The sequence below is a fragment of the Dipodomys spectabilis genome, unplaced genomic scaffold (genome assembly GCF_019054845.1).
Source record: "Dipodomys spectabilis isolate Male_0828 unplaced genomic scaffold, ASM1905484v1 ptg000297l, whole genome shotgun sequence".
Taxonomy (NCBI): Eukaryota; Metazoa; Chordata; class Mammalia; order Rodentia; family Heteromyidae; genus Dipodomys; species Dipodomys spectabilis.
In genome coordinates this window covers 21,012,158-21,156,336 of record NW_024870974.1, presented here as the reverse complement: position 1 = coordinate 21,156,336, position 144,179 = coordinate 21,012,158, and the positions used below count along the sequence as shown (strand labels likewise).

Here is a 144,179-nt window from a genome sequence, read left to right as displayed (position 1 = left end):
TAGACCCAGGCAAGTGAGCAGCTGTCCTAGGCCTCATCTCATTGGATCTGAACACATTCTGAGTCCCTTTCACAAAATGCTCAGATTTCCTCTATACACTTGAAGTATTTGGGCCTGGTAATGCCTTTGGGCATCTTGCCCCAAGGCCAAGCCAGGGTACTGAGGACCTATCCACCCCCCCACCCCCCTCCCCCGACACACACACATACTACAGGACAGGGAAAGTATAGAAATACCTAATATTTCAAAGATGGTAAGAAAATGACAGAAGTTTCAGATATAATGGAATACTTATTTAGAAAGCAAAAATGTTTTTTTTTGGGGGGGGGGCCTGAACTCTCTGGGCGTTGTCCCTCAGCTCTTCAGCTCAAGGCTAGCACTCTACCACTTGAGCCACAGCGCCACTTCCGGCTTTTTCTGCTTATGTGGAGCTGAGGAATGGAACCCAGGGCCTCCTGCATGCAAGGCAAGCGCTCTACCACTGAGCCACCTTCCCAGCCCAAGCAAAAATGTATTTTATTCCTTAAAATTTTCTCCCTAATTTATATATACATTGATGAAATCAAGATTTCCTTCAAGTTTTCTTTTTTTTTCGTAATTTTTATTGGATTCTATTATTTTTCTGGGATTTTACTGGAAAGAGAGAAATCAGCAGCAAAGAAAAATTTCCTAATCTTTTTATATAAGGGCCTTTTATGTCCTACAGATTTCCACTAATGCCAATAAAGAATAATAATGATATTGTCTTAGAAAGCTTACCAAGAGACGGGAGGAAAGAGCTCAGAGAAACAGTGTGATTGTTCATCTTTACACTCGCAACTCACCCAGCTCTCACCTGTAAATCTTCAATTCCTGACAAGCTTTGATCCTGATTAATAAATTAGTTGAAAACAATAAACATCAGCATCCAAACAGAACTGGAAGTACTGCTCTCACTTTTCAGCATGAGCTAGACGAAGAGAAGAAAAGAGAGTCTGCTTTCTGATTCCTTTCTGGGTGGTTCATAGCAGGCAGTTCTTTGTTCTGGCTTAATTGAAAGCCAAATCCTCAACAGATATACCGAGGGAAAGTTGTGATTGGTTTAAGTGGTGTCTGACCTATGGCATCATCAGATACTTTCCTAGAATAACAAACTCCCTGATTTGTGGTCCCAGCACCTTTGCCCAAGACAGACCCCAGGTTGCACGGATGACTGAGGAAGCCTTAGGGTGTGGGAGGGTGAGCTAGTTCGTACTCTTCTCCCTTGTTTAATGTAAATACCTTTATAACACATCCAGCCTGTTCCTTGTTAATACAAGCAAAATATACAGAATGTTTCTAGGACATCTTCTTTTTATGTGGGTGTTTCTACACCTTCTCCATTTAGTTAAAGCTCTGAAGACATGATGTGTTCCAGAAATTATCGTGATAATCATTACGATAATTAAAATGAGGTATTTCTATTATGCTGCTGTTTGTACTATTCCCTTCTATAACAAATTCATCACTCTTTGGCATCCAATTATGCAAAAATAAAAAATAAGAAAGGAAGAGAAGCTTCCAGTCAATTAAGCAAACAAGCTCACTATGCAGGATTTTTTTTTATGGCACCTTTCTCTGACTGTGATTATAAAATTACAGTGCAAGGAAATACAAATCTAATCAGACTATATAAAAAACATTCCGAGAGGATAGAGAAGAATGACCTTGCCTGGTTAAATTGTTTCTTGCAAGAGAAGATTTGTTCAGTTTATCACATTGATTATGCAGGTCCTTTTAATAATCCCTGTTTTCATATTTATGACCTATAAATGAGAGATTGAATCCTAATGTATACGACTGGACCAGTGTAGTCAGTTCAAAACTTAGACAATTACAAATTGTATAATTTTACCAAAAACACAACGCAAACACTGAACCCCCACACAAATACTGAGCTCAACATGAAGTGTCAAATGCTGTCTATCACCTGGGTCAATTTAGGAGGATTCCTGATGTGTGAGGGCTAGCAACGAGTTCATGAAAAGGAACTTTGTGCCTCCATGAACTGTTTTTGTGTATGTATTGTTGGAGAACCATAAATATAACCATTTCACAACGTGTCCAACTATCTTCTGTGAAACCCATCCAGTTTCTATGATAGTTGGTGCTCTGTGATGGCTTTTAATTTCCACATGTGTTTTGATCTTTTGCAAGAGTTTCCGACATTTCTTGCTTGTCTTGATAGCTTTGGCAACACTTTTATGGAGTGGAATGACTGGATTTGCAGAGTGTTTTGATGCTGTCTGCGGTTTTCTGGCCTGGGATCCTGGCGCTATTTAGTTATCTCTTGATAGTACTGATTTTCATCAAGATTTTCCTTCACAGTTCTACGTTAATTCTTCTCTCAACCACTTCACAGCAAATTACTCAGGTTTAACTTAAGCGTCATGTCTTCACTGTTTGGTTCAATGAATAGCAACCACAGAGAAACATTGCAAAAAGGAGATCTTCTATATACCCAAATTGTTTTTGTTAGTTATATTCTATTCTATTATCCAAATCTCATCAAGTATTTTCCCCTTTAGCTGATGCCTAAAATAAGAGTTGTAGTGATAGCTCATTTTGCGATATCCTAAACCTCTGATGGTTTTGTCTGCATTGATTTTTACTGTTGTATTTCTATCTTTCTTATGCAGTAGGAGATTGCTTTCATTTCCCAGTATTGAGCAATGGATAAATGCAAGTAGTGCATACGGTGTCTTGAAGGCAGTAGATAGTACTCATGGTTGTAGACAGTACTGCAGCTTTTTTGAGCAGTGAAACACATACTTTGGCCACTGTGATCCACCAGGCCTGGCTTGCTTGTTGATATGGGGGGGGGGGGGTCTTGCTCTTTGTTTATTTGGACTAGCTGTGCCTACTGCTAAAGGTGTGAACCATTGCATGCACCCGGCCGACACAGGTTTTTTCCTTTTACGATAATATCAGTAATTTTAGAGTAGGGGCCTCTTTTACTTTGGCCTGACTCATCTTCCCTGTATCTACAATGACTATGTGCTCGGTACTGGGGGTTAAACCTTTTTTAGTGGACACCATTCAATCTATAACAACATCCAAAGAGCAGCAATCACAAGGCATGGAAAAATTACTAAGTGAATTTATTACGAAGTAAATTTGGGGGGAAAAGCAAGACTGATAGAACTAATAGTTTAAAAGAACACTGGTAGCCTAAAAACAAAACTCACAGATTAAAACAAAATTATGCTGTCTGCATAATTTGGACTCTTTCTGGGTGTGGCTGACCAACCAGGGAGTGCATGGCGAGAGAAGGAATGGAAAGAAGAAAGAACAAGGGGAAAGAGAGTAAAGGAGGTAAAAGAGAAGAATCAGAGGAAATTACACCCACCAGCTTTCTCATCTGTAGATCCCCTCCCAATGTCCTTGTTCTAATTGTAGAGCTGGACTGAGCTCAACTACAGAGCTTTAATCTATTGAATTCTCTCCCCAATTATAGCTAGTTTATGAGTTTAATAATTACTCACATCTTACATCTACTCATGGAAGAGCAATGCGTCCTCAGAGTCTTTATAAAACGGAATGCTTCTGCTGTTTAAAGCCTACAGGAGCTTTTAATTTGGACCATTTGTTTCTCAGTGAAGAGAATTTTTGTTGTTGTTGTTCCTACCCAGAACCCATAGGCAGACGTAACAATGGGCACACTTCTGATGAGAATTAGCTCAGTAGGACATTGTAGAGTCTGAGCTGGCTGGATGCTAAGGGTTATTGTTTCACAGCCTTGGAAATTAGACACGGAAAGTCCCTGTTCAGTCATCGTTCTGCCAAAATCAAATTGATTTCAGCACTTTTCTTCCCGGGACTTGGTATAGTTCGTGTTTTAAAGCATGAAGGTCATGCAATTCCTGAGAAATCTGCTCTATCAATATACTTTATGGCAATGAGCTTCAAAGAACAGATTCCTTATGGTTCATTAAGGACCAATGTACCAACATGTGTGGAGGGGAAGGTACATTAATTACTTTTTGTAGTGTATGAGATTATTACACGGCATTTTGTACCAAATTTTGTGTATCAAAGTTTTTGCCCCCATATGTTAAGTTACTTAGTCCTTTCTACTTCCCGTGAGATAGGCAAAATAGTTGTTTTGATGTCCCTTTAATGGATAGAAAAATATCAAGGGTTTTAAGAAGAGGAGGCGAGATAAAACCCATTGAGTCTCATCTGTTTTTCTCCCTTTTACCTCATTGGTGCCACAGAGTATCAAGTGGTCCCAGTTTCATTCCTGAATTCCGGATGATTGCTCAGAATATAAAGTTCCTGAAGTTATGTTTCTAATTATGTAATACACGCAGACAGGATATGTAGAAGACAGCTCTGTCAGTGATTGATGAAGAGAGGAAGTCATGAAAGTCAGTCTAAAATGGAAAAATTATTCAGCATATTTACCGGAGATGCTTGGGAGGAACCGTTGAGTGTATTTGCTAGGGAATGAGCCATTGGGTCTCACAGAGAATTCTCCAGAAGATGCAGCTAGAGCATTGTTGATGACTGAGATTCCAGCCACAGGCTTCATTCACACTCCTTTTCCTGTTTGTCACGTTGCACTTATTTCCATGGAGATGGCCGTGATATTGCAAACCCTAGCAAAACAGGCTGCAGGGAGAAGGGTCGGAACAAAGCACTTCCTGTATGCACAGAAAGAATCTGGTCAGCAGTATTGAAGAAAATTAAAGCAGCATTCTCATCAGCACACTCATTTAAACAAGGGAGGAAGCTGATCTTCACCTTATCAGAGGTTTTAGGCTACAGCAAACACAACGGTCTATCCCTAAATTCAATAAACGTAATCAGTGATTCTTAGCACAGGGAAAGAGTATCTTTTCAATTCATTTGCCGAATTTGAGAGAGAAGAAATTCTTGGTCATTTTTTTTAAAGCTGGCTAAGAAGTAGAAACTAGTTTAAAGATGTTACAAGCAAAATAAAGGGAAATGCAAATCAATACACTAACCACATAATGCCTGGAAAGTTATTTCTTAGAGGTTAATGCGTCGCTGCTAATTTAAATGGTACGAACATACCTCACCACACCCCAAGTGTAGCTGGCCGCTACCTGGTGTATGATGGAAGTCTTTCAAAAAGTTGCTGCATTTCTTGTCGCAACCTCCTGCATCAACTATCAAAACGTGAATCAGATGTTTTCAGCTGTGTATCAGATGACTAAGGTCACTGTGCTTCTGATCTCTGTGAGGGCTGGATAGGGACAATGTCTGCTCTTGTGAAAGCCAGGACTGGTCAGCCCCGCGTGCAGCTGGCTCTCCTCGACAGGAGTGGCTGACCTCTTGGGGGCATCCACTCGTAAACCTCCTTCCTTCCTCTTCCTCATGACCCGTGTTAACGCCAAGCCTGCCTGACCGCTCCCGAGACCCCAGACACGATGAAATCAACCTGGAGAAAGCATGAGGAGCTGCCTGCACTGTCTAACATGACCCGACCCGTGCAAGGCAAACATGTCCCGCAGACCCAGCCCCCGTCCTCCCCGCTCTGGGGATGGGAGCTGGCCCAGGAGACTGTGCAAAAGGCAACGACCCTCAGAACCTTCTGAGCTGCTGGGAGTGGTTCTAAGGATTTTGGATTTCACCGTAGGAAAAGATGAACAAAAAGAACAACAACAAATGAAAGGAGCGGGGTAAAATGTGCAGCCATTCAAGTGGCTGAGGAAAGACACATTCCAAGAAGAAAAAAAAAGCAACCATTTACTATGACTCATTTTATTTTACTTAGAAAGGGTGTAAGGAAGTCCTTCAGAAGGAAGCCCCAGTCTCAGAATGATGGTCGCTTTTAAGTTGATTGCATTTGGGTGAGTGTGCAAAGCGGGCTCACTCTGATGTCTCTTCCCCTCTGCAAAGGCTCCTCAGGCCCCAGGTGGTAGACACTGCCGGGCACTGCCAAGAAAGCTGCATCTGAACCGGGGTCCGACTCTCACAGATGTCAGCCCAGCCACATTGCTTTCAGAATTCTAATGTAATATGTAATGATTAAACTATCTCATCCAGATTAAAAATGACTGGGGGGCTGGGAAGGTGGCTCAGTGGTAGAGAGCTTGCCTTACATGTATGAGGCCCTGGGTTCGATTCTTCAGCACCACATAAGAAAAAAGAAAAAAGCTGGAAGTGGCACTGTGGCTCAAGTGGTAGAGCGCTAGCCTTGAGCTGAAGAGCTGAGGGATAGTGCCCAGGCCCAGAGTTCAGACCCCACGACTGGACCCCCCACCCCAAAACAATGACTGGGGTCTAAGCCCACATTATCACATAGGAGATGACTTCAAACTCCATACTTCTGGTCCTAGGTCCTTCCTGTGAAGAGCTGTGAAGTGTCTAAAGTTTGCCTTCCTTCCTTTTTCAAAAAAGAAATTATTTGAAGAAGTTGTGCAGAGGAGCTGCCATTTAACAAGGCAGTTTAGGACTACAATGCCTCTTGATCAATGTCACCTCTTCCAACATTCTCACCCTCCTCCCAAACCACCCCTCCCCTTACTTTCCTTCATTTTGTAGTATATACATTGAATTCTTTTTTTTTTTTATTGTGAAAATACTGTACAGAGGGGTTACAATTACATGGGCAAGATAATGAGTACATTTCTTATCAAGCATTGTAGCCTCCTCCTTTGTTTCCCCTTCCCATCCTATCCTCCTACCCCCCACCCCACATACATTGAATTCTTGACTGCAACCACCCACCCCTCCATCTTCATTCGTCTCCCACTCCCCCTCTTCCCTTGGCCCCGCCTCACCTCTTGCAAATACCCATTTCCTGGTACTTACTTTGTTGAACTTTGACTTTGCCTTTCTAAGGAAATTCCACTTTAGAGTTCTCCATTGAATCTACCATATTTCAGCTAACACCTTTGTAACCAATTGCATTCTGCCCAACGTGTTTACTTATAGGTTTATAGGTTAATTTCTTTACAAATGGCACAATAGTCTTCTTTCTAATGGATGAGTAAAATTCCATTATATATATATATATATATGTAATATGATACACACACATATCACATTTTCTTGATCTGTTCGTCCATTGAAGGACATCTGGACTTACACAGATGCTGGCAAAAAGCATAGGGTTCTTGTATTGAACAAAATAACATGACATAGCAGCAGCAGCTGCAGCAGCAGGAACTGTACGATCATTTGCAAGAGGAGCTCTAAGGGGAGGGAACAGAATATATAACAGGCTGTCCAGCGGCGTGGCACTTGCCACGGCCGTGAGATTGGATTTTCATCATGCTGCACAGTAAACGGAATTGCTCGTGGTTGCAGAGAGAACACTATCTCACCTTCCACAGCTCTTCTCTGCTCAGCATGTGTGCAGGCCCCAAGAATGGCAGGAACCCTACTGGTTCAGAGAATGACTCCCCAATAGTCCCTGCTTTTCAAATGAACATTGCTAATTGTTTGCCTTTCCATCCTGGTATACTTGTATTCGCCTCTTCTTAATCAGAAGACATCCGTCAACATCAATCTCCTTTTAAAAATCAGGCAAACTCAGTCTAGTCCTCCTTATTCTCCATCTGCCTCTTGCCACTGCCATTCCATCTTCCTCTCAAGTCTATCTGTTCAAGGATTCCTGAGTGTATTTCCCTAACTACTCATCGTCTGTTCACTCTCATGTTATGATAGATATAGCATCAAACCTGAGGAAGTATGTGCTTTTTCTGTATGCAGAGTTTAATGAGCACCTGTGAACCTCTCTCCTTGTGTATGGAGAGAGCACCAATGATACCTCCACAATCCAGTCATTTCAGTCCTACAACCTGGGACAACACGACACATGTGAGCGAGCTGCTGTTGAATCTTATGGAAGGGAAGCAGCATCCACAGAGGGACATAGGTACATGTGCCCCTCTTCACCCCTCTCCATCTTAGTCCTTCCTCTTCGTTGTATGACAACAATTGCGTTACTCTTCTCCCAATATTGGGAATATGTTTTACTCTTACTAGCTTTTAGATTTTATTAAGATAGAGTCATACTCTGTATTCCTTTGTGTCTGCTGCTTTTACACAACATAATGTTTGTGAGATTTATTTGTATTCTTGTGTACAGCTGAACTTTACTGTTGTAGTTTATTTCAGTTCGTTTTGCATTGAATTTTATTGGATATGTCTCATACAATTTACTTACCCATTCTTCTCTAGATGATTGTTTATGCTTCTGTAATATTAAGCAATGGGACTATAAACATTCTTATAAATATGTCTACTGTATACACTCCAGGTTTTATAGGTAGAAGTGAAATGGATGTACTACAAGGTCCGTGTATCTTACATGATAATAGATCAAGCCAACTGTGTTCCAAAGTGGGTATTTCAATCTTTATGCCTATCAGCAGAGTATTATGATTTCCATGTTGCCATATTTTATTGTATTAAACATAAACACCTACATGAAATATACAGTACTAATAGTATCTATCATGGAATAAAAATAGTTTAAGACATTAAATTAAATTTTTATAATATAATTAAGATTAGGTAGGACTGCAAATCTCACAATTCAGGTAAAGAAATTGAGAGACAGAGAGCAATGACTTGTTCCAGGTCTCACATCTGAAAGGAGCAGAGAGTTCAGCTCATGAGACTATGTTCCTAACCACCTGACTTTGACATCCATCTCCACCCTTCTGACGGTTCCTCCTTCATAATCGTTCATCCCCTCTTAAACAAGGAGCTTCTGCTTCATCCTGCCGGGATCCCTTGCTTTTTCTATTTGTATAAACAAATTTGTATAAACAAATAAACAAAAAAGAGCCAAAGATGCTATAGCTTTAAAACTAACAGAGTGCATTACTGCCTGCATTTTTTAATGATGAGACAAAAAACTTTAAAGGCATAATATTATACTTTATGATTATGTATTTACATACACAAACAGTTTTTAAAAGTCTGCTTTGTGGAAGAGATGACAACCTGTACTTAATATAAAGCCTAGAAGGGCATTCATTTAGGTTTTAACATTATGTCAGCAGGAAATTAGACTTCAGTGAGAAATGTAAAACTATGGTAGAGTATAGAACAAACACACAACCATGTATACACAGAGACTTTTCTTTACACAAAACAAAAATAAATGGAAATGTGGTGCCCTTTCGGAATGCAAATAAGCATCTGCTTCTCTACCAGTGTTGACACTTAAAATGGAGGGAGAGAGAGGGACAGAAAGGGAGACAGAGAGGGAGGGACGAAGGGGGAGAGAGAGAGATTGTTTTTGGCTTGAGACTTCTATTTCTTTATTGTGACAATCATCTGTCACCAAGGCCAACAAACCTTGTTGTGACCAGAGTCACAGCAGAGACACGGAATAGAAAAAATGACGTTTGGAATTAGTACAACTACCCATTATGGAAAAAGAAATTAGAGTTTCACATTAAATGGTGGATTCGTTTCTTACCTGATCTTCTTAGCTCCTGTTAAAATGTCACGAATTATATCCACGAGCATTTGCTATTTGTCTAGCAATGGAGGCTGACTTATAGAAATTCCATTCTAAGAAAGCTCAATATCATAACTGGTTCACGGCGGGGAGGAGAAGAGGGGAGAGAGCTTTATTCATTCCTAAAGGCACAGAGAAACAAATACTCCATGATCTCATGGAACTATAGAGCAGGACAGTGGATGATGGGAGAGATCGAGGGGATGTGGAAGGAGGAGCTTTGAAGGACAGATACTGATCTATAGCACACTAGATCTATTGTACAATATGGTGATGATAGTAATAACAATACATTGGGTTCTTAAAAATGTTAACAGAGCAGATGTTAAGTATTCCTACCCTACAAAGCACCATGTGAAAAATGGGTGAGTGGGTGCACATGTTTTCCTTCAATTATTGCCTTTACCCAATCTCGATTAGTCTCTCTTCAAATGCTCCCTCTCCTTCTGGAAGTCCCTAACATACTACCTGCTGTATTTCTCCTACTACTTCTTAGGATTTGATTGTATTAGTCACCTAGTGCTGGGTAACAAGTGCCTCCAAACTTAGTGCCCTAAACCACAGTGCTCACTACTTCATAGTTTCTGTGGGCTCAGAGTCTGAATGGGGTTGTCCTCGGGCTCTGGTGTCTTACTAGGCTGCCTTCATCTCAGGCTTGGCTGAGAAGGACAGTTCACAGTGATCACTGCACCATTCTATACATTTACTAAAAACCATTGATCCTCATCCTCAAATGGATGCATATTCTGATATGAGATATGCCACAATGAAACAACCAAAACCTTCATAAAAGTTAGATAACTGCACCTATTTCCCTTTATACATTTTATTTGTTTCTATTTTAAATCCACCTAATTACATATTATCTCATTATAGAACCATTTCATACTGAACTTACACTTTAATTAGCATGCTTTTTTTTCTTTTTAAAATATCTTAGAGGATTCTGAATAGCCTTGCTCGATGGTCTATTTTCAAATATTTAAATTGTTCTGTTTCTTAAACTGACAAACACAGTGACTGTTGATCTGCAGGCTCTTTATTCTTGTGGTGTTTTTCATTATAAAATGTGTGTAATTTTCCTCATCAGCTCTTTTGCAGCAGCTGTTAGAGCTGTGGGAATACTCTATGTCCTATGTTTTAAAAGTGCCCCATCAAAATATTTTTGTATTTCTGTGTATGTGATTTTGTTGTTGCTAATTTTCAGCCTTGTAGGTAGCTAGTATGTGTTCAGATGTCTCAGGAGGACAATTATCTTTCTCTTTTGGTTCTGAGGAGATAGAAAACTTCCTACTGCTTTCTCATTCAGTGCATACATCTTTTCCACACTTTTTTAAATAGCCAGGGTAGCTTTCTCTGCCTGAACTCTGTCTGCAAGCCTGCCCAGGTGTTCACAACCTATGATACAATTCCAGGGGCACTGTTTGGAATTAAATCCGAAACTCTCCACATAATACTAATTTTGACTTCTCTTTGTGTATTTGAGTGTGCTTTTTTTTTTTTTTTTTTTTTTTTGCTCTTCACACTTAGGAGTTGTTTTCCCTTTCCTTCTTTTGAAAATAAATATGTAAAATATTTTGGATTATGTTTTATTTACCTTTTGCATTGTTTTTTGGTTGGTTGTGGGGCTTGAACTCTGGGCCTGGGCGCTGTCCCTGAGCTCTTCAGCTCAAGGTGAGCGCTCTACCGCTTGAGCCACAGTGCCACTCCGGTTTTCTAGTGGTTTTTTGGAGATAAGAGTCTCACTGACTTTCCTGCCCCGGCTGGCTTTCAGCCGCAGTCCTCAGATCTCAGCCTCCTGAGTAGCTAGGACTACAGGCGTGAGCCACCGGTGCCCGGCTTTTTACCTTTTGCATTTATTTGGAGTGTGTAGATAATCTTTGGGTTCTCATTTCACTTGATTCTTTGAAACACTGACTATGTCAATTTGTGCTTTCAGTGCTAACTCCCTATTCCTGGGTTTCGGTGACATCATTCTCCCTTATATATTTTTTCCTACTGATCAGAAACATTAATAGCTTGTTGGGAAAGCACAAACTGTGTCATCTGAGTTCTAAATGGAAGAACTAAGACTTTTATTTATATGCTATATGTGTAGTTAACGATGAGACTAAGAATTTTACCTTCAAAATGGAAAGAGCCATCGTTTTTAATGTCATCTGGAAAAGAAAACAATGTGAAGGATATGACCGAGGTCCCAAGACTCATGAGCTGGAATGACAGATTCAGACGACTGTGGCTGCCAGTCCAGAAAACTGGAGACTTAGGGTTCCAGGCTTTGGAAGCCAGAGACTTACAGCTAGAGGTGGTCTAGATACTCAGGTGTTTCTGTTTCAGATTCTCATTGCCATTGGCCTAGCATTCAGCCACTAGGGAAATCCTTGGCTCTAAGCTAAAGACAACAGCCATTGTTGGCAGTCAGTACCAGAAGGGCTACACCTGGTGTTGGTACCTTTGGTGTTGAAGCTCTCAATCTCCAGGCATTGGACTCCCAGGAACTCATCCAGTGGTGAGGGCTTGTAGTCTATTGCCCACCAAACTTTGACCTTTTGCAGACTTGGCTCACTGCCTTCTCTATATTTCCATTGCTTTTAAAAATAATTCCATCGTCCCTTGCCATCTGCCATCTTTGCTGCTTCTGACCCTGGCTTCTTTCTGAAGTGCTCAGTCACTGCTGGAGTGCTAGCTCAGGGACAGTACCCAGGTCCTGAGTTCAAGCCCCAGGTCTGGCACACATGCACACAACACACACACACATGCACACATGAACACAACACACACACACACACACACACACACACACACACACACACACATCTTTGACTATATGTCCATGACTAGCTTTGTGTCTCAATACTCAGCAAGTCACAAGCACTTCTTCATTTTGGATATCTTGGTGAAAATTTTAAGCCTGTTACTAAACATTTGAATTTTTTTCAAAAAGCTTTGTTTTATTTCAACAAACTGTCCCATTGTTATTTCATACTTCCTGCTTTTTCTTTTCCCATTGAAGCCTCCAGGCTAGGCCTTGAGGACACTGTGAGACAAAGATGGCCGCCCGTCTCTACTGTCACTTGTGCACTTGTAAAAAAAAAAAAAAACAACGAAGTTCTCATGTATGCACAACCCTGGTTCAAATGTTAATGCCTCAGAAACATTAATCTGGCACTGAAATGGAACATTGGGTTCTCATTTTGGGGTCTTTACTGTAAGATAGAAAAACGTATGTCCTAAGGCAGCCTTTAGTTGTTTAATCAGGTGTAGTCCATGACAAATGATAGCTTTTAGGAAGCTCCATGCCCCAGGCTCTTCCTAGCTCTTGCTTCTATTTATTCTGACCTGAAATGTCATCTTCCTGGGTTGCAGATGCCACCTATCTGCTTCCCTATCTGCTGCTGGCCTTTCGTGCAAGAAGCACTGTGTTGGCGGAGGGCAATTGAGGAGGGAGGGCATCCAGCCATCTCAGAAACAGAAAAGAGTAGCTGCTCAATTTTCTGATTAATGTAATATGTTTGAAGAATAAACAGTTTGAAGGAGTCAAAGCTTTCTCCCTGCGCCCGTGTTTAGCTCTGCCTTGCTAGTGCAGAGTGGGGATTGCACAAGGTGACTGACGTTTTGTTCATCGAGTTACTTCCAAACTAAATTTCATGGAAATATCTACCAATGATTTGAACATGCATTTCTGTCTTTATTTTTAGCTATTGTCAATGATTGCCACTCTATATGATTGTACCACCTAGTATTTATTTGCAAATTAGGAGCTAAATCTGTAAGTATATTAACATAGAATCCAGGGTCTTCTAAATACAGACACAATTAATAGGTTAATGAACACCTTAGTCATTTTTATTATACACATAAGAACAATTAACAAATTGAAAGTGAAGCGGTGCTATTGGGTGTAGACAGCACCAATGACGGGAAACACACATTCATTTTCACTCTCATTTATTAATTATGTGACCTTCAACAAGCCGCGGAGCCCTCATGAATCTGATTAATAATTCATGGAGCAGTAGGAATCACGCCATTCGAAGGACTCACAGTGGGGTTGGGAGGAACCAGTGGGTCAATACTCAGAAACCCCTTTGCGGTCACGAGCATTCTAGACCCAATTCCTACTCGAATACCTCGGATGTTGAAACTATGAGCAGACTGAACTCACAGCTCACTAAAGTGGGCTGTTTCTAAAATTATTTAATTTGGTTTTGGACATAAATAAATAGTAGTTGTCCTGCCACTAAAGAAAAGGGAAAAGGAGATAATTTTTATTCCATGTTGTTAAATTTACATGACTTTTATCTGCCACTTCCTAGGATTCTGTAGATATTTCATTATTCCATATGGTGTCATTTTTTTATTTATGAAAAGGTAAGTTTTCAGAGTATACCTGCACTACTCCTGAGGACATAAAGGAGGGAATAAACATGATACAAAGTCATAAGGTCAGCTTTTGTTGTTATTAAATATGAATCCAACCAAAGGATAGACAAGTGAAATTGGAAAATACTATGGAAAAAATCCAAGAAAAATAAGTCTTAAATTGTCTCTAAGGATAATTACAAGCCAGGACTTCTAAACAGTTAGAATTTATGGGCTAATAAGCGCTATAGATATTAATAACATGGAAATTAGGAAACAAACAAGGGAAGACTAATTTAGAAACTGGCAATTTTAAGGGCATGAAAATAAACCACGTGTAAATTGTATATTTTATTTTTAATTGGTGTGTAACATTTTCTAGGAAATAATGAATGCATCTAGATATTTACTCCTAGTTTCAAGTGGTAATAAATGAAGTGGCCTAATTTCATGCATGCAAAAATCACTCATACAAGGAGCATGTCTTTAGAAAAAAAAAGTCAAAAGCTCTTCTCCTTTCTTCTTTAGCCAGCAAGTCTTGAAAGAAGACTTTTAAGCTGCATTTTCTGTGCATGTATGAATTTTCTGTTCATTTTTGCACATAAATGAGATTTTAAAAATTCCAAGGCAGGTAAATTTCCTTATCAGTTACCTCTTGGGTTAGTTTTGATGGCTTTGCTCTCTAACAAACTCGCTGCACTGTTATTGAATAGCCTTGTCTTATCCATAGCCATAAGAGCTTTGGATAGAGGTGCTTGGTGTACCACACAGAAGTCTGTCTTTACCCCAAAACCAATAGCACCAAAAAGAAAAACTCATTGTTTGGGAGTAAATTACTGTGGAATGTGTGATCAGTTAACCAAGCATGTAAGTCCTTAAATGTGCTTAGTACATGTATTTTTTTATTAAATGAAGACTCGCTATTTCTGAATAGGTATACATATATGTTATAGATATTATAAATACATGCACATGTATATATGTATATTTATACATAAAAGGAAAAGCTTTTCTCTGCCACACGGATTTATCTTGCCTTGTCTACGTTTTTCTGCTTAACAGATTAGCACATTCTGAGTTGCAGCTTGATAGTTCCTGATCTCTAGGTGTAAAAAAATCATATAGTTCAATGATCTCTAATTGCTCAAAATGTCCTTTCTGTGTAGAATGGCTGCCCGTTGAGTCTCCTGGTGTGGCTGTTTAGTAAGCTGAATTTACATACTTCCTGTATCTTCTGCCCAGCATTGGAACAGTGGGTTTGGTTTTATGGGTTTTTGTCAAAAAGGTAATCCCTAACACAGGAATTAGGAAGAATGACTTCAAATTGAGATAGAAATTGAACACAAACTCTGGGCCTCTTCTGGATACAAGCATGGATGGCCAAGTGGATTTTATAAGACTTTCCCCCTTGCTCCTGACTGAAGCAATGTGGGGCCTTGTCTGGTTGTGTTCAAGGTCCATGTGCTGCTCTAGAATCAGCTATTTTACAAAGAGCATCTTCTTTTCAAAAGAGAGATGCTAATTTATATACTGTATCCTCAGGGTGAGTTGCAATTGATAATAGCAATTAAATTCTGAACTATTCAGTAACATGCAGAGATTGACCCTATTTCTGTCGGCAGACAGTTGAGGTAAAAATGAAGAAAAAGTAAAATTATGCCCAAGGACAAACATGAAGTCATGCAAAGTCATACAAGTCAAGGAACTTTCAAAGGGATAGAAAAACATGCTAAATCATAAGTGACCTACTAACATAGCATAGCTGTTTTCTCTGTGAAAATAAATTTGTACATCAAATAATGTAACCCTTTGATATTGAGTTAACCAAACAGAAAATATACTGATATTAATTTCTCTAATGGCAGATTTGTACACGTTCTTCTTCATGAGAATGATGTGTTCTTCCCTGTCTTTAATCAAGCACCATCAGTCACCTTATCAGCATACTGTAGCACATCAGCACATAATGTGCTGTATATCCTTCTCCTGACAGAACTCCATAAACCATGGGGCTGGCGAACATAAATCACACGGTCTTCTATTTTGCCTTGAAAGTAAACACCAGTACTCAGCTAATAAATACAAAAAGGAAACCACAACTTCTACATAATATATGAAATTTCACTGAAGATATTCATTAACATTAAGTGCTTTATGTGAAAATAGAACCTTGGGAAGTTATTTTTAATCCCTGTTAACCGTTGACAGGATCAATGAATGATGACTGTTTCTTTGACTTCTGCAATAATATTTTTTTCTAATTAATGATTTATTTCATTTTTTTGGGCAGTAAGCCGCACAAACTTAAGCCCTCACACTTGTTAAGGAACTGCTCTACTATTAGAGCCACAACCAAGTCCTTGTTTGCTTTAGTTATTTTTCAGATAGGATCTTGATACCTTTTTCCTTGACTGGACTTGAACCATGATTCTGTTCATCTCCGTCTCCTGAGAAGCTGGAAGTATAGGAATGAATCACTATGCCCAGGTACTTTTATTTTTAATTGGCCTATAATTACGTATATTTATGGGATACACATGATGATATTTCATTGTATACACATATCCATTGCACGATGCTCAAAGCAAGGTATTGAGCCCATCCATCACCTGGAACAGTGATCATTTCTTTGTGTTGAGAACATTCAAAATCTTCTAGTGAGTATGAAATGTACAACAGAATATTCTAAAATACAGTCACCACACTGTGCAGCAGAAAGCAGGAATTTCCATTCTCTGCACTTGCCATTCTGTACCATTGGCCACAGGCCCTCTCTCCTGTGCTGCTCTCTGCCTCTCGTAACTGCAGTTCTACTCTCTAACAATTCCTTAAGTGTCTAAGTCTGTATCAAGTAGGATTGAAGGAGTATATAACTGCACTCCAGATAGTCCACCTTCTGCTGCAAAATTCTTCTTCCAAAGCCAGCTTTGATTGCACAATTATTCTCTTACTCACAGCTCTTAATACATCTCACTTTTCGTAAAATTTAGTGTCTCCATGCACGATCCAATTCTCAAAGTCCTCCAGATTGTCTACACTTAACCACCTCAAGTTTTCTCTCATCTTTCACACTTGTCAGACGTCACTGTTTCCTTCACATTTCCTTCTGTAGGTTTTTCCCACACTGCTCCCTCTGTGTGTGAGTTTTCCACTACTATGACAAAGTACTTGGGATTAGTCAATCAAAGGAAAGCTTTTACTTTGCCTGGTGTTTTCAGTTATTTTAGTTGCTTAGCTCCATTATCTTTGAGCTTGTGGAGAAATAGTGATTGATGGTAGGAAGTGTGTAGCAGAGGAGGCTGCACACCACGTGGTAACCAGGAAGCAGATGGAAGACAGAACAGACAGACAGCACAGACACACACACACACACACACACACACACACACACACACACACACACACACACACACACACACACACACAGAGTGTGGGGCTGAGGACTGTGGCCTAGATATTCAAGGACAATTCTGCAAGGATCTACCTTCCCCCTGCCAGGCCCCCTCTGTTGGTGCTGCCTCCTTCCAGTTGTACCATTGGCTGTGGACCGTGTCTGTAACACCGCGGTCCTTAGGGACATTTATTAAAACCATGGCTCTCTGCCAGCCATTGATTTTTCATCTCTTCATGTTCACATGCTAAATAATTTTTTACTATCCAATTTTTGCATATTCATATCCTGATAACATGAATGGCTCAATCCAATGCCAACTTCTTTATGAATCCTCCTCTCTCTGCATAATTACTTTCCTAACCTCTCTGCCGCTGACAACACTTGGAATCTTAAATTGTCGTTTTTCTTTATATATGCCGCAACACCCTTGCAAACACCATGAGCTCTGTGAAAGCTGAACGCATGAGTGGTTAACTTTGAAACTTTTTAGAATTCGAGGTGTCTGGGATATGTGCTTAGATTAAATTGTGAATCTTTGAGGTTAAAGGAAAGAGTTGATCCTACTGGAGTGATTATATGTTCTTGTGCTAACTTAGCTCTAGCATTTTTAAGAAATAAGGGAAGGGACAAGTGGTTGTTGGTGGCCCATACCACTAATCTTAGCTATTCATCAGGTTTAGAGCTGAGGATTCTGGTTCAAGGCCAGCCTGGGCAGGAAAGTCCATAAGACTATAATTAACACCAGAAAGTCAGAAATTAAGCTAGGGCTCAAGTGGGTGGAATGTCAGCCTTGAGAAAAAAAAGCTAAGGAGCTATGCCTAGGACTGAGTTCAAGTCCCAGTGCCAGCATAAAAAATGAATTTAAAAAATAAGGGAAGGGACAAACAAGAAAAGGTGAAATGTATTTCTTCTGGTTCCGCTTTAGAAAATGTGGCCCAGCTTTCAACTTTGTCCTCAGGATTACCTGCCTAGCACTCTCCTGCCGAGCACCTGCCCAGCCCCTTTCCTGCCTACTTGAATACGGACTCATGTCTCACACTTTTAAGTGGTCACTCAGATTAGAGAAAGTGGATTAAAGCAAAGAGAAACGTCAAGTAATTTCCAGCACAATACGATAAGTAAACATTCCTTTCCATGGAAAATGGTGATGGGGCAAATCCAGTATTGTCCCCAGTGTGTGAACCTGCAATTTAAAACACAAGTAGAACAAATTCTCATACGTCCCAAGGCCCTTTTATCCTCTGTGACTTTTTTTTAAAGGCCACATTTTAAAATGCTCTATACAATGGAAGAGGACATGACATTTTCCCAAGATAGTTTGTAAAATTTATACCAAAATAAAACGGGCAGTACTAATTTTAAATATGTGTGTGTGTGTGTGTGTGTGTGTGAGTGTGTGTCCATGTTTCGGAGAGTAGAATAAAGGCAAATCCAACTCCCCCTAACCAGACACTTAAAACATTTTCAAAACCATTTGTCAACCTGATTCACACATCAACTGCAAAGAACAGAAAGGACAGAAAACCACACTAAAATTGGAAGTAAAGTGAAATTAACATGGTAAGCTATTTCTTGTTTTCAAAATTCACCTCTAATGTCAGATTTTTACAAAATTCTTTTAGAGCATTGATAGTGATGACAGCAGAATTTCTTCTCATGAGGTTTTCCTCTTCTCTTTCAATGTTGGAGAGAAATCTTTCAATTGTATAAAGCCAGAAGAATAACAAAACCTCCAGTATTAACTCTCCCCTGAACATGTGTAAGCCTGGAAAATTTGGAGTCTGTGTTATAATTGAATGGCTATGAACGTTGAATCTTTTCTGGCACATTAAATAATCAAGGAGACTTACTTGACTCTGTGTTTGATGGTAATTCTCATCTGACCTAAACTCATAAAACCAAGAGTTATTATACATGGCATCTTGCTAAGGGAAAAGACTTTCAGTAACATGATCAAAATTTTCAACACTCAGGGATTCAGATTTTACTCTTTCTTTGTATTTGGGTTAATATAATGTGCTTAGTATTGATCCATCCAGACGTTGCCTATTTTGTTATCTTAGTCTTTGATGTATTGCTTGTAGTGTGTAACAGCTTCTGTGGATAGTATTTCTATTAAGCTCTCTACTTTCTACATAATCACCATTTCCTCCTAATCCACTTTAGTTTAGTTCTTCCCTGGGGCCGTTCCAGTGGAATTCCCCTCTGCAGAGTGGCTGGCATCCTGTGATTTCTCCCCCTCCCTTGACATGGCTGGCTGCTTTCTCTCTTATGTCTCTGATCATTCCTATGCACCTTCCATGACTTTCCTCCTCACATAACTTAGTGTGTGCTTTCTCATTTCACTCTGTTGGACCTTTGGCTCTCCAAATGTTGACATTTCCCTGAGGTTTTTTCTTGGTCCTTTCTTTCCATACCTTATGTCTTGTGTGATCTTCTTGAAGAATGTGAGCTGACTTTCCATCTCAGTCATAGATCCACAGTTCCCAATGTCTTCTGTTGATTCAGATGCTCACGAGTCGTAATGGGCTAAACTGAACTAAATCCTCTGGCATTCCTGCTTTTCCTCAGTGGGTAGTACCAGTTTTATAAATGGCCAACTTCTAGATCTCAGGCTGCTTTATTCTGATCTGTACTTCCTACCCAGTTGTCTGTCACAAACATAATGGATTTACCTTTACAACATTCCTCATAGGATTCTATAAACTCCTTCTAATATTTTAATCCTTGATCAGATAATAATTTTCTAGCTAGGCCCTGAGTTACCTCCATATTTCCCATATTCATTTCTTCCTCATTATAGCTTTATAACAGTTTCCAAAAGCCTCATTAAAAATATGATTTAATGATTCTCCTATAGACTTCCTCCAAAAGCTTTTCACAGCCTTTAATACTAAGACAAATAAACAAACAAAACAAAACCCCTAGGAAAAAGACAAAGAGATAGCCTTTGGCTGGAGACAACTTTTAGCAGCTCTCAATATCTGCTGGGATGCATCTCTTCCCCCCTGAATTTTGAGTTCAATGACTCTCTTTGGTTTCTTCAAATTGAGCATAAAATCAGAATTTACATCGCAGTGCCAGTGGCTCATGCCTGTAATCCTAACTACTTAGGAGGCTGAGATCTGAGGATCATGGTTTGAAGCCAGCCCAGGCAGGATAATCTGTGAAACATTTATTTCCAATTAACCACCCAAAAGCTAGAAGTGGAGCTGTGGCTCAAGTGATAGAGTGAAAAAACAAACAAACAAACACAAACAGTACCCAGAGTCTGAGTTCAAGCCCAGGACTAGCACACACAAAAGAGAAAACAAAATCAGAATTTACATCAGTAAGATCAGCTAATGCTGTAAGATATGATTCCTTCTTTCCTTTTTTTTAAAATCTCCTTAAACATGACACAGGAAGCCAATACTCATTAAATACCTGAGCTAACTGGGTCAGTATGATTTACTATAATTCAATGGTCTTGAAGGTGTTTGTTTCTGTATCTGGTAAAACAAATTTTGGAAATCTGTGCATCCACTTATGTTCAAGTTAATATCTATGTTAGATTGTATTAGTGTTCAAAAATGATTAACTTTGTCACTTTGAGGCAGTTATATTTTTCCATTTCTTTGAAATCAGCATCATGAGTTTGTTTAGTCAATGAAATATGAAAAAAGATATGGCACTTCTAAGCCAACTGTAAAGAGCAAGGCATTCTCTTCCTATTCCTTGTGGCGGTAATTCAGATAAAGACTGCTCTCTCATCTAGCATCCCAGAGCAAATTTTGTGATAAGGCATTATCAGTGTGGAGGTTCCTCAAAAGACTCCACATAGAGCTCCCCTATGACCCAGCAATCCCACTTTTGGGCATTTACCCGAATGATCACAAACAAGACCACACTAAAGCTACCAGCACAACTATGTTTATTGTAGCATTATTTACCATAGCTAAGATATGGAACCAATCCAGATGCTCCTCAGTAGATGACTGGATCAAGAAAATGTGGTATATATACACAATGGAATTCTATGCCTCCATCAGAAAGAATGACATTGCCCCATTTGTTAGGAAATGGAAAGACTTGGGAAAAATATATTAAGTGAAGTAAGCCAAGCTCAAAGAAACATAGGTCCCATGGTTTCCCTTATTTGCAATAACTAGTGTATGTCTGAGACAAGCAGAAACAGTCAGACAAGTAGATGTTAGGCGACATGAACCCCAAGATAAGGACTCAAATGTTTTTTTTCCTTGCGATTGTTTCTAACATATTTATAAGATAATTTCTTTGTTGCTTTGTATGTCCCTCCCCCATGGTATAACCCCTGTTTTCACTGTATTTGATATTGGTATAATTTGGGGAGGGGAAGGGAAAAAACAAATTGTTTAAATAGGTATACAGGTGGACCCATTCCAACAATGAGAGGTACAAAATGCTATGTTGAAAATGAACTTTACAACTTTGGCAGCAGGTAGGGGGAGGGAGCAGATGGGAGGGCAGGGATGGTAAGGAGAAACAAAGGAGGAGGCATCAATGCTTGATAAGAAATGTACTCCTTACCTTGCTCGTGTAATTATAACCCCTCTGTATGGTACTTTCACAATTAAAAAAACAACTTATAAATTTTGAAAAAGCTTTACTTAAACAAAGTCTGTCGTAGAAAATTCTCAATTAAATTTTGGAATAATGAAAGAAAGACATTATATTTCTATTGTAAGGGCTTTGCATGAGTTACCTTATTGGATAATTCTGAAAATAAACCCAAGGAGAACACGAATATATTCGTATATAAAATGTGTCTACATCTATCTACATATCTGGGTCATACTCAAGTCTGAATTTTTAATTCCAGTATCTTAATATATTCACATACCTCATAAAAAATTCACGCCTATTGCCGGGCGCTGGTGGCTCACGCCTGTAATCCTAGCTACTCAGGAGGCTGAGATCTGAGGATCGCGGTTCAAAGCCAGCCCGGGCAGGAGAGACTGTGAGACTCTTATCTCCAATAAACCACAGAAAACCAGAAGTGGCGCTGTAGCTCAAGTGGTAGAGCACTCGCCTTGAGCTGAAGAGCTGAGGGACAGCGCCCAGGCCCAGAGTTCAAGCCCCACAACCAACAACAACAAAAAAAAATTCACGCCTGTGCTCTAAACAATAACACTCCCAATATCAAAATTCTGCATCTTCTATGTGGAGGTTGAAATTCCATGCTCACTGAGGATGCCCTATCACCTTCTCTTTCCTATAATCCAAGTCTACTCTGGCAAAGCAATATTCTCTCATCAAAGGCAAGCTTAACTCTTTATTGCTAGCAAGACTTTTGAGGTACTGCTTTTTATTTCCCATGAAGAATTTATTTTAGAATCATTTATATGTAATTGGTTTTTTGTAAGCCAATAAGATATTTTAGCACAACCAACAAGACACTTAAATTTATTTTAATTTTGTCTTTAGATCACCATCACTTAAAATATTATACAGCTTATGGTTTAAGTTTAATAAATGTTAGATAAGTAAATTTGGAAGCATTTCTTCAATTCTTAATTCACAGAAAAATTACAAAGAAAATTCCGGATGGACAGAAGATTTGATGTAAATAGCAAATTGTGTGCATATTTACAGCAGAAGCTTTTCAAGCAAAATGAGGAACCCAGACACCACACAGAGAACTGGTGAGAAATTTGGATAATTAAAAATAAAACTTAGGAGTAAAAGAACATGACCTGTATAAGTGAAGGAAAAAAGAGAAAACGGAGGGAATTTTTTTGAACTGAGATAATAGAAACGTTACTTCCAATTTCCTGTTCCTGAGCTAGAGTCCGCATTCTGAGGGAGAGCTCAGAGCTGTTGGGAATAGCTTGGACTTATTTGAGGCATATTTTATCACTAGCCGCTCCCTAGAATACTACATAGACCCCCACTCAAAAAGTACTTTGGAAATATATACTAAGAACACAGTGAGCGTGCAAAATGAAGAATTTAATTTAATTTTGTCATACAAATATGACCACTTGGAGTTTTTATTTGCTTGAAATTTAAAAATAAGTAACTTTCCTCTCACACTTTTACAAACCAGCCACATGGCCTGTCTGCCTGCTTGCTTGCCTGCCTGCCTCCCTCCCTCCCTCCTTCCCTCCTTCCCTCCCTTCCTCTTTCTTCCTCCCTTCCTCCCTTCCTTCCTTCCTTCCTCCCTCCCTCCCTCCCTCCCTCCCTCTCTCCCACCCTCCCTCCCTCCCTCCCTCCCTCCCTCTCTTCTTTCTTCCTTCCTTCCTTCCTTCCTTCCTTCCTTCCTTCCTTCCTTCCTTCCTTCCTTCCTTCCTTCCTTCCTTCCTTCCTTCCTTCCTTCCTTCCTTCCTTCCTCCTTTCTTTCCTTCCCCTGTCTCCCTTCTTCTTTCCTCCCTCCCTCTCTCTCTTTCTAGTTGGTCATGGGGCTTGAACTCAGGGCCTGAGCACTAACCTTGAGTTTTTGTGCTTAAGGCTAGTGCTCTACCACTTAAACTAAAACTCTACTTCTGGTTTTCTGAAAGTCTCACAGACTTTCCTGCCCTAGCTGCCTTCAAACTGTGATCCTTGGATCTAAGCCTGAGTAGCTAGGATTACAGGCGTGAGCCACCAGCACCTGGCTTTATTGTTATTTTTATTATTGCTATTTTATTTCCAAAGCACACTAAACTTTGTTTTTAATTAAGGGCTTTATCAATGCTCTTATTCTCCTGGTCCTGGGTTCTGGGTTGCTGAGTGTGCAGATTCCCCTCAGCCTTCAAGACAGAAGAGTATCCCCTCCCCCTGCTGCCTGACTCATGTGCAGTGTGACGTCCAAATATTGCACCATACATGGGATATTGTCCTCGGTTTAAAGACCATCTTTTAACTAAATATGTTATGCAAAATCCAAAGAACAAACGAAGAAAGTAAGTGATTACGATTGCCTATCATATGATTTTACTGAAAGTTAACTGCATTACACAAAGGACCAGCTGTTAGATATCTAATCCGGTGTTTAAATATCTAGGTAGGCCTCTCTGGTTCTTGCTCTAAGTAATTTTAAAGGATAAGATGTGATTTTTAAACCGAACTCTTAGAAGATAACATGGCAATGATTCAGGAGATGCTGGGTTTAATCATTTCTGTTTCGGCATAACAGTAAAGGTCCATGGGCTTCACCTTAAAAAAATTGTCTTTAAGTAGTTGTCCAAAGGAGTTGCCATAACAAAACAGTTTACAAATACAGTGCGCCTTGATCCATGTTACCCCTTCCACCGTTCTGACCCAGCCTTCCCTAGCTTTCCTCAATTGCATATGCATTGTACTCTTAACTGCATTCTCCATTCTTCTACCCCCTCCCTCCGGTCCCACCCCTCCTCTTGCAAGTACCCATTTCCTGGACTTCTAAGTTTTATGCCCAAGCTTTGAGGAATACGTGGTCAGGAAAATGAGAGACGGTCCACAGACTGGGAGAGATAGTTGTAAAAACCATGTCTGAAAGGAAAAGACCAGATAAAACCTAAGGTGCGATCTGAGGAGAGGGGCACCCTTGGGCATGCCCTGTACCCATCTTCCCCCGTGGTCCTGCCTCCCCTCACTCCTGGCTGTGTTCTGTGGAATCCTCTTGCCGTCTTTTCGGAAGAAAGCTGGTTTTCCCTCACACCCTGGAAGGCTGGGTCTGAAGAGGAGATGGGTGGGCACCGAGGGCAACAGTCCTCACAATGAAGCAAAAGGCTCCAGAGACGCGGCGCAGAACGTAACCATGTTTATCTCCCACCTCCCCTTGTCCACCACTGTCCTGGTGTGCTGGCCCAGGGCCCTTCCTGCCGCAGGTGCACCGTCTCCAGACACATCTCTCTGCTGCTCCTTGCCTGCCTTCAAGATGAGCCTCGTCCACGTCTCACGCAGTCCCGGCTCGACGCCTGCACCTCCCTTCCAGTCTCTCTGTTTCTTTTATTTCTGAGGATGCCTTAGGTAAGCCACTTCTTGTTACCTGCTGCAAGCACGCTCGCTCTCATTCCTCAGAAATCTCCATCATTACCCGGAAGGAACATGTTAATGTATGTGCTAAATACGTATTAACAAACATAATCACCCACAGCCAGAAAAGTATTTAACAATCTTATTGGGGATTCTGATTTGGAGAATCTTCTTCTTCTCTTCTTATTTTTAATGAGCAGTTTGGAAAGGCTGCCATGGAAGACTGGCCTACTCCTCCTCCAACTCCATGAATGACACTCGGCTCCCACAAGCAGAAGCCCAGTGTTGTGTATAAAGGCTTCAATGAAACCAATTATTTTGTACAATTAATGTCTCCTAATATGTTAAGATACCAATAATACAAAAGAAAGATGAATTTCATATTGTGTGTCTTTCCCATTTAGGTAGCTCATCCATGAGCTATATCTGTGAGCAATAGTCAGAAGTCCAACGGTAAAAATCCCAGGTAAAAATCTTTTTGTCTGGGTTCTGATAGATTCATGCCATGATCAGAACCTACCATTTCCTTACCATACTGGCAGGAACTAAAGACAGCCACACTAGTGCCAGTCTCCACTGTGTTTTCAGTTATGAGCATGAAGAAGGAAGGAAAACAAGAACCAGTAGTATCTACATAACAAAAAAATGAGCAGAGTATTCTAGATGATTCCAGAAGTCCATTTATGTGCCATTGTCCAGAGTTCTGTTTGCATGTATATCCTAACTGGAAGGAATTCTACGGTAGAGAGAGAATTATCACATTTTCTAGCTTCCATAATTTGTTATAACTGAAGGAAATTCACTTGTAAATGATATTCTGTTTTTTGATCATGGGGCTTGAGAGGGCCTGGGCACTGTCTCTAAGCTTCTTTTACTCAAGGGTAGCGCTCTACCACTTTGAGCCACAACTGCACTTCTGTTTTTTCAGGCAGTTAATTGGAGATAAGAGTCTCACAGACTTTCCTGTCTGGGCTGCTTTTGAACCATGATCCTCAGATTTCAGCCTCCTGAATAGCTAGGATTAGAAGCATGAGCCACTGGCGCCTGGCTAAGGATACTCAGTTTCATGCGCTCCTGGGTAAATTATTCTGTCTAGGATCTGAATGTACACATCCATCTAAGTTGCAGTCCTTGGAACCTAATACCCAATGTGAATGTATTCATGAGGCAAGACTCGGGGAATAGTTAAGTCATAAGGACTTCTTAATTGAGAGGATTAGTGCTCAGAGAGAAGAGGTTGAAGGAAGATCCCTATCCCGGTGCCCTGCTGCCTTCTGCTTCGGAGCAGGCACCATGAGGTTTCATCCTGGAATGAGAATTTATCAGATCCCCATGCATGGCTAGGGGCCAGGCAAGGGGAGGGGGGGAGGCGTCATTAACACCTGGCAGAACCTGGGAAGAGCATGCACTTAGATTCTTCCCAGCGCCCCTTCTTTACAGGCAGAATAATTGTGTGCCATGTGAGTTACTGAGTTTGCAGTGATTGATGACAACAGCTACAGGACACACATGCACTGTCATCTCAGTGACTTAAGGAAGGTATAGTGTAAGGTTTGATTTTTAAACAGAAATCTTTTCCTTTATACTCTAAATGCTAAAAAGAAGATCCAAGTCTTTTCTTGTGCTTGTGGTTTTATCCAGCCTATTGCTCCCTCATTTCAGCTTCTCGGATAGTTTGTGCGGGTCCTGAAACACCAGGCATGTTCCAGTGCGCATCAAGTGTTGCAGCTTCCGGGACTGACCGGCCAGTTTCTGTGCCCTAGCAGTCATTCAAGTTTCTCTGTACCATACCCGATTCAGCAACGTGACAAGCTTTCCTCAGCCGGGGAATTTAACAGAATATTCTTGAGTTGAAGAATGTTCTGTGTGTCCATTCAGCAGACACCTGCACCCCTTCTGCTTTTGTTATGCTTTGTACCACAAAATGCTTTGTAAAAATACTAAATTCTATAGCCATTCCAGTCTCCAGTGTGCATTTCCAGGATGCCTTTCCTCAAAGAGCAGAGGTTCAAAGTGTGCTTTGCCTGCGGGTTGGCGGCTTCTCCGCCGATCATGCCAGATGGTTCGTAAGGGTCTCGAGACGTGGGGCTCGTGAACCCTCGGTCAGCAACGTCACGGCAGCACTCTGCCTTGGAAAGTGATCTTCACTTTTCAGTTGATCCCAAGTCAACACTGGATCGCTTAGAGTCGGTGTGGTTTTTTGTTCACGGTGCTGTTTTACTGCTACTAGGAATATAAACCATAAATTGGCAATTGGATGTCCCCACAAGAAATTAGAGACAATCAGATTGTGATAGCCTAAGCCCTTCTGAATTCTGAAGCTGAATTATGAATTCTAAAGGCAGAGTCATCTCTCTCAGGTGACTCTGGACCAAGAAAAACAGACACTTCCATGACCAAACCATCAATCTCTAATGTTTACCTGTAACCCATGCTCCAGAATTGCATCCTGAAACTTGATCCTACCTTGAACCTTGGCAGGGCATTAGCTGGACGTGAGCTTCTAATAAATCATTCTTGCATTAGTCAGAACACGACACTCAAATTCTCTCTTCTGTTTGACCAATCTTTGTTCACAAATCTTTGACTTTTATTTAATTTTGCAATATCTCTCTTTGCTTCCTTTAAGTGCTATATCATTGTCACAGTATAAATCATTTTGAGAGTTAAGAAACACAATTATTTTGATGCTAGAGCAGCTTTTTGGAAAGTAAAAGTATTCATAACATAAAACCAAGATCCTACTAATCCACCACATTAAGTAAAAATCATAGTAATACATTCATCTTCTAAACTTACAAGTAGAAGAAAAAATGATAATGTCAAATTTTCAATTGGGTATATAGATTTTTCAAAGAAAATTACAGGATCTGCAGTGATTCCAGGTATTTCCAAATATATCAAGTCTAAGTCTCACGGAGTAGGCCTCGGATCTCTATTTTAAATCTTCCTTGTGATTCAGATGAAAAGTAAGCAAAACCATTCCTCTTACAATAAAGATCTCAAAACTGTAGATGATGGAAGATTTGGATGTAAGTTTGTTGAGCTCATACTTTAAGATACTATATTGAATATATCGTGTTTCTCACTTAGGACTGGTTTAAACTAGAACATGAGTTAACATCTGTACTTTTCTTAATTGAACGAAAAACACAGAATACACTGCAGTTAGAATTAAGGTAGTTTACTTTATACAGCTTATTTTTAAGATTTTCAGATTTATATTTTTTAGTTGCTTTGGATCTTAGACTATTTGGACAATATTTTGTTTTCCCAAGGATAGTTCTCAATTTTTTTTCAAAGATGTGTGGGTAGAATGTTATTAGTAAGAGCTTATTAGTATAGTTTTGAAATAAAAGACTTTTTACCTTATCAAATGGAAATTATATGTTTAATAAATAAATACCTTATATACTTTAAGGCGATATCCTGGGTCTGTAGTCCAGGAGAAATTCTGTAGACTTAGATAAGTAACTCAGCTTTTTTCTAACCTCACTTTCCCTTTGTTTAAAATGGGAATGCTTTTGAGTTTTCTCTGAAACTGACTTTGGAATTGGAGTCCAATACATTATTTGAAACTTGGAGAAAAAACTCTAGGAATGAGTCAAAGTGAGACAGTGAATGAACGGCAGCCGAGGAACCATGGTCAATGGACGCACACATCCTGGCACCGATTCCCACTGGAGATCTAAGTCAGGCAGTGCGGTGACCCCACAGGGATCACAGGGTAGGGAGGAGGGAGACTTAAGAGGCAGGACAACATCTGCCAGCTGTTCCAGGGCCTTTAGGTCCCTTCTAGCTTACTAGGCTAGTTCACATGCCAGTAGCGTGGGCTTTCATAGCTAGGGAAAGTGATGGGTGCAGAATGGATGACGTGGTGCGGTCACTAGAGACTGGAAGATGGGATGTGCACTGAAGTAGCGATGGAAAGAAATACAGGCCAGCAGTTCAGAGTTCGCAGCGTTCCTGGGGACATTGCACAAAGCATTGAAAAGCATCATAGTGAGTTGGCCTGGGGCTATAACTCGGTGGTAGATTGCATGCCCTGGCTGGGAGGCTCTGGGTTCCCTCAGCATCAAACATGGCGGCCTCTCATTGTCCTTCCCTCAGTCTGACACTACCTACAAAACCGCTTCCACTGGACATGTTCTTAAATATCCACTTGATGATAGTCTTTATGGCAACTTGAGCACTCTTGCCACGCAGTAAAGGAATGATTATTTAAAAGGAAAAAGGAAGCGATTATTCACTGACAGCCAAATGGGGAACACTGCTACATTTTGTTGTTGTTGCTGTTTGTCGTCGCTCTTCTGGTGTTTTCCAAGGCCTGGCTGTTTAAGGCAGGCCTGGTAAGCAAACAAACAAAACTCTGTGTTCTCGCTGCTGTCATAAAACAAAGTCAATAAAGCAGCAAAAGAGTAAGCTGTGTTCCATCTGCCTCATATATCAACACAATTGCCCCCTGAGTTCAGACGTGCTGTTATTTGCGATAGCTGATGATATATGGGCCGTGGAATATTGCCGGATTCCCAGGTTACAGTTCAGTTTATAGCAAATCGTAGTTTGATTTGTAAGGAGAAGTGAAATGCTAGGAAAGCTATTGATAGGGCAAGCATAGCAGCGAGGCACTATTTTAACTGTCCATCTTGGACGTACAGGAGTTTCAAAAGTCATTACTTGATCTGTTCTGGCTTCACAAGATTCTAAAAGCCAAGAATAGCACTGTTTCTTTCAATTCATTGCTAGGACATCTAACTACCTAAAGGGCAAGCTATTAAAGGAGGCAGGGTGGATTGTAGGATGTGGCTATATAGTTTACTGTTTTTATTTTTAAGGTTATTGGAAACAGCTTTATTTTACATGCTGAGAATATGAAGAAAGTTTATCTAGTTCAAGACTAAGTAACGTTTCCGAAAGAACAGAAGTAAACAAAACCTCCAGGCTGGAGACAATGCTCAGTGGTGGTAGGACATGGACTTACCAAGTACCACATCCTGAACTGAACTTTTCTAGTTCCTGTGAGAATTTTCATTCCTATTTTTAATGTTATGCAGTGTTGGGGATCGATCCCAGGGCCTCATGAGTGCAAAGCAAGTTCTCTACCACTAGGTTTTCACTCTTTCAACACTAAAGCATTACGGTGGGGAACTGGGAAAAGGATTGGACATCCGGAACCAGATCTCAGATTGTCCTTAAAAGACTGTTCTAATTTGACCCTTAAACATGGGTTCTTTGTCCACAAGAAACACAGAGACTACTATAAACTGTGCCTGTGATGGAAAAGACACAAATTGATATTTCCTTTCCTTGGAAATACTTCTTGGAACCAACAACTCCTTTATACTCAATAATTACTAACAATTCCAAATAACTTATTTTTATGTATATGTATGGATATTCATCATATTGGAAATTAAGGCAATATTAAAATAGCAATATTAAACTTACTATGTGTGACCATAAATAAGATGTTCTATGAAAAACATTCCAAGATAAAATTAAACTTAGTGAGAATTTTTTTTGTACATTTGTAGAGCTTAGAGTTTTTAAAAAATATTTCTCCATGGCTAAACTACTGGAATTATGAGCTGCTTCATTATATTTTGCTTCTGTTTCCGACTCATTTTAATATGTTGTTTTGACTGACTGGATGAAGATAAGCGAGCCTCACATGGATATGTAATTGGAAAAGTATTTTAATTGCCTTTCTAAGTAATTGTTGATTTTCTCTAGATACTACTACAAAAAGGGTTGCATAAAGATTAGTTGCAGAGTAGAATCTGAAACCATATAATTGAATTTTTATACTCTACTACACCAAAACCCATAGTTTGTCTTGAACTTTTAATGAAGCATTACATGATCCTAGAAAAATATGTGCTTGGGAAATAGTTCAATGAATTATAAAGATCTTCCAAATGAAATATATTATACAACATCACAGTCCTATCTTTTAGTATCACTATTGATTTCATCAGGAAAGTCTTGGAAAGTCATTGGGTTAATGGTAGTAGACATGAGTTTTCTAAAAATTTAAATGTCAGCTTGAAAGCTCAGAACTTACCATTGCCAGCAAATACTGCCACTTATCGTTGAAGGATAAGATGCTCTCCAAATAGCCAAGTATGAATGACCTGTTTGTCCATTGTCCATTGTTTCCAGTAAGAAGACTCATCACTAAGGAAGCAGCAAGGTCAGCAAACAACTCCATCACTAGTGGTCTTCCTAGAAATGCCCAGTGTTTTCCCATGCATAGCAGAAGTGCATTTATACTTTCCATTTTATGACACAAAAATATATTGCTGGTAATTGATGTTTCATAGATAAGTTTTATTCTTCCATCAAGAGCATTCGTAAGGGAAACTGGCCTTTTCTTTTCTTGTCCTGTGACTATGTGGCAGTGAAGACTGCAATAACTCCTGTGACAAATTGGTACCTTGTCTGTGGCCAAAGGGCACCGTCCCTTCTCTACCTGGAACCCAATATAAGGTCCCTAGCGCTCCCATACCATTCCCCCACATCAAGCAGCTGTATTTCCTGAGTGGTGGCTATCAGTGCTCCTCAAAACCATGACATTATTTCTTCCTTTCCTTTCTTCCTTCCTTCCTCCCTTCCTTCCTTCCTTTCTTCCTTCCTTCCTTCCTCTCTCCCTCTCCCTCCCTCCCTCCCTCCCTCTCTTCCTTCCTTCCTTTTTCCTTCTTTCCTTCTCCTTCTTCCTCCTCCTCCTCCTCCTCCTCCTCCTCCTTCTCCTCTTCTTCTTCCTCTTCTTCTTCTTCCTCTTCTTCCTCTTCTTCCTCTTCTTCCTCTTCTTCCTCTTCTTCCTCTTCTTCCTCTTCTTCCTCTTCTTCCTCTTCTTCCTCTTCTTCCTCTTCTTCTCCTTCTTCTCCTTCTTCTCCTTCTTCTCCTTCTTCTCCTTCTTCTCCTTCTTCTTCTTCTTCTTCTTCTTCTGCTGCTGCTGCTGCTGCTGCTGCTGCTGCTTCTGCTTCTGCTTCTGCTTCTTCTGCTTCTGCTTCTTCTCTCTCTGTCTCTCTCTCTCTTTCTTTCTTCTTTATCCTCCACCTCCTCCTTCATTTTGTAGTACTGAGGTGTGAGCTCAGGATCTTATACTTCACCATTTGAGCCACAACCCCAGCCATGCTAAGTTCAGCTTGTTTTTCAGATAGAGTTTCACATTTTTGCCTGAGCTGGCCTCAGAGAGAGATCCTCCTATCTCCACATCCTGAGTCTTAGGATTATGAGTGTGAGCTGCGCTTCCAGCTCTGTAAGATTATTTCAACAAGCCAAGCACGGGCTTCAGGATAACTCATCAGTGAAGCCCTCTCTGAACATCTGAACCTATGATTGTTATAGCTTTAGATATAATATTATAATATATAATGCTATAGCTATAGATATAATCTGTGCACATATAATATGTCTACTGGTTCTATTCCTGTAGAGAACCCGACCAATTCACAGGCATCAATTCAAAAGAACCAAAAGCAGTCACTCAGATACCTGGGTACACATGACCATAGTAGCATTACTCATGACAGCCAAGAGTAAACAAAGTGTCCATCAACACATTGAATGAATGGATAAATGATAAATGCCATATATTGTTCCATATAATAAAACATTATTCAACTTTAAAAATTAATGAATTTGGGGCTGGGAAGGTGGCTCAGTGGTAGAGTGTTTGCCTTGCATGCATGAGGCCCTGGGTTCAATTCCTCAGAACCACATAAGCAGATAAAACCGGAAGTGGTGCTGTGGCTCAATTAGTAGAGCACTAGCCTTGAGCTGAAGACTGAGGGACAGCGCCCAGGCCCAGAGTTCAGGCCCCGTGACCGACAAAAATAATAATGAAGTTATGATATACACCACAACAGGAATGAACACTGCAGATATCACACTTCATAAAAGAATCCAGGCACATGATTTCATTTATAGGAGGTTCCAAAAATGGCTATTGACAGATCAATGAAATTGAACAGAGGGGAGAGGAAAGGATTTCTAACAGGGACCAGCGGTCTGTTGGGAAGGAGAAGAAGCTGAAGAAGGATGGGCAATGTTAGTACAACACTATGAGAATAGTAAGTACACCAAATATATATCTAACTGGTTGGAGCCATGAATTTTATGTTGCCTGTATTTTACAATAAACACAGAATTGTTAACAATTGATTTTTAAAAAGTTAGGGCTGTAAAACTATTTCTGACATTTTGTTGATATTTCGTATCTGTTGACCATTTGGGGTGAGAGAAAAAATACTTGGACAAAGAAGGACCAGAAAAGACATTACTATAATTTAATATCATATTCCTCAAAGAGAGATTGCTGAACACTGTGCAGTCGTAATTGAATTCGTCGAAGGAAAAGAAGTCTGTGCAGATCATGTGGAAGAACTGACGGAGTCTGGATTTAGTGCCCTGATCATACAGGGAAGGAGGATGGAGAACATCAATCAGAGGTTCAGATGATCACTCTGCATGGCCCTTCGGTTTTATTCTGAACCAGGTCAGCCTCTGTGACGGATGACCCACCTCTACTCATTGAGTAATCTAGGCCAGCACGGGGTGATACGCTATTAGACTTCCTTACTGACCAATGGATCCCTGAAATTCGGGTTTAAAGGAGGGGGTGTACATGAGTGAGGACAAACGTGATTTTATCCCGTCTGGAATATACCTGGTTTATCAGAGTCAGGCTCATTGTCGGTGGTATTTTCTAGTTGGAGAGCTCCACATACCACTCTAAAATGTTTTGTCTATTTATACTTTGCTGTCTATTTATACTATGAAGGAAAAAAAACCCTCCTCCGAGCCCGTCATTGTGTCTCTGATTCATGATGAACGCTGCTGTGTCAGGGGGAGTCTAGGCTCTCCTGGGGCCTCCGGCACTTAAGATGTCATATCATGAGCGTGACTTGTCATCATTCCTTTCCCGGAGATGATACGTGTGCTTCACTTGTAAGTATTTTAGTAAAATAGAAGCTTTTAAATGAAAGACACAGATGATGTAGTATTCTGACACCAAGCCTCTTCTACACTGGGTTGAAGGTCTGGAACAAACTTTTAAATTACTGGACAAGCTTCATATAGTTAGCATTTGGAACATTGATGATGTTTAATGGACTCTGTCATATTAAAAGATTTGATTATAGATTAAAATGTACACTAGATTCTGGAATTGTGCTTTCAAGGTAAAACTGTAACAAATGTTTTGACTGAGTATGAAGAAACATCAAAATTAAAGATGCAGTTTATTTACAAGTCTAATTTACATGCATAACCAGATTTCTCTTGATAGCCTTTTAACTTGTCCTAATTTTTAAATACTGAAAAAATCAGATGTACCAAATGTGTAAGTATAGTCTAGAAAGTCTGAGAGTGCATGACTTGTCTAAGTCAACCGAGCTAACTGAACATTCAGCAAAGAAAAAGAGAAAATAGTTGTTTTTGTTTATTATTTTTATACATAGCAGGGAAAGATTTGTGAGTTAAATTCTCTGAGTAAATTTTTTGGTCATTACAACTCTAAAAGATAAATTATCTTAAAAACCACAATTGAACCTGTCCTTTCTTCTTTTTATTGCTACTGTAAAGGTAATATAAGGAGGGGTTGCCTTGGTGTAACTCGGGGAACGAGCGCATTTCTTTCTGAGCAGTGTTACCTTCTCCCCCGGTTTGAGCATATACTTTCAGTGCATGAAATCCTTCTCCAAGGCTTTTAAGACCCTAAAGTGATGTCCTTGATATGAAAATGACCTGGTTTTCAACTTGGAGTTGAGAATTTGGTTTAAGAGTCTGCTCAATCATTAATAAGGAAACTAGTAAGTATGCAAATTGTTCGCATTGAACATAGTTTTAGGTTATCTCTGTAATTACATCAAACTCCTTCACTCTTGCTCTCTTCAGCAGGGGTTGTAGATAAAATTATAAACCACTGCATTATGTGACAATCATACAAATAAGATGCCCCGATGAGAACTTTCTGGGGCCTGCTTCTCACTAGAGGAGCGAGAGGGTGAAGCAGTGTGGACAAAAAACAGTGCGTGTCGATATACCTCACTAGCTTTGGTGCCTAGTGAGGAATAGCGCTTTTTGCCAGACATATTTTCACAAGCATTCTTTTGTTTACAAAGTAGAACCCCGTGTATCAAGTTCATGGTGGGAACATTTTTATTAAACTAACTTTGATTCTGAGTATTATTAAACAGAGGTCAGTTGGTGGATGCCTTTTCTTGCATGAATTCTTAAAGGAAAAAAGAAAGATGGAATGAAAATAAGTACAGAATAGATTTTGTACATAACCGCTAAGACATAGTGTGCTAATGTTCTGGGAAAACAAATAACCAGCTCAACGTATGCAGTGTCTGCCAATTTCTCTGGTATAAATATTCTAGCGTTGGCCAATTTCAGCTCCTGCACGCATTGTCTCTCCTTCTTTCCTGTCTGCTCCTTTGATCTGGCCGTTGTTTACAGCTCAAACACCCTGGGATCAAGTTGACTCATCTTACTTTACAGCCCTTGCCAGGAGTCTCAGCTGAGCTCTGTCTGCCAGGCAATGACACCCGTCTCGCGGTGTCTCCACTCTGCGGTGGCGTGGATCACCACATGAGAGCTTCTCTCTTCTCCTAAAGCTCATCTCCTCTCTCCCTTGTCAGTCTCCATGGCCAGCTTTGTTGTCTGTTTCACTGAGAGAAACAGCAATGGAGGAGCTCTGTGGTGTTCCCAGCCGCAGCCCGCTGCAGCTTCCACACTCTTCCTCCTCCTCCTTTCCGCCCTTACCTGGAGTCAGCTCCCCTCTGCGCTCAGACTCAGTCCTGTAATTCTCAGACTTCCCCAGCATGCGCTCCTTGCTTCCTGCCACGCCATGTCATGGCTAAGGCTAGGGTGCTGTCGTGCAAGGCCTCCGCTCAGCCTCAGGGCCCAGCAGCTGCAGCAGCATCTCTTCCCTCCCTCTTCTCCAGAGTGGCTCTAGAAGTCCTTGTCTGAACTCGGAGCGGCCTCTCCTGCCTCTCTCAAGCCCACTCCCGTCCGGCTCCCCAGCCCCTTCTGGAGAGTGCTCTTGTCAGACGTGTGTGCACTGTGCTCCACCTAGGCCCTTCAGATCTTAGCTGTTCCATGGTGCTCTAGCTCACCCTGAGATGGTCAGGACCCACATCTCTCCCAGAGAACTCTCTTGTGTTCTGAAACAATTACCCTCAGGTGAATAGGAGGCAGAGGACACCATCTCCAGCCTCCTTCAGCAGTGTCAAGTAAGTTCTTGGCCATCTAATATACCACCACTCCCTTGATCCGTGGTCGAAACAAACACATGACCCTCATCTCCATCTCATTCCATATCAACAAGGAAAATGTGCTGTACAGAAATGCTTAAGAGAGGATTCGAATAATGCTGCACAGAGCCTGGGGCAGAGAGGTAGTAATGAACAAAGCAATCATATTTGATCAATCCACAATAAGAAAAACATCTCCGTTCAATTGTGTTATGGAATTGGGATGACAAAGGTGGAATATGTGAGATTTTTTTCTTTAGTTTATTTGCTTTATATTTCAGTTTATAATCAATAAAAAGAAATGTGAAGGGCTTCATTGATTTGTCTACAGCAAAACAACTGAAAATTGACAGAGGCATTAAATCTATTACATAAATACCCAGGTTGCGTATTTTCCAGTATTAGCTCATGGAATTATGAGAAATATGCAGAATATAGCCACTAAGTTTATAACTGTTTTACAAGATAGTAACCACAGGACAATAAAGGCAAGATAAGCCTGTTTACAGCCTCAAATCCTTGTCCCCTAAACATAAACAAGCGTAGCCTGTGTGTGGTGAGATGTTCGCATGAAATAACCAGCTTTCCAACACAATTTACATGGCCAAGATGAATTATTTATGGATGGGCAGAAGTATCTGCAAATATCTTACATGATTTTTCCAGCACCTTCTCTGTTTTCACTATGTGTGAACACAAAAGCCAGCTTTGCAAACTTTAGACTTTGTTTTGGTGTGCTCAATAATCTCATTTCTTATTTATGTTCCAAACAATAAAAATGTCAAAGCCTTTACTTGGGAAGCCAGTTTTGAAGGAAATGAGCAGTTTCAGATTTTATGCAACAGCAATAAAACCTTTAAATGCTTTGTGTAAGAAGAAGATGTGCCTTGTCTTCTGTTATTCTGGAGGAAGAACACATAAAACATGTTCCCCCTACTTTCTAATCATTCCAGTGGCTTCAGAGTATTTTGCTTCTTTATTATTATTTTATTTATTTATTTTTTGGTCGGTCGTGGGGCTTGAACTCTGGGCTTGGGTGCTGTCCCTCAGCTCTTCAGCTCAAGGCAAGCGCGCTACCACTTGAGCCACAGTGCCACTTCCTGTTTTCTAAGTGGTTTATTGGAGATAAGAGTCTCAAGGACTTTCCTGCCTGGGCTGGCTTTGAACTGTGATCCTCAGATCTCAGCCTCTTGGGTAACTAGGATTATAGGCGTGAGCCACCGTCTCCTGGCTTTCTTTATTATTTTTTAATTATCTTTAAGAAGTTGCACTAAAAGGCTTCAGTGCACCAATGCACCGTGTCTAGTGTGAGTACGGTAGGCTTGGTCAGTGCCATCTCCCACCATTCCACCCAGTATTCCAAGGTCACACACACTCAGGCCACCTGGTTCCGTTTCCACAGGTGTGGGTGGAGTACAACAGGTATATGCACCAGCTCTGCTTCTCCCTCTCCTTGACCTCACCTCTCTGCCTGACAAGACATTTCATCCTTTGGCATTCATTTGGTTAAACCATATGGTAGTTATTCAGAGGAGTTACACACTGGCATTCTCCCATGCATCAACCGTGCTATAGGCAATGTGTTTGTGTATGTATGCATACAGCCCTGTAGATGATTCCACATGTAGCTATAATTTGGTTCTAACTTCCACTGTTTGGATCTAACACACTGTTTCCTGACAGACTCAACACTGGACCAGTGTTGGTTTTCACTAGATTTTTCTCACTTTGGTTGCTTTAAAAAAATTTTTGCCTCCCAAGTACTGGAAGGGCAGGTGTTTCTCAGCATGTCTAGATTAATATTTTAGTTTTAACTGATACGTGCAGATTAGATACACGAATGATAATGTACTATGCCATGATACCACACGGCATAGTATTCAAGCATATATAACTTCTTCAACCAGTATCATGTATTTATGACTAATCATAAACAGATATCATCGTCACTACAGTCTAGCTATTAAAAATATGAACGGAACATTGTCATCATCTCTATTCACCCTCCTGTGCAAGAGAACCAAAAATTCATTGTCATGCAAACTGTAGAGGTCTCCTTTTCCTGTCCTTTGCTCCCTGTCATTCTCTCTCTTCTCCTCTAACCTCGACTCTACGCTTTAACTGTCACTTCAGTTTTTGGATTGTACAGACATGAGATCATGTGTCTTCTCTTTGCCTGGATGATGTCACTTCAGGGACTGGCCTCCAATTCCATCTACATGGTAAATGACAAGAGTTCATCGTAGGACTACTCCACGTGTTTTGTGCCATTTTTTTTTCTTTGTGGATACTTCAGTCGATGAACAATATTTTTTAGTTTACATTTCCTGGGGACTTCAATGAAGCGATGTCTCTTTGATGGACCGATGTCATTTGCTGCATATGTATACCTAGGAGTAAAATAGTGAACAAAAAGCTTAGTCAACCTTAATCTGTTGGGGAATCTCCAGGCCTCGTGTCTGCGATGGCTGTACTAGTTTACCTTGCCCAGTGCTGGGTAAGGTCCTTTCCTCCACAGCCTTAGCAGCTGTTGCTATCTTTTGTTACTTGGATAAAAACCGTTCTCGCTGGAGTAAGGTGACACCTCACTGTGGTCTTAATTTGTATTTCCCTGACGATTAGTGACACGGAGCCATTTTTATATACCTATTTCCCATGCATAAATTAGGACTTTGTTCATTTGTTTATATTGAGTTTTTGAGTTCTTTATATATTTAGGTTATTGGCTCCTTGTGAGATCCATAATTTGAAAATACTTTCACTCACTTTTTATATTGTCTATACGATGTCTGTTTTCTTTTATGTGAAGGATCACTTTAGCTTCATGAAATCCTAATTGTTTATTTTTGCTTTCTGCATTCTAGGATTCCATCCCAAATAGTCCTTGACCATTGCAATGCCCTGACATTTCCCGTGTTTTCTTCTTCTTATTTCATAGTTTGTCTTTTAAGTTTTTAAGCCATTTTGAGTGGATTTTTCTATGATGAGAGATGTTTATTTTACTTCTTCAACACGTGAAAATCTAATTTTCTCAGTATAGGATATTGAATGGCTATTTTTCTTCAATGTGTGTTATTAATGCTTTTGTCAAAGATAGCTGTAGATGAGTAGGATTTACTCCTAGGCTCTATTGTGTTTCATTAATCTGTTTTCATGTGAATACTGTGCAGTTTTATATACTATACCTTTGTCGTGCATTTGGAAATTAGATAGTTTGTTCTTTTGCTTCAGGTTGTTTTGGGGGTTGGTGATTACACACGCATTTTAGGATTATTTTTTTCTACAACTATGAAGAATGTCACTGGCATTGTCATGGGATTGCATTAAATATCTAGAGGATTTTGGGTTGTTTGCTATGCAGATTTTGAGAATATTAATTCTTCCTATTCATGAACGTGGGCTATCTTTCTATTTATTTGTGTCCTTTGCATTTTCTTTAAGATTTTATAATTTTCCCTACAGACTTCTTCAGTTGAATTGATTTGTAGGAATTTATTTTTTATATTGCATATACAATTTTTTCTTGATTTCTGTTTGAGATGGTTAATTGTTGGTACATTAAAATACTCCTTATTTTTGTATGTTGATTTTGTATTCTGCAACTTTGTTGAGATTATTTACTAGTTCTATTATATTTGTAGTGGAATCTTTGACATTTTTTGAGGGTTTTTAAGAAAATATTTTTATTGCTAGTGTATAGGTCGTGTACAGAGGGGTTACAGTTACACATTTCAAGTAATGAGTACATATTTTGATTGTTACTGTAAAGGTGAGGTACCAAGGGGTTACAGTTGCAAGAGTCAGGTAATGAGTGCATTTCTTTTTAAGTAGTGTTAGCTCTCCCTCACTTTCTCCAAGTTTTCCCCTTTCACACGCCTCCCATTTCAACACACTGTCTAGTGAGTATCACCTCTACATTTGCTCACCCTTTGTCCCACCATTTCTGTGTTCCCCCTTTACCCTGTCCCAAACAAATAAACTTACAAACAAGACAAAAATACAGAAAACAAAAACAGCCACAAAGGAGGTTAAAAAAAAAAAACCCACAGAAAACCACAAACTTGTTCCATTTTAGAGAATTTTCAAGTTTCCTATACATAAGATGTTGGCACCTGCAAGCATGGCAATCTGATTTCCCCCATCCCCACTTACTGCCTCATTCCTATATTTTGTTGTCTTTGATATGTAAATAAGACCTTCTAGAACGACAGTGAATGTATGTGCCCTTATCTTGTTCAGCTTTTTCCTGTTTGGTGTGATTTTAGCTCTTGGCTTTATGTGTGTGTTTGCGTATGTGTGTAAGAGTAATTTATTTAGAATTTTTATCATGAAGGGTTATAGAATTCTATCAAATATGTCATCTGCATTTATTGAAACAATCATAGGATTTTAGACTTTGATTCTGTTGAGGTGGCATATTGCAGCATCTGCGTGTGTGTATGAGTGTGTGTGTGTGTGTGTGTGTGTGTGTGTGTGTGTGTGTGTGTGTCCTAAGTGAAATTACTTTAGTTTGTGATATTAGATGAATTCTGGATTTCAAAAATGAATTTGAAAAAATGGTCTCTTCTTCAAATTTTTAAAATAATTTTTAAAGAATCAGTGTTCATCCTTTAAAAGTTTGATGGAATTACAGAGTGAAGCTACTTGGTTCTGGGGATTTTTTTGGCATGAGGGAATTTTATTACTGATTCAATTCAAGATGCATTAAATTGGTCAGTTTGTTTCCACAGCTACTACCAGAAAATGATGAGGTCCCCAAGAAGCAGACCTCAACTTACTTTCGCCTGGATTCTTGTCTTTAAAGCAGAAAGAATTACACAGTGAGACCCAGACAGGTTAAGAGAGGACAGAGATTTATTTCATGAAGTAGGCAAAGCGGCCAGCCACCCTCCAAGACAACGTGTGGACATCTCACGAGAGAGAACGTGATCGGTGATGCTTCCCTCAGTGGTGTTTGTAAGTAGGGAAGGGGAATTGTTTCAGACAAGGTCTTTACATAAATGCTTTCGTTTGCAGGGGGAGGGGGGCATATTAATCCTTTGACACAAGATGAAGGGAGGGGACTGGTTTTTTTAATGTTAGGTTACAGTTCAGTGGAAGAAAAGAATGATGCCTGTATTACTTAAAATATACAGTGATCTGTGCTATGGTAGGAAAAGTCCCAGAAAAGTGTATCTTGTTCTTCACTTCTGGGCAGAAAATGCCCTCATCACCTTTCCTACTTCTAACTTGCTTCATGCTCAGGTCCTTTGTTTCTTTCTGCTTCAACCTTGGTATGTTGGCTGAGTTCAAGCATGTGTCATTAGTTCTGGATGACCACATCTCAGGGTCCCATTCAGGTCTGTTCATCAAGACTTTAATGCATAGGCATTAATAATATGATAAAAAATATTTATTATCATTAATAATTTTCAATAACAATAAAATAATGATAATTAATATAACATACAACTGTAATAACAAATTGTTAATTGATCCAATATTTTATTTAATAATGTATCATAAATTAATAAAAAATTAATAATGATAATACACAAGGGCATAATTTTAGATCCACATGATACCCTTTTACTATATTTGTATTCTGGTTTTGTTGTAATTCCTTTTTCTCTCTCTCTCTCTTATATCCTTCATTGTAGTTAGATGATTTTCCAAGTTCTACACTATTACTTTTAGTTTGTCTACCATGGTATTTTTGCTTTGTGGCTATAATGAAATTTACAAAAAGACCAGAAAAACTACAGCAAGCTATTTTTAAATGATACTTGCTTAACACTAGTGATAAAGATAAAGAAGAAAAATAAATTATATACTGTTAAAAAAACTATACATACTCCAAATCTCTTCATATCTTTCAGTACTTTATTAAATAAAAAAATTTGCATGCCACAAATATATTATGGTAAAAACTTCACCCAGCAAAGTATGACATCACTCAGTGACTGAATTTGCATGTCTCAGTTGGTGAAGAGGATTGAAAGACAATGGGAAGGCAACTAGTATGGCACTTATTGCATCAAATAGTTCTATTAACAGCAACAAAATCTGTAACTGTCTAATGTAACTGTTTGTTTAATCTGAAGAATGTTTAATATAATGTTCATAATTTTTTTCTCAAATGTATACCTTAAAAACAAATACATAAAGAGCTGTTTGAGGTGGTCTGACAATGCCTCAATTCAGAGTCTTTGTGAACGAATCATATGTCATTCAATCACCTCCATGAAATGAAACGCATTAAAACCATAGAATTCTTTTCTTTGAAGGTGGTTTCCAAACTTCAGCACATACCATGGAAGTGTTCTTGGCACAGGATGGTTAAACTAATGTCTAATTCCAATGAAACACTTGCTTCAAGTCGGAGTCTTTGGGGCAGGAAAATCGGAGTCTTTGAAGTGGAACGTCCTGTAGTTTCAAGAGCATGGCGGCCGATGGGCGCTGGCTGGGCGTGTCCAGCTCAGAAAATGCCCCCGGCGCCCTTCACGCTACAGAATGACTTTATGAATAACACGGGGGCTGGGGAAATAAAAACCCTGCCCCCTACATGTTCCTCAGTGTGGATTTCAGGAACTGTCACCAGCCACCCTCTTCCAGAAATAGCCTCCAAAACTGCTGACCATGGACCTGGGAACACACTGGACATCAGGTGCAGCCCCTGGCATAAGACCTGCTCCAAAAATAGACAGCCTGCAAGGTCCGCTGCATAGAGTGGAAGCTGGCAGACTCTTGTGGAGGTATTCCCTCTTGCGTGGAAGCATTTACTTGCAAACATTGCGTTTTCCACCGTGACCTCGCTCCATCTGCAGCGGTGCTGTCCGGGTCTTGTTCTTGGAGACGAATCCCTTTCAGGGCTGGGGAGAGAAGAGCGCATCCTTGCACGTCTCGTCTGTCCACGATGGGACAGTGACCGTTCTCTTGGGCCTGAAGAGGGACTGTCCTTCGCAGAGCCACTTGCTCCAGCCCGCGGCGGTGGACGCACAGCGGCCTGCCAGGAGTCCACCTGCCCGGGCGCCCTTCCAGGTCTGGTGAGCTGCCATGTCCAGAAAACTATGGAGAAAGCATGGTGTTGCTCCTCGTCTTTGCAGACCAGCTTTCTGCCCCAGCTCCCAGCCCCACAGGCCCACAGAGCCCTCCCTGCTTGCGGTGCCCCGGCCGGGCTCTTACCTGAACTTCTGCTGGCCACTTCTCCCTCTGCTGCTACTGCCCATCTCTTCCATGGTAATTTCGTCGTCGTGATCTTAATTGGTTTTCAACAGTCATAGAAAAGCTATGGCCCACTACCGGGACTGAACCAGGAGGGAGCCCAGAAAGCATAGTCAGCCTCTGAGCTTCCACACTAGGCCAGGAGAGCACAGAGGCTTCATGCAGAGCAACTGGTCTGAGCTCTGATGGGCTGGCCTTCTGCCTTGCTGTTACAGAGGAGCTACCAAGGACTTGGGGAACACAGATGGGAAGTCCCCTGGCCCCTGAGGGCAAAGCTAGATAACAGTGTGACAAGGAGTTGACAGCAAAGTCCTGGAGGACATGGGCTTCCTCACCCTGTGGAGAAGGCTGTGTGCGGCCCAGAGGCTCTGGCCGGGATGCTGTCTTGTCTCCCACACAGGCAGGTCCAAGGCTCCAGCCACCACCACTGGCTTGGGACCCACCATCAGATCAGCCCAGGGCCTGGGCTTCTGGGGCTGGCACTGAGATCACAGGCAGAGTCCTCTCCTGCTGCTCAGCAGCTGGGGTCCATCTCCGTGGGAGTGGAGCAGAGCGCGTTGGCCTCCTTCTCTGAGGTTACTCACCGGAAGCGGTGCTCAGCCAGCCTGTGCCAGTGGCTTTCTTCACATAGCCTCTGTTGGTAGCAAGGCTGCAATTCACTGAGCAGTCTCCTCATGCAAGACTGGGAAGCAGAAACGCAAAGGGAAGAGTGAGTTTCCTCCCTGGGAGTGGCAGGCTCCGGGGCCGCGTCTTCCCTCCGAGTCTTTTGCGACAGAAGCAGCCAAGGGTGGCCATGTGCACACCAGCCAGAGCACCACGGTCCGCGTCCCTGCCCGGTTAGACAAGCCATGTAAACTGTCCCATCATTGCAGAAATAAAAAAGGAAAAGGAAGCTCTCTCCAGGCCTCAGTTTCTCTGAAGATAATGCAAGATCGCATCCCTCCCTGGTGTACTCAATAGTGCAATCAGTACTGCTGTAAACACTCGTAACATTTGTGCTTACGTGGCGTACACCTAGCCAATATCACAGCGTACTTCTAGAAGTGAGCCCTTTAAAAATGAAAACAGATGAAGAACCTGTACTTTCACAGAGCACAGTGGAAAATGGGAGGGGTAATAGTTAACAGAGAGGTACTTCTGAAAAAGTTGGAGCCCTGAAACTCTGAGAACCTAAGCGGTCTTTAAGTGTATTTCTTTATGCTTACCACCCTAGAAAACGCAGGTGGGAGCTGGTTGGAGGCGGTTTCTTTACAGCACACTGCCCCAAATGGAAATTTAAAGGACATAGGATAGGCCATGTTCCAAAGATCAGAAGATCACAGACAGTGATTAAATCTTAGGAAGACTATAAATAAGGCGATGATTATGGACTTTGAACAGTAAATCAGATGACCTAACCATTAACTCTCTAAAGCTACACAAAACATTTATTACTGATTTATTTTTTTTAAAGAAAAACTGGCAAACATTGTCTTTGGAAAACAACAACTAGATCTTATGATTTTATTTTATTTATGATTTTATTATTTATTCTTTGAGTTAAAGAGATTTGACATATGAATCGGTCACTTCTGTGAGGTGTAGTTCATTTTTCCTTGTTCCAGCATTGTATCTTGTTATCTTAAGGCAGTTTCAAATTATTTCATCAACCTTGGTCTTCGCCTGTAATTTATACAGTGGAATTTATTTGCTCATTGATGTGAATAATTTTCAGTGGCTTGCCAAACAGCCTGTGGCAGTGGAAGACTCAAGCTGCAAATATTAGCCTTTCCTGTGTGAGTCCAGTGTAACAGAATCAAATTGAATTGCAGGCACAAGGTGGCTGGATTGTAGGCAGTCTGAACGAATTCAAAAGTCCTTGCTGTCGTCTGTAATTGAGAAAACAAATTGGGCTGCCCTCCTCAGGAGGCAAGGGGTGGGCTCTGTCCTGGGCTCCCGAGCCCCAGGTGAGATCAGAAGAAGAGCAGAGGCCAGCAGTGGTGGCTTTCCCTGGCCTCAGCTGTGCCTGGTTGTGCTGGGTGCTGGTCAGGTGGGGGAGGGAAGGTCAGCAGCCTGTGGTATAGTCCTCTGCTTCTCCACCAGCTACAGAGCTCACACAGGTGAGACTGAAGATGTGGCCAGGGACTTCACCGTGCAGAAAAGCAAGCTCTGAATGGCTACAAGCTGAGGCTGTGGCTAAAGTCCCAATAATCCCCAACCCTAATAATCTCCATTTGCACACTGACCTTCATCCTTTGGTAGGTGCAAGATTATTCTGGAAATCAGAGCTTTCTCCTATTTCTTGGATGATTTGAGTTTGATTATTTGGCTTGATTATTTGGTAACTCATGCCTGTAATCCTAGCTGCTCGTGAGGCTGGGAGCTAGAGGATCTGGGCTCAAAGCCAGGGAGCCTGGGGATGGAAAAGGCCATGAGGCTGTGTCCAAACGAATCAACAGAAAGCTCAGACAATAAGAAGTCTTAGGTTCATAACCTACCACTGCCCATAAAATCAACAGAAACAGAAACAAAACCGAAACGAAAACAAAAACAAGGCGGATGGGTTTTAAAACTCCTGGAATTATTATACGTAGCAAAGAAGGACTGACTTCATTTCATTTCTTTTTTACTACTCTTGGGGCTTGAACTCAGGGACTGGATGTTGTCCCTGAGCCTCTTTTAACCCAAGCCAGCACTGAAGTCACAGCACCACTTGTGGGTTTCTGGGGTTCACTGGAGATAAGAGTCTCACAGACATTCCTGCCCAGGCTGGCTGTGAACCACGATCCTCAGATCTCAGCTAGGATTACAAGCCTGAGCCACCTGTGCCCAGCTTTCATTTCTTTAAATGCAATTTCAAACTAAACAAACTTTCCCTAACGTTCTACTTTCTCTAACATATTTTGTTGATCATTAACTATGATGTTTGAGAGTATTATGAAATCTAGATAGAAAGATTCGTTGATGGAAAACAGCTCTAAAGTGATTGATGTTGAATTTTATGCACCATTAATGTAGACTTATTTCTCATGGTTTTCCGGCTTATCATAATAAAATGGAGCAGGACCTAGTTCCTGTGTGTGTTGGGGTGGGCTGTTTGTCTCTGGGCTTCCTCTCCAAGGCTTTGGGACCCCCAGCCCACCTCTGTGGGACATTCTGTGATGCAGAAGGCTTTGGGTGCTGGGCAGACAGCCTTGGGGGGTGACCCCGGGCCTCAGAAAACTCGGGTGTGTTCCACCTAGAAAACTACCTCCTAGGTGCCAGCCTCCCACCCCAAGGGGCCAGCCGCGGTGGGGGCTTCGCCCTGGATGGAAGAGTTAGGAGAAGGGATGCAGGGAAGGGTTGCTTCTTGCAAGCTATGGGGGGGTGGGGGGGGGGGGAACGTGTCCTGGGGTGTCTTCTGCAGACCTCAGATCTTGGTTCTTCCTGCCCGTGGGCCTGGGCTGGGGTCCCAGGCACCCAACCCCACCCGCAGCCCTTCCCTCAGAGAGGCGGTGCCCGGACCCGCTGCCCCCCGCGGCCCGCGCACCTGGGGCGCGCGCTGCTCGCCCGGCCGGGACGGCACGGGTGTGGCTCGGCCCGCGTCCTTTCTCTTTCGCTTTCCTCTGGGGGAGGGAGGGCGGGACTCCCCTGGGGAGGGCGGCCGGGGAACCCCAGTGCCTTGCTCCCCGCCGTCGGAGCCGGGTCCTGCCCCCGTCCCCGCATGCGCTCGCCGCCGCTCGCCCTGCAGCCGGGACTCCATGGAGGTACCGCGCGGCGCTGCCCCGATGGGGGGGCGGTGGTTGGCGGTGGAGTGGAACTTTCCCCGAGAGCCCACGCCCAGCCCCACCCGGCTCAGGCCCCGCACCTCGCGGGCCCCTCCGCCCCGCTTGCGCCGGCGCTGCCGGTTTTGGGGGTGTTGCTGCGCGCACGCGGGGTCCCCCGCCGCGGTCCTGCCGCGCGCGCAGCGCATCCTCCCGCTTCGAGGGGCGCAGGGCGCCGTCCCGCGCGCCCCGCGCGCCCCCCGCGCCCCGGGCCAGCGATCTGCGCCCGCCACGCTGCGGAGCTGGGAAGCCCAGGCCGCCGGGAGACTTGGGTTCTACACCCAAGAGCTCAAAGGTCACCACCAGGTACCGCGGCGCCCCGCACCCCCGTTCCCGCGTCCTCTCCCGGGCCCCGCCTCCCGCTCCCCGCAGGCTGGGGAGATGGGGCGCTCGCGAGCCCCTGGATTTCCACCTCTGCTGTCGGAGGGGGGCCCCTCCCGTGGAGGCAGGAAACCGGCGTCGAGGGTCGGCCACGGCCGGGCGCGCCACGCGAGGGCCGGGCAGCCGCGCGGTTCCCAGGGCTCCTGGTGTGTGACCTAGCAGTGTGTGCGGAGCTGCTCGCACGGTTGGCAGGCGCTCGACAGATCCAGCCAGATGGGGAGAAAAAGCAAAGCAGCCAAGTGGCTGCCACGGGCTGGCCACCTCCCAGGACGCACTGTAGGACTTCCCTTCTAAAGTGCGGCTCAGGGCCGCGTCCGGGCCGCGCTCTTCTCCTCCTCTCCCGCGGGGACCCTCTGGGCTGGCTGGGTTTCTGGGTTAGGATCCAGGGACGGGACGGGTGGCCCGCTGGATGGAAAGCGTCAGCGTCCGCGCAGTGCACAGGCACAGGTGAGCTCCTGGGGGTTGCTTCCAAAGCCACCTAGCCTAGCAGGACCCGTAGCTGCTGGCTCAGCCTGTAATCTCATCTGTCCGGGGGCCTGAGAGCTGAGGACCAAGCTGAGAGCCAGCCCAGGCTGCAGTCTCTGGAGATTTTATTATTATTTTTGAATCTCCAGTTAACTAAGCAAAAAGCTAGAAGTGGAGGGGTGGTTCAGGGGGTAGAGCACCCACCTTGAGAGAGAAAGCTACACGGCAGGCTCAGGCTCTGAGTTCAAGTCCCAGGACTGGCACACACACACACACACACACACACACACACACACACACACACACACACACAAATAAATAAATGAAGTGATATAGGGAGGAGGTATAAAAGAAAGAACACCAAGATATTGATATTGAGAAGCTACAGCCATAGCCATTTTAGAGGTCTTAAGTAATGAAGAAGCTGATGGTTCACTTAAAGGTAAGAAGCATCTCAACAATTGTTTTAATGGTGTTTGGTGTTTGTTTTGTTTCTATTTCTCCTGTCCCGGGTCAGATGGGGAAGGAAGGGTTCTTTTTGCACTCTGACCTGCTTTTGCCACTGGGACGAGCCAGGGCCGGTGTTGATTCCCAGGCTCAGAGCTTCTGACAGGTTGTAGTTTCTCCCATAAATTTGGGGTGTGCCCTCTGCACATTTGCCCTGGGCAATACAAAAATCTGTTCTTGTTGAAAGTTTCCTGCTACTTCCTCTGGGTTTAGCGAAAGGAATATATTGTTCCTACTCTACCTCTTACTTCCTGCTGTGGCTCCCTTCCAGGGCCTGAGGGTGCTCTAACCTCGCTCAGACTGGCCTCCAGCATTAAATCCTCCTGTTTCTACCTCCCGAGTAGCTGGGGTCACAGGCATGAATCACCACGCCCAGCAAAAATAATAGGATGGTTTTTGTTTTAATTGCAGAAATTAAGACAGTAAGTGTCAAAGCGCCATTACAAGACATGGAGTTTGCCAGTGAAATGCATATTTAGAAACTTAATCCGGAGGATGACCTCAATGTCACTGTGACCCAGAGTTTGGAAACTAATCCTAGGAGGTTCTCTGTGTCAGGCTTGCTGACTCTGATGGATTTCTGAAAGGGAGCCAGAAATGCTGTGTGTGTGTGTGTGTGTGTGTGTGTGTGTGTGTGTGTGTGTGTGTGTGTGTGTGTGTGTGTGTGTGTGTGTGTGTGTGTGTGTGTGTGTGTGTGTGTGTGTGTGTGTGTGTGTGTGTGTGTGTGTGTGTCCTGTGTCCTGTGTCCTGGGAAAACACTGTTACTTCAGTATGCTTTTCAAATAGGTCTCTGAACCAAAGAAGTTTTAACTTGTTTTTGCAACTTACAAGATTGTCTGGGTTTTTTTGTTTCATTTCCCCTGATGTTTTTGTTAAATTGTATTTATTGTGTAACAACTACTGTTCTGAAGTTTGGGTAATAATACTGACAGTACTCTCTACAGATTCATAACTTGAACTTGAGCCATGATTAGCAGCCAACGTATTTGAGTCTTCTTACTAAATACTGTTCTAAGTATGATTTTTTTCTTTTTTTTGCCGGTCCTGGGGTTTGAAATCAGGGCCTGGGCTCTGTCCCTGAGCTTTTTCTTCCTGGCTTTTTGGTAGTTAATTGGAGATAAGAGTCTCACAGACCTGCTTGCCTGGGATAATTTTGAACCACAATCTTCACATCTCAGCCTCTGGAGTAGCTAGGATGATAAGTGTGAACTATTGGCACTGGGCACCAAGTGTGATTTTTTTTTAAAGCCTCCTAATGAACTAACTCCTTTGGTGGGACGCTTGCTTTATAGCCGAGTAAGTTTAGTATAGAATAGCTAAAGAACTTAGCACAGGCTGTGGGGCTGGGGTGGTAGAGCTCAGAGGACAGGTTTAAGAACACTGCTGCTTTTGTAGGATGGCACCATTCCCACAGAAAGAGTTCCTACAAAGGAGTTAGGGGTGTGGCTCAGCAGTAGAACAATTACCCAGCATGCAAAAGGCCCTAGGTGTGATCCCCAGCACTCTCTGCCCCCCCCCCCCCACTGCATAGTTCCTACCTTATGCCAGGCACTCTTTTATTTTGGGGTCATGTTATAATGATAGACTGTATTGGCTTTATAATAAATGTTTGACTGGAAAGTCACAGAAAGGGACCAGCTGGAGGGTGGAGGGCAAGACAGGGCAATCCGGAGTGAATTTGGTCAAAGTACGTTACATACATGCAGAAAAATGTCATAAGGAAACCTGTTGCTTAAAATTTTTTTTATTGATTCTGTAAAGATGATGTACAGGGTTACAGTCACGCAAGACAGATAGTGAGCACATTTCTTTTTGGACAGTGTCACCCCTTCCCTTACTCTATCTTAAGTTCCCCTTCTGTCCCCACCCACAGGTTGTATAGTTCATTTCCAACATGGCGTTCAGTGAGTACCACTGCTGCATTCCTTTACCTTGTCTCTCACCCTCCCAAAGACAGATAAATGAACAAACAAGACAAAAAGAAAACACAAACAACAGTGGAGGAAATCCTCTTGTTTCCATTTCTTGGAGTTCATTTTGATCAATATAATTTTATATGATTAGAGGCACACGGGCATTGCATCTCTGTATTCCTTTTCTAAGAGTATTCCCTTTTAGTCTCACTGTGTGTGAATGCTTAAAATCCTGTATAATTTATCACGTCCCAGTGTACTTTCAATCCATCTTCCACACGGGAGAGAAAATATACACCATTTGTCTTGCTGAGTTTGGCTTACCTCACTTAACATGATTTGTTCTAGGTCTATCCATTTCCCTGCAAATGACATAATCTTATTCTTTCTAACGGCTGTGTAAAATTCCTTGTGTATAGGTACCACATTTTTTTGGATCCACTCCTCTACTGTAGGGCATCTGGGCTGTTTCCACGACTCGGCTCTTGTGAATAGGGCAGCAGTGAACATGGATGTGCAAGTGTCTTTGCTGTCTCCTGGCTTATGACGTTCTGGGTAGATGCCCAAGGGTGGTTTGGCTGGGTCACAGGGAAGATCTATGTGTAGGTTTTAGAGGAACCTCCAGATTGCTGTCCAGAGTGGTTGTACCAGTTTACACTTCCACCAACAGTGCAGTAGGGTTCCCCCAATCTCACCAACATTTGTTGTTGTTCAGATCCACAGTGTTGGCCAATCTGACTGGGATAAGATGGGACCATTGGGTTTTATTACCTTTGAAAAGATAATAAAAGGATCTGTACAAAGGGGTTTCAATCTAACAGGTCAGTTCATGAGGGCGATGCGTTTCCATCAATGTCACCCCTCACTCTTCTCCCCTCAGTGGATAAAAAAAGAAATGGATGAATGTATACTGAAGTAATTATTGCATACATGAGGGAAGACTTAAAAATAAGCAAATGCTACTTGTCTAATTGACATTATATTTAAAGATATTCTTGTAATCAAAATGTTCATTTGAGTATGTGGGTTTGGTTCCTTGGAGAAATAAAAATAAAAATATAAATTTTATGTTCTCTGAATGAAAACATTTGTCTAATATGCATAAGTCTGCTGAAGGAGCTTGACAAATAGGCAAAATTGGATTGATCTATGTTTCTGTATCTATATATCTATATATCATCTATGCATCTATGTATCAATGTATCAGTGTGTCATTGTATCTCTATCTATCTATCTATCTATCTCTCTATCTCTCTATCTCTCTATCTATGCAAATGGAAGTTTGGGATTCTTGGACAGGTTTGAGCAGATTTCCCTATTACATGACAAGTTCAAATAGTTAACTATTTGGAACATCCTCTTTATCTCTTTCCAGACTGTATTGATTGGAGAATTAAGTAGCCAAGAAATCTCCACAGAGATTCTGAGGTCAAAATTGTTAGTGTTAACCATATTGTTCCAGTGGGAACATGAAAGTTACAGAGGAAACCCGAGCTACTTTTCACACGCCAAGCTGTCATTTCCTTGCACGCCCTCACCCGGCTCTAGTCCCATGGCAAGCTCATCCTACTGGGATGCCAACCTTAATGATCTCTTTTCAGATGTCATGATTTCTAGGAAAAGCCAGGTGGTTAGCATATTGAAAAGTAAAACACGTGCCTTTGCCATGTAGCAGCTACTGGATACCATTTGGGATGATTTAATGCTATGTATTACTTGAGTTATATTAAAATTTTTGTTTTGTTTTGTCTGTTTTGGTGAGACAGGGTTTTACTCTAGATAGCCTATATAGCTCAGGCTGGCTGTGAATTCATAATCTCCTGCTTTAGCTTCTCTAGTGCCGGGATTATAGATGTGTGTCTCTGCAGCCAGCTTGCTTGCTTGCTTGCTTCCTTCCTGCCTTCCTGCCGTCTTTCCTGCCTGCTGCCTGCTTTCTTTCCTTCCTTCTTTCTTTTATTTTTTCCTTGAAATTGTTCAGTGCTGGAATCTGAAACAGGACATAAGAGTTTCTCTGATCTCAGTTTAATTCAGCCATATCAACTTCGACACATTTTACATTTGTATATATATCTCACAGGCTTTTAGTTATACCGTAGGGTAGAGAACTATATAGTATAGATCCCATAGAAATGGTGGGTCTGAATTCAATACATAGCTGTGCCCTTTCCAACTGTTCATGATTCTTCCAAGCCCCGACATCTGGGAAGACAAAATCAGAATGATACACAATATTGTGCCAAATGAAGGGACTGAAACTGAGATTGGGCCTCCAAGAAGAAGCTGTTGCAGTGGAAAGGCTGATGGGGTCGGGGGAGGAGCCAAAGGAATCCAGAAAGTTCCTAAATCCTTTTAACACTGAATCATTCTTCTCTTTTATTGGAAGTTTCATCATGTAACTGCAAATTAGAATCTGAGAAATGAAGTCTCTTGTGCATGCTATTACCACAGATGTCTGAAATTTTCAAAGTTTTGTTGTTGTGATTTGGGGGTTCAAACTCCTAGCCCGGGACATGAGCCACATTGCCCACTCCTATAATTATTCTTTCCTTATACATTTTCCTGCTAGTGATTTTATAATTTAGCTTTTCTGTATTTTTGTTTTCTTTATTTTTCTGTAACAAAAGGAACTATATAACATTCAGCTTTGCATTGATGGATTTTTATGGTTAATATCATTATCATGAGTTTTCTGAGGATTTTGTTCATTTATTTATTTATTTATTTTTGTTGGTTGTGGGGCTTGAACTCTGGGCTTGGGTGCTGTCCTTGGGCTCTTCAGCTCAAGGTGAGCGCTCTACCACTTAAGCCATAGCACCACTTCTGGTTTTCTAGTGGTTTATTGGAAATAAGAGGCTCACGAACTTTCCTGCCCAGGCTGGCTTTGAACTGCGATCCTCAGATCTCAGCCTCCTTAGTAGTTAGGATGACAGGCGTGAGCCACTGGCACCTGGCTACCAAGGACTTTATTTTAAAAGATATTCTTATTTATGTTACCTTAACATCATTATACCCTTAACCAAAATGACCCTTTAACTTTTGAGAAGTAATTATGAGGCATAAATACTAAAACTATATCAGTAATGGGTAGCATAGAAATAGACACACATGGTATTGTTGCCTTGATGAAAAGGTTATTTTTCTTTGGTCAGCTTTTCAAATGGGCCCTGTTTTTGGTACCCTGCAAGCTAGGGAGCATTGCAAGGTTCTGAAGGGGGGAGAGATTTGTCTTTCTCTGGCAAAGCAGAGGATAATTATGAAAAGGAAGTGGGAAAGGAGAGCTTCCTAGGAGTCTGCTGGCCCAGGGCACCTCAAGTGTGGCGTTGATCAACAGGCAGTACATGTGCACTCGGTTATTCTCAGAATCCTGTCCTCACGTCTCCTCGGAAAGTGGACAGCCTTGGGATGTGTGTTCTTCAGCTGGATGAGCTCTGGTCTAGGTCAGTCTTAATCCTCTGCTCTCCTTGGCTTTCTACTATGTGTTCTGGGCTTACATCCAAGAATGGAGGAAGGGGCGAGAGCAGTAATGAACCTGAGTACTATGGAGAACCAATGGACAGCCCCCTCCCTTCCTTCCTCCCTCGCTCCCTCCCTCTCTCTCTTTCCCTCTCTCCCTCTCTTCCCTCTCATACAGCTTTTCTTCTTTTATTTGGCTGTAGTGGGTTTGAACTCAGGGCTTTGGGCAAGCACTCTCCCACTTGAGCCCTTCCGCCACCCCTTTTTGTTTTGTTTTTCTGATAGGATCTTGCACGTTCTCCTGCGTTGGCTTCACACTACAATTCCCCCTAATGATGTTTCTGCCATGGGTGGCACGCACCACTACACCTTGCTTATTGGCCCTGAATTTAAGCCTCAGGACTGGCACAAATAAAAAAGCAAGACCATGACTCTGATTTGCTGTTGCATGATCTGCCTTCTGCTTTTTGAGAGTTAAGAGGTTTTTTGTGTACTTACTTTCCTTTAGCTGTTGGTATATTGTTTTGTTAGTTTTCAAGTTCAGGTATCTTTTAAACCTTTGGGGTTTCCTTTGAATTTTAGTCAGGTGCATTGCATTAGATAAAAGGCATCTTTGAGAAAACCCTTGAGATGGATTCTTCTTCACTCTGTATGCAATCGAGAACTTTGTGCAAGAAGCCCTTTCTGGCTTTCTTGAGCCCTGACTCCTGACAAGATCTTCAAGGCGCCACTTTAAAACTTCCCAGGGCCTTAATGAAGTGTCTAGCGGAGACTCTTCTGATTTGATCTTTAACCTGAGAGCTCACTGGACCAGTAAACCCTGGATTTGATCTTTGCCCTAAGACCACTTCTTTGAGAGCTTCTTGCTGGCTGGATAAACAGGAATGAGAAAAATGGCTTATTTTCTAGCCTAGAAAATCTTGGGTTGGAAAATTTCCTCTCAATTCTGCTTGGACAATTGTAGTTATCTTTCTCTTCCTGCACTTAATGGGGGGTAGCTAAATGAAGCCAATTGTCCCTTTCAGAAGAACATTTTCTTCCTCCCCTGTGATTTGGGCCCACACTGCTATCACGTTAGTTGCTTGTACCTGGTAAGAGCTACCCCGCCTCTGTCTGCAGCAGCCACAGCATGGTTGCCTGTCCACACTTCCCTGTGTCTCTGCTTGCCTTCAGTCTGCTCACAGCCTGGTCTCGTACTAGTTTTATTATCACCTCTCAGTTGCTAGAATAAATTTCTGCCCTCCTCCCCTTCACCCCCCCCCCTCCCCCCGGCCACCACCAAACACGAGGAAAATAAAATCAACTATTTTATTTTCTCGTGGTTAGTTAGAATATTGAACACAACAGCCACAGAGGCTTTGCTGTGCCTCTGTGGGTACTGTGGTGTATCTCAGATGGCTCCACGCCTTGGGCTGCATAGATGGGGCTTGAAGCTTTACGCACCTGCAGGAAAGTGAGCGCAAGGGCTTAATAGCTGAGATCTGATTTCTGTGACTGTCCTACGAGATGCTGGGCTTTGGAGGTTGAGCTGAACGTGGAGCATCAGAGCTGTGTCTGACGGCTCGTGCTTGCGATCACAGGTGCTTGACAGGTGCTGGGCTCAGGCAGGCAAAGCAGAGACTTCATCTAGAGCAAAACAGAACAATGAACTTGAGGGGGAAGATGACCTTCAAGGTGTGGCGCACGGCAGAGCCAGTGTGGGGCTTGGGCTCAGAATCCCAGCACCGCATCGCCGCCGCTCACACGGCAGCTCTCCTGTCAGCCCCGGCGGTGGTGGACTGGAGACGGGGGGCTCTGTCAAGCGCACAGACGTACCGCTTGTGAGTTCACAAGTAAAGAGGCAGCGACTGGAGCTAGAGGTCAGACTTTTTCCCCCAGAAGGCAAAAAGGTTTGTAACAGGAGACTGGGGGGGGGGGCCTGGGGGCCACAAGGGAGCCTCACTGAGCCAGCCACGTGGAGAGGGGCACTCAGGCCTTGGAGAAAGAGCCAGTCCTCAGCTTGTGTATTCTGGCCATACGCACTCGGCCTGTTCCGCGAAGGGATTCCATGGCTACCGCCTCCTTCAAGAGTCTCTCTTCCTTTATGGAGTTATCCCGGACTCCTCCATTGTTTCCATGAATACTGACCCCCCTTGGGTGCCAGCCCTGTCAGATGAGCGCTCGGCGGGCACCGTCTGGAATGGTTGACTGTGCTGCCTCCTCTCTCAGGAGCATGGTGGTGGCGTTGGAAGGGCTAAGCTTGGGCAAACGCTGATGCCATCATGGACCGTGCCTCCTTGGCAGCTTCTCTGTTCCTAGGAGACGTCATCATGTTACTTGTGTTGTCAGAACGCCGTCACTTGTTGCTGAAAGGTTAAGTTGAGGCTCTAGACTCGGAACACACTCACCTGTGGTCACGTGGCTCTTGTGAATACTCCTCGTGTCCCAAGTCTCCCAACAGAGTCCCTGTCACCAGAGTCAAGAAGGAAACTTTGTATGAAGGGGCTGCGTGTGACGGGCTACAGTAGAGTCCTTGTATTTATCATCAGGAGTGTGAACTTTCTTGGAGCTGAGAAAACAGACCAAAACAAAACACAACCAGGGCTGTTTAGTATTTCATACTAATTTTACGACAGAGTGGATAATTTTGGGCTTGTAAGGCAAATGCTTCAATAAATTTCAACAAATATAATAAGGCACAGCCTGGTTGCTCACAGAGAAGCTCTTAGTTTTCTTAATCCTCTTGGCAGAGAGTTTTTGAAAAAGTGGTCTCAGGAGTCAGTACACAAATGATGAGAGACATTTATACAACTAGCAGCCTCATTGGTATATAATGTATTGATTGCCTCTTTTATAGAGAATTCGACAGATCAGATATATAGCTGCAATATTTTTATGCCGTTTCAAAATTTTACACGATCCCAAATTCCTGATTTAAAAGTCTATATTCTGTATCTTTAGACTTGACTCTTGGAATGCCAGGTCTTGTTTCTTAGTGCTCATGAAAGACCTCTAGAACTTGAGCCATGATTCAGCTAATGCCCTAACTGACCTGGCATTAAGGTACTTACCTCACACAGCCTGACCTTTCTTAATCAAGCCACACTACTTTCAGCCACCGGAATTTATGAAGCCTGGCTTCATACCAAGGGTTTTCCTCTAGAAAGGCCCTCAGTGGACCAGAAACTCTGCTCAGAAAGTAGCAGACATTTATTGATCATTTTTTTGGAGTACACAGGCAAGGACTGTAAGGGATTTTTTTTAAAGGAGCAAACATGAAACTCTCTGGGAATTTATTATCTAGTGGAACCATGAATGTTTGTATATAAAATTGAGTATCTCTGTATTGGTGGTAGCTTTTGTATCTCCTGTGATGATGGCGTGTTCTTTAAATGCACCGTGTGTCTTTAATAGCTGGGCATTGTCCTCATTGAAGGAACCAGTTTCACTCCATACCTCTTCACTGTCTCTGATAATGCTTTATCTGTGATCAGTTCCCTAAACCTCTGAGATTTGGTTGAGTATCTGTCATGTCAGTAGGTGTTTCAATAGTTAATGTTTGCCAGCACCCACGGTGACAGGCACGTTAATATAATAAACTCTTCCCAACTTAGGAGGTACTTTCTCCCATCTTTTAGATGAGGAAACTGCAATACCTGGAGTGAGGTGACTTGCCTCAAATCCCCAATGAGGGAGTGGTAGAGCTGTGGTCTTAGCAGTGGTTTCTCTCTGGAGCTTGCTTTCTTCAGGTAGAGGGTACGAGTTCACTGGTAGTCCCTGCTAGGAGCCATTAATTAAAAGTATAAGGATGACATGAGAGGAGATAGAAATCAATATCTCAAATGAAAGCCATACAAAAGTAATGAACTAGTCACCCTTGTGAGAGAGTTCAGCAAGGTTGCCAGATGGAAGATAAACATTACCAGTGGTATTTTGCAGAACTAAATAAATTATTAGCTAGCATAACACAGCAATAAAATAAACCACAAGACATCATGCACAAAGCAATACGATTCACTTGAAGATTGTATAGATGGCACAGGCCCAGAAAACATTAGCATAATCTATGATGCAGAAAAAGTTAATATCCAGGTACTAGAAGAATAAGAAGGAACAGAATCTTCTAAACTTAAGCAGCTATAGCTTTGAAAATGATTCTAGTAAACAGATCAATACAGTAATATGAAAAACATTTCCTCTAGTTTTGAGAGGTAGAGAGGATGTCAGTACAAAATTAAAGAAGCTACAGAAGACAGATCATAAAAAGAGCTTATTTTATGTGATGAGCTTATGTTATGGGCCAAACAATGCAAAAACACCAGTGTGAGAGCCGACTCTGGTTGTACAAGAGATTGTGAAACACCCATCTCCCTCTTCTTCAAGGCAAAAGGGAGTTGGGACAAAGAGAATTGTTAAGAGCGGATGCCAGGGGGATATTTACTCTGGACTGCTCTCATCCAGAGAGCAGCTACTTGGAAGCCAGTGGAGCGAAGCCAATGGCATTGCAATAACGCTTGCTACTGGTGGTGAGGTATAATAGTCAAATCGAAAATGTGAAATAAGAAGGAACTGAAAACCTACTATAACTGCCCTTTCTAGGTAACCTGTAGATTTGGAGGTGCCAGCTCTGAGCCTGCTGCGTTCCTCCATGTTAGAGATGGGTTACACACATTTTGGACATAAGCTTAATATACAGGAGAGGCACTGTTTGTGCATGTTCTTTGTGCATCGATTCCTACGGGAAGATTAAAATCAGGATCCAAATGCATCGCTAAATGCCAATTTGACTTCTGTATTTAACTCTGTTCTCATCTGGGTTAAAATGTTTAAATGATTAAAATGAATCAATTAGAGAAACTTCATAGGGTGGTTAAATCTGGTGTTCCTGTTGATGAAAAAAACCACAGATGAATTTATATATGCTGAAATAGTCCATCGTGACCTTTATAAATAGTCCTTGGACAAGAGTAGTTTTTATCTCTAATCTAATCTCTTTTAAAGATAAAGATAAGGCCAATGGGGTGCAGTGACATTAGATGCTTTGCTAAGATTATGGAACTTATTTAAAGACACAACCGAGACCATGGCTCGAGCCATATTTATGTTAAGCGTAGCAAAGCTCTAGGTTTTATCAGGGAGTGTTCACTCTTGGTGTTGCAGGAACTATGGTTTGGAAAGTTTTAACACTTTCATGATGAGTAGAATTGGGACTCTCTCACCAGGGACCAGAGTCTCTTGATCGCCAGCCTTTGGGAGGCTGACACACACTCAATGTTTGTCAAACAATCTTGTTTTCAGTAAATTGTTTCTTTAATGGTGTACCCTTAGTTGTAAGCTGGGCGTGGTATGCACACCTGTAACCCCAACTATGGGGAAGGTGGTGGTAGGAACGTGAGATCCAAGGTTATCTCTGGACAGAAGTACAAGACCCTCTCTACAGAGTAAACTAAGGCATACCAGGACTGGGGGGTGGGGTGGGGATGGGAGTAGGGCATGGCTCAAATGGTAGAGTACTTGCGCAGCAAATGTGGAGTCCTGAGTTCAAACCCTTAACACTGCTCCAGAATTTAGAAGACAATGATGACCATCCCTTTGTGGGAACAGCTTGCGGATCGCTCCTTCAAGAAAAATGTCAGTCCACAGAGCAGGAGCAAAGGTCCTGCGAATGACAAGGTCTTCTATCATGGGAGCGACACTGTTCACTAGGTCTCAGATAAGTGTGTGGCGGTGGTGGAGGAGACAGCGCTGGCCTCGGGCTGCAGGGTGGACGTGCCACACTGTCCATCCATGGAAGGCCAGCAGCCACAGGCATCCATCGTTGCCCAGCCATTCACCCCACCAACTGCCAAATAAACTTCATTAATAGAGACAGCTTGGCTCTTAGCAGTTTGCCAGGCACTACTGCCTTGCTGTATAAACTTTGACGTTTACTTGGCAGGCGCCAGCCAGCAGGCCCTGCTTTAAAAACAAGGCATTTGGGACCGCTGCGGCAAGCTTGCTGCCACTCTGTTGATTCACAGATCCAACGTTCAGTGCAAATCACGTTCTCCGTCTTCCCGGGGAGCGGAGTGGGAGGGCCCGAGGTCCAATCAGCATGGATTATGGAAGTCAGATGAGTGGCAGTCACACTAGAAATACAATCTGGAAACAGGATGGGCGCCAAGGGATTGCGTGGACTAAGGTGTTTAATAACAGAGCAACGTAGCCTTAGATTACTTTAATGGAACCTGTTGTTCCTAGGGATAGCGGTAATGACACTTCTCTCTCTGTAAGGGACTGGTGAGAAGCCACAGACATGTTGGAATCCAGTGATTTGCCAGCAGGAGACAGCTGTATCATTAAGCAGCCGTTTCCACGGATGGAGTGCTATCAGCAGGTAATAGGGAGTGTGCGTCATTGCACATTGTTATGTGGTGTTTCCTGCGGTAACAGACAATGCTCATCTCCCCGTAGCAGCCCTGAGCCATCACAGAGATAGGTGTCATTATGGCTGCTATAAATCATGCTACATGTTTTAATAGTTAAACGATTACCTATCGTGCCAGCACCGGAAAAATTGTTTGGTCACGATCAGCTGATTTTTATGATGAAGAATATGAGTTAGATGGACCTTTTGCCAGGAATATCAGGTGAATTCCAAAGGAAAACAGTCATTTAAAACTTGGTGACCTTACAGTTTGGGGGGACTCATTTACCTTTCTCTGAAAGTGTTCCAAGTTCAGAAAGCCACCCAACAAAATAGCTTTTCATATACATTTTAATTTATGATCCATGTATAATCATTGCTAGTCTATGAAGATAGTGGGTACATGGAACAGAGCCCCAAACTGGCTACAGCTTAATTCACACCTAGCTAGTTTGTTGTTGCCGAGAGCTACAAGTTAACACGATAGAGCCTGGCAGATGGAATGAAAGTGAGGGCTCTCTGTATTCTCGAAGGCGTCTTTCCCTTCTCTCTCATTCATTTTATTTAGAATTAGTAGTTTATTTTTCTATCATTCTTTCTGCATTCTTGCTTCTGCCATCATGGCTTTCATGTTTCCTGACAACTTGACTCAGTATAACTACTTCTACAAGCTTCATCTTTTCTGCCCCAGCTTGTCTCCGCGAACCTGCCTTTCTGTGGCCAAGTTTGACCATTTTCTTCTTTGTGAGAAGTAAACATTGAATCAAGGAACATGCATGTCTTCAAGATAGACTGCTCCAATCCAAGGTATTAAAAATCCTTCTTCCCAGCTGGAGTCAGCACCATCACTAACCTGGGTTTCGTTCGCCCGACGTTTTTCATCTAGCAGGACTTTCCAGAAGAAGGAGTTAATGTGAGCCTAGTCATTGCAAATTAGCACCTGCTAGTGCTCAACTAGACTGCAAGTGTGCGGATGGCCACTTTTTCTCATGCCAGCACAAATCTTTGTGAACATTCTTATTACTCTTTTGATGGTATGCTGGCAATGGATTAAGTAAGCTTGTTAAAAAGGAATTTGAAAAGCAGTCAACTGGAAAAACATATTTTTAAAGAGTAAAGGAAAACAATGGAATAAGAATTAGCCTTGCTTCCGGGTAAAATCAGTTAATCTTTTCTGATCAATCATTCATTCTTCCATTTTCCCCTAAATACATGATGTCTAAGACCTATTCATCCTAAGTGAAGTAGTTTTGGGATGCCTATCCTCCTGACCTATTTGAAGTTGTCTCTTCGAGACAGTCTTAGATTCTCTGGTGCTCGGGTCACTTCTGGTTTACATCTGCCCTTCCTATCTGTGGGCTCCACACACAGATGTATGAGGTAGTTATATTTGATTATCTCAAATTATTTTTTACCTGTCTTTATTCCCTGAATAATATAGCATAACTCTATACACGTAATATAGAGATGATTTGAATACATGAAGGCTGTGTGTAGGTTGCCAGCACACACTACTCGGTGTTGTCGTAAGAGCTGAGTATTGATGGACTTCCGTGTCAATGGCAGCAGTGCTCACTGAGGGCTGAAGGCATCTCGTGGTCATGTCTTCTCTAGATTGTCTCAGCTCCCTGTTTCCGCAGCTTAACACAGGATCTGTGGAGTCCACAGGGGAAAGAGGGTATGGTTACCCATGCCTGGATCCAAGTGCTGGATGTTGGAGACTGACAGAGAGGCCTCGGGCAGAAGGGCTAGCTTTCTTCTGATGGGACTGGGTCACTCTGAGGTGGATGATTTCCTTCCACTACTGACATCCCGAGACTCATCGGCTTCATCTCTGTAGATTTAACTCCTTCACCCACTGCTTTCACACCGGGCTCTCCTCAGTCTCCTTTCAAGACAATCACAGTCTTATCTAGGTGCCTGCAAGCTTTTCTCTTCTAGTTGGTGAGTTTCTTTTCTTCTTCTTCTTCCTCTTTTTTTTTTTTTTTTGGGGTCCGGTCGTGGGGCCTGAACTCTGGGCCTTGGCGCTGTCCCTCAGTTCTTCAGCTCAAGGCTAGTGCTCTACCACTTGAGCCACAGTGCCACTTCCAGCTTTTTCTGTTTATGTGTGGCTGTTGAACTCAGGGCCTCATGCATGCGATGCAAGCACTCTACCACTGAGCCACCTTCCCAGCCCCTAGTTGGTGAGTTTCTAAAGGAGTAAAGCCAGTTATTAGGACATCTGGCTGAGTAAATATTTTTAAGTAAACAGTTCTGGAGGATGTCAGCTTGCTGGCATGCATAGAGAATGGAAATACTGTGTGGATTTACAATGGCAATAAAATTTTACTACCACGGTAGCAGTTAGAACCAGATTATCTAAAATATTGTCATTACTTTTAGCAGGAATACCTTTTATGCCATGAGTCATGCTGAAGTTTGGCTAAAATAGTTGTTAATTTATTTCATAAATTAGATGTCATACGGCTTTGCACATGTAAGACTACCTGTTAAACATAGAATGGTACTATTTTAGCTTTTCTGGTGGTGTCCTTGCAGCACATGTAAAGTCTGAGAATCAGACATATTTTGAAATATGATATTATCTGCAGTACCGAGCGGACGCTTGCTGCTTCAGCCGTTGTAGATGTTTACAACTAAGCTTCAGCATCTCTCTTAGACATCATACCGTGGCATCAAAGCTGGAAGGCACTGGCTATCACATTGGCTTTTGTAATCAAATGGGAGACCTTTATTTAGAGAACCACACTGTTCATAGGCTGTTCATAGTCATCATGGATGTGGGCAAAATTATGGGGAACTCTGAAGATCCTAGCAAAGATTTCATGTACAAGATTCAGTCTTGGATTTTGAGTCTTTCTCCACTCAGGTCTCCCCATGTTTTATGGCATGAATCAGGTGCATATCTAACCATAAGTCTGAGTTACAGAGGGTTGGTAAATACTTGACTTTTTGTCTCTTCATCCCTACCTGTGAATCCTACAAAATCCCGGTGGCCAGCTGGTCTCTTAAAGCACCATCTCATCATGGTGTCCCCTGGAGATGTCCCACAGACCACAGTGGCACCTGCCAGCCCAGGGCAGCCTATGGGAGGTTGGGTAAGGAAAAGGGCGCCGTGTAAATATGAGTATGAGCCCTTGCAATACAGTCGCATAGTGAACAGTAAGGTATGGGAAGCCAGGCCCAGTCACGGTACATAACCCATCCAGAGGTTTAGAAAATCGAGCATGTTTGTTGAAAAGGAAAAATGACATCATACAGTGTTTCAAGCATTTTCTGAAGACAAAGAAATACCATGTGCCACAGAGGTGGACAGTTTTGTTCTGGAAAGGGTCACCTAAGAAATACTTTAGGCTTTATTTGTGTGTGTGTGTGTGTGTGGTTTTGGAGATCACATTTTGGTACATTCCCCAAATGTGTGTTCGGGCTTTGTAATGGAAATGATTTCTGTCCTCAGTCCTGGCTTCTCAGCTTTGTCCTTTGGCTGGAGAGCAGCCAGGGACACAGTGGGTGTGGCCGGTCACAAGAGAACTGGACTTAGAACAGCAGGTAGCTGCTGAGATTTGGCCTGTGAATCAGTCTTCGGCAATAGTGGGTTGTGACATGAAGCAGTTGTTTATTTCACTTTCTGTTGCTTCATGAGGTAATTTAGAAAGAATGGGTGCTTTACATTACATAATATGTGTAATTCAACCACCCAGCCTCTCAGTGAGTTTGCTTATGTAAGGAACTCAGAAATTTAGATAATTTAATGACTAATTGAAACTTCTGAAAAAATAGTGGAACAGTGTACTGTTTATCCAAAATAAACACCAGAATATGGGAACATGATTTTTTAAGGGGAGAGCAAAGGAGAGGCACAGGAATTGCGGGAGGAAGTCAAGATACCCAATGTACATTATGTAAAAATGGACTCAACTTGAGGGGTGGGGAGAAATGCGGGGGGGAGAATGAAGGACAGGGTGACACTGACCAAGGAACACTGATCTCATAACCTGACTTGTGGAATTGTAACCCCTTTGTGCAACTACTTAATAATGATGATAACATACATTTTTTAGAAGAAAAATATTGGAGGACAATTTAGGGTCAACTTTGGTCTAAAGAACAAAGTAAAGCCACGGAAGTGGAAACCCAAGCCTAGACTTCTAGTTGGTGAGCATATATGCCTCATTTTCTATTGCTATTAAAACTGCCAGAGACGAGGTTTTGTGGCATATGTATAGATCAAGATGAATTGTGTGGTGGAAAGAAATTGAAACTCTTTACAAGAATCTAGAAGGAGGGGGGAAGGTGGTTTCTCTCTTACTCAATCATTTTTTGGTGCCAGAAAATTAGAAGGGAAGTAAAAATTGAAAGAAAAAGTGTGGATAACATTCCCTTGGCACTAATAAACTTAACACTGAGATGTATTCATTAAGCTCATAAGCTTCTTTGAAAGTACTCTGTTTCCAAGAAATCTTAATCTGAATTCCCTGAACTCAGGAGCCAATTTACTGGTAAAAATTCTGAATACACACATTTTAGGGATTGTCGTCATTGAAGAATAGAACCTGGGACATTTTTAGGAATAGAAGTGTGGCCTAGAATTGTTTTCATCATTATGAGAGAGTGATAAAAACAAATAACCATTACACACACACACACACACACACACACACACACACACACACACACACACGATCCATTTGGGAAAAATAAACTATGTACAGCAGGGGGGTTTCTTTAAAGGAAATCATGCTTCAACAATGGGAGACATTTGCCGAGTACTGTGAAGTCACGAGAGAAATTCCACAGGGTTTTTGGTTTTCTTGTTATGAGTTCTCTTTGATTTTGAGAATTTTAGTTCTGGTGTCCTTGTTGGAATACTTAAAAACTGAAGCATTTAGACTATTTTATAGTAACCCGTAGTGATGTGAGGGAGGGCTGAAAGATTACACTGAATGGAATTAGTAACCTCCAATGTCTTTTTTCAATTGTATCTTAAAAGGAGGCAGTCAAGCGAAAACTGTTTCTAGTGACCCTCTCTGATACTGCCACAGGACTTAGAAGGCATGATTTGTGCACAGTCTTCCCTTCAAAGAAACTTTTATTTGGACAATCAATTGGGAAGCACAAAAGAAATCTTGGCTACGGTAGCTTTTGTGATAGCTGGCTTTCATTTACAGTGTTAACCATTACCTTATTTTTTTCCATTGCAAGTATAAATATACTTAAAAGCAGAACATGAGTTTATGTTAATAGGGATATTATCCATGCAACGATTTCACACAAAGCCCTCTCCATTTTTATTCAACTAGAAATACCATCTACAGGCTTGCTTGTCCTCAATTCACCATTTTTAGCTCAATTGGTTAAGCTTTAAAGTGTATTATTATTATCATTGTTATTATTATTTGTAGTATTGGGGGTTGAATCACAACTTCCTATATCTAGGCAAGTGGCTTTTACCATTTGAATTGCACCCCCAGCTGACTTGTTTGTATTTTTAATTTTGAAGATAGTGTCTTAAGAACTTTTCCTAGTCTGGCCCTGAACTTGTGATCCTCCTCCTTTCACTTCATTAGTAGTTGGGATTATAATTATGTATCATCATGCCTGGCTAATTGTACTTCTTCTCTTTATATTCTGATTAACAAAACTACATGTACTCAGTATAGATATAGTAAAAACAACAGCAAAAGGTAAAGTGATACATATATTAAAAGCAGGTACTGAAAAGCAACTTAGACCATTCTTTCCAGGGTTATTATTATTATTTACATAGTTGTTGCAAAACAGAGATGGAAAATTAGCCTTGTGTCTTTGCTTGTTTAACAGGGCATTGAGACAATTCCGTGTAGTGTTATAGAGGCTAAAAATTAGAAAATTTCCACAAAGGCCACTTGTGCGCCAGGGAAGCAGACATCTGCTCCGGCTGAGAAGCCAGCCGTCTCAGCATGAAAGAGGCCAATGCTGAAAGCTCTTGGAGAGTCACAGGGGCACGTCAGGGCACAAGGGCTGAAGATCTGGGGGTTCACTCCATTTTCCAGAACATAGGTGCAGACGACATGTTCATTGTCTCTAGGTGAGGTTTAGTGAGAATTCCTCCTCATCAGTGCCGACAAGTCTTAATCTCTTCTGGTTGCCAAGGGAGAGGGGAGATTAGACCAAATACAAATCTCCTTATGGAAAGCAAACAGGAAATAAAGAGAGTGGGAAATGAATTCCATCACAAAACTCAGAGACAGTGAAATACCATCAGATGCACGATGTATGTCATTTTTAGGTCAAGCCACCAAGGCCAGCCAACTTTACGCAGGAAAGAGAGCAGGCGTGTCAGGAAGAGAGGGGATGGAGCTGGTACCACAAATTCCAAGAAGAAGAAAAAAAACCTTATTCAGTGAAATCTAAATTTGAGCAGAATCCATTGCTGGGAGAAATAGAGAAAGATGTTCTTGCTTCTACAGGTGGAAGCTCTCAGAAATTACATCTTGTGAAATGGAGAGAAATTCCTAGAAAGGAAGGGGTGGGTCTGTTGGTGGCAGCTTCTGGAGTTGAAGCTGGAGGAGCTCAGAATCGTAGCCATGGCAATCTTTGATAAGTACCTATCGGCTTCACTGTCTGTGGCTGATGGGCAGGCACGCACCTGCCTTCATCGCATCCTTTTCTCTGGTGTTTTCCTCACCTGGAAACGTAGACACGCAATCTAAAGTGACCAGCACGTTCTTCCCTGTTCCCTGAGACGCTGTGCAGTGTGGTAGCCGTGGACTTGGGAATAGACACCCACTTCGTTTCTCTTTGCAGACAGCTTTGCTTTCCTAGAATTAAATTCCTTAGGAGAATGCATCTGGGTTTAATGATGATGTCATACCTTTATTGTTTTCTGATTCCTGTTGGACTTCGGCCAGTGACTCATGGATTTAAAAACGGGTGACTGAACTTCCAAGCAACGAGACGTTCCTTCTGTATCTTCTTGTTTACTGATCTCTCAGCCTGAATTTTCAGTTTTAATTTTTTTTTTAATAAATTACTTCACAGGCCACACATGCTTAATTCTGGAAAAATGTTCCAAAGATGACCTGGAAAAAAGTGTGCTTTTTGTACATTGTTCACTACAATCTGGTAGTATCAGATTTCTTTTAAAGTTCTTAAAATATTCACAAGCATGGTGAACGTGTCCCTTTCTTTGGGTCTGTTTATTTATTGCATAGAATTTAAAGCTATGATTTTAGGAGACTAATGATTTTAGATTATGATATACCCTCTCATAGGTTGACATTTTCATTATTATAGAGTACCCCAATCCTCCTTTTATCTGTATTATCCTATAAGAATCTTATGAAGAGTTTTCATTGTGACATTTCTGTATATGCACAGGATATATTTTGCCTGGCTATCTTTTTAATACGGCTTCTTAATTGAAAGTCTCTTTTGATGTTAATACAGCTAGAGCTACTCTAGTCTATTTCATTTAGTGTTTAGTTACTTTTGTCTCTGTCTGTATTCAGTCTTTCTTTGTTTTTACATTACAGAGGCGGAGTCTTGTAAGTTGCATGTAGCTCTATTTTATGTTTTGATTTTTAATTTGATTTGATCATCAGTATTTTACAGAATATTTAATTCATATTCGTCTGTTGTAACTATGGCTAAATTACATGTACATGCATTGTCTGATCATTTTTTTCTGTTTAACTCAGCTCTTTATGACATTTGTTTATTTCTTGCCTTCGTTTGGATCAGTCAACTTTGTTTAGTCTGCTTTTTATTTGTTTGTTATCTAATTATCTTGCTCTTTTTTTCCATCTGTATTATAACACACATCTTTGAGTTCATGCCTAGATGCTGTCAGTGGCGGTGTGACTGGTTCCCAGGAGACTGATGAGAGGGAACCATAAATCAGGACACTGGGAATTTAGTACCAGGAGATTTTTTTCAGTTTGGCCCTGTACCAGCACAGCAGGTCTGAGCAGCTGTACTTTGGATTCACGTGGGTGGGGCTAAATTGCTATGGCAAACATCACTGTTGAATACACTGATGTTGTTCCCCTAAACTAGATGTCATTTCATGCTCTTTATCTGGAATATGGTGGACGCTTCATTCCTTTGCCCCTAGCACAACCCACCTTCCACGAAAGACAGACTGCCTTTCAGCAAGTCTTCCATTTCCACTTCATTGTCTAAAGGAAGCACATTATATGCCCTTCCTCTCTCGAGAGGATGGCCCTGACCCCTGAACGTGCCTTGTGGGCACCTTGATTCCTGAGGCTGTGTTCTCAACATGGGGGTAGGGAGAGAGTAGACCGCACAGGGATTTAATCACAGCTGATGACAGGGCTTAGGGGCTTGACTGGGAGCCTCTGTGCGTACGCCCATGCCACATAAACCAAGCTGCATGGTGCATGGGATGGAATGTTAACATTATTTTTTTCTTTTGCCAGTTCTATGGTTTGAACTCTGGGCTTGGACACTTCCCTAGCTAGCATTCCACCCCTTGAGCCACAGCACCCCTTCTGGCTTTTTCTAAGTAGGTTTTGGGAGATAAGATTCTCATGGACTTTCCTGCCCGGGCTGGCTTTGAACCATAATCCTCAGATCTCAATGAGAAGCTAGGATTACAGGCATGAGCCTGGCTAACTTCATTTTTGAAATAATTCTTGAGTTTTAAAATTGATTGTTCTTTTTGAACATGCTTGGTCAAACTGAGCTCGATAAATCCATGAACAAGGCATTTTAACTGTAGTTTTGAAAAGATACATTACCACATACACTTTGGTGTGCTATACTCTATCTGAAGGAATTGTTTCAGTGTGATTTAAGCCCTTCCAGAGGAATACAAACTTCACATTATTTCCATAAAGATAATGTCACTGATAATTAAGCTGGATCAAAATTTCACAAGAAAGTGAGTCCTTAACTATGTTTTTGAATATCAGTGTGAAACTCTTCCATAAATTATTAGCAGGAAGAATCTAGCAGCTCCCTGAAGGAGTAATGTATTATGAAGAGCTAAGGTTCATTTTAAGAATGAGAGATTATTAGCTCTATTAAAATAATGTACCATACTCATGCATCTAAGGGGAAAATCAGATATATCTCTATAGATACTGAATATTGAGTCAAAACCTATTCAACAGTTACTGTCATCGTTGAAAAAAATAAAGACAAATCTATCAAGTAGGAGGTAAACATTTTGTAACCATGAAAGAATGTAAGCATACACACACACACACACACACAGGTATACAATCCAAACACATTGCAACTATGGCAAAATGTCAGAGGTAATTCTGCCATTTCTGCTCAAAGTACAAATAAGACAATTATACACAGCTTTCAACCCTAATGATAGTACCATACCAGTTTAGCCAACAAACAGAAAAAAAAATTTGAGCTCTAAAATTCAGGTGTGAAAAAAATGCTGTATTTTGATGGCTAATTATTCAGAAATCTCTGAAAGACTCTAATTGTCACTTTCTAACCATTACCCAAGTCTAGCATCTAAAAGATAACAGAATAAATACATAAGTATGACTTGTTAGAAAAGTAATCTCCTTTTTTGGGGGAAATACAAATAACAATGACAAAGTAGAAGAGAGAAAAACCTAGAATTTTATCTCTAATTTAAAAGGAGATATTTCTTTTTAGGACTTGGGTGGGTCCTAGCAAGCCATAGAGCCATGAGGAAGGAACCAGAATGGACATTTTGTGAAAAGAGATGTACAAACAGCATTTCAAGAATACATATTCAACCCATATGTGCATATTTATTCAAATCCTTATAAATTTGAGTCTGTTTATTTTAAGGAGTGAGAGATTTTACATGTATGTTTCTATTATATTTCATAAGGCATTTTCCCCCAGGATGCCTGGGAACTAGTCCCCCAAGAAACCAGAGCAGAAGGAATACAGTACTTACAGAAGAGGTAAAGTACGATTTCTACAACTATGTTGCAATGCTGTTTCACTTACCCGTCATTGACTAGACAACCTCAATAGAAAGAAAATACAATGCAATGGAAATTTGTAATTTGTGAAGTGAGAGGTTCCATCGCTCATGATGACCTGAGAAGTTGGGCGCTCAAAAGTATCCAAATTTGACATTTATATTTCATAGGTTCGAAATTTCTTTTTGAATTATTGAAATTAATGAAATAATAATCTTATTAAGGTGCTAGTATATTTTTTTACCACCTTAATTTCGCTTTATAAAATTAATTGATCTTATTTTTATGACTTATAAACTCACAGAATTTAAAATCTTTATTTTGCCAAATCTACAAATCCTCTTACGTTGATTTTTAAAAAATATTACTTGGGGGCTGGGAAGGTCGCTCAGTGGTAGAGCGCTTGCGTTGCATGCACGAGGCCCTGGGTTCGATTCCTCAGCACCCCATAAGCAAAAAGAAAAAAGCCGGAAGTGGTGCTGTGGCTCAAGTGGTAGAGCACTAGACTTGAGCTGAAGAGCTGAGGGACAGCGCCCAGGCCCAGAGTTCAGGCCCCACGACCGGACCCAAAAAAAAAAAATTTTTACTTGGCATTGCTACCTGGATATTTGATAAATATATGCTTAGCGTTGTTTTTCTGGGTATCTTATTCTTAAAGGAAATCTGGAATTTGTGAAACAATGTGAAATAAGGGTAGAAATTTTCTCTGACAGAGGTAATCAGTTGCTTCCTGGAGCTTAATGCAATTGCCCTCTCCATCCCACTCTTCAAAACTCAGGCTTCCCGTGTTTCCTTGAGTCAGTTTTCAGCTGTTTAGTGTGGAGAAGCCGGACGCGCTTTATGATGATGGAAAGTGCGACATCTACCATGTCTAGTTCCTTTCTATTTTTTGTTTTTCTCTTTTTTTTTTTTTTGGGTCCGGTCATGGGGCTTGAACTCTGGGCCTGGGCGCTGTCCCTCAGCTCTTCAGCTCGAGGCTAGCGCTCTACCACTTGAGCCACAGCGCCACTTCCGGCTTTTTTCTTTTTTTGCTTATATGGTGCTGAGGAATCGAACCCAGGGCCTCATGCACGCAAGGCAAGTGCTCTATCACTGAAACACCTTCCCAGCCCTTTTGTTTTTCTCTTAAAAAACGTGTCACCAATAGCTATTTTTCTAGATGAACTTAAGGTCCATAGTGTCAATTTCACTTCTTTCGTCCACTCTTACGTGTCACCCTCAATTTCATTTCTTATGAAGTAATTTGGAAAGAATGGTTGCTTTTTATAATACATGGATAGTGTTTCCATCCAGCTTCTCTTGCTACTCCACTGTGCTTTGGTTTGTCAGTCTACTTGTCTTGACCAGACAGCACCAGTATATTTCTTGTCGCACTGATTATTGTATTGTATCGTGTGGATTAGATGTTTTTTCTGCATATTGCTTAGATGTAGAGTGACACATATGAAACTCACGGGATATTTAATTTTTATTTATCACTTATTTGATCCTAGCATCTCCTAGAATCTGCCGTTGTAGTCTTCCAACAACTCAGATAACTGGTTAATCATATAATTGTGGTAGCAATTGACATTTCCATTTCTCCTTTTGCAAAGTTGCAATTTCAAAAGGAGAAAATAGTTTTTCAATGGAGATGTAATTATTTTTCATCTGGAATAGTCAAAGAATAGGCATCGGGGTATCTTATTCTTGTTCCTGGGCCTGAGACATCGTTCAGTGATTCGGACCTTGCATAGCAAACAGGAAGCCTGGAGTTGATTGTCCAGCATTGAAGAAAATAAAAAAGTTCTTATTCTTCAATACAGTGGGGACAGGCACAGTGAGTTACTAAGAGATGTGAAGGTGTTCACTTTCATCGGGAGTGTGCTTGAAGAAGAAATCATCGGTGTTGAATGTTGTCCAGTGCCTTGTGAAGCACTGAGCGCTGTGTGTCCAAGACCGCGCTGAGAGGAGCATCGCACCCCGTCTAGCAGCGGGTACCTTGAGGAAGCTGCCTACTCCCTGGGTTTTATTTGGAAGCTGGCGATGGAAAGCGCAAGTGTCCTGAGAGTCACAGGGCCCAGAACCCATGGTGTGTTTTGTTTTTCATGACTCGTGGTGTGCAGTCGGTGATCAGCAGGGCAAGGGCTCCTTTGGGTCTGTTGAGGAGACAGAACGGTTTTCTCATGGGAGAACTTGCGTGAAAAAATGTGAGCCTGGGTCACTGGGGTCTCAGCTCCTCCAGAAAAGAGCTCGCAGGTGTGCTTGCCCCGTGGGTGGGCTCCTCAGGTTCACTTCACACCCTACTATTTGTCTTCCTTGTGCCACTCGCCTTTAAGCAAAGGATGTTCTCCATCTGTCTAGCCAGTAAGACTAAGAAACAAGCCTGTCTTCTGTTTTTAAGAGCTCTGTTGGTTCCGTTAGAGGAAGGAAGGGTGGAGTTGAGGCAGATCCTAACTTTTTGAAACACTGAGTCTTGCCGTTTGAGTGTGTTCGTTTTGCTTTTCGATCCTAATGCCCGTAACACTTAGTTTCCAGACTCCTCTGGGGACTGGTCAGACGTGCCCGGGTGTGCACGCCCAAATCTCACCGCTGTCGTCTACTATTAGAGAGCTTATTTATTTCCATTGCTCTCTTTTTTTGATTTCGGGGTCTGATAGATTATTTTAATATTCAGTGGAAGCCCAATGTGACATTGTCAACTGTTTTTGTGAGACATTAAGCTTTACTGTCACAATTGTGCTTACCAGAAACACAATTACGGCTCTGTTAGTCTGCAAGATACATACTTTCCAGTTATGAATACATACGCTAATTGGGAGTAAATCACTGTCATTTTCTTCGTATGTATTAAATGTCTGATTTTGTAATACAGATAATACTTAGTGCCACATTTGCCTGGGATTATACACACGCCCTTCTTGGAAGATGTTTTGTTCAGTCTGGGAGGCCTTTTGAGAGCGCTGTGCTGTAGGTCCCGTTCTCTCCCCTCCCCTCACCCCCCCGGGAGCAGTCCCCCCTCCCCCATGAGCCTCAGTCTACCTCCCTCGGCTGGTTGTCCAGATCTTCCTGAGGTGCCGGGTTCAAGCTTTCTTTAGGCCAGCTTGCTGCTGTTTTCCAGTGCCAACTGCTGAGTGTCTTCAGCCACCTGCCATATTCCCTGTGAGAGCTCTGGCAGAAACATCTGGATTCCTTCCAAAGAGGAGACTTTGTTAGCACAGTCCTCTCCTCTGCCTCCTGACCCTCTCTCTCTCTCTCAGTTACATTCAGCTGCTTTACAAGGAAGGCTCTCCTTCTCACCGCTGTCCGCAGGGACTCTGCGAGTGGGTGGTGCTGCGTGCACCAGCCGCTGCCCTGATCTCCTTCACCCACCTCCAGCACGCCACACTTACACGCGTGGCCAACTCCAGGCTGAGTCTGGCTGACAGGTAGTGTTTCTCCTCTCTGCATAGCAGAAGTGAGAGCCAGGCTGAGTTTCGTTTTCAAGACTGGAGCCTAGGGAGTCCCAGGCTGCAGGGAATTGTTGAAGGAGTTACGTCACTGGTTCAGTTCTAAAGGGAGCATGTTTCCGCGCTAGAAAGTCCATGGGCCAGCCTGGCTAGCCGCTTGGCTTCCTGTTCCAGACTGTTTCTTAGAAGCTGTGCAACTTCGGGGAAGTTGTGCAATGTCTTTCCTCCTCAGATTTGTCATCTTTAAAACCATCCGAGCTCCACACCTTCCCAACAGCGTGGCTGTAACACAAAAATTCGTAGCACAATTGGCTGAGAATAATAGTTGATAGACAACACTCGACAATTTGTCAGCCATTGTTCTTTTAATGTTGTTACTATTTATAATAATTTATTTTAAATAAAAGAACCTCTCCTTGCTATATTTGAAGGCGCAGAATGTACGTAGGCTACGGCAAAGCAATCCACCAGACTGAAGGGTGACAAGTGATGGCAGCAGCAAATCAAAGTTGGACATACAGGTTTCTGTTCACGTAGGACTTTGTAAGTGCATTCGAATTTAGAGGTACACTAAGAAGCAGAAGGAAGCTTTGAATGAATCTGAGTTACTTTGTGACAAAGAAAACAAGACTGATATAAATTAGCCTGTTAGGAGCAATCCCAGCACGATCAATGCAGAAGAGCGAGTCCCCAGCCATGGGGGCTGAGCCTGAGGTGGTGGCAAACCTGGGCTCCAGGATTGTGAACAGCGCTGGAGCAAGGGTGACAGGAGGTGGCCAAGATCAGGAAGAGCCTCCGGCCGACGTTATTTCCGCGTGTCTGTATGCCCTTGCCCTGTAACTTTGCCCCATTCTTTAAATGCCTATTATTAAAATAATTGAAAATGCAGAACAAAAGCAAACCATGACCTGATGTGGCCCAGCGTGTGTCTGCTGCAGAATGGCTTTCTTCCTGGGGTATAGAGAGAAATCACCATTTATTTTGGAGACCACAGAAGTCATTTGAGTGTATGTGTATGGTTTCTTGACACCGCATGGATATTCAGTATTAAAGTTAAAATGGAATATTGTTGTTAAGATTGTATACATATTAAACTCAGGGCTTTGGTGTTGTTCCTGAGCTTTTGTGCTCAAGGCTCGCACTCTACCGTTTGAACCACAGCTCCACGTCTGGCTTTTTTGATGATTAATTGGAGATAAGAGTCTCATGGACTTTCCTGCCCAGGCTGGCTTTGAGCCGAAATGATCAGATCTCCGTCTTCTGAGTGGCTAGGATGATAGGCATGAGCCACCAATGCCTGGCCCAGAAATAGATTTCATAATATCATGTGACACTTCTTGTGAGCACTGTAAAGTTACTTTCCAGGGAATTTTATCAACTAGATATCAAAGTGGGTTCAACAAAATTCATATAAAAATGTTGACTGGAATCTAACAAAATTGAGAACATTCCCAACTTTACAATCTCGTGGAAATAATCCAAGCTAATGTTGAACTTGGTGGGTGTCAGACAAAAAGTACTGTCTTGGTGTATGCGTGGATAATGATATGTAATGCATGGAATGGCCCTGAGAACTCTAGAAAACGGAATTTGTCACCAAGAAATTGAGACGCTATGCTTTAATTACAGGAATTGAAGGTATTATATTCTTTTATAATTGACCAAAGTAAATGCACTATAGATGTAATTCAAATAAAAACAATTTGAATTCTATATTTCTGTCCAAATTAACCAAAATCAATGGCACAATTTGAGGACACCTCTTAAGCCAGGCATGATGGATGATCCCATTTATTCCCTTAATTTAAGTAGATCATTAGAGTTTAAGTACATTTTCCTAACAATTTTATTGATTGCAAGTTGACCAGTGCACTTAGCAGTAGGTTTCTAGGTAGAGTCTATTTTTGCTGATACAATCTAGAAATTATATTATTTCTTTTAAGATCATACAAGATTTTTTTTAAATCTAAAAATTTTTCTATTTTGCTCAAATGGTTTCACCCACGTGTTATTGTTTGTTAAAATTGTTTGGTTTTCCTCTTTTATAACATGAACATTTTTATAATAAGAATCCTATCTGTCAAAAATCTAAAATGCACATTTTTATGATTTTCATATTAGTTAGCTGCTGATTTTAGGTCAATAGAAGTGGTTTGAGCTAGATTAAATACCTCAAGTATTTGAGGGAAATATTGATACATTTGGATATCTACTTGGGTTTTAGTTTTGTTTCATTTGTCATTGTCCTTTTTATGTTCAGCCGAAATAATATTACATCTAGCATGCAAATACTGTGTATAGAGCGATTTTCACATGGGCTTTGTGGTATCATTCCATTATTTTATTTCAGGCCCCAACACGAAACTTTTATTTTAATTCACACAAATGTGCAACGCTATTTAAGGTTAACAAAACCTAGACATAAACAATTCACTAACAGTTTTTTCAGAAGCTTTCAGAATTGTTGATATGTTGATAAAACCTATCATAAACTTTAAGTCAGCTGTTTAAGATACAGCAGTTTTGTCTTAAATTCTTACAAATACTGTGTTACATACATTGCTCACATAACCTCATTACTCCTCACTACAGTTATTTACGAGTTGTGTTGTTATCTTGGCTCCTCAGCTGCTCTGGAAGTTAGATTTCCTCACCTCTTAGTTTTCTGTTACTGTGGAACAAATCATCACAAACTGAGAAGCTTAAAATAATAGCACTAATTAAATCACAGGTGCATATATATCAGAAGCCCAGGAAAGTTCAAATGGATATTCTATGAAGGTTTTGCTGGGTAGAAATCAAGGTGCCAGCCAGGCTGACTCTTATGTGAAGACTCTGAGAAGAATCTACCGGCAGAACTCAGTCCTTGTGATGGGAGTGAAGTCTCTCGATTCCTTGCTGGCTGTCACCAAAGGCTATGCAGGTCAGGCCCAGAAGGTTCTGTGTTGCATTTGATGTGGTTTCCTCCACCTTTCAATCACAGATAGCATATCTAGTTTTTCTTATGATTGACACTCTAGATTTTCCTTCTCTCTCCAGCCAGAAAAAGTTCTCTACTTGACGGCGCTCATGTGATAACCTTAGAGTTTTCCTCCCAGTAGTCTCCAGACTCACGCAATATAAAATACTCAAAGGGATGATGTCGTTAGCAGGTATATTTTGCTGAGAGAAGCATGACTCTGCTTATCCCAAGAAATTGGTGGAGTTAGTTGATGATGAGCCTGAGATTCCAGAGTTTTTGTCCTGTACCCATCACAGGGCCTGATGTTATCTGTGTGTGTTAAGGAAACAAGCCACATAGATAATATCAGGCCGTCTGATGGGTACAGGACAAAAACTCTGTAATCACCAACCAACCCAGGGGGCCCACAGGCTCTGTAAAATGTGCTGCCTCGGAGGGTTCTAGAACAACTTTCACACTTGCTGATCCCGTAAAATGGGAACTTCCGACAGTCAAGAAGCACATCAATTAGGCTTTGCTATGCTCTGTGTAGTTCTGTGATTTTCATTTGTGTTTGTTTACTCTGCCCTATTACAAGCTTTAACTGCTACTTTGTACAGAGTCTCCTCTTCTTTGGTGAAATACTTTAATAACCTAACAGGCATCATGTCATGCTTAGGTTTCCTTTATAAATCTGAGTGCAATTCGTTTTTCTAGTTAAGTCTTTTCCAGGTAATTGAGTAATTTGACCACAGTGGAAAAGATGCAAAGTCAGTGAAGACAGAGATCACAGGAAGTTTGATGGAAACAAACGGATCCGGTTCACATGGTGGGAAACAAAACAAACAAATGTGGAAGGATTTTCTTGGTCTTCAGTAATCTAAGTTGCTGAATGTTTCTTTATACTTGTGAGAGAACCATGGATTTCTGGGTTGATAGTGGATGGAATTTTGTTTGTCTTCACGGGAATGACAGGTCTCACCCAGCTCCTCATTCACCAGGCCCCGTTTATAACCAACCTATGTAACCAGATCAGGAGGATGAGATCACTGTTGTACATGATTGTATGTGAAACAAAAGCCAGTCCTTGCTTACCTAATCACTAGGTCATTCAGATCCAGTCACTATCTCCAAACGTCACTGTCCCCAATTACAAGTAGGGAATTCTGTTACTTTAAGCGATAGTCTCTTGTGGTAGACTTAGGTCAATATTCAAGTTGCTGGAAAGTTAATTAACTGGTTTGACTGCAAGGAAGTTTAATTTCTGTATCTCATAAAGACACAAGGGAAAAAAAAAGGATAGATAATTGCGTGTGAGTACTTTAGCAAAACCTGTCGGAGTATACACAGGTCTTGTGGCCAACCCTTCCTACAATATGCATGTCTTTTCAGATAGGTGTTCCTTTGTTCTTTGGTTTAACCAGAAATAACCTTCATTTTTAATGGTTTTTACCCCCACAATTTGTATTATGGCATGAAGTAGATAAATTACCAAAAGATGACAAGAACAGATACGATCTTGCAGCTTGTGCCCAGGATGGACTTGCATTGCTTGACAAAGTTGCTTTTGCCTTTTTTTTTGTGAAAGACGTACAAAACATTGAGTGTTGTCATCTTGAGTGGTTCTTCCAAAAAATGGATGGATCCATTTTCACAAGTCAGAGCAGTCACCATGATGCTTAAAAGTGTTGACGAAAACTAAATGGATGGTAAAAGTAGAAGTGGGAGTGGAACTATAATTTCTCTCCCCGGAAGGGAGGATGTTATGGGTAACATGCACATAGGGAAAGATTTTTCTAGTAATAAAGCTGGGGGGAAATAGCAACCGAAAGAGCACAGATCTATTCCTGGTGTCATTTTGTGTGTAGGGAGCACAAAAAACCGTCACTATGCAAGTATGCATAGTACTATATATTTGCAATGATGTCTTCATGCAAGGGAAACAGCTGTTTATCTGTTTTTCTGAGGTTTTATGTTCTTTTCCCATTGCTATTCTGTCGGTACGTGGCTTCATAAAGCCGTAGGATTCTGTGGGAAACCATTGGGTCCGTGTGCTCTGGCTGGCGATGTGTTGGTTTTCTAGCTTGACAGCAATGCTTTATCGTAGCTGGAGGGAGAATGTGGATGACAGTGTCAGGAGCAGGGAGGCGAATGCCACCCACTCCACATCCACAAGTGCTCGGTCTCCCGGGCCCCGCGCTCTGCATGCCAGGCAATGAATATTGTATTGTTATTTTCCTTTTTTTTATTGGAACATCGGAGACTTGTCAAACGGTTCCATTTCTGTCGAACGCTTGATGGAAAGCCTTGTAAAGCTTCCTTCATGATGATGGCTTGATGTCTTGCCTGAGAAGCAAACACCCGTTAAATGTGATTGCGAGTTGTCTTTTATGGGTTCTCATTTTGTTTGTTACTAAAACTCAGAACCTGGGTGGTAAGTTTTCCCTCAGAGCTGTGTGTTGTGCCTTGGGTGTGTGGACACATTCTAGGACTTCCTTTCCACACGTCATCTCTCCTGCGTCTCCCATCCAGGGCTCCAGTCTGACTCAAGGCCCTTACACGATAACCAGCCCTGGGGTGGGGGTGGGGGAATCTTCCTTGGACATTCACAATGCCGATGAGCAAATACCATGGATGTTCAACAGTTCACCTCTTGCCTTACCCAGACATAGGTCCCCAGAAGTGCATCCTTAGTGAATATTCACTAAACATTGTTGGAAGATGTTTCTTGCCATGGACATTCATTGATGGCTTTGCATTCTCCCCTGCTGACAGGGGAAACTCGGTTGATCTGGCTCACACCTGTGTCTCACTACGCTTCTATGACTTTATGGGGTTGTTTTACCTTCTGTTCAAGAGGCTATCCCACAACATTGCATATTTTCCTTCCTTTTTCAGAGCACTTATGGATTCTTGCTCTGAATCCTTATATGAGACACACCATGAAACATGATTTCTTTCTTTTAAGTTTTTTTTTCTCATACGAATTGACATGGTTAATTCACTGCAACAAAAAGTACAATTTTAATGGGTGATAGGAGGCATTGTACTCTTTTGCTTTGCCTGGAAACAGGTAGCTCAGGCATTGAAGGTTTTAAATCATGTAGGCATTTCTCCACATTTTCCTTTATAAATAAATTAGTAAATGCACAAGCGGTGGTGTGGATCATTTGTTTAGTTGCGGCTTCGTGCCTCATGGTAGGCTAGACCCTGAAATTACACATGTAAGAAAAATGTTCTTTTGTCCTCTGTTAATGTGGTTTGCTTGATGCAAATACTCCTTTTCAGCATGATCATGCATGTCTGAAGGAAGTGTAGTGACAGGATTCTTGGCATCTGTTTCATATATTTCTGTTGGAAACTGAGAAAAAATGCCAGATGCATCCAATAGACACTGTGATGTAGGCGAAGAATTAGTTATTATTGCCCATAGAGGTGAAGAATAAGTTTAATCAACAATGTGATTAAACTGAAGGTCTTTTCTATCATCATCATCATCATCATCATCATTATTATTTTGTTATTATTATTATTTGTCAGTTGTGGGAATTGTAACCCAGGGCCTGGGTGCTGTCTCTGAGCTTTTTTTGTTCAAGGCTAGTGCTCTACCACTTTGAGCCATAGTGCCACTTCAGGTTTTTTGGTGGTTAATTGGAGATAAGAGTCTCATGGACTTTCCTGCCCAGGCTGGATTTGAACCGTGATCCTCAGATCTCAGCCTCCTGGGTAGCTAGGATGACCGACCGGTGTGAGCCCCTGGTGCAGGGCGGTTCTTGTTTTGAAGGAGTTAGAAAGCACAGGTGTGCTTGGGGTTTGGTTTTGGTTGCAGATGAAAGGCCCATTCAAGCAGGTACCCGGATATCAGGAATCAGCAAGATGAGGACACACAGGAGAACCCTGTGTCTTCAGACCCAAAGCAAGCAGTCGCTCCATCAGCAGTTTTGTGCTGGCACTGGGCATTCTCCATGCACTGCACACACAGGTCACGGGCCCCAGGAGGCTCTCAAGCACCCACGGAAACTTCTTTTCTTTTTCTAAATGCAGTTGTTCTGCATGACCTTTCAACCTGGGATTCAACTCTATTTCTGCTAGTAATGAGCACTAATTTCTCTTCAGCTGCTCAAATGAGGTCATGGACGGGCCCCGCAGAAGGACGTCCCTGCACAAAGCCTGCTCTCCCTCTGGCTGTGTGTGCCCCCGACTGCACGCGCAGCGTGGAAGCATCCTCAGCCAGGGACCGAGCTTTTCTCTAGGTGTTATACTGACGGCAGACCTCAGTCGAATTCTCAATCTTACTGAAGCAGCATTTGCTGATAGGTGGCTTTTATAGTCGTTTAAATCTTTGTGGTCAATATTAGATAGGCCCTGCGGGCTGGTATACAGGACTGGGTTTACTTTGCAGTGGTTTTTACTGGGGTTTGAATTGAGGGCGTTGTACTTGCTAGGCAGGCAGGTAGTCTATCACTTGAACCCTGCCTCCAGCTCTTTGTTAGTTTAATTATTTGAATATGGTATCTTATTTTTTTTTTAATATTTTTGGCGCTCGGCTCTCATGGACTTTGATCTTCTTGCTTTATACCTCCCATATAACAGAGATGACAGGCAGGCAGGACTGTGCCCAACTTGGTTGAGATGGGGACTTGGGAACTGTTTGGCCTATGATTGCTTCCCAGTCTCGTCTGTCAAGTAGCAGGAATTCCAGGTTGAGTCACCACACTGGGCTGCGAAGTTTATTAGTATAGGATGTTGTTCTGCAGTGTACTTTCCCCCTTTGGAATGGTTTTTAACTGAGTTGTATTTTTGCTCTTGAATAATTGTTTGGAGTTAAATTAAAAAAAAAACAAGCTTAAGTATTATCTTCACCTACAGATGATTAACACAGTAACATCCAGCTTTGTTCTCTGTGTGCTTCTCTTTCCTTAAATTAATTCACATGTATTTATTAAGAGAAAATGTTCATACTGGGAAAATAGCACTTGAAATGCTAATTGTAATTGTGAATGTTCCTTGGCAAGATGAACGGTGTAAAATATGTATAAATGAAGTTCTCAAATAAAATGAATTTTTTATCAGGAACTACACACATTTTTTTCTCTTTCAACCCTTTTATTAAAAATATTTTAAGGCATGCTCTTGGCTAGAACCTATGTAACAGGAATGTATTTTGTCTCTGCCCAAACTCAAAGCACATATAGTCACATTAAAATAATATAAGCTTGGTAAAGGGCTGGGGGCATGCTGAAGAGGTTGAGCATCTACCCCTAGCAAGTTCAAATGTCAGTACTGTGTATACTTATGTATGCATATATATTATTCAGTATGGTACAAATACATATATATATATATATGTATACATATATATATGAATTTTGTTTCTTTCTTTTCTATAGTGTTGATACAGAGCAAAGTCAACACATTGGAAATTCCCTCCAGGTAGTTAGAGGAAAGTGAGAGACCATGTCATGCTGTATAAGTAGAATAGATAAGAGTTGGACAGTCCTCTCGGTAGTTCAACTAACTGCATGCTGTGTTGGAACGCGAGATTAAGTCATGCTTTTACTTCATCCCTGTATAGTTATCCCTCAGTATTCGGAGTCCCGCTTCTGTAATTCAACCAGCCAGGCATCTGAAAAATTTTGAAAAGTATGATACCTGCACTGAACACATTCGGAATTTTTTCTTTGTCAACAATTTTTATTGCTATTTACATGGAAAATATTGAAAGTAATCTGTAGATGATTTACAGTATGGAGAGGTTGTCCCTGCCGGGAATCCTGAGCATCCTTGGGGTTGGCACGTGTGTGGGGTCCTGAAACCAGTACCCCACAGAGGAGGAAGCAGGGTCAGTTCAGATAACACTCAAACCCACTCCTCAGTTATGAGAATGATAGCTGGCCAACAGGGGAGCAGGGGATGTAAAATAGGACTGGAGATGTTAAAGGGACAGGAGAGCTCTTTATACCTTTGACTCTATCACAGATTACCAGGGTAAAACGAGGGTAGGGAAACATAGTCTACTTTTATCTGTAATGAGTTCTAGGGGGAACTGTACATCACACATATATGGCATGTGGGTTTGGAGAGAAAGCGAGCCATGCCCAGCTTTGATAGGCAAGCTAAAGTGTAGACAGACATGCTTGTTGGATGACACTGTTGTCTGTAAGACACACAAGCATGCAGCGGCAGCAGAGAGCGCTGCTATCAGAGGGAAACTGGGCGTAGGTGCAGGTAATACTGAGAGGCTCCAGGAGAGGCTCCAGAGTTCAGAATTCCTGTAAAAGAAATGGCCAAGCATGACGAGAAATCATAGAGTAATTCATGGAGTATAAAGGTGTCACATTAGAGGCCTACCTTTGTCGAAGAGGTAAATATCCAGTCTGAAGTTTTATACCCACTGATGTTAAAGATATATATATAGTCTAATATGTATATGTATATATTTGTTTTGTTTTTTTGTTTTCCTGTCAGGCACTATTGCTTCTGTGTAACATTGTGGTCTGCAAATCTCATATAGTTTCCCATTACCTAGCAGAGTAGATTCCAGCTTGCCTTTGAGGGCCACCAACAGCCTTCCTCCAACCTGCCAATCGCCAGGTGGATGTGGCCTTCACGTTCTTTCTTCAGTGCTTGCCTCCTAACATGAGGGTGGCATTCACGTTACACTCTGATAACACCCTCCTACTGATTCAAAGCGTACCTACTCTTCCACACTGAAGCCCACTCTACCCAAAGCAGCACGGGTTTCACATTGCTTACCACTCCCGGGGCCACACATTTGCCATCAGTCTGCAGGACTTCACCTTGGTGAATCTTCATGGCATAGGTAGTCATAGCTTGTCATTGTGTTGGATTTATAGCTGACTGTTAATCGCACCTTTACTGTGAAATCCAGCTCACAGTGGCAGAGGCTTTGCTGTCATTTCAAGACTGGCCAGGGAACTGGGAGTCTAGCCTGTGTCTCTCCTGGCTGCTTGGAACATGTCCTGAGGAGCTAGCTGGGGAGAGGCTGGGGTGGTGGCAGGCCTCAACCTTTTGCCAACATTCATTAAGAAATGGAATCCAAATTAGAACTACAAAATGAGTGATTTGGAGCACTTTTTAGATGGAGAAAGAAATCACAAATGATAGATATCACCAAGCTAAGGAATACCACACTCATTAAACGTGATCATAATTCACAGTTAATTTCTGGAATCATCTTTATAGTAGTTCTCTCCTACACGGTTTTAGATACATGTCTTCGACTTCTTCTGCTCATCTATAGAGAGGATAGAAAAATCATCTGAAGTGAATGGAGACTTTAAAAAAAATTTTTTTTGGTCTGTTGTGGGGCTTGAACTCGGGGCTGGGTGCTGTCCCTGAGCTCTTTTGCTCAAGGCTAGTGCTCTACCATGTGGAACTGCAGCTCCACGTCTGGTTTTCTGGTTCATTGGTGACTGAATTCAGAGTGCATTGCTTAAGCGCTAGCTATAACTGTCAGGTAAATGAGATGGTTTATTGCCAACTCGGTGGATGAGCAGTGGGCTGCCTGCTGCTCTGGGAAGGAGGAAGTTCTTTAGGAAAAAAAGGGTGAAAGGCGTTCATTTCACGCTATTACTTATTTGTTTCTGGCCATCTGGGTGTGCTTCCCACCTACACCTTCCTTACGTGGCTAATATCAGATCATGTGGTTCTTAGTCAGTTTCCATCCACATGACTGACTTGTGAGCATCTTTATTAGTATTTTATCCCATTTATATCTACTTACAAAGATCCTAAAGACTGATGAATGGTAAATTGTTTTAATGTGTGTTACAAAAGGCTAAAAATGATTAGATTATTCTTTTACCACATTCCATAGCTATATTAATTATTGTTTCCATATTGACCTACTTTGTTATTTCAGAACTTCTTAAAAGGATCATTTTATGTTTATAACTGGATGTACTTTTATTTGCATCACTTTATGATTGATGTATACTTTAATGTGATTGATGTTTAGTGTAATTCTATGTGAATCAATTCAGTAGTTGAATATCATTGGTTTCTGATCATGTAACGAATTCAGAGTTTTGTGAATTTTTAGACTAGGTCTAGCACGTAGACTTTGTAGGTCTGGATCCTAGACAACCTTTGGTAAATGTACCTGTGAGATAGCGTACCTGTGAGGTAAAAATGTTGTGCTTTAAAACTTTTCCCTACGCGCTGATGTGATGGATTAAGTTCTAATTGGCTCATTAAATCCAATGATGAAATAATCAGGAATTTTATGATTTAGCTTTTAAACTGCTAGAGCCTTAAAATCAATGTGGTAAGGTGTTTGTATTATATAAGAGAAATGGGCAAATGCTACAGATCAAGGATTTTTGCTCCTCCCTGCCTGTTTACTGGCCTACCATTGCTACTTCCACTGTTTCTATTTAAATTTCTGGAAGTCAATGATAAGAATTAGTCAGAGCTCAACTGGTACTGATTTTTTTTCTATATAATTAGAAGCTGGTGTATGTGTGTGTTCTGTTTTAACATTTTTTTTTTTTTACTGTGCCTATCTTTAATACTGTATTATTTATAGTACTTTTCACCTGATAGAGTTCCTGTTCTGGCGTATGAAGGAAACATCTGTGATTGTAAATATTAACTAGACCACTGGGATGTTTCCATGGGTGAATGTAATTGTCAGAACTCTGTATGTAGCCTATCTCCTTAAAATGCGTATGGTTTACTATATCAAAATTACGCCTCAATAAAGTTGATTTAAAAGTCTGATCGGGGATGTCAGAATGAAGAATTAGAGGATGCAGACGGGTAACTCAGTATTATTGAAATCATTATAACTCAATAATACTCAGTGGAATCGCTCGGCATCACTGATATTACTGATCTGTGATTCTATGAGGCGACTGATAGAATTTCAGATTAAAAAAAATAACTTTAAAAGTCACATCTCTTGAAATTATAATAGTATTCTTTTTATTCCCAGAAATACTTAGCGGGTTTGAATTTGAGATTGGCAAAATGAACGTAGCAGAAAGAGGAGATGTGGAAACTGTCTGTGGGGCAGGCAGTGACTAGCAGGGAAACAAATGAGGCCGACCAGCCCGTGGAACAGGCAATGTAATTGCATCCCCAGATAGGCCCCGGGTGCGCATGCGTTCTAGCTTGTGTTCAGATTCTGCGAGTGCAGTAATGAAAAAGGATGAGTAAAGTTTCTAACCCCAAGAACTTAAAACTTTCACAACATGATGTATAAAAACAATGTCCTTTCAAGCAGCGTTATCAATAGTTCTTTAGCCCTGAGTGTGAATGTTAATTGTGGTATAGCGATTCCTTCCTGTCTCTCACATCAATTTTGGCTTGCTTGAATAACTTTTTATTGTCCTGGAAGGCATTTTCTATAATTACTCCACACACATTTCTGCTGTTCTTACATTTTCTAAGATGTGCTGTGACAGGCTGGTGTTTGCCCTCTTTCTCAAGTCCTGATAGCTCATTTGCTTTAGAACACTGAAAACCAGTTCTTTTGTGGTACCATTGTCACATTTCCTGATTCTTGCCTGTATGTAACTTGCTATTAGTTATTTCGTTTGATCTGCAATTGGGGAGTTTATTAAGTTGCAGATGTTGCATATACCCTTTTGGTGCCCCTATCGTATATATTTTCCTTTAATATGGTATTTTTTTCTGTCCTGAGGCTTAAACTCAGGCCCTGGGTGCTGTCTCTGAGCCTCTTTGTGCTCAAGGCCAGCGCTCTAACACTTGAGCCACAGCGCCACTTCCAGCTTTTTTCTGAGTAGTTCATTGCAGATAAGAGTCTCAGGGACTTTCCTTCCCAAGCCGGCTTTGGACCACAATCCTCAGATCCTGAGTAGCTAGGATTACAGATATGAGCCACTGGCTCCTGGCTTAACACCATGAAATTTTATTGTATGCATTTATTTATTTATTTATTTTGTCGGTCGTGGGGCTTGAACTCTGGACCTGAGCACAGTCCCTCAGCTCTTCAGGTCAAAGCGAGCACTCTACCACTTGAGCCACAGCGCCACTTCCCGTTTGCATTTTTAAGTCATTTTACCATTTTCATTTTTTTTCTGTGCTGTTTCCTAAAATTCTTAGGCCTCCTCCTAATTCCAATTTTTGTTTCTCTTCAGTATGTGTTTGGGAGCATTTCTTCTCTGTTAGTAAGTGTTTGAAGGAGGAACTTTTAGAAGCTCTCAAGAAATAGAGCGCACTCACCGTTTATGGGCAGCAGGTGAAGCCCGCAGTGACGTAACACCGAGAAAACCATTTTACTTGCCCCAGAGCTAAGCTTGTTCAAGAACAAATGAGAAAGAACGCTACATGAGCCCATCCCATTTGTAGAAGGGTAACGAGAATAGGGCAAAGCTACCTATCATGGCTGCCTTTATCTTTCTTTCCCCGCCTCTCACTCTTCTTTCTCTCTGTCCATCTTCCTATCCACTGAAGGACCTCGGCTTCTCAGTTGTCCTCATGGTAGGCCTGCTTAAGAGACCCATAGGTGGCTGGTGACTCAGAGGCACTGTGTTAGTAATGAACAGAGTGGCACTGGAACACGGCCAACACCAGCCACTTGGGAATTGTCTGTGGCTGCTTTTATGCTTTGGTGGTTGGGTTAAATAATTACATCAGTGACCACAAACTCGAAAAGCCTGCAGTGTTTATTATCTGGCCTGTTTCCAGAACATGTTTGCCTCATCTTGCTTTGCGCACAGGTGCTAGGTTTGTGCACTGTCACTCAGCCCTTCTTCCAGAAGTTAAGAAAACGATTCATTGTTTTCTGCAGACACACCACGCTTGTTTCTGCTTTCCCTGCTCCAGCTGTCTCCTCCAACTAGACGTTATTGCTCTCCTTTCAGCCATCCCTGAAAGCTAACCAGTCTTCAAGGTGTGATTCCAACCACTCTTCCTACAGGAAGTCCTAGAAGAAATACCTTTTCCTGTTCAGGTCCCCGTTCTTTTATGTATACTCTGATATCTCCCTGCTCTCTGATTTAGGCTCACCACAGGTTTAATCCAGTTCTCTATGTCTTCCAGCCCTCCTGACCCCTGACTGAAGCAAATACTGACTCATCTCCCTCCGTGACCATTCACACAGTGATGTTGCTCTTGATGCCAGCTTCCTCCCCAGCTCGCTCCCCGAGACTTTCTGCTGCAGCCTGTTCAGAATCCTGGGGCAGCACGACAGAACTCACACTAGCTTCCTGCCTGCTCTCTCAGGAACTCACGCGTGCGCGGCCGCCACCCTTACGGTTCCATCTCTATCCCTGTCTTCTGACGGTTCCATCTCTATCCCTGTCTTCTGTGTGTTCCCATTCTGTGCCATTTGTCACACTCTTTTGTATGAGGTCAGAATGGCCTTTCATCAAAACCAAGGTGTTTTTTAAATGTTATATGTTTATTAAATTTAAATGTTATCACACAGGTGATGCACAGTGGGGTTATAGTTACATCAGTCAGGCCGTAAATGCATTTCTTTTATTCTTTACCCTTCCCCCTCCCCATATTCTCCCACTTTCAAGGATTTTTTTTTTTTTTTGCCATCACTGCTGCTTCTCAAGGTCATACAGAAATGTAAAGTAAGTTGCCAACATGCATTTACTAAGTTGAAATCGAGGACAAGGATGGCACCTTATGATTTTATCTTATTAATTCTTCATATTTTACTTAATCCTAGATTGCTTTCATCTTTTTTGGTGCCAGTCTTAGGACCTGAACTCAGGGCCTGGGAGCTGTCCCCTAACTTTTATTTCTCAAGGCTACTACTTTACCACTTGAGCCACAGCTCCATTTCCAGCTTTTTGGTAGTCAATTGGAGATAAAAGTCTCAGAGACTCTCCTGCCCAGGATTGCTTAGAAGTACGTGTGAGATCTCAGCCTCCTGAGTAGTTAGGACTACAGGTGTTAGCCATGGGCCCCCAGCTGCCATCCATTTTTGTGAGTAAACAGCTGATGTTCTTACCCAAGAAACCAATGCTTCTGACTGTTGTGTATTTGGAAAGTCTATTCATCTAAAATGTGTGACTATGCAAGTGACTGCCCAAGCTGAAGAGCAAGTATGCGGATTCTGATTCCTCACTGAGGAGAATGGTGGAGAATGTAACAGGTTTGGCCTAATGTTCAGAAGTCTCTGTGGAATCAGACCTGTCACAGGTGCCTGCCGAGTGGTGCCGCCGTGTCCATCTTTGCCTCGAGGTGTCCAGCAGGCAGTGTCATTCTGCTTAGAATAGCCGAAGGCCGAGCAAGACCATTCACTCAGGGACTGGAAAGCAAAGCTGAGGAAGACATGTGGCGGGTGAAAACAGGGAAGAAGGAAAAGAGAGAGGCCGAGGCGTGGCCGCACAGCCCCCTGCCACCCCGCCTCGCCAATGACCTAAAGACCTCCCTTCAGGCCTGCCTCTCCACACTTCCACCCCTCCCACCAGCTCCCTGCTGAGAACTAAGCATTTGACACAGGTGCCCTTGGTACCGAAAGTATTTTTATTAGAGTCCAGCACGAAACTATAGGGGAAAGCACTAGAGTTCTATCAGAACAATCTGGAAGAAGTGCTTTTAAATTCTCAAAGAGAGGCGGCTTTTATTATTCACGAGGATGATTCATATTTTCCCCATAGGAAGGGGCTTGGCATTCTTAACCACACAGTTTGTGAAACTTTGGGCTGCATGGCCCCTAGCTCTGGCTGGATGATGAGAGGATTTGGATGTCTCTGTGCATGGCATCTTCCTGAAAAAATTCATTTGGCTTCTCAAAGCTTCTGTGTCTTCACTGGGAAAAAAAATCATCATTCACAATAATTCTTCTAATAGCTCCTATTGAATCTGGTCCAATGATAAAGGAATACCATACCTTTATCTGTTCAAGAGAATCACTGGGCTAACACACACATGCGTACGCGCGTGCGCACACGCACACACACACACGCACGCACACACACACACTTTTAGGAGAATATTAAAGATCTGTAGTATGCGGCAAGTAGAACATTCAAAAGTTCCTAGAGCAGCCCAGAAAGTCATTGAAGCTTTTTGCTCAATGGCAAAAAAAAAAAAGCTGCAAAGTGTTCCTTTTCGTGGACACCGGCTTCCATGATCATCACCCTGTTAGAGGCTCTTCGGGCCCTTCCCCACTGCATTCCTTTGTGTTTAGCAACCATATTCCACCGTGGAGCATCCTGGCTGGAACATTGGCCTTCATTTGCTTATCCAGTAGAATGTAGCTGGGCAGCCCAGGAACCAGAGAACATGAACTCTGACAGTGGGGATACTGTCACAGAGTCTCTGAGTGAAATGCCCATTGCTTGATAGCAGCCTACGGGCTTATTAAAAATGATGTTACTCTTGCTGGGTGCAGGTGGCTGATGCCTAGAATCCGTCTACACCAGAGGTTGAGATCTGGTTCAAAGCCAGCCTGGACAGAAAAGTCTGTGAGACTCTTATCTCCAGTTAGCTGCCAAAATGCCAGAAGTGGAACTGTGACTCACAGTGGTAGAGCACTAGCTAGCGTTGAAAGCACCAAAACTTAGGGACAAGGCCCAGGCCCTGAGTTCAAGCTTTAAGACTGGCATAAAATATGTCAGTATTAGATTCTTTAGTTCAACATCAAAAAATAATATTATATTTGAGCCCTATGGCATACCATAACTAAAAATAATGGAGGGAATTTAAGACTTTGGATGAAGTTACAAAGGTAATTATGAAGATTTGTAACATTAGAAGCACCAAGATTAGTGTAGACCAAAAACAGAGATTATGAAATGAGAGTAAGAAGGAGAATAACATAATTGTTTTAAATAAAACAATTGATAAATCATTTAGATCATATGTAAGCAGTGGACTTAGATGTAACACATTCTTAAAGTCCCACTGTGTATGTATTTATGTATACACATACTTAGAGTTTCTTGTATAGCTTTGCTAAATGTTTGCTTTTCATTTTAATGATAACACATTCCAAATTTTAGAGAAACTATTTTTATATTTTAGAAAATTTGCAAAATACAATGAGTTAGCTATTTGAGTTCATGGAACCTAATTGCATTGAATATGTGTGTCATGGGATTTGGTAGAATTTCAAAAAAATTTGAGTGAGGTCAATAAGTATGTCCTACATACCAAGGACAGAAAATCGTTTATATTTTGCATGTTTTGGCTTTAAGTGTTTCAATGAAATGTAATTGAAGATGAGAATGTCAGGACATCACATTCTTCTCTTACTTTGAATTAGAAAAAAAATAGAATTGGGGTATTTATTAAATTCTCAAGTATTGCCGCATTTAACAATGATTTGTTTTGAAGACAAGACTTCTGCTCAGTATTTACTGCTGCTGTAAACTGGATTATAAATAAGTAATTCTATGAATAAGTATTTGCATATATAAGCTTTTCACTCTTGGAATTTGTCAGTTCAGAGACAGAATATAACAGAGGATTTGGGTTTTCTTTGTAGTAAGACAAACCTTATCTCAAACCCTGAGTGTTGTGTGGTTTCTGTGGGACTAGGTCCACATGCTGTAACCTTACACTACAAGACCTGTCATGAGAGTTAAATGTGCTGCCTATATTCAGGATAACTATCATTAGTTAAGTGTTCAGTAATTTGACTGTTTGCCTACTAAGTGCTTCCCCTTTACCCTGGATTGCATTGTAGGAGGGATTCTGGATGGATGGCTGCTGGAAGCTCATTGCTATAGCTGGCTCTTCTTCAATACATAAGGACGTATACTGGCATTGAGTAATGAGAATTTCGGTAAGAAAAAAAATAGAATAGCATGTTACTTTTTTTGTTGTTGCTGTTGGTCATGGGGCTTGAACTCAAGGCTTGGGGGCTGTCCCTGAGCTCTTTTGTTCAAGACTAGTGCTCTACCACTCTGAGCCACAGTGCCACTTCTGGTTTGGGGGTGGTTAATTGGAGATAAAAATCTCTCAGACTCTCCTGCCTGGGATGGCTTTGAACTACAATCCTCAGATCTCAGCCTCCTGAGTAGCTATGATTAGAGGTATGAGCCACTAGAGCCCTGCTAGCATATTACTCTTGTTTATAAATGTTACTTGAATCTCAGATGCTTCATAATACATTCTGAGATTATACTGTGGAGATCTTGGGATGTCACTAATGTCTGTACACAAAAGGATTGTCTTTATTTTGAAAATAGATGGCATAGGTTTCAGAAAACAAGATGAACCATCTTGTAATGCTCTTTGAGCCATTCAAAATGCATTAGTCCACCCCTTATATTTCTCTAAATGTCTGGCCCCCCAATAAATGGGGCAGCATTTGGGAATGAGACCTGGGGATTACTTATCTCTTCAGCAGAGACTCAGTGAAACACAGTGCTTCATATTTTTCTTTCTTTCTTTTATTTTTTTAAACAAAACTAAGAGCTTTGAGAACACAAAAGAATACACAAAATATCACAACTCTGGAGGTTTCTAAGATAAATGATTTTCCCAAATCACTAGGAAACATTGTTTTGTAAAGGCCCTTAAGACAGTTATCTTTAGTTGGTTCCATTTCTACTCAATTTATCTCTGAAGGATAATATTATTAATTTTCATATAATTGCAGGAATTTAACATATAAGTAATGTACTTGTTATTAATTTGCACCATTTTATATATATATATATATATATATATATATATATGTACCTCTTAAGAAGGAGAGAAGGATGAAAGGAATTCAGAGGTAAGAGAACAGATTAATTGGCAACATTAGTAAATCACTGTAAACTTTATTAAATTATCATTGCTAGGCAGCAGGAGAAAAACTTATTAAAGAGTTTTGTGCAAAAGGAGGCAGCTGGGAGGAGATGGGAGAAAAGCCAAAAGAGATCAATCTTCGTTTCCTCAATTATGATAAAGGAAATAGCTGAACCTTTGTATCCAGAAATAGGCTGTATTATTTGCCATCTAATGTTTGAACTAAAAGTGGATGACCATCTTTCTTATGATTGTATTTTTCAGAAACCACACCTGAGAAGTCCTTCCATCCAGTGCTACTTGTGTCTACTTTTAAACAGTCATTTTTTAACTGAGGCTGGCATACATGTCTTCATTTTAGGGTAATTGGATACATATCATCATATTAATGGCCACAATAGTCATCCTAAATTATCCACTCCACGAGGTTGCTGTGATTAGCTTGGTCTTGTCTCTTAGGTGCACTGTGTTTGGTGTGGGGTATAATACAGGGAAGATTAGGAGGTTCAGGGGAGATTAAGTGAACATCTGGTTATATCCCCAATGAGTCTTCTTTCTCCCAAATAAACGGGGCCCCTTGACAACTTACTGATTTCCGGTGTAGTCTTCCTGGCAGTAAAAAGTAGGTGTTTAGTACTTGCTCATGTTACTTTAACTGTGCTTGACTCCTCCTATACTTTGATCCTTACCTTCATTAAGTTTAAAACATTTCTTTCTTTAAGTAGGTCTTTGGTTTCTTGTAAAAAACAACCAGCTTTTTCTCCATGTCTATTACTTGGTCTCTTTTCTCTTAGCTGCAGCTAATGTGTTGATGTAAATATGGAAATCAATACATATTGGTTGGCACTTTGCCCAGCCAGTTGTTACCTAATGTGACGTGTGGTTCTCTCAGTCCTTGTTTGTACCCTTGAGGTAAGAACCTCAGCTTCCCCCTGCAGGCAGGTTAGGGCTGCGAGGAAGACCTTCGTGGCACTCTACCATCACTCCATAGTTACTTCATCAGTGTGTCTTTTATCTGGATATTAAACTTCAGTTTTTACCCAAGAGACAATGTGTCTGATCACTCGCAGTAGACTGAGCTATGTGTATCATGCGTATGGAGAAAGCCTGGACGGGCGTAACTATTGCGTGAGCATCGTGAGTCACACGTAACAAGAGGGCCACAAGGTGATACGGAAGTGTTGCTGTTTTAACGTGCTCACTTATTTGCTTGGCCTGAAATTCTTAAAGAAATGTTAGTGATTTACTGAAGAACGTGTGTCGAGCGCTACCGCAGTTTCTGCTTCACTGTGACACGTGACACCAGGTTACTTACATGCTACGCTTTCAGTCAGGCATTTTTGGAAACCTCGGGGCTGGTCAACACTTGTCAACCTGAAGTGTCAGGGCTGTGCTGGTTGGTGTTTCTGTTCATCAGCAGGGTTCTGACATACTCAGAGACAAGACTAACACTGCTGACTTCCCTCAGAATTTAAACGTTTTGATTGTCTGCTCAGCCTGTTTGGAGGTCATTGTTGTGACGGTTCAGCGTGCTGCTCTCCCCCCTTTCAGCTGTGTCAGTGCAGGGCTTCCCAGAACAGAGGCCAACTGGTGTGATGTAATACAGGATCTGAAAACCATCCAGCAACTTATCCAAGTGAGTACTCACTTTTCCATAACCTACCTGACAGGTTTGCTAGGAAGTATGTCTTTTCTTATGCTTTCTTGTGAGCAGTCATGAAGTCTCCCTGGCAATGGTAATTTTTTGTTGTATATTTGGCTCCTACAAAACTTCAGAAGAAATCTTTTTTTTTGGGGGGGGGGGGGTCAGTCGTGGGACTTGATCTCTGGGCCTGGGCGCTGTCCCTCAGCTCTTCAGCTCAAGGCGAGCACTCCACCACCTGAGCCACAGCACCACTTCCGGTTTTTCTTAGTGGTTTATTGATGATAAGAGTCTCACAGACTTTCCTACCCAGGCTGGCTTTGAATCGCAGTCCTCAGATCTCAGCCTCCTGTGTAGCTAGGATTACAAGTGTGAGCCACCTGCCTAGCCAGAAGAAATCTTTCTCCTACTGCATCTGGAGTTCAGTTATCTTTAAGATTTAACCTATCACTGGCCTAGCCTAAAAAGCTCTTGTTGGTTTAGTTCAGAGACTTCTTTCTTCTATCTAGAGAAACCAGGTTGCTTGGTACCGCCTGGGAAGGAACGTGACCCCAGGAGAGAAAGTCTTTTTTTTTTTTTTGGGTCCGGTCGTGGGCTCTGGGCCTGGGCACTGTCCCTCAGCTCTTCAGCTCAAGGCTAGTGCTCTACCACATGAGCCACAGCGCCACTTCCGGCTTTTTTTCTTTTTGCTTATGTGTTGCTGAGGAATTGAACCCAGGGCCTCATGCATGCAAGACGAGCGCTCTACCACTGAGCCACCTTCCCAGCCCAGGAAAGTCTTATCTATGGAATAGAGATCTCTTCTCCCACCCAGAGACACCAGGTGGCCTAGTAGAACCAGCAAACAATAAACAGCAAAACCCCACTCAAAAGAGCCTTTGGAAAAGTGTTATTTATACCCATCCTCTACCTAAAACAGTAAGCGTGATCCAGAGAAGGGCCTTCTGTCCCATTGGGAGACACAAAAAAGGATCAGTGCTTCAGTGGTATACCACAATACACAAGCCATAATGACTGGAGACCAAGAAGATTAGAGTCACAACCAGGATGGATCAAATACTGGAAGTACCTGACATGGATTTGAAAGTTCTCTGAAAAGTAATGAATTACAAGTACCATTAAAATAAAAGATGTAGAAATCTTAGAAACAAGATATAAATAGAACCCAATGGAAATAACAGAACTATAAAATTTTAATGAGTAAAACACAAAATATGTTGGAAAGAGTCACTAGCAAAATGAATATGACAGACTGAAGAGAGTTCAATGGTAGAGAGTCTGTGAGAAAAAGTTGGGGGTAAAAATAGTGTCTTTTCAGATATCATTAATGAAGGTAAGATCAGATCATACTGCAGTGTAGGTTAATTGTAAAGGCAAGTGTCATAAACGGAATTAGGGGTGCAAACTATGTAGTCATTAAAAGGCTGTTAAAATGAAAATCAATCTTGTGCTCACAGATCTGAAAAATTACAGGAAACAAACCAGCCCTTCAAACACACCACACTACCAAAATGTAGCAAGAATAAAGTAGATAATTCAAGTATTCCTCAGCCAGCACAGACATTGAATTCATTATATACTCATCCTAAAGGAAACTCTAGACCCAGCCAATTTCACTGAAGCATTCGGCAAAAAAATTTTTTCAAGAGGAATTAAAATTTCACAGTCTCTTTCATAAAATAAAAAGAGGGAAACTTTCTAACTCGTTTTAGGGGGCTTATTTTGTTCTGATGTTAAAATCAGATGGATTTGGTATTAAAAGTAAGACTAAAAACAATTATCTCGTGATTTTATATATAAAGTTCCTCAATAAAATATTAACGATCAAATTTGGCAATAAGTTTTATACCCTAGTCAAATAGGATTGATTTCACCTGTTGTTCAATATTTGAAAGCCAACAAGTGTAAATACACACACACACACACACACACACACACACACAATCTCCACAGCCTAAACAAGGAAACAATAGGATCATATCAATCGATTGAGAAAACACAGATAAAAAAATATGGGCTGAATGGTGTTCCCCGTGGATTCATATGCTGGAATCCTGTCAGTACCTCAAGATATAGGAAAAAAATAAATCATTTGCAATTATGAAATCCTAACGCTAAAACCTGTTGAGATTGTTTCAGGAAGTGGGAGAGGCAAAAGGGAGAGAGGACCAAAGTGGTGAGACTGGCTGGACTGGATTGTAAACTTGTGGAAATGAAACAGCCAAGCCCCTCTCCTGCCTGGGCAGCGAATGTAGATGAATATAAACGCTTAACAGAGAGTATTCGTCAGCACAGAGGTGGCCAGAGGTTACAAGGAGTGGGAGGGGGAATGTGTGGATGGTGGGTTAGTAGCTAAGGCATGGAGTACTTTTTCATATTATCTCATTTTATTTCCTTTCAGGCTATACACATTGATGCCACTTTATATACTGAGAGTGATGTTCATGTGAGTACAATTTGATTTTTACAAAACTGATGGTGTTTCACCTTTCAAAAGCATAACTTTTATTATTTAACTGAAATGCACATAGGTTTCAAATTTCATTTTCCACGTACACTTCTGATATATAAACTGTGATTGTTAAGTTTGTAGAAATTGGGAAAGGAAAACTATTCAAATACTATTTTGTAATTGTGCCCCAAAGCAAAATAGTAGAAAAGAAACTCACCTTATTCTATCAATATAAAAAAAATCTATTACACATTTTCATAATGCAGTTGGACTGCGATGAAATTAGATGCTTGAATCGGGTTAACCGATCCAATGCTATCCAACCTATCAGCCATTTCCTGTGCTGTGGAGTATGGATGTTCTAACCACAGCTTCTATAAATTGCCTATGGGTGCCTATAATCTATATTTTGCATAGATCTTGACATTTGTCAGGAGAGCATTCAGACTAGGTATCCTCTATGTGAGAAGAGAAACACAATCCACACAACTTACAAGAATTCAAAGATGATGAACCTGTTTCATTAATACACTGACATTACCTAAGGCCGATCATGGTGGTACTCTTTTCTCTCTGGAATATTACTAAGACCAAGAAATAAATCTCCAGTTTCACTGAAGGGAAGACAAACTCTGTATTGTGTGTGTGTGTGTGTGTGTGTGTGTGTGTGTGTGTGTGTAAAACAGTGTCCTCTTTGCTATTTCTCAACTAGAATATATCTGAAAATATCTGAAATATTTTACAAACACTGGAGAAAAGCCATAGGCAGAAACGAGGGGGAAATGGCGGTTTCTCTCTCAGTGGGGCAGGGCTGCTCCCGGAAACTCTGTCTTCTCTGGCATCAGCAGGCTGTCTGATTTTCTTTGCATTTTTTCCTAAGCGTGCAGATCTTGCGATGGCCTTCTTGCAAGAAGGTAACCTCACAACTCAGATGCAGAGGCATTTGCTAGACTCAGGCATCCACTCGACCTCTTCTTCCTGGTGTCACCGGGGATGGCACTAAGTTTTCAGAACCTCCATTTTGTTCCTGCTAAGTTGCTTAGAGAGTCTACCTTGTAGTCCTGGGCAGCCGCGGTGCCGCCATGCTGCATTCCTTCAACAGTTTGCAAGGACCAGGTCCTGTGCTAGCAACCAGGGACCCAAATAAGTCATAGGCAGAGTTCTAGTCAGATTTCTAGTCTTTGAGTTCAGGTTTCTGTTAGATGACTGTTGTAGGAAATGGATTGTCCTGGCACCTTTTAGAGATCTCCTCCTTCTTTGGCTAGCCGGGAGGTAGGGTGCTACATCTGCTTTAATTTGTCCCAGAATTCTGTCTGCTGCTGGAGTTTCGGAATGTACGGGAACAGGATGATGAGCAGCTACCATGGTGAAATGTTAACATTCGATCTGATTCCAAAACTTCTTTCAGACGTACTTCTGGATTGGCATTTGAGAGTCGGGGGGGCGGGTGGGGGAGATACCATTATTGTTTTTTCCACAGACGAAACACTTTGGCTGAGAAAACGTCATTCATTCTGTCCAGGTTTTTGACATAATAGCGCCATCCTTGAAAGGGGAAAAATTCCTAGGTATTATTTTTAAAACATCTGGACTGATGTTTTAAAAATGAGAATGATGTTGATGTGAAAATGAGTGAGAATCTTCTGTTTTAATTTTAGTTGATTGTAAAGATGCCATGCAGAGAGGTTACAGTTACAGGAGTAAGGCAACGAGTACATAAATCTTTGTAACATTTTCTTTTCTTTAGCCCAAGTGCAAAGTGACCGCGATGAGATGCTTCCTGCTGGAGTTTCAAGTCATTTCACATGAGTCTAGAAATGTGAACCTTAGTGAAACAGTGCACAATCTCATCATCCTGGCCAACAGCAGCCTGTCTTCTAACGGGGTGAGTTCTCTGCTGGTCAATCTGGCTTGACTGGGAGAAATGGTCCATAGACAAACAGATCTTCTGCAGAGGCACAGAGGAGAGAGGATTCAGTGTGAGTCCAGTGGCCTCCCAAAGGGACACTCACATGGATGCGCTCACAACCTACAACTGCCCAATGAGATATTTGTTGAAGACATTTGCTGACCTGTGTCACTGTGTGCTTCTGTGCTAGAGTCTAGTGGCAAAACAGAGACGCAGGTGCAGTAGAGACGCTAGCTCGATTGCATAAGGTTCATCACCAGTAATAGTGAGCCATAGATAACTCGCATTGATTGAGTTACTACTGCCTGCCAGATTCTATTGGTTAGGCTTTAATAAATCCTTTAATTCCTATACTGTGTCTCCAAAACCATTCTACTCCTTTGTCTTTTTCCTCTTATTTCTTTTCTTCCTCCTCCTCTTCCTGGTTTTCATTGTCCTCCTCCATCTCTTCCTTCTTTTGATTTAGTGATTCTTACTTCTGTTTGAAGGTAGACAAAACTAGGACACGGTGAGCTTGAGTCATTTGTTCCTACTGGGAAAACAGGAGGCATCGGTCTACTCGAGCAGTGTCTCTCCAAAGCCTGACCTCTCACCTGAAAAGTTACATGTTGAAAATAACAAAAGCACTGATAATCTGAATATACCATCAGGGCTTCGCAGCAACACAAACAGGAAAGCTTTCCGGGAGCAAACACCAAGGGCTCTCAGCATGTGCAGGAAGTAAGTGATGCAAAAGTCCTGAAATGAAAGAATTACGGCTTTCAGTCACCAAACACAGACAGGCAGAAAGGAGTTTAACAACCATACAAAGGACAGTAAAATGACCTCCTCTAATGCATACTTCTTGGCCTGGAGGATGCAGTATGAAAACAGACAGAATCCACACTCAGCTGGCCCATCAGCGAGTGAATAAGCTGGTGGTTTCTGAAGTCTGGTGCATACGGAAGGCAGGGCAGGGGTCCAGGGGTCTAGCATAGAGAAGCTTGGTGTGCGACGACTCAGAGAGGCCATGGCCTGGGGACCCAGCCGCTGAGGCCCAGGCAGCCGCAGTGCAGCACAGACCCCACATCCTGTGAGCTGTGCACGCTGGTTGTGCCCTACCAATGTCTTTGCGTAAGCTGTGCGCTGGGGTCCTTCCTCCACTTTGTTCCCCGTCACCTTCTCTTTCCTTACGGAGGTTTGTCTGGTTTCCTCCACTATTCCTGGCTGAAGTGCTGCCGTGCCATGCTAGCTCCGTCAGTGACAGGGAACCATGCTTCCGTGACAAGGCCGGTGGCCGTCATGCAAAGTGGATGTCCAGAGCCACGCCCGCCGTGGCTCTGTGCGGAAGTGCAGGAGGGGTGGCCGGGCCTACATGGTCAGAAAGCCCGGATGTGACTTACTATCTCTCCCTCCCACTCTGACACGAGTATCTTCTGGATCAAATAGGATGGCCGTCTATGGAGCAGGACAGCGTCTGGCAGACAGTCTGCACCTGATAGATGTTGGTGAATCTATCTTCTGTGTGCTTCATGGATGCAAAAATCTAATTTCATTTTTTTTTTCTGGCACAGCCTTTCCACTTCAGATGATTTCTAACAAGGTTATTCACAATCATTGTATTTGTAGTGTTCTTGTTATCCATGAGACTGTGTTGGAATTTACCATTTGGGGAAATCACTTAAACAGTCATTTCAACCAAGGATTAAATGGTCACTATGTGTCAGGCCTTGCTCTAAACAAACACACACAGCTTTTCCCTCTCCTGGAAGAGCTTAGAACTAGTGACATAAAAAGAGAAAAGGTCTGGTATGAATCTAACACATGAATACGGTGAAGGCTTAAGTGAGGATTTCTTAGGTAGAGTCAGTGCGATGAGCGGAGCCTGGGAGCCTGGAGCCTCGCAGCATCTCCTGCAGGAGTAACATTTGAGTGTAACAGAGAGAAAAAAAACAAGAGCATCCAGGCCTCCAGTATTATGATGTGTTCATGGTGGGAGGGAGGCAGTGGCTCACGCCTGTAATCCTCACTCCTTAGAAGGCTGAGACGTGAGGATCCCCACCGGAAGCTGGCTGGGGCAGGAGAGTCCTTGAGATTCTTATCTTCCATTTATCACCAAAAAGCTGGAAGAGAAGTTGTAGCTCAAGTAAGAGGCTGCTAGCTGTGAGAAGAGAAACAAAACACCAACAGAAAACCTCAGGGACAACACTCAGGCCCTGAGTTCAAGCCTCAGGAATGGCAAATAAATAAATCAACATACGTACATACATACATACTACATACATGCATGACATAGGTCATGTACCACACAGAGAAGCAAAGACTTTGTGCTCAGAGTAGGCAACAACAAGAAATCACTGTCAGGCTCTGAACAAGAAGTCCGTAGTTTATGAGCTAGGGCTTTTATTTTCAATAATCTGAATCCATTTCAGGAAAGATAGGCTCCTGTCGCATCTCCCAATTCTCTTTTGTCATTCTTCTTCTTTATAGGACACTAATTAGCCAACATCTCTTGTCTAAAAGGCTGACCATATGGTTCAAATAACATAATATTCCCAGGAAAGAAATATATTAGGCTTGCCAATCTAATTCCTTCCTTTTCAATTTGGCAGAATATCACGGAATCGGGGTGCAGAGAATGCGAGGAACTGGAGGAGAAGAACATCAATGAATTTCTGCAGAGTTTCGAACATATTGTACAAATGTTCATCAACCCTTCCTGACTGCAGCGGACTGGCGTCCACGTCTCTACCATTAGCAAACGTCTTTCTGCTGTGGAGAGGCCGGGAACACTGCATTGGGACATGCTGCCAGAAGCAGTCTTTCAAGCTAGAAAGCGATCAGGATCACGTATCACATGCATGCTAGGGATGAAGACAGATAAAGGTCTGAGAAGCATGCTGTCTAGGAACTGTTCTCAGACTTATTTTGCCCATTTATTTTTAATTTATTATCGACGTTGTATGTGTTTGTAATATATTATAAGATCGTGAATAAAAGTATACCTGCTTTATCCATGGAAATTGCACGGATATTCTACTGCTTCTAATCATCTGGGGTCCTCTGGTGCCAAGGTAAGGAGTGTCCTGGCCCAGGCTGCAGCTCCACAGCTGATTTGCATGTTTCTTCTCCCCTGGGAGATGGGCCCTGCCAGCCCGCTGCTTCTCCAGTCAGCATAGATCCCAGAGAAGGAACGTGCTGTGCTTTCCACGAGAAAAGGGGGCGTGTCCATGGACCAGTGCTTGGCCACAATCAGGAAGTGAATGCTACGGAGTAAAGCACTTGTGATAGAAGTCCACTGCAGTCTCTGGGTTACCATGTATATCAGTAAATCAGTCATAAATCTTCAATGACAGGCAGACAGATGTGTAGAGAAAGTATGGCTGTGATAGGTTTATATATCCTGTTTTCCTCAGCAGTTGCTTTTTTTTTTTTTTTTTTTACCAACAAAAACCCCTGCTTATTAGTTGGAGTTTATTGTATCTAACAGAAATCATTCTCTAGCTGATTACCGATGGCTCACACGTATAGTTCTGGTGACTTGGGAGGCTGAGGTGGAGAGGATTGAGGTTTGAAGCTCACCTCGAGCAAAATAAGTTCGCGAGATCCTTTCTCCACCCATAATCGGCACAGTGGAGCTGCCTGTCAACCCTGCCTACATGGAGGGTGGGGTTGGAGTACCGCTGCCGCAGCACAGCGCAGCACAGCCAGAAAAATCCTCGGGACTCCATCTTCAAGGAGGGGAGCCGGGTGTGATGCCAGCAAAGACAGGAAGCCCCAAAGTGGGTGGATTTCATGCCCGCATGAGAAGCAAGACGGGATCCTAGAAATACCCAGTGAAAACTAGAGATGGGGATATGGTTCAATGGTTCAGGGCCCTGTTGTCCCAGCCTCAGTGTTTCCAAAAGAGGAAGGAATTGTTTATGGTTTGCTTTAGTTGTTTAGGACGTTTTTGCACTAGTCTGACTAAAATGATCATGCGTGGTAGCTGTACTGTTGGTGAGGAGTAGAAAATAAACTCTAAACTGGTCTCCTCCAGTGATGCACGCGAGCCCTCCTTTCGTGTTTGTGGGCATTGGAAGAAGGAAAATCCTAATGCCAGATGTATTTTTTTTTTCACTTTGGTTCTACCAAAACCTACCCAAAGTAGGTTTAAAATTTGCAATATTTTTCTTGTGCTCCAGCTTAGAATTCTAAGTAAATATTACTTACTCTGAGTCAAGTCAGCTGGGTTTAGTAAGCTTTGGACACTGACCTGCAGCTTCTTACACCACAAGGATAACATGAGAGACAAAGCAATCATTTGCAGCAAGCTAAATTGTACCTCCTACTCCCGCGCTCTTAACAACATCTGTCTTTCGTTTGCATTTCAAAATCTACATTGTCCTTTCTGATGGGCCACTCCAATACCATTTTTCTAGAGGGTATTCTATTTACAACTCATCCACTACTCTAAATGCTGAAAACACTTGCCATCTATCCCATATCCTAAAGAAAGCCCAAGATCCTACTTCATCCAGTAAAGGTAAGCCTAGCCCAAATTAGATTTAAAGTCCTTGGTCATATTGGTGAATTATAGTCTAACATTTTTTAAATTCCCAGCAAAGAAAAGATGTATGAGAGAATATTATCTCTGCATTCTCTCTGGCAGTAAACAATAAAGACTAGAAGGCAGAGACACGAAAACACAAGCAGAACCAGGACATAATTTGTGAGCCAAGAGACTCTTAAAGCCCAGCAACAAGTCTAGTTTTATATAATCTCCTTCTTTGTCTGAGAAGAGTGAAGAGATAGACTTAATTTGTCTTCCTCTGTTGTTGTTGTAAAGAGGGACTTATATATTTTAATGAGTTACTCTTTATGACCATCAAACTCAATAGCTCATAAAGTCAAACCAACATATACAAAATGAAAATATGAAGTAATATGTTTATTCCATACTCTGTCCTCATCCAACCTGAAAAGAGCAGAGAACACAATATGGTCCCTTTTCTGTTGTCCCAGGCTGAAACTCTCCGCAGACAGCGTAGGTCATAGGTAACACCCATGCCCTATATAGACATTGCCCCGGGGTGAATCTCATTTCCATATAGATTTGTGTCAATGTTTCCAGATGTGTCTGACGACTGAATTGTGGGATTTACTATGGAAGCAAGTTATGATAGGTAAATGTAGCTATCCTTAAGCAAGTTGCCTAATCATAATTGTGAACTCTAGCAGAGACAACACTGACTCATTAGTGGGGGGTCAAAATTTCACCCTGTGTCTCACTTCTTCCATCCTGCATTGTGAAATACGATAGCTTGGAGGGGGAAAAATTGTTTTTGCAAACTGTGTCATCCCTTTCAAAATGCCATCGTCCCAGGCTCCAGCATTGCCAGCCGAGTCATCTATCTTCACCACCATGGTCACCTTTCCATGAGCCAAGTCACTGTTTGAATTGCACTGGACCCTGATATATTGCAAAGATGCCCCGTGAGCACCATGCGAGGTGCTGCCACTGAGCAGTGTATAGGAGGCTGCAGCCCACCCCCGTGCAGTTCCCAGTCCAGCAGGAAGGTCGCAGGGGCAGAGCAATCTCCCAAGTGCTCCTTGCCTTGCCTTCGGTTCTGTAACAGGTACAGGGACGGGGGGAGGATCGGGCTCGTTCCAAGTGTCAGGGAGAAATTCTTTGAGCAAGGGATCGCTGTGCTTACCTATGCCCAACACATTGTCAAACTCATGGTCTCAATGATTAGTGAATGATCTAGTGGAAGCTGAAAGAATCAAATGAAGAATGAGCCTGTCAACCCCGTCAGTAGAGCAAGGCCGTGGGCCAGGGGAGTGTGAAAGGTAACCAAGGTAGGGGTGGGGGGAGGGAGGAGACTGAATGGGAAATTTAGTGGGAATGTATCCTGTGGCTTTGCTCTCTACTGCAGAAAGATAGAAATCTTATTCTGATGTGCATAAAGAAATATCAGATGCAACGTTCTACCACCAACTGGAGAGCTCAAGTCCAAAGTTCCTTACCTTAGATTCCGGGTTCATAACATTTCCAAGAGCATCGTCTTCCATGATCTATTCCTCCCAACCCTTCACAGGGAGAAGCAAGAGGTCTTCATTTCCCGTATCACACCCACTTGGCCCAGGTGATTTCTGAGAGGCCGAGGCCCCGAGACACGAGGCAGAAGGCCAGCACTGGACTCTGGGCACAGCCAGAATTGGTCTGGGGTCCAAACCTGGGCATAGAGAGGTTTTCTCAGAAGAAGGATTTTCTAGGTCCCTGTCCACTGAGGCTCGTTAAAGGGACGCCCATGACTGTCATGGAGAAAAAGTAGAGAGAGGAAGGCCCCAAACAAGTCACCAGGGCTCTGCCGAGCCACAACGCGGCACAGGTTAACACAGGCTGAGAGGTTGGGACTGCTTGGAGAGAGCCAGTCTGGAAGCACAAGCGTGTGGCGAATGGTCAAGGTGGAGCTGTACAGAAGCCGGGAAGAGAGGAAAACTGCTGGGTTTGAGGCGAGGCTGAAGAGGTGACAGCTATGAGCCTGGAGTGGGAACACGGAGATTGTGCTATGTCCGCCATATCCTTTCCAATTCATGGCCATCTGCCGAGTCCCTGGAAAGTCAACGCTCCTACGTGTCTATGAAGGATGTACCAGGCTGATGTTAAAATAATATTAAGGGGCTGGGAAGGTGGCTCAGTGGTAGAGTGCTTGCTTTGCATGCATGAGGCCCTGGGTTCGATTCCTCAGCACCATATAAACAGAAAAAGCCAGAAGTGGCACTTAGCCTTGAGCTGAAGAGCTGAGGGACAGCGCCCAGGCCCAGAGTTCAGGCCCCACAACCAACAAAATAAAATAATAATAATAATAATAACACTTTAATACATTTAAGATTCTTTGCACTACCCATAACAGTTTATCTATATTATTGTCTTTTTAAGTGTGTTTGTCTGTCTTGGGCACAGACAACATGAAAGAGCTTTGGAAATGTTTTACTCTTTTGTCACCATTGCATTAAATTGAAAAGAGAAGCAAGGAGCCACTGGAAATTTTGTCCAAATTCAGCTGTGTATTTTCCTATGTTCTATTGACTTCTAAATTTATTTTTAAGGAAACATGAGCCTAACATGTGGGTTGGAAAATTATATGTTATTCAAGAAATAAACATAAAATTTAAGCATGTATTTTTATTCTATATTTTAATTATTTTCTTCGTCGTCGTCTTCTTCACGCAATTCTATTCTGGTCTTTTGTTTGCTTTGCCCAGATGGCAAATGCATCATTAAGTTTCTCCAGCCTGAATTAATTATCTTTTTATAGTAAACGAAAATCCTCTCCTTTTGACAAGGAAGATGTGTGTGCTGTATGTATGAATAAATAAAGACAGCTGTTGTATACAGCCTTATTAATAGCATTGCCTCAGATATTTCATCTGAATAGAATTCCAGTCTTTGCAATTTAACAGAAGCTCTTCATGCCCCTCAGGTTGCTGAAGGCTGAAAGTGACAGACCTGCCATCCACACGGTCATGCTCACGGCTCGTAACAGTGAGCATCGGCGGTGTGCGCGTAGACGGATACTGCCTTTGCTGATCATGGCCCCGACTCCTCAGTGCTGGGCATGTGAAGAGTCTGGACCAGCAAAGCATCTCTCCTTAGAGATAGAAAGTTAACATGCTGACAGCCCGGCGTGGCCCAAATGGCCACAAGGAAGGAGCCCATTCCCTGCTTTGCAGTTGGAGGGCCTTTTGATGGGTGATTCAGCCACTATGAAAGAGCCTTTTTGCTTTGGTCAGAGAGAGCCTATTTGTAAAGTGGAGAACCTCTCTCACCTTACAAAGAAGTGTTCTCATCTCTGAGCTGGGGAAGGTCAATGGAGGAACACTGCGTAGTACATTCAAAATTTAAAAAAACACTGTGCTTCATCACAGACTTGATAGTTAATAAAATACTATTCATTTATGACTAAGGGGATATATGTCCACGTTTGCGGAAGTAAATTATATCTAAAAATCCCTATGAACGAGATATTTAAATCTCACCTTAGAAAAACGTGTTGTTCGCCATGGAAGGTACTAGCATTCTGACTTGTGTTACTCAACTTCCTGTCTCTACCACAAAGCTTCTGAGTGCATGTTATTATTTTTAAATTTAATTTTTATTGTCAGGTGATGTACAGAGGGGTGACAGTTACATACTTAAGGTAGTGAGTACATTTCTTGTTGAACATTGTTACCCCCTCCCTCGTTTTTCTCCCACTTTCCCTTCCCCTCACCCCCCCTCCCAGATTTTAAAGTGGGCCCCTGGGTGTTGTGAATGTGATCTGAACTAGGGAAGGGAAGGGGGACAGCACAATGGTGAGCCAAAGGACAGAGGCTGAACCAAGGCCACAGCGACTCCAGACAATATGTTGGAACTGAATGCGTTTTCAATAGAAAAGGTTATTGTGGCTCTTAGTCTTTGCAGTTCTAGTTCAAGATTACCCAGATACCATTGCTTTGGAATGAATGTGGAGATGACCGAGCGAAACCATTCACCAATGGTCAGGGAGGAAAAGACAGGAAATGGAGACCAGGGTTTGATCATGTTCTTTCTCTTAAAAAAAAAAATGATTTAATTGTCAAGGTGATGGGAGGGGGTCACTAATAAGGTGGCAAGTACATTTCTTGTCAAACTTGTTACCCCCTCCCTCGTTTTTCTCCCACTTTTCCTCCCAAGTTGTACAGCTCATTTCCGACATCTCGTCTTGTGAGTCTCACTGCTGCCTTGGTTCATCCTTTGTCCTTTGTCCCACGTTTTGTGGTTCCCCTTCCCTTCCCTAGTTCAGATAAATGTATATTCAATAGCCAGGGTGCCCAAGGCAAATACAGTGATCATATGCTCTTAAGTGACTTAAAAGTTATGACTAATTTCTAGGACAATTTCTGACATAATTTTTTTTTTTTTACCATTACAGTGCTGCTAACAGAAAACGTGTACTTGCTTTTGCCATTTTTAAGTTATCTTCCAAATGTTTTAATACTGGTTTCGATTTCTTCATTAGCTTAGTCGCCTCTCAGCCTCGAACACGGAGTCTACTGATAACCTGACTGTCCCTGCTCGGTATTTGTCTGTGTGTGTGTGGGGGGAGGTCTCTAACCTTGAGCAAGTAAACAGGAGTGTTTATCTGCATGTCTAAGTCTTTTACAGGAGTAGGAGCCTAGTTTTTTCCAGATTCTTAGGGTGTTCCATGAATCCACGTAATTAAAGAATGCTTCTCAAAGAATTCCTATTAAGCCAAAGGGCCAGGCAACCTTGTAATGTTGTCCAACTTGATTTGTACTGTAATGTGTGTCGTGTTAAACTCTGGTTAAAATGCAGGTTCTTGTGCAGCAGTTCCCCGAAGGCCTGATGCTGTGGGTCCAGGGGTCACTGAGAGCAATGGCAGTGTAGAACTCATAAATATCATCAGAGACATTTGGCTGTCCAAGCCCGGAGGGCTCTGAGCTGCTCCAGGAATTCACAGCAATGGTGGCAAGCTGGGTAGCAGCCATGGAGCCGTGGGAGGCGTTGTCTTCCTCATCTGACCCTGGGCAAGTCCCTCCATCACTGGATCACTCTGCACCTGTGGTGTAGTGTTTCAGAAAGCAATGTGCTCCAGAGGGGGTGAGACTGATTGGACTGAGTTCATGTATGGCCGTGTGGGGATGAAATCCCCTCCTGTAGGCCTAATAGAAACTAATTTTTTTTGGGGGGGGTCCGGTTGTGGGGCCTGAACTCTGGGCCTGGGCGCTGTCCCTCAGTTCTTCAGCTCAAGGCTAGCGCTCTACCACTTGAGCCACAGCACCACTTCCGGCTTTTTTCTTTTTGCTTATGTGGTGCTAAAGAATCGAACCCAGGGCCTCAGGCATGCAAGGCAAGCGCTCTACCACTGAGCCACCTTCCCAGCCCATATAAACTAATTTTTAAAAGGCCACAAATGATATCATTTGCCACCAGGATTATTGGGAATTAAATTAGATGCCAACTATAGCAAAGATTTGCAACTAAATACTTCTTCCTTCCTTCTTTTTTTTCTGGAAACTTTTGATTTTATTTTACTCCAGTGAGGGAATTATTTAAGAGCTATCATCACCATAACTGAGAATTAATATGCTGGTTTAGAACAAGTTGCCCTATTTAAGCTCTCCATTTAATACTTACTGCTTTCAAGTATAATTAGAGTTCGTGTCTTTCCTATCCAGTAATCTTCCAAACAAATTAGCCAAATGCTGTGCTTAAAAAAAACAAAAAACAAAAATAACACCCAACAACTTAGTTACCAGCTGCCTTGGAGAACAACTGCCCAAGTCAACAATCATTTGTGATACATTAAATGTCATTTCTACAGTGAACAAATTCCCAAACTCCTTCTCTCTCTCCCCACCTCATTTTCAAGATATCCGATCTGGTAGATTTTACCTAATTCATTCAAACGAATCCTGCCATTTTTACCCTGTTACCATTAGTGAGCAGCCGCTGACATTGTTGGCATTGCTGGCCAGCATTCGGCCTCTCGTTTTACCCTTCTCGCATTGCTCAAGAATCAGATATGGGCAGCTCTTCTTTCCTCACAACTCTGACCCAGCAGTGGCGAATCACAATCCCCGACTGTCAGGTGAGCTGGGAGACTGAAGGCTTTGGAATTAGTCACGGTTATTTCTTCTTGGCAATTTACTGTGTCGCCTTTGCTAATGAATGATTTCACATTCTCATCACTAAGGACAACTTAGTCACTGCTTTTTTATTACTAAGGTATTATGGTCATGGTTACCATGGAACTTACATTAATTTGACCTATTATGAAATTCTCATTGGCAAAACCCCTGAGCAGGGGGTAGAAAATCACTCTAGTGGGGGACACCGTGGCTTTCATTTATGCTTTTTTTTTTAAAGTTCTCAGAGTTGCTGTTTGTGCACATAGATCACAGAATTTAAAAAAAAAAAAACAGAGAGGAGAAAAAAAAGACTATTGTGCTGTTCTTCAAGACTATTAGGCTCAAGGTTACCAGCCAAACATAATTCCAGTTTAATTTTCCCCTTACAACCTAATTCTCTTGTTGTCAGGAACACCTTTAATAGAATGTCACTTCAAATCACAGCACTACAAAGGCAGGCGCTGTAATCTACATTAGCTACAACAAGAACCCCTTTCCCCAACCCCTCAAGCCAGCGTGCACAGCAGGCCCTGTATGCACTACCTTTGAGCTCGCTGAATGCCCACCACGCCGTAGCGATGCTTGGATGGACACCAGCCTCCCCTGTTCCTCGCAAAAGTGACTTTTTTTCTGAACCATCAGAGTTGCTAGGTGAGGATCCAGGGTAGAAAAAAAATATTTCTGGTTCCTGACACATTTGTTTTTAACTTTGGGACAGAAAGCAACTTCTTTACCCAACTCCTCAGAGTTACTTAGGAGTTCAGGATATTCCTGCGTCCTTCAGCCTGGGACTGCCTTTACTGGCTTACATATATCCGTAAGACAAACTCCCAAATTCTTCATTATTGAGATACTATTTGGAGAAATCTGTATTGGTATTTGAAACACAACACTGCAGCTAATACATACACGTTTGGCCATTGATAATAAAGTAGAACAGACTAAAAGTCACCCATAGAACTTCAAATAGAAAATTTAAAGAACACATCTCTGGCACTGCAACTCTATAAAAAAATTATGACTTTCTTTGTGGTATAATAACTGAAATATTTCACTGGTAACGCATGCAAGCAAGAACCGACCTTGTCATTAGGTGACAAATACGATCCGGATAATTGCTTACTAGTCATAAATCAAGACGGCGGAATAATCTTTGATTCTAGAAGTAGTTGACAACTATGGAAGGCATTTACATGGTTGCTAATGGAATTGGTTGCAGGGTCAACAAACTGACACCACATTTACCATCAAATGCAAATTCCAACAGGATTTCTCCCTTGTGTCTAGAATATGCACTGTGAACCCTGTCATGGCTTCATTTCCCTGTTTCAGAGCTGGGTTGCTGAGAGCTCAAGGAATTCAGGATGAGGAATGAGGTGGTGGAGCCCCTGAAGCACTTTCCTGATCCCGGGTTGAAGGATCCTATAGGAGGTAGGCAGGTGTTGAGCGAGACCACTGCCTTTCACTCCCTTCAAGACTCATGTCATGATGTTAGCCAGTGACTTTTCCTGGTCTCTTGCCATGACTCACACAATTCAGCACAGCCTGGATTCACCTGGTGGCTCATGAGAGCAGATTGTTGGAACATGATTGCGCTTCAGGCTTCAGGGATCTAGAGAACAGGAAGGAGAAATCATTCGGCATTACTCACAACATAGTGTAGAGGCTACTGTTGAGAATCGCTGGTCTATTATGAATCTCTTTTGGAACACCCTGCTTTGGGGTACTTATAACTTTATTCTCAGAGTCTTCTTTGCTTTTTTAAAAATACTTTTTTTTTCCTTTTCAAATTAGAACGTCTACTCCAAGACAAAGAAAACTCTGTCTTCCCAAGGTCATGTGTAATTAAGTAGTAGAGAAAGGATGTGGACAGTGTGTGCTCAAGTTGATCTTGATAGAAGTTATCTAAATAGAAGCTGTAGATAGATGAAAGAAAGAAAAATAGATAAATCCATTCTTGAAAGTGTTTGAAAGGCTTTAAAATAGCCAGTGCGAGGCTTAATTATCTCTAAAAGGCGGTGACACACAAAAAGGGGAAGAATAAGTTGGAGTAACTCCAAAACCTGGTGGAGAAGGGTAGTCTCCTACCTATTTCCCTGACCTCTACACTTTTCACAGTTGTTCTTGACCCTTCTCTTCCTTCTCCCTCCCAGGAACTGCCTACATGGTCTCTGCCACCATCCCAATCTTCCTTCCTGTTATGAAAACATGGAAGAAGGTCAGTATGCTGTTCAGTGTTTAATTCTCTCATTCTAGCTTCTTACTGGAGAAAAGCTTCTATTATTTTTTTTACCTTAAGTGCTGCACAGCCTGCTCCCTTTAAAAGCCCGGATAAAATTATTTCTCACTTTTGCTCCATCTTCACTTTCTTTAAGGCCCTAAGAACATGATATTTTTCTGTACAGCTGCTTCCCTAAATAACTTTAAAAAAATTGTTACTCTAGGTGATTTGCTGTAATGCTCAAGCACTCACCCAGGGGAAGACGAATCAAACAGAGGTGAGGACTGGTGTTGAACATGAGCACGGTCCCCAGCAATCTGCTGGGGAATTCTGGGGGCTCAGTGAAGGTCTGCAGAGGCTGTTATATTCGAGAATTATCCAGGAGACATGACCCTGGCTCTTCTGCCGTCTGCAAGGGTGACTTAGATTTGTTGTGACATTTCAGAAGTTTGTGAGAGACTTGGATGATCTTTGAAGGTCATTTGGGGGTCTGTAAAACCTCAGTGCATCTCAATGCTTCTTGCCAATGAGAACAATCTCTGGTAGTCTGGGACCCACCAGGTCTGCCTGGATTTCACATTTTTGGAACTCCCTGGCCCTGAAACCATTCTGCATGCAGCCACTGATAAACAATGCCACTCAGAACTCACCTGAAACCCTGGGTTTTGACCATAGATATTGGCTGCGAGTGCCACAGCTTTCGGAGCAGTTTCTGGGGAAAACGCATGTACGAAACAAACAAACAAACAGACCCAAGCATTTATGTAAACAACCATCACTAGTGTGGTTCTGGCTCCTGTCCTCTCCCGGAGGGAAACCTTGTAAGTCATCTGGTGATGGTTCCATGGCCTGTCTTGTCTTGAATCCTCTGAATCTTGGTCCTCAGTGCTGCTTAGGCCCTGGATGGAGAGCATAGGACTCAAAATTTCCTACCTTTAGGGAAGATTAGATTTGAGGACCCTTAGGCTGGATAACTAGGTTTCTTTCTCCTCCCTTAAGCCCCTTAGTTGGGCGAGTATTTTCATATTTTTGCAAAACGAAATCCCGGACTCAAAATTTCCTACCTTTAGGGAAGATTAGATTTGAGGATCCTTAGGCTGGATAACTAGGTTTCTTTCTCCTCCCTTAAGCTCCTTAGTTGGGCGAGTATTTTCATATTTTTGCAAAACGAAATCCTATTTTCCCAGTAAGTCAAGTGTGAGCCAAACCTTCTCCAAGGCTCTACCATGGCAGCTGAGCTCATCATTTCTTGCTATTTTAATCAAAAACCTTTCAGTGACATTAGCAACACTAACAAGCAAATGTGCCAAAAAAAATTACATTGAAAGGTAAGCTAGGGGCTGGGAAGTTGGCTCAGTGATAGAGCTCTTGCCTTGCATGCATGAGGCCCTGGGTTCCATTCCTCAGCACCACATAAGCAAAAAGAATAAAAGCCGGAAGTGGCTCTGTGGCTCAAGTGGTAGAGTGCTAGCCTTGAGCTGAAGAGCTGAGGGACAGCACCCAGGCCCAGAGTTCAGGCCCCACAACCGGACCCAAAAAAAAAAAAAAAAAAAGAAAGGTAAGCTAGGAGTAAAACCTCCAGGGTGTGCTTTTCCCCACACAGGTCAGTGAATCTGTTCCTCACAGCCCTTTGAAGGAATCGGTGAGTGGGCTACGGCTGTAGGGAGAGAACTCATACAACAGAAACAGGGTGCCGAAAGGGTAGAACTCTGGTCACAACTGGGTGAGGATAAAGGGAGTCAGATAGGCAAACAATCCAAGGAGAAGCTGCGTGCTTGCTCCCTGGAAAAGAGCTCTCTGGCTGAAAATTTGACTGATTTCTACCAGATACCGCTCAGTTCCTCTCCCTGTGACACTGGGACTGGGCTTTCAGAGGCTGCTGTTTATGCTACGCCCACTGCTGACCAATCAGCAATGAGGAGAAGAGCTGCCTGCCTGTCCCATTTGCCTATAGGAAGAGAAGATTCTGATCCTGCCCGAGGGTTTTGCTTCTTGTCCCTTGATAGTCAAAACTCTTGTGAATTTGAAAAGTGTATTCTCTTATGAGCTTGCTTGTGTTGCAAACAAGCCTAAAATGTGGATGTACAAAATCCAGATGGAGCACCATGATCCTAAAATAGTTTTTCTCTGAGCTGCGCTGCTTTGACTAAAAAGACTCTTTATATTCATAGGTTAGGATTTATTGTCACTTTTGTTTTGTATTTTAAGTAAGAAAAAGGCAGGCTAACCTGGACCCTCATTTAACAATGCTAAACAATTTGAAAGACAAGTTAAAATACCATATTATAGATATTGATGATTTAATTTGCCACAAAAGAAACTGAAGTTGGAATTTCTTAAGAGAATTTCCACGTGATACTAGCCAGTTGCATGACATCAACCCAGGAGGTCTTCATAGCTAAATAAACTTTAAAAACTAGAGTGCTTGCTTAAGAAAGATAGGTTGGAGCCAGTATGTGGGAAAACGTTTTTTAATTTGTTTACAAATCCAAAGAAAACCACCAAGTGGATGTAGCAGTTTGTGATTTTCTCTCCCTCAGCGATTGCTCGACTCCTCATGTAAAGACAAGTAGAGAGATCAGTTTAATTGCAAATGTGGTCCTTTTATATTCCCCCTTGAAATCACAAGGGCTCAAGATCACTTGTCTGAACCCCAAGGATATTACCGCATAATCCAGTAAAAGCTATTTTAACAATATTTTTATTTAATTTTTGTTATAGTTTATTCAAAAAATCTGTGAGTAGTTTGTAAAAGAGGTCTCACTTTAACATGTTAATTGATGAGCACCATGCTTCTTGATTATGTTACTGCTTCCAGCATTCACCTCCTCCCCTACATCTTCCAACCCCACCCATCGCCACAAGTTACCTGCTTCCATCTTCACATATGTACATTAAGAATTATGACTGACTTCATCCCCCCAAATAGGATCATCAGTCATTGGGTCAAGCCATGACTGGAGCTCTACCGCTGGCACCAGGCCTCCACTTCTGCCTTTCTGTGGGTTGTTCGGAGTCTCATGATTTGACTACCACGCTAGATCCCTGCCTCGACGCTCAGATCTCAGCCTCCTGAGTAATTGTCTTTTACATCTTGATGAAATTGGCCACTCACCCAAAGGGAACAAGATAAGGATGTCAAAATTATCTTAAAGTCTCAGAAGTAATATCAGGATAAAGCACGAGTGTTGCCAAGCCTTTCAGGTGAGATTTACATCTTCAGCAGAGTAACCGGGAGGAGGAAGATTCCGCAGACACCGTATGAAGGACAAAGGAACTTTTAAGGATTTTTAAAGTGTGAATGTAAGCATTTTTTAAAGCGTGAGTGTAAGAATTCATAAGCCCTACACATTCAATTCACAGATGGACTCTACGATCCCTGGCACTGTTCTAACCCAGGCCTGCACAGGTGCACCTCAGGAAACAGCCAGGCGGCCTCCAGTCTGAGCTCTGTGCCTCCCTCTCGCCTGGCAGGAGAACAAACGAAGTGAGGAAAAAATCATTCCAGGCCTTGTGGTATGAGAAGACCTCTGGTTTTGGAAGGGGCAGAATAGCTGGAAAATGACCTTTTGAAATGCACAGTTAGGGAGCTTGTTAAACTATGGTGGCCGAGAGCAGGCTGACTCACCTCACAGGAAGTGGGAGCATTGCACAGAGTAGAAAGAGAGGGGGCAGCCATGCACTCCAAGAGAACCAAGAGAAACTGACCACGCACAGGTGCCCAGGCCGAGGGGTCCCCGGGCAGCGGACCCTGTGGGGGCCGAGCTATGTTTCCACCATCAGAAGAGCAAAGGTCTCCACACATAAGATCATGCGGTTTCAAAAAGAACACAAAACCAAAACTGTGGAGAAATCAAAATCTTCTGAACAAATGATGATTAAGGAAGCAGATAACCTTACTTGCAAAGAACAGAACTTTTCACATCATAAACAACAAGCAATTTGAGATGATTGCAGATGTAAGCCCGAAAGCTGGAGTCATAAATCTTTTAAGAATGCATCAAAGGAGAGCCTTCCCTACTTAGATTGAGAAAAGATAGCTGACTATCCTCAGAAAGCCATTAGCCATAAAAGAAAATAAATTGGTAAGGAGAAGGTCATCAAAACTAAAACCTGTGCCTGAAAATTCTCCATGAAGAAAATACACAGGTAAGCTTCAGGCTGGGGAAGATATTCTCAACTGAAGGATTTGACAGAGGATTTTTTTTTCCTGAAATATAAAAATAGCTCTTAGAATTCAATAATAAAAAGACAACCCAAACGGTAAAAAGCTTGAAAGTTACTTTCCCAGTGAAGATGCACAAATGACCGACCAGCTGATGAAAAGATTCTGAACGGCTTTGCTCATTCGTGAGTTCCAAAATCAGCCAGCTGTGCAACTCCAATACACACACTAGCTTACTAGCTGCATGCCAATGACAGGGTTGGATGGGCTGTGGACCATCTAGACTTCTCATTTGCTCTCTGGTTGTGTCAAATGGTACACCAACTTGATCACAGTGTGGTGGTTTCTTATAGGTGTGGAATATACTTATACATCACTGCAATTGCACTTATACTTGTCACGATTTATAGTGTTGGTTTATTCATGGTAATATCAAACTGGAAAATCCTCAATATCAAAGAAAGGGAGAGGAATGGGAATGTGATGATACACTGAAACACTACACCATAATAAAAAGAAAGCAGTAATGGCATATGCCACAGTTAATCAATTGTCCTATTAACCATTAGGCAATTTACCAGAGCATTTATGTGAACAAAGAGAAGGCTTCATTGCCTTAAGGTGGGGTTTGAACTGGTACATGGGACAATTCTGAGAGTGGTGAAAGTATTCTAGGCCCAGTTGAGGTCCAGGTTAGACTAACATGCATTTGCCAAAACCATTGACACCAGCACTTCTGTAGCTATGTAAATCATATCTGACAAAATTGTGGCATTGTTTTTACATTCTCCAATGTATATATTTTTTATCAAGTAATTATGACCCAATATGTTTTCAGTGGAACCTAATCATCATAATGAAGCTAGATTTCAGTCACCTTTGAAATAATTTTACATAAATGACTTTTTTTCTGCCAAAGTCTTGGGGAGGGGCAGTTAACTAATTCATGTTCACAGATAGGGACCCAACCTTAAATTGAACTAGCATAATTACAGAGTGTGGGGTTCAGTTGTCGGTAGGCAGAAGGCTGCTGTTCAGCCTGGCAGTGCTCACGGATTCATTGTCCACATGGAGCATGGCTTTACTGCTGGAAATGGCTTACACAGCTTACACTGGGGGCGGTGGGGGGTGAGGAGGGGAGACTTCATCCTTATTTTCCCATAATTCCTTAAAATGTGAATATCCCAAAATACTTAGCCAACCTTTATTTATTAGACCTCTTAGCCTTCCTCAGATGGGCTCCCAAACACATACTGAGAATTCACGTTCATTTGTTAACAAATGTATCAAATTCATTTACCTAAGTTAGTGTTGTCTTTGGAAGTCCTTAGAATTAGACATTAAATCAAACACTTTTTGCTTAAGATCTTTTTTTATACTTTTTTTATTGTGAAAATACTGTACAGAGGGGTTACAATTACATGGGCAAGATAATGAGTACATTTCTTATCAAGCATTGTAGTCTCCTCCTTTGTTTCCCCTCCCCATCCCTTCTCATCCTCCCCCTACCCAATCCTCCTCTCTCCGCCCCCCCCCCCCCCCCGCCACCAAAGTTGGAAAGTTCGTTTTCGACATAACAACTTGTACATCTCATTGTTGCAATGGTTCAACCTGTATTCCTATTTAAATGATTTGTTTTTTCCCTTCCTCTCCACAAATTATACCAACATCAAATATAGTGAAAGCAGGGGTTATACCATGGGGGAAGGATATACAAAGCAACAAAGAAATAATCTTATAAATGTGTTAGAAACAATCGCATGAAAGAAAAAAAACATTTGAATACATATCTTAGGGTTCATTTCCCTAACATCAACTTATCTGACCTTTTCTGCTTGACTCAGACATATACTAGTTATTGCAAATAAGGAAAACCATGGGACCTATGTTTCTTTGGGCTTGGCTTACTTCACTTAATATAATTTTTTCCAAGTCTTTCCATTTCCTAACAAATGGGGCAATGTCATTCTTTCTGATGGAGGTCTTTAAGATCTTAAGAGCTAATTTTCAAAGCCACCTGGGAAAAAAATGCTCATTGCAGGTTTTAAACAATAGCTTGGTCATGTTCTTTGTTCAAAAATGGTTATAAATCATACCTGATTATCCATTGGAACATCTAAGTAAAGTGATGATGATTTATTTCAATTAAGAATATTTACAAGTCTCATTTGTAGACCCTGGTTCTTTCAAGGAGCTGCTTCTTGTCAATCTAAAGGTTGAGCAAGTATGAGAACAGTTTATCTGAGCCAATTTGAGGATGGCTAGCTTCCTGGAATAAATCTTGCAACATGATATCCAGAGGCTGGTGTTCACAGATAATAAGAATTTAAAAAAACTTAAGAAATAGGAATTGTACAGGTTATGAACTGATTATTGCTCCATGATGCTACACGTTCCATGGATGGATTGTCATGAGGAGAAAAAGTCTTTCTGTAGGTTGTTGTCAGAAAGCCTGCAGAAGCAGGCTTTTGCCTTAGCACATTTAAGTTCAGTTTCTTTTCCACATGGCAGTAGTCTTCAGTAAACAAATTGTCTTCAACAGCCGTCAGTAAACCTTGAGGAAAGGTAGGAACCTGTTTGACTTTGTTTCATGCAATATCTTCCTTCAACACCAGTTTCAAAACTAATTTTGTTGGGTCATAGATAAGGGAGAGGAAACACTGAATAAAGATGATCAATCATGTATCAATAACCATTGTGCAGGCAGAACTTGTGGGTGTATTTTAAAAAATTAGTACAGGAAGAAATAACAATGGGACATTTTTAGAAGGGGCAGTCTACATGACCCTGCAACTTTAGTGATTGAAAGGTTTTGGCAACCATTAAAACTTCTAACTAAATCAATGGTGTTGGCACGTTAATGCAGAAAATACAAGATTCAGGTAACAGAATGGAGTTAGTGCATTTTTCTCCTCCCTGGCTTCTGGCTCGATGTACAGCATTCTTCAGAGACTGTATTGAGGCAGTGGTTTGTAGAGAAGAGAATCCAGTAATAGGTGATGATGGCAGACCTCTTTTTCAGAACCCAGACCTCATCTTCAGCATGCTCGTGTAACTCTTCCTTCCAGTGCTGACCCCCATGAGTTCCTGTGGACATGCCACATTTACTGAGGAGGATGAACTATAAGCACCTGGTACCTGACCTCTACTGTCATCAAGACAATCTCCATGCTTTTATATTTGACCAGATTCACAGCTGGAGCTAAGAGTCCATTTGAGAGGCATTGGTGAGACTTGAATAACACTGAGCATATTCAGATTTTGCTATCTGCTTCCAGCAGAGCGCTGCACTCTGTCTCCAGGGCTGTTTTCTCATCAACAGACGGTGTCACAGTTGATTGCTGTACTCTTGTACCAGCATATAAAATCTAAAACAGCTATCCAAGGGTGCATTAAACAGAGAAGGACTGAGTCATTCTGTCTTACAAGGAAACATATGGGAATCCATGCTTCCTAATAAAGAAAACAATGGGGGTGGAGGCAGCCTCCAAGGAATTAATCTGCACCACAAGCTCCCAGACTCAGGAAACAGCTTGAAGAGTGCAGTGCGGCTGTTTATTTCGTCCCTGGGCAGCGCTGTGAAGTAACACGGCATTCTGAGGACAGGAGCTGAGGAAGGCTGAGTAACTGGCTCCTCCCCACACCCAACACTCAAGGCTACAAAAATAATCATTACGACATTTCTTCTGCTTCCAAACACAATTTTTCTTTTAGTACTCAGATTCTTTATAGAGCTTGGTTTTCTCTTTTATGTTGGCTCTTTCTCTATAGGTCTGTTATCTTTGGCTGTTGCTTTCTGTTTAAGACTTGTGGGCTAGATTTATTTTTCTTGGTCGTGGTTGGAGGCATTCTCTGTTATGTGGGGGATGTCTTCCACATCTTGTCTCAAGGATCTTTGAGACTGTGTTCCTGGTCTTGTTAACTGGTTGTCTCTTCTCTTTCAGTATGTGGACAAGGACTCAAGGTAGTGGTTAAATTAATGTAATGGTGGCTAAATGTAATGATACAATTTGAAGAGCTGTATACCAAAGGGCATTTCACTAGAAGTTGCCTCTCCTGGGACATTTCTTTCATGGTAAACACTCCAAGGGCTAATATAATGTTGGCACAGATATTTCACATTGAAATTTCAATATTATCTTAATATGTAACTGTATATCTATCTATCTATCTAATTTACAAGCTCTGATTTTGGTAGCTATCTTGAAAACATCTTTATAATATGTTTCTGAGAAATTGAGAGCAGTCAAAATATAATCATAGTAATATAAGTAAAAAGAAAAGAGGATTTAGATGAAATAACAAATGAGCCATTTGTAGTAAGTCACTATTTCTTCTTTCTGGAATGTTCTTCTTCTCTGTGCTGTACTTAGTCTTCTGTTCCATGTCTGATTTGAAGTCAATCCGCCGTAGGCTCTACATTTTTTTTTTTACCAGCACCTCGCTCATTTTCTGTCCCTCACATTCCTTTATGTTTTTATCACAGTATCACGGAAAGCACATTGTTAGCGTCTTCTTCAGTCAAGTGTCAATGATACCGAGGACAAGGATATTGGCCAGTTTTATCGATCTTTTTCCTTGTAGCCCAGGACAAATCTTAGCATGTAAGAGTACACAATAAAAATTCTAAGATAAACTAGTATGGGGAGATATGAACCTACTGCCAACCCCCAACAAGGGGACCTTTGACCATACACAACCCTTTAAAGAAACTGTTTAAGCATTAAGGAAAAGTAAATATTTATACTTCAAAAAGCAAGCCATATGTTTCAATTAGTAATGTACAATAATACAAAGATTTAATAATTAATGAGATAGAAATGGCACTAAAAATGTCAATGGCACGCTTAACAAAGCCTTTTTTAATACCTCAGGGTAGAGCAATAGGAAGTGTGGAGCGTGACTGTCGACAAAATACTTTATGTTCAGTCGTGGCAGTGGAACAAGGTGACGGGTGGAGACTGGGTGGGAAGGGGAGAGGAGGGGGGACAAGGGGAGAGAAGTGGGAAGAGGAAGAAGCACGTGTCACCCAATGGGGCAGTTGAGATGAAAAGAAAACCTAAATTGTTTACTAAATTACTGTTTAAAATTACCCATCAAAGCTAGAGAACGCAGACCACAGAGTAACAGAGACGTAATCCCACCCTAAATACATCCACCAGAGTAACAGAGACGTAATCCCACCCTAAATACATCCACCAGAGTAACAGAGATGTAATCCCACCCTAAATACATCCACCAGAGTAACAGAGATGTAATCCCACCCTAAATACATCCACCACAGTAACAGAGACGTAATCCCACCCTAAATACATCCACCAGAGTAACAGAGACGTAATCCCACCCTAAATACATCCACCACAGTAACAGAGACGTAATCCCACCCTAAATACATCCACCACAGTAACAGAGACATAATCCCACCCTAAATACATCCACCAGAGTAACAGAGACGTAATCCCACCCTAAATACATCCACCACACCGAAAGTAAAACGGAACTGACGGGACATGGACTTCATGTTAATATCAGAAAACTGGAAAGGGGACATGAAAAACCACCTTCCATTCAGTAGAAAGAAGTGACTATTTTATTTTAAGTGTATAATTTAATGCCCCTTGTAAAATCTGAATTCCATTTAGTTCATTTTAAAAAATCACTTTATCGCTCTTATCCTAACTTCTTTGTGGGAGTGCAAGAGCTTTGAACTCAGGACCTTAGGCTGGCTTGGCAGCTACTCTACCACGTGAGCCACATGCCCAGCCCACGTATAGTTTATTTAAGACAATTCATATCAAACAATGGAGATTCAGTGACAGAGGATAAAGGGCTGGTTCTCCTTCCACATCACCTTCTCAGTCTTTCTCCCCGTCTCTCTGAGGGGCGTAGCACTGTTCACCCCAAACTTCCCTGCCAGGCCCAGTCATGCCAGCTGCTCCCTCCAAACTCAAGCCACCCTAACCTGAAGATTCAAATTCCAGCAGGTGTCCCAAACATGCTCAGCATCTTTGTACTCTGTGTGCTCAGGAGAGAAGAGCTGTATCTGAGGGATCTTTCTGGAAATCTTTTCTTCCAGGGAAAATGATTGGAAATTCATTCTGTGTATGGAAGTCTCAGTTTAGCCTGGTGCCTATCATCTAGCTACTCAGGAGGCTGAGATCTGAAGATCACCGTTCAAAGCCAGCCTGAGTGGAAAAGTCAGTGAGCCTCTTAGCTCCAATGAACAAAACTGGAAGTGACGCTGTGGCTCAAGTGGGAAGTACTAGCCTTGAGCAAAAGAAGCTCAAGGACAGCACCCAGGCCCTGAGTTCAAGCTCTAACACTGATACGTGTGTGCGTGCACATGTGCAGACACACACACACACACACACACACACACACACACCCTGAAATCTAAATTTAGTACCATGTTCAATGCTTTTCCTCAAAAAGAGTAGGAGACATTTTTTTTTTTTTTTCAGCCAATGACAAGGACATAGTCTATGCTAATTTTTTCTTTACTCTGTCAATTTTTGGCACTAAGGATTGAGTTTGTAGCCCTGAGCTCTGCAGGGAGTCTTCTGCTTGTGCTGTATCCCCAACCCTTTTGGTTTAGGGTTGTTTTTTGGATAAGGTCTTGTACTAAGTTTGCTCAGACTTGCTTTAATCCTCCATCTTTCTACGTGTGGGTCTCCCTAGTAGCTGGGATTACTGGTGCACCCGCTTGTGCAACTGTCTCCAAACCTCATGTCTTTTTTCCAGTGTCTATTTTTTTATACTAGTTCCTAATTTGAATTTCATCTCCTGCTTTTAGGGTCATATCTTTACTTTCTTTGTCCAAGAAAGCTACATAAATGCTTCTAAGATGAACTACATTAATTTGGTGGTTTATTTATTTATTTATTTTTAAACTAAGCCTTTTCCTCCTTTCAGAATTCTGTGCTTGAGAGTTTTTTCCCCTCACTTTAAAACGTAGTTTGTCACGCCCAGGTATTATCTCTGTTCTGCCTGAGTGAAATCATATGGCAACTATAATTTGAATTAATACCAGTGAGCAAGAAATATATTGCCATCTATTCAACTGAGCATTTCTGGTCTTTTCCTGGAGCTCTCCCTGGCCCTCTGAGCCACAGCTCCCTGTTTAGCCTTATTGTTCTAATTGCACTGCTGACACTTTGGGCTGTGGGCTCGCTCCAGAGGTGCACACACACACACACACACACACCAGTTTCCCAAATGAGTTCCAAACTCAATCCATCCTTCAGTAATTACATTTGTAGATAATGGAAAAGAAACCATTAACACAGAGTGCTTTTAAATCATAATTAATTGCTCATGCAAATGCACTGCTAAATTTGGATGCTCAATTAAACAGCTAATTGCACTGAAAATGAAAGTGTACCCTTAAATGGAGGGCCACGGGCTCCGGCCCACCTGCGTGCGTTCCTCCCGCACACAAGCCTCCGCTTCCTTCCTGGATGCACTTGTAGGTAGAGAAAGAAAGAAGAATAAAAAGCTCCCACCGGCAGAAGGTGGAAGATGTGCCAGTCATAGCTGTCACCCAATCTCCAGCAGCAACACACGTGGTCTATTTTAAACCAGATCTTTTGAAGATCAGACATCCTGGGGAGCTCAGGAGTTTTAAGCACCTTCACAAGCATTTTGCTTAGGAAGGAAAGGCCATGCTCCAATGAGAGGCCATTCTTTGAAAATGTACTTCTACAATATTTGATTCCTTGAAGCTTGGATAGCAGACACTGGCAGTTGCAGTAGAACATTTAAATTACCAACATTATAACTAATACATGCATAGCCTCCTATTTATGGAATAAAGATAACATAATATATAGTATATATTAAGTGTATAGGTATGTGTGTGTGTGCATATATACATGTATATGCTAATCTCATCAGCTCTGCATAACATTCCATGAAAGGAGCAGGAGAATGCAGTCAGCCACGTGCAGATGAGCAAGAACCTGATTCAGAGAGGTCACAGTGGTTTGCCCAGAATATCCACAGGAACCGGTTTATCCATTTTTCACACACAATCTGTTGGTCTCTCATCAAAGTAGTGGTTAAGTATTAAAACATGTTCTGTGAAATAAGTGAGTTGAAAATGTCCAGCACGCCAAGATAAAGTTGCAGAGTTTGTAGCTGTTGTGTAAATGCAATAAGAACATCAAAGGCATTTAGACCAAGTGAAGTCCATCCACAGATGCCTGTATCACAGACTCTGAGCCATAATGAAGGCATAGCAAAAGTTAATTAAGGTTGCTGATCAGCTGACCTTAAAATGGGTCCTGATTCATGACTAAGTGTCCTGTGCAGCAGAAAAGGAAGGCAATGCGTGCAGCCCGAAGGCACAGATGAACGCAGCGTGGCTGGCTTTGAGGATAGAGGAAGACATCATGACCGAAGGATGGAGGTGGCTGTGGAGCTGGTCACAGCCAGAGAATTACTTCTCCTAGCAAGCCTGCTGATAGCGACGACACTGATGTTAGCCAGTGGGACGGGTATCAGACTTCTGATGTCAAGAATTTTAAGTAACAAATGTCCACGTGGTTAGTTATTAGTGATATGGCAACCATAGAAGGATTACACAAGTTGTTCTGTCTAAAATCTGAATTACAAGCAATGGCTTGCAGAATGAATGAGAGACATCTCCTTCGTGCTTGACTGCGCCAGGATGATATCCTACCCACTCCTGGCCTGTGCCCCTCACCTCTCCCTGTGTTCGTTTTCAGAAACTCTCCCTGATGCTTAGCTGAGCGCTCACTGGCATTTACTGACATTGCTGGTCAGAGGAGATTAGCAGGATCTTGCAAAGACAGCTATGTCTCCTTTTCCCTTGACCTAAAACCTGCCTGTCAGGCTGTCTGAGAATGTCCACCTCATGGTGACATAAGCTGCTTAGATGAATGACGAGGTGTCCTTTGGACATCAGGCCTATTACAGATGCTGCTGGTCTTAGGATGGATGACACCCTGACAAACCTGCTGTGACTTATAAGTCAAAAATTCCTGTCATACACCTAACCTACCTACTGCACTCCACAACAGCTTACCTAATACTGTCCTTCAATGGAGGAAAGAAATAAAAATGGTTGGTATATATGGATGGTTGATGGGAAAGAGTAAGGAGAGAGAGACAGAGACAGAGACAGAGAGAGACAGAGAGAGAGAGAGAGAGAGAGAGAGAGAGAGAGAGAGAGAGAGAAAGAATATCCAGTCTCTGGTAATTTAGGGGCTATGGGCTAAAGTGCTTTATTTGCATGGTCAAGTACCAACGCGTACCACACACAACCAAATACAAATTCTAAAATGGTACTGAGATGACAGCAACATAAAATCGCTTTCAGGAAGGTAAGATTCTCTTAAGAGGATAGGTTCAAGTTCCTAAGAGCCCTTTTGCCTAGAAGTACAAGAAGGACCCGAAGAAGACGCAGGCATGTGATGCCCAGGCCATGAGTACAGGTGGCTATGAAAACCTCCTAAAGCCCTGGGGGGGATGACGATAAGATCCCCAAACAAGTCAGCTTCTAGCTCCATGGCGTTTCCTGCATCACCCAGGCCAAGTATAGGAGGCATGCTAGGAAGCGCACTGCCAAGGGCGTCAGGATCTGCTGCCCAAGGTCAAACCAAGGCCCAGGCCCAGGCCCCAGCTCCAGCTTCAGCTTTAGTTCTGGTTTTCAGTGAGACTCGCAGAGGTGCCCAGCCTCCACAAAGACGGCACAGTACAGGGCTCTGCCTGCCAATACAAGGACAGGGCGACAGATAAGATGCTGGGCTGCCGTTGGCAGGGGCTCCCTTCCTGTGCTGTTTGTAGAAATAAAGCAGAGCTAGGGAATCCGCTGAGAGAGAGATGGAGAAGGAGAGAGGGGACAAGAGACAGAGAGACACAGCAAGAGCCAGAGGCTCTTAAACATCTGGGAATATAAAGAGATAATTAAAATCAGAAACTGCTTCAGCGACATTTTTTTTAAGCTGCCATTTTGACAATGGCTCTCGGTGGAGGCTGCATGGCGGTGGGGCTGGATCAAGAGCAGGCATGTTCCATTTGACTTAAAAATTACTTCCTTCAGAAATCCTACCATCGCTTCTCTCACATGTGTAGAGAACAACTTCATATGAAAATCACTGTTGAAAAAAATATTTGTAAAGGCAACATGTAGAAAACACCCTGAATATATTTGAATAGGAAACTGGACAAGTAGTAACAGAAATGCTCCATGTTTGTTATGCACCAGATGCCACTTCACATTGTGAATGTATTGACTAACTTCTTTCCTCAGATGAAAGAGGTAGAGATGATCGTCACTCTTGAGAAAATGGAAATATGGACTATTTAGCCTATGGGAATAAAGCTAGCACAGGTAGAAGACCCAGGATTTGAATCCTCTAACTGTTGGTAGAGACAGAACTTGTTCTGCAGATTTTTTTTTATTACTGGTGAGAAACAGAATGAGACCTGTATACGTGTTTTTGGAATGATCTCTAGTCCAAAGTTATAAGTGGAAAGAAAATGAAATACTATATTAAATATACATATCCTCTGTGAACAAACACATACATACCTGTTTAGGCAAATTCCACTTGGAAGACTTTGAGAAAAGAGCCTGTTGGCTGGATCTCAGTGGTTGGAGACTTACTTTTCATAGTAAGCGCTTTGATATCTTATGGATTTTATGTGATTCTATTGTCGTGCACGTTGAAATTTTAAAGTAAGAAAATAAAGATGCGAAAGCACTAAAATAACATGTAGGTGTTCATTGACAAAACCCAAGCTTAAAGGACATGCAAAGGTTTGTACATTGTGGGAAGAGGAAGAGGGCTTGAAGAAGAGCACACTCGTACAACGTGAAGCTATGCAGAAAAACCACCGTGTTTTTCTGTTTTTCTTAATTCTACCAAGGAAACACCAGGCGTGAGATCCATTCCCTTCATATATTCACAAGTTAACAGGATGGGATTTCTAAGTCTACGCACATTATTCTACAAGAGATCATCTGTCATTGCCTGACCTCTATACTCACTTAGATTTGTCAGCGTGGGATAACAAGCATTTAGTTTTGTTTACATTCTGGAGTCTAGAAGTCCAGGATCAGGTGTCTGCACAGTTGGGCTTGGGTGAGGCCTATCTTCCTGGTGTGCAAGTGGGCTCCAAATTGACAGGTGTTCCCATGACCCCTTCTCATGGATCCCAGGAAAGGGAGAGAGCAAGCTCTCGTGTGTTTCTTTTAAGAAGGCCGCTAATCTGGACTCACCTGGGTTCCATTCTATTCTATACCTCCATTTAACGTTAATTTGGTTCTCTGAAGGCCCTATCTCCAATAACATCCCATCATGTATGTCAGTCAAGTTGAAGGACCACGCACAGTAATCCCATAGTCCCTTTCCTATAGACCTTGAGTGCCCATTAACAGTTCATGTGCTGAAGATGTTGTGGCCAGGCTGTGGTGCTATTAAAATAGAACTTTAAGGGGCGGGGCCTAGTGCAAGGAAGTCAGGTCCTTGGAAGCATGCCCTGGGACCCTGGACCACTTTTGTCTTCATCTTTGCTTCCAGATGTCAGGAGGTAAAGAGGCTTCCTGCATTAGATTTCCTGTCTAGCCACAGGGCCGAACAACCAGGATTTGAAATCTCTGAAGCCATGAACTAAAGAAATATATTTTTCTTCCCTCAGAGGAGCTGAATTCCTGATCCTTAAGAGCTACGGTGGAGCAGATAAGAAGAGTCAGCACCAGAACTAACAATGCAGGTGGATATGGTTGTTTGTTTTTTTAATCCTTATGTGTGAGCTCCTCACCAATCAGTTAGTTCTGGTAATCTGAGTAACACCTTATCATTTACCAAATGCTTTTTGTCACTGACTTGCTCTTAAGACATTTATTTTTACAGAACATTTTATATCATGTTATCACTATTCTATTCAGAAGCCAGTGTCATTTGCCAAAACTGGAAAGGAACACCATGAAAACAAAACCAAAAAACCTGCTGGTAAATTGTTGCTAGATTTTGTTGTCTGCCAACATTTTAAGCCTGAGGCCTGATCTCTTTTTTTATTGAAAAGGAAGATTAGTAAGTGGTAGACTGATATTAATGGTATTTAAACTCAAATTGGATTATCTTTATCTATTTTTAAATACTCAGCATAAAATGAAAAAGAATAACTATGTAGCTGTTATTTAATGTGACCACTCTGCTACTTTATTTTAAAATAATTTCTTTTTATGCTTCAATACGTTGCATTCCTGGGCATACATTAGTGTGAAACCTGAATGTTTCAGAAACAAGATAATGTGGGAGTCAGATGGATCTGAGTAGCAGTCCTGACTTGGTCTTTAACCAGCTATCAGGCTCAGGCAATGTGCTTGAGCCTCTCTGGACCTCAGAGCCTTCACATTTGAAGAGAGGATCGAATTCCTAAAAAGACTAAATCCTGAAGATTTCACAGTCTGAGCAGATCTATAGTGGAAAAGAAATTGAATCAGTAATGAATAAATTCTCAAAAAAAATCAAATATCTGGCCAAGAACTTTAGTTAAGAATTTTACTCAAGACTTAAGTAAGACTTAATAGCAATGCTTCACTAACTCCTTCAGAAAACTTAAAATGGAAGGATAATTTCAGACTCACATTAGGAGTCTAGCATTGTGCTGATGTCCACACTATAAGAAATCAGCTATAGAAATCAGCAGAAATATAGGTCAGCATGAAAGTTTCAAAAGTGAAATTCAGACTTCATGTGTGGGTGCATTGCTGAATAATAACACGTTTCCAGTGACTCTGTCTCAGTTCTCTCAAGGTATAAATACATTATGCTGTGTGTGTGTGTGTGTGTGTGTGTGTGTGTGTGTGTGAGAGAGAGAGAGAGAGAGAGAGAGAGAGAGAGAGACAGAGACAGAGAGACAGAGACAGAGACAGAGACAGAGAGAGACAGACAGAGAGACAGAGAGACAGAGAGAGAGAGAGAGAGGCTTCTTTTTCACCAAAGTAAGTAAAGATGTTGGACTATATGGTACTCTGGGTATAGTCATCCAGTAGATAAAGCCTTCCACTTCCGAACTGTACATTCCCTCACATCTAATTGGTCTCTTCATTTGGAGGAAAGGACGTAGCCTGGTCACTCTTCAAGGCACCAGCCCCAGTAGCTTTGCTGACTCTGCATTCCCCCGAATTTCCATGTGTGTGTCATTCCAAGCACGATTGGAAGCCAGTCAGAAATGACTGCCTCGAGGTTTGTATCCTTCTATAGAGCACTTGGCATAATCTTCACATTATGGACATTATTCCTTAATGCAGAAATGGAATCATATCATTACAGTGGAGAGCAAATTAGGTTTTGGCAATTCACTTCTAACATTTCTTTGAAATTTTTCATTTTCATTCTTCAAGTTCCTCTTGGTTAGAGGAAAAAAAAAATAGACCCAAGAGCAGAAGTTCCCTAAGGGGTTTTTGCGTATGTATTCAATTCTTGCCACGGGGCAAATCTCCTGACCCAGTAAGATTTATTCTACAACATTTATAAACAATCTCAGCCCCTTTCATGTACTTCTTCCTACACCCTAATTACATTTTTGAGAAATGTGAGGACAAATTTGATTGCCACTCTCCTGCTCTGAGCCGAAGGCACTTTAACTGGAGCTTCTGAGTACAGCCCATTGCTCTTCCCAAACCATTATCAATGAGTCCAGCAGAATGTACGCTTCCTGAATTGATTGGAGTTTTTGAAAGGAAGAGGGGTTGAAGATACCACCTTGCTCGTTCATGGCTCAGGTGGGAGGGCTCCGGTGGGAGCTCTTCTGAAAGTACACGTGGAGGGGCCCGTGGGTCCTGAGACCACCCATTTCAGGTCAGCTGTCTGAGGAGTGAATTCAGCCTCTGGTCACCATGACTAGAGGCACTGAACGTTCCAATGTGAACGTGTGTGTGCTTCATTGCTAAGCCAATTTGAAGCCTGACCAAACAGTGAAGCAGAGAAAGACAAGTGTGAACGACGCGCATTGTTGGGGACAGGTGGACAGGCGGAGCGAGGCAGGCTGTGGTGCCAGGACAGCTGCAGGCTCGCTGCATCACCCCATCCCCACTCACTGCACTGCGGGGGTGGGTGGCTACACCGGCCTGGTGGAGCCACGGCCTTCCTCCTTCCGGTGCATCCTGTTCTGGGTCTTGCATGGTGGGCCTTGCTCTAAGATGCAGCTCTGCCTCCATCCCTCCACCTCTCCTTGCATCTGTGAAGACACAGGTGTTCCCGTAGAAGTTGGAGAGGAGCCAGATCGGAAGAAGGTGAAATATTTGTATTTGTTTTATCCATGGTTTTAAGCATGGTGGACATATTTTAAATTTTCAGTTGAGTGGTACTCATATTCAATTAAAAAAACCACACACAGGTTGCAGAAATAGGGGTACAGAAAACACTAAAATAAGAGGAGAAGACAGAGCCAGACCCTGTAATGGATCCTGAACTGGGCAGGCAGAAAGACTGGCCGAGGTATTCACGGCTGGGGCTTGCTTTACCAGTGGACAGCCTGTGTAGGTTCACAAGCAGGGTCCAGGCATGGATGAACCCCTCATCTGCTTAATGGCGGTCACTGTCATTGTTTTTATCCAAGGGGATCTGAATTTATATTTTATTTTTACTTATTTCTCCCTGAAAGTCAGGTGAAGACATGATTGAATCACTACTATAATACTTTATTTTTTTTCATAGAAAGCGACACAATTAAAACTTAAAAATGACTTGTTAGCCTGGTTGTATAGACTGGTACAGAAAGATACACTTGTCATGTTAAGGTAGCACACATTTTCTTACCCCAACTAGATCACTGTCAGTATGTCTTCTTGACCATCATTTATGAGAGGAGGAAGACATAATAGTTGAAGGAGGCTTCAGGATTCTGAATGAAGTCTACTTTTGGGTAAGGCGTCAGACAGCCGAGCCCTGAGACAACCCTCCCCTCAGTGGAGGTCTGACAGAAAAAAGAATATGAGGCTGAAACGTCACACGGATTTTTCACTCAGAGTTTTCACACAGATACCAGGGATCCAGCCCTAGTTCGTGTCTGGTCACCCGTCACGTACCACACTTTAGTTTGCTCTGTCACCAGCTGTCTCTTCTGGTTTTTCAGGCCCTCTGTTTATCTTCTGGAAGGCAGAAACATCTAAACATCTAAACATCTGAGCTGCACACACAGGTTCTGACACCAGAGATTAAACCTAAGTGACCTGAATTTCTGTTCCTCTGTGTCTCAGGCTTTCGTGTCATGGTCACAGCAACAATTGTGATGCAGAAGAAATGCAAAGCCTTAGGAAAATTCAAAATACTTTGATATGACTTCATAAAAGTGAGGCTAGGAATATATAAACATATACATATACATATACATACATACACACACACGCACGCACACACACACACACACATATATATATATATAGTTTTCCAGGAAATTATTGCATGGAAATTGGGTGACTAATCTGGGGTTGCTTTTTTTTTGTCAGTTGTGGGGCTTGAATTCTGGGCCTAAACGCTGTCCCCCAGCTCTTCAGCTCAAGGCTAGTGCTCTACCACTTGAGCCACAGCGCCACTTCCAGTTTTCTGGTGTTTAATTGGAGATAAGAGTCTTGTGGACTTTTGTGCCTGGGCTGGCTTTGAACCATGATCCCCAGATATCAGCCTCCTGAGTAGCTAGGATTTCAGGCCTGAGCCACTGGCACCCAGCTCAGGATTGCTTTTGAAGGCAATATTTTACAGAAAACACGGAAGTAAATCTAAGAGACAGCATTGACAATGGTTTCAATATCCGATGGAAACTCCTCATGGTCGTGACATCGTAAGTACTTACAAAAATGGTCATGGGCCTGGTTATTCTTTTCAGAAATTATATCCTTAAAATCATAAAATACTTTAAACAGAAAATTCCTGGAACATTGTTTAGTGAACAAATAGTTCTTTAAAATTTTAGACCTTGGCTAAACGCATGAGCCAGAAGAAAGTGAGCGAGAACTCAGTGTTTATTTTTTATGGCTTGTGATGAAAGACAAAGAAAGATACTCTACATATAAGTCAGAATCTTATCTGAAACGGCAAGGCTAAAAGTCTCCGCCATGTACTTGAGAAACAATCTACTGATAACGTATTTTAACTTTCTTTCCAGAACTATCTTTGGCTGTTTTCAAAGCCTACAAGGCAAAAATGAAGATGAGAACAATTCACAGAATATATCTTTTCACCCTTCCTGACTTCCAGAACTCCCTAGAAAGATCCTCTTGTGTTAGAGATGACATTCCCGTGAATTTAATTGTGTTCTTTAGCACAAAATCAAACATGTCTGGGACACTTCAGAACAATTAACAAATTGTCATCCATTTTCTTCTCGTGCCCTGACCCACGGGGACCCACGAAGAGCTGTCACAACAGCGTTGGCAAACCATCTTTCACTTTTCTTTTTTCTTGCTGACTCCTTCTAATCTAAGACTCATGCAAATACAGTGTTAGGGTTTACACAAGAGGAGCCAAAAGTTAGCCTCAAAAAGCCAAACTTATTTTCCAGTTCCATGATTTCCTCCCTCTTGGTAATTCATGAGGGAGCTGATTTCCATTTCATCTCCCAGAGAAGCCCCATTACCATATCATCATGGAGAACTAAATTAGCTGCTATGGTCCCCTCAGCCCGTATTCTGAGGTCAGCCAATCGGAATTTATCCTTGCTGATCTCGGGAGCCTGAGCTACTGGGGAACAGTAAAGCAGGCAGCAGACCAAGAGGTGTCTAGTGTCCCTCCTGAGGAACAGAAAAAAAAATGACCCACTCGGGTCCTGATAAAGGTAATTTCATGCCAAAAGACATTAGCACTGTGATCGGAATCTCTTATTATTAATTTTTATTGCTGAGAGCAAATGCACTTGAGAAAGGTCAGTGCCCTTCTCTTGTAAGCTCTTCTCATTAGCTAGAGAAGTCACACTGCCTGGTGGAATAGCAATAGCTTAGCCTCAAGCCCCCCCCCCCCCCCCCCCCGGAAGTGAGCGCAGTCACCACAACACGCTGCTCCCAGGAGTCTGCTTTCCTTCCCCCTTTGTGGCCTACAAATTTCACTTGTCTATGTTCTGTCTGGGAAAGTGAGTGAGCCTCGAGGCCTGGAGGTGATGTCATGCCTTTCCAGCTGCTCACTCAGCTGTGTAGAACAGATCGTCACAGCTGGCTTGGGGACTCTTGTACTTAAGCAGAAGAACAGGGTGAGACTTACCTGCAAGGCCTGGCTGTTGGCGGCTGGCAGCAGCCTTGAACTTGGGAAAGGTTCCTGTTATTCCAGGAACTGGTAAGCATAGTTCAGTGTCATTAAGAACCAACACATTAAGGACTTAGTACAAATAAGGTGGTTTTTGGTGAACACCTTCTTCCGTCTTGAGTCTGGACATTTGGTAGACTGTGCGTAGAGAGTGCCAGCTCCCGGTAGAAACCAGGGACAACACGTTTCTAGTAAGTTTAGAGGATAGATGACATTCTGCTGCACGGCTGGAGCAATTGGGTGCATCATGCCAGATTGTGGTGGGGCAAGACCCAAAGCCGGTACCTGCTTCCGCTTTGCTAATTGTTGCTTTGGATCCTTTGTCACAACCTTGAGTGCACCTAGAGGCTGGGTCCCAAGAGTCCTCCTCACAAATTACCCCAACTGGAGGCGCTTACGGGAATGCCTTAACACACACAAAAGTATCTCACTCTAATTTTTAGCTAGCCTTTTGAACTTAAAATGTGAAATTGCATTTGTTTAGTATTGTATATCACTTGAGCTCAACACAGCATTATGAGTTCTGCACAAGCTTCAGTGTTGACTGTTGTCTTAGAAGTCACGATTATTGATTCTGCACTTAAATTAGCTATTTTCCTACAAAGTGTTTTGTGCTCTACTGAAATGTGTGTTGTGGCAGCTTTTATTTGTAAGAAAGCTGTCTAGTGGAACAATTATTTTCTCAGAAACAGCCCTGGTTTCTGGAGTGCCACACTGGAAAGGCCTTAGGTCTGACTCAATTACTTTCCCTAGAGAAGTACTTTGGGTTGAATTTTCGAAGAAACAGAAATAAAAGCATTAAATCTGAGAAAACATTGAGACTGGAAGGTCTGACACTCTCAGGATAGTTCCTTCTTAGTGTCTGATGTAAGGACTGACAGCTTTGGATGGTTGTATTAAACATTACATTACTTTATGTCAAAATCCTTTAGATGTGCTTCAGATGGCTCCAAATATAACTTCGGGTTCCAGTGAAATCTAAGCTCAATCGAATGATGAGAGATGAAAGAGGCCACACAGCAAGTGAAGGCTGGGAATGGGAAAATGAGAAGAGCACATGCTAACGCTTCTCCATGCTTGGGAATCTTGCATTCAGGACACAGGAGTCTTTCTAGACCTACTCTGCTGAGGAGGGAGGCGCTTGCCTGCTCACTCACCGCTGCAGTCAACATCCTCTTTCTTCCCAACTCAGAATAAGTGGTTCCCAATGCAGGCAAGCATTCTGCTTCAAGCCAAGCTCTGTGTAGTTTATTAGCTAAAAATCAAGGTTGTCACAAGTATGAGGTTTGGAGCCTGATACTAATGCTGTTTGGTAATTTTGCGGCATGACTGAGGACACACCGTTGCTTTTTGGAAGGTCTTGCGAGGTCCGCGTACCATGGGAGAGGTGCCATCTGATGCGCTGCACAGGATTTTTAGGAATGGCAAGCTGAAACTGCGTTCAGAAATGAAATATCCAGCACGCTAAGGTCCGTGGCAATGTGGGTGAGATGCTGGGCCGTGAGGTCAGGGACAGAGGCCTGCAATCCAGGACTGAAAAGACCAACAAGAGAAGGGCAAGGATATTGGATGAACCGTCAATGCCAGCCTCCATTCGGGAGACATTTTAAGATAAAAAAAAAAAGTAGTGAATGAGGGAAGGGGTAACAAGTTTGATAAGAAATGTACTTATTCCCTTACTCACGTAACTGTAAGCCCTCTGTATACCACCTGACAATAAAAAAAATAGTGAAATAATAAGGTGTGAACGTGCTGAGGAGCTGGAGAGTTAATTGGTGGTCAAGGGATACAATTTGTAGCATCAACCTAGGAACATGAAACTGATAGAGGGAACAGAGAGGAAAAATATTTGAACCTCAAGAGTAAACGCCTCTGGAGGAGAATGAAAAAGTGGGCGACATTGATCAAGATGCAGGTATTCATACACTACAACTCCTTTGCACAGCTACTTGAAGAGGAAAAGAAATAAACATGAGAAATGTAGACTTAGTCCCTGCCTCACCTTACTGTACCCCTTTTGTGCCCTATAATCTGGGGTAGCCTGGAGCCCAGCTGTTGGCATAGCTTACTATTGATCACATTGCTTCCTCAGTCAAGAATGACCTTTGCCCCCATGCATCTATGCGTGAACATGTGTTCAGGGTTTGAGATTCAACTTGTGCCATTGTTTGGGTGCAGGTCAAACTGCACCAAGTCCTCCTTTGGACTGTCTTTGTTACTACTTGTAGTAGCACATTTTATGTGTCTACAACACATTTTTGTATGTGTGTTTTATGTGGCTTTCTTGTTGATTATAAGTTCCTTAATGCCTAAGAACCCAATTCATCTTTGCAATTATGTGGCACAGAAATGTAATTGAGATTAATGACCAGCGGTATCCATGAAGGTAAGGGAAATGAAAAACAATAAGCAAAAGGCATATCAAGAATCTCACAAAGTCAATAAAATGGTATAAAAGAGGATATTTTCCTCACCTAAGTTTACTTTAGCTGTGGTGGGGTAAAAGTTTCTCCTTTCAGTTCTTGCTCAAAGATAATCATAAAAAAATGCACAAATACAACAGCAAAGCAAAATAGAAAAGGAAACCTTTAATCAATTATCTAGACATTCTTAATGGACAAACCACAACTTGAGTAACACTTAGAATGAAATCTAAGGACAAAAAGAAAGCCAAACTCTAGGCCTTCACGTAATTTACTTAAGATCAGAGACTCTGAGACTGAAAAATCACCTTCGGACATTTCCGATGGAGTGTGAACACACGCAATTGTGTGGACACACTTCACTGGCCTGGGCTACCAAGAGGCCTTGGAGAATTAACATAGGAAGTCTACTTCCTTCACCCGTGTATGAAGCTTGAAGTTACATCTTAGGCCACAGTGAATTTACCCAGTGTTAAAGTACAGACCTTGGCATTTGTGATTTCTCAGGCCATCAGAATACCACATAGCACTTCAGTTATATAAGGAGTTCATTGACACCAGTCCCTTTCTTCCCATGAAACACCCAGCCACAAATGGTTCTAAATAAGTTTGAGTCAGGGCTTCCGTGTTTGTCTGGAATCAACAAAAAACTTTTAACAGTGTCATTGTGTATCATTGTGGCCTGGAGCCAGGCTCCTACGGCCAGCCTGAGGCACACCTGCTCGCGTGGATCTGCTCACGCTAACACCCTGGGGCCTCATAAGCAGCCCTTGTCTCGTCCTGTGAGGCCTGCCTCTGCAGCAGGATTCGATACTTATCCCTACGTGGAGCTAATCAAACCCTGGCTGCTAGAGTAAATCCAGAACAAAGATGTGATATTTAGAGGTCCTCTCTTCAATGATCGTTCCAAATGTAAATCCTATCTGAGGATGAAAGAAAGAGGAAACAAAGTTCCCATAGCCCACGAAAAAAATGTATGATGGATGCTGAGGGAGAAGAAAAAATTGAAAAGGCAAAGGAGACATTCAAAAATGGAATAGAGAGGGGCTGGGAAGGTGGCTCAGTGGTAGAGCGTTTGCCTTTCATTCATGAGGCCCTGGGTTCGATTCCTCAGCACCCCATAGGCAGAAAAAGCTGAAAGTGGTGCTGTGGCTCAAGTGGTAGAGCGCTAGCCTTGAGCTGAAGAGCTGAGGGACAGTGCCCAGGCCCAGAGTTCACGCCCTAAGACCGACAAAAAAAAAAAAAAAAGGAATAGAGATCCAGTCACTGGTGGCTTAATCCTAGCTACTCAGGAGTCCTAGACCTGGGGCAAGGGGACGGGGGTAAGGGTTCAGAGCCAACCCTGGCATTGAAATCTTCAAGGCCCCATCTCAAATTTACCAGCAGAATGCCACCATGGCGGCATGGCTCAAGTGTTAGAGCGTAGCCATGCATGAGAAATTCCAGTGAAAGTGTAAGGCCCTGAGTTCCGTTCACTGGCAGGAAAATATTAGCACAGCTGGCACAGTGATATCATGCCTGCAGGAGTTATTTTGGGTGAAGCATGGGAAAATGAGGACTCAAAAGAGGCAAACAGAGAAGTACGTTGCCCAGGGAGGGCAATACATTCAAGCCAAAGTCACAGTTATGAGCTATTCAAATAGATGTTATTGAATAGTTTTGAGACACTAAAACACTAAGAACTGCATTTAAAAAGATTGATCTATTTATGGCTAGAAGAGAAAACCGGAGATAGCCAGAGAGGGAGAAGGCATTGTTAAGAGTCAAAGTAAAACCCAACAAGGACTTGAATTTGAACCTGAAAGTAAAATTAGGAGGAAGAAAAAACCACCACAGCAGTGAAAGTACTGAGTGAATTATGGGCTGTAGATATGGAGCATAAGAAAGAAATCAAAGATCAATTCGAGATATTTTTATGACATAATGATGCAGTAGGGAGCCAGAGAGAGGTAACGTTACATAATGTTTTGGAAATGTGGGTTTGAGGTGATGTTAAATAATTCCAGCAATCACTGTAAACATGCATTTTGGGTAAGATGTGAGCAAAAGGACCGTGTGTGTGCTGATTTTCCCCCACAGTCCTATGAAGCCACTACCATGTTGTTTTCCTGCTGTGGTCTCTGAGAGGAAGAAGCAAGTCCCGCATAAATGAGTCTGTACTGTGTAAGCTTCAGGTTGTGCTAAGTAGCAAGGGATGAATGTGTTCTGATGGTTATTCAAGGTAAATGTGAATTCCTGTTAGAATTCTCTCTTTGCTCGCAGGCACAAAGCATCAAAGGAGGAGCCAGGGCATCACAGATCCTCTCCAGAGATGGGCTGTGTGTGACGTCCTTTGGAGCTAGCACTTTTCTCTTTGTGTCAATCTGTTGCCAAATGACAGACTCGATCCCTCCAATTCAAATAGTCACACACTGACCTGTGTAACATGAAGGTACCTTCAAACTTAGATTTCCTGATTGCAGCAATTGAAACCAGGGTTGGAAAAGATTCCATTCAATTCCGTGTTCTTCTGGTAGTAACGTGTCATTTTTCAGACAATGATAACTAGGGTGGTGGTTAAGAAAACAGGTTTTAATGGTAAGGCCCGTCATTCTGCTATATCACTATATCTTTTCTTTTTGTGTTAATATCTTTTCTTCAGGTGAGAATAATATTTGATACTGGGAGACAGAAAGTTTTTTAAGGATAGTAATTTTGAAGGTTTGAATACCAAATACAAATATATTAATATATATGCATGTACACATTCATATAAGTAGAAGCATACTACAATCATTAATGATAATTAACTAGTTTCACCAGAGATATATGATTAGATATTATTTTTTAATCTTCAAATAGCTATGGGAAACCAGTGGTGATTTCAATTTCATGCCTGAAAAACATTCCCTAAAAGACTGATGATATTGAAGTGAGCACCCACATAGAATTTCTCTAGAGCTACTATGAAAGAGTATGGATGGCAGTGTACCCCCAAATCCAGTGTCTACCATCCAGAACTAATGTCACTCATATTTTCATTTTTCCAGTTTTTTGAACTTAATTACATTTTTCTAATAATATTCTCAGAAAAAGAAGGGCTGAGTATTTTTTCTCTTATTCCTGTATGCCCATAATTGATGAAGCACTGTATAGTAAAGATATAAAATTAGTTTGTGGTTAATTGGATAAATGCCCAGGAGTGGGATTGCTGGGTCATAAGGAAGCTCTATGTTCAGTCTTTTGAGGAGCCTCCATACTGCTTTCCAGAGTGTTTGAACAAGTTTACACTCCCACCAACAGTGTAGTAGTGTTCCCTTTTGGCCACAACCCTGCCAGGATCTGTAATTGTTGGATTTCTTGATAATGAATGACCATTCTAACTGGGGTGAGGTGAAATCTCAATCATGTTTTGATTTGCATTTCTTTTATGGCCAGAGATGTTGAACATCTCTTCATGAGTCTTTTGGGTATTCTAACTTCTTCTTCTGAGAAGTCAAAGTCTTTAGCACCTTTCTTAATTTGATGGTTGTTTCTTTGAGAGTTTATTGGGGGGTTAATTTTTGAGCTCTAATTATATTTTAGATATGAAGCCCTTGTCTGACGCATAGCTAATAAACATTGTCTCTCTTGGGCTGGGGATATGGCGTAGTGGTAGTGAGCTTGCCTTGCCCTGGTTTCAATTCCTCAGTACCACATACACAGAAAAGGCCAGAAGGGGCACTGTGGTTCACGTGGTAGAGTGCTAGCCTTTAGCAAAAGAAGCTCGAGGACAGTTCTCAGACCTTGAGTTCAAGCCCTAGGACTGGCAAGAGAAAATTGTCTCCAATATTGTGGGCTATTTATCTCGTTAGCTATGTCCTTTGCCATGCATGCTCTTTTTTCTTCTCTTTTGACCTTCCCTTCTTTCTTTTATCCTTTGTCTCCTTAAAAAAATTTTTTTCCTCCTTCCAATTTCTACTTTTGGTCTACGGGGACCTTGCTGATCCTGGTAGTGATTGAGATGCCATTAGTTTCTCCTTGTTGCTCACTGGCCACCCATTGGCAGTCTTTTTTTCCTTCTTGTTTAGTAAAGATTCTTTGACCTCTGTCCTTGCTGCCTTTTTATATTCAGCTGGCGATGTGTCACGTGGGAGGAGCTCAGCTAGGTTGTCGATATTAGCCACTGGTCTCCCAGGAATTCTAGTGCTCAGGCTGTCTTTGCCCTCCCCCATCTCCTCCTTCCTTCTTCTCATCCAAGTACAGAATCTTAATAAACCGTGTAAGTTACAATATTACCTGGACAGGTACATACTTTATCTTTGTTCCTGTCTTTTGAGATGTCAGTAAGAAAAATCCCACTTTAAAAATCCATCACTTCAGTTCGCAAAGGTCTACCCTTTGAAGAGCCAGAAACACCTTGCTCACACACCCCTTAGAAAGCAGTGCCTCAAAGAACAGTGCCAATAGCGCTCCCAAATAAATAACTGTTATTAAATTTTCCTCATCAGTGCATTCTGCTTTAATGAATCCCTGTCCTGATTAGATTTTTGAGTTGAGAATTAGATCCAAATATTGATGAAGTTGTTTATTTCTTCACTCAAAGCATTTTTCTGAGTTCTCGAATTCTTGTTTTCCCCTGGTGACGCCTAATAGTTGTTTCAGTGCTGTCAGCACAGAAGAAAGCAAGCGCTTTGTTCCTTGATGTTTGATCCTTGGTGCTTCAGCACAGCCATGGCTAAATCCTTTGTGAAGAGGCAGGGCATGCTTCTTTCTTGAGGACAAGTTTCTAAACCATCATTTAGTCAGACTCTAGGAAAACATGAGAGGAGCGTATCAAGCATCTACTGATAAAAAAAAAAGACTAAATGGTAGTGATTGCTTCATTGCATTAGGCAACATTGGTTTTGAACTAATTAAGAAATACTGAGCATCTTAATTGACCCAATAACTACTAGTTTTTCTACTTTTTATAAGCTAAAAGAGCGATCTTTATAGGTATCCGGGGACTTTTAGAAAATTTCCAACATGATTGAGGTATGCATATTATATTGAAAAATATATTTCTTAAATGTAGGACTTGTTCCTAGAAGAGCAACATCAGAAGAATAACAGAGAAGATAATCAGAGAACTGATGAATTGAAGAATACAGATATGTAGGAAAAAGAAATGGTTGTAGCCTATCACCATTAATCAAAATGACAAAAATAATGTCTTAAAATGGAGATAGGTAAAGGTAACCTAATTGTAAGAGACCTTAACTCTCTCAGAAGTAACTTTAAAAATTATTCAAGGGCATTACAAAGCGACTCCTCGCTTTACCACAGGAAGTAATTCTGATCTCTGTGGTCTAGAAAATTATACCACAGGTAGAATTGAATACTCCAAGACAATTTATCACTTTAGCAAAGAGAAAAAAAATCAAAATTACAGTAGTGTCTTGATATGTTCATTGGCAAGGAAAGATTAACAAATGCATTTTTTCTCTATTGAACAAACTCATTGTAAAGGCATTTCATTACCACTTTTCAGATTCATGCTTTTTGCAGCTTACAGTTTCACAGAAGGAACACTTTCTTTTCTCAAAACTGAAAACAACTTCTTATGAGACAGAATAGAGAGAGATCTCCCCCCTAGTCCCAGATCATTGGGGTTGGAATTAAGCATTCTTGGAGTACGTCAAATATTGTTAAATTACCATTAATAATAATCTTTTATTGTAAGGACCTCCTTTGCTGCTTATTTTTCCTTCAAATGACCTAAAATATTTGGAGCCTAGTGATCTGATTTCCTAACTGTTAGACATCTCCCCTGCTCCCAGCTGCTTTGGGTGAAGGACCAGCGGCCAGCTGGACTGCCCTTGCATGGCACCTGGTGCTTTGAGCCCTCTATAAACACCTTGAGGAAGCTACAACGGTGGCTGTTTGCGGCTCAATCACAACCTTGGCCTCTGGAGGTGCCATTCTGTCCATGAAGAATCACAATCTATGCACAGCTCCAGTTAAAAACACTGAGGAGGCTGGGCACCAGTGGTTCACACTTGTCATCCTAGCTACTCAGGGAGGCTGAGATCTGAGGATCACGGTTCAAAGCCAGCCCAAGTAGGAAAGTCCGTGAGACTCTTATCTCCAATTAACAACCAGAAAACCAGAAGTGCTGCTGTGGCTCAAGCAATAGAGCACTAACATTGAGCTGAAGAGCTGAGGGACAGCACCCAGGCCCAGAGTTCAAACACCATGACCAACAAAAAACAAAACAAAACAAAACAAAACACTGAGGACCTATCCAAAAATAATTAAAGTGAAGGGAGCATAGGGCATCGCTCAAATGGTAAAGTACCCACCTAGCAAGATGAGGCCCTGAGTTCAAACCCTAGTAGCATGAAAAAAAAGAATTTATTCTTGTATATTAAAGGAAGAGTCATTATTTAACATGTTAAGATAAAAGTTGCACCTTTGAACAAGTATCTTAGAAAGGGTCTAGCATCCCCAGGTGAAGTACTAATTAATTCTGCTGGTATAGTAGTCCTGATGTTTCTTAATTCTTGTATTTCTCTAGAACGATGTGCTTACGCAGCCACCCTTGGCAGATAGCTGGGAGTCTGGCTTTAGGAGTGCTTCCTTCATGGTTAATTTATAAAGCTCTCTTACATGCGTGGGGCATCGAGCCCTGCAGTACTAGCTTGTCAAAACTGTTTTTAAAAACAACATGATTTATGACAAGCACCTTCTTTCCTTCTAGAATCTGGTATTTTTGCTCGTAATTGCGGCTGATCACATAGGTAGAGTATATGTAGCCTGCATGGCCAGCTCCCAATAGCAGCTTTGTTCCCTGTCACAAGCAGGCTTCCTAGCTGCAGCTGATGCAAATGGCACAGGGCCAGGGGAAGGGGCCTGAGTTACCAATCCTGGTGAGGAAGAGCTCTGAGGACCTGGCTGGAGTCTTTACTCTGTGCTCATTGCGTTTTGTGTCCACCACCAGTAAAACTAAACCCTCCTGAGGTCCTTTGAGAGCTTGCAGTGTGTCCTCAAAAATGTAACATTGAGGACACCAGAAACACTTCTGCAGGGAAGACCAGAAACCATATTTCCTACATTTCCTCATCCTTGGAGACAGATGACTAACATGCCAATGCTGATCTCCAAGAAAGGAGGTTTCCAAATATTGCCGTCACTAATCGAGAATTAGTTATGGCTTCTGTGCTCATTAGAAACACACTGAAGTTAGTCATGAGCCCAAAAGAAAGGAAAACAAAACAACACAGACATTCCTGTAGTCAATAAAGAAAGTAGTATTGAAATGTTTCCTAAATGTGAAGGAAAAAAATGTTTGATGACCAACAGGGCAATGAAACTATAATTTTTGGAGTTCTCTTTTTTTAACTGACATGAAACGTGTATCTTTCCACGCAGAAATTAACCCATAGCTCTGAAGCACTTGAGCCTCTGCCAGTGGTGCACAGTGATTTCCAAGGCTCATTCCTGGAGAATTTCATAATCCCCCCTTGGATCTGTTACCCAGTGCCCCAATGCAACATTTGCAAGGACATTCATTCATCCTTTTGCTCTGTCTTGAAGTTTAGGATAAGCCCTCTTATGAAAGTGACTACAAACATACAAAAATAGACAGCTATATGTGTGCATGGTAGGATATTGAAGAGTATGTATGAAATATGTATTGACATAACTTAAAACCAGATTTGAATAAGAAATACAATTTACTCATTCACTACATGTCTAACATCAATAACCGACAAAAGATCATTTGCTCATTTATTAAAAGATTGTTCTGTACTCACAGTGAAATAAAATGAAGCATAATATATATTTTCAGGGGAGGGACATAGTATGCTCCATTCTTTGTGGTTAAAGGTAATACAAAAGATTTATGCTAGGTTCAGGCAATGAAGTATAATGAAAAATAATTCTTCTATGGGATAAGAATTATAGCTCCATAAAACTTGCCTTCTGTAAAATAATGGTGCAGTTAAGTGAATGTTTGTCTCCCCCCTGGATTTATACATTGAATCTAATCCCTAATGTGGTAAGATTTGGATGAAAGACTTTGGGAAGGTAATTAGACCATGAGGGGTGGAGCCTGAGAGCCTGAGATTGCTGCCTTCTGAAGAGAGATCGCAGCTGGCTCGTCCTCTTTCCACCAGAAGGATACAAGTCAGCACTCTGCAGTCTGTGAGTCACTTAATGAAAGACTAACAAGCTGGCGCTCAGATCTCCAACTCTCCCCTTCTAGAACTATGAGGAATACATTTCCAGGATTCATTTCTGTCAGGGCTGGGATCTTAGCTCAAAGCACCAAGCTCACTTGCCAGGTTGGCACTCTACGGCTGAGCTGCACCTCCAACCCTTTTTGGGGTTTCAGTGATGCTATCGGTTGCTTATGAGGAGGTGGGAAAACTCCACCACTCGGAGCTTGTGAGGATGAGAGAGAACACATAACGCTACGGAAATGCTCGGTCGTGTCTCCAAAGACAAACACAAAATGACCGCAAAGCTCAGCAATGACACTTTTGAAAACTTACCTTGGAGAAAGGAAGCCATATTCATTCGTAGACCTGTACATGGCCATTTCTACCAGCATTGTGATAGCTAAACATTGGGGATAGCCCGTTGTTCTCAGATGGTTTAATGGCTGACTGAATTATGCCACCTCCATACCTTGGACTACTAATCTGGCAACCCAAACTACTGATGTATGCCACATCTAGAAGAATCTCTGTGGAGGAATGTGATAAGTGAAAAAGAGAACTCAGTCTCCCCAAACTGCATCATATACAACTCCATTTACCTCACATTGTTGAAATGAGAAAATGATAGAAACGGAGAATATGTGAGTAGTAACAGGAATTCTGGGAAGAGTCACCGTGAGAGGAAATAAGACAGCAGCTGGAAGGATTTTTCTTTCTTTTCTTTTGTTCTGTTCTTTTTCTTTTTTCTTTTTTTGTTGGTCATGGGCTTAAACTC

General features: G+C 41.9%; 1 protein-coding gene across 4 annotated transcripts; it reads left to right on the top strand.

Annotated features, from left to right (window-relative positions):
* Positions 1 to 47,278: 47,278 nt before the first annotated feature.
* Il15 (interleukin 15) lies at positions 47,279 to 101,527 on the top strand. Of its 4 annotated transcripts, none has more exons than XM_042701724.1 (7): positions 47,279 to 47,373; positions 91,471 to 91,569; positions 92,787 to 92,884; positions 94,074 to 94,158; positions 96,566 to 96,610; positions 98,364 to 98,501; positions 101,117 to 101,527. In XM_042701724.1, the coding sequence occupies exons 2-7, from the start codon at positions 91,558 to 91,560 to the stop codon at positions 101,225 to 101,227; spliced, it is 489 nt and encodes a 162-aa protein (XP_042557658.1). In that variant the 5' UTR covers positions 47,279 to 47,373; positions 91,471 to 91,557; the 3' UTR covers positions 101,228 to 101,527. The 4 variants fall into 4 exon arrangements, with proteins under 4 accessions (XP_042557658.1, XP_042557657.1, XP_042557659.1 ...); XM_042701723.1 differs by lacking the exon at positions 47,279 to 47,373 and adding an exon at positions 48,165 to 48,258; XM_042701725.1 differs by lacking the exon at positions 47,279 to 47,373 and adding an exon at positions 48,616 to 48,718.
* Positions 101,528 to 144,179: the final 42,652 nt, after the last annotated feature.

Bases quoted from the DNA above. Each gene is read 5' to 3' on its own strand.
- Il15 (XM_042701724.1), top strand. The intron at 94,159-96,565 runs GTGAGTACTCAC...ATTTCCTTTCAG, and splicing joins CCATCCAGCAACTTATCCAA to GCTATACACATTGATGCCAC. The intron at 96,611-98,363 runs GTGAGTACAATT...TCTTTTCTTTAG, and splicing joins ATACTGAGAGTGATGTTCAT to CCCAAGTGCAAAGTGACCGC.